This window comes from Akebia trifoliata, chromosome 2 (assembly GCF_017979445.1).
Source record: "Akebia trifoliata isolate Shusen 1 chromosome 2, ASM1797944v1, whole genome shotgun sequence".
NCBI classification, from domain to species: domain Eukaryota; kingdom Viridiplantae; phylum Streptophyta; class Magnoliopsida; order Ranunculales; family Lardizabalaceae; genus Akebia; species Akebia trifoliata.
The window spans coordinates 24,789,354-24,933,532 of NC_141376.1; the positions used below are offsets into that span (position 1 = coordinate 24,789,354).

A 144,179-nucleotide genomic window follows, 5' to 3' on the forward strand; every position below is an offset into this window, starting at 1 on the left:
AGTTTGATGATCCACAACATCCTCTTAACAAGATGAAACCCATCATGGGTAATGGTATGATGAATGGCCTTCCCATGTCTGCTACAGATGGTGGTGTGAATGGAAAAAAAGGTGGTGGTGGTTTTGTTCCTGTACAAATGAAGGGTATGAGTTCCTTAATATTATTGATTTTGTAGAGTTCCTTTTTTGGGATGGTAAATCTACATTCCACATCCAAGTACTTGTTTTGCTAGTCAATGAACCTTTGAAGCTTGTGTCAGTCTGTGCTTTAAACTTAATTTTTGGCATGATTTATTTACATTTTGTTTTCTTAGGTGCATTACGCATGAAGCCTAAGCAGATGACCTGTATGTTCCAATATTTTGCCTTGTTCGGATTCAGACAAAACCGGTGTGTTAAAGGTTGACTAATCAGATAACCCCTTTATGTCTGATTTCACCCCTTAATTTCCTTCATCTAAGCAGCCTGCATACGAGAAGATCGGTGTGGTTGACTCGCAATGGATTGTTCATCAAGTCAAACCTTCTCTTCGGAACCAGGTGAGACATCATTCTCGACAAACTTGTAGCATAGTTTAATTGATGTTTCTGTACTTTGTGAGTTGTGTTGAAGATTCTTGATGTAGAACATTATATCTAATTAAGTTCTCTGTTTGTGTCTGATGTATTTTTTTTTCAAAAAAGTCAAAAACAATCCTGTTAAGAACATAATTAGTTTTAATTAGAAGTCGGCCTTATTTTGCTAGGTACTTCTACTATTGTTCGAATTTATAAAGTAAAACCATTAGTTTATTTTTTGTCAAATCACATCCGTATGGGCAAATCTCTTTTTTTTTTCAAAAGTTTAGATATCGGTTTGTAACCGATGTCCAAAGTTTCAGACTTAGGACATCAGTCTTATAGACATCGGATTTCAATCGATGTCTAATGTATAATTTTTTTTGGTTGTGCTTTCAGATTTGGAACGGTTTTAAGCCGTTCCAAATTCTGTGTTACAGCCGTCGTTTATTCGACGGTCATTTTAACGGACTAAAGCCGTCGTTTTTTTCGACGGTCTTTTTGACTGTCAAAAGCCGTCGTTTTTTCCGACTTTCTTCAACAGTCGCATTTTAATCGCGACTCCTTTTAAAACGACTGCGCAAACGACTGTTCAAGACAGTCGTTTTTGTCAGAAACGACTGTTCAAGACAGTCGTTTATCCCGCAATATGACGTAGTGATAACTCTCAAAAAAGCTTTGTCATCAAAGTAAAACCTTTATGAAAGCAATCGATCAGAAAAAAGAGAGATCTTGGCTTATACCCAAGTTACTTATCTCATTAGAAACATGTTTTCTAGGTGGAAATGCCAAATATTTATATCCACTAAAAAATATGTGAAGATTTTGATAGGCATAGATGGTTACAGAGTGCTCACATGATGAATAAGCTTTTGAGAGGAATGGGTTAGAACATGATTTTAAACATGCTGAAAAAATTCTCCGATTTTTTGAAAAAGTTACAATTAATTTACGATTATTTCAATCGGCAATTTAAGACTGAATCATTCACAAATCTTTGGAAATATATTTTACATTATACTTGATATGAAATTTTGTAATATTTTTTGTGGCATTATATGAAATATACATTTTTATATTATCCATAAGTAATAATTTATTTTTATATTTCCTGATTTATTCCCTGACTTTTTTAAAAAATTTCTCTTGTCGAATTTTCTTGAATCCCGACTTTGTTACTATGGTTTTAAAGATGAGCCTAACCTACGCAAGGGGTGTGAAAATATTTCTATCAGATGATAAGCTTATTCAAAGCTCCGTAATTCTTTTAACTCCAAATGGTTAATAGCTCTCATCTAGGATCTAGTACAGAGCTACACTCCACCAAACACCCCACATCAAGACAGATTCGAAATCATGAGCAGCAGAAAGATGAATTCCACAACTTGGAAAGTAACATCACAGATGATGATCCTTCGTAATTTTGGTATTATTTATGCATACATCTAGGACTTACATAGATTCTTTTTCTATGCTCCAAGCATCTAGAAATTATAGTAATAGATCTTGCAAACCAAGTCTATAATAAATAAATGTTAGAATCTCCATTGTAGATGTGTACAAATCAAGAAGCAACAACCTTGAAATGTTACATCTAAATAACAATGAAAACACAGCATTACATCTAATCTATTGAATAAGAGATGTGTTAATTGTTCAAGAAAATCCAAATAGTTCTTTCGTACCAGATCTAGCAGTTTGTAAATATAACAAATAGGGAACACTAAAAGTAGAAAAAATAGCATACCCCAAATTCAGAATTGACAAGAGATTGAATGAAATCCATCAGTTGAATCTTTGCCCACTCTAAATGCAAGGTAGGGTTGTTCGTACATTGGAGGTGTCTCCAAGGAGCACCAAAACACAATTGCTATTTCAAGATTGCTCTATTGTGTGCGTCAACAACAAATTTTTGCAAAATGGATAACACTGATTCCATTGCAGGATTCGCCACTGACACCTAAATAAAATTAAACAAATAAATACAACACTTGATTTGAAAACAAATACACAGAGAAACACAAACAAAGAGAGAGAAGAGAAAGGAGAATAGCATTGCGTACAATGTCCAAAGATAACAAACCCCCAATGTGACGAAGAGATTATAAATTATCCTCAGTGCTTCGACTTTTTTCTACTTTTCTTCTTATCTTTCCATATCTTATCTCCTATTATCTTCTCTACATTTTCAATGCACCCATATGTGCTTACTCAACAAACCCAGCATTATGTAAAAGAAGATGCATTATGTCTCAATCAAAGAGGGTATATAGTTTTAACATGAAATAAGTGACAGCCAATATATAGAACTCACTTGCAAATATGCTAAATATGCATCTACGATGTCCTCAAAGGTACTCCAATTGCCATCCTCCATGATCCTACTAGCAAAGGAAAGAAAGAGAGCTTGAATAATATAATATGTACATATAAGTGTATTAAACACATAGCTTGAATCATATAGCACGTACATTCAAGGTTATTTAACACGGCTTAACAAGTAAAACATTAACTCTTTGAATTGGGAATAGAGAATGTAAGTGCTGGATATGTGTTGGAGGATGTTGCCACACAGAAATCCAAACAAATGTTATGTAAGGAAACAAGGAAAATACCTCAGATTCACTGAAGTAATCAGTAACCATAAGAATTTTAGCTTCTTGTAATGTCCATCCAAAGGCCTTTTGCATTAAACAAATTCATAATGGATGTTAGATGCATATTAAAAAATAATCTAAACCCACCATTTAGTAAGAGGATATGACTTGGTAAAAGGAAATAAATTTTAGGATATTAAAAGCTAAAACAGGGATCGAACAAGAGAAGCTCGATCTGCAAATTCTGAGTAGTGAGAAATACTCAAACGATAACAAAACCAATCGAACCCTAATTACCAAAAAAAAAATACTCAGATCATTCCACAACCCTAAAGTAATTCGATCCACTATCATAGAAACCTCATGTGATGAAATAATCTCAAAATCTCAAATCACAAAAGATGGAAAGAAAGATAAAGAGAGTAAAACCTTACCTGAATAGAGAAATTGGAAGAGTCATTTTGTTCTTTTTTGATTGAATCAGAGTAGTGAGAGATGCGATTAATCTTGAATTCCAATCAAAGAACATAAACTCTAGTATTTGAGTTTTTTCATTTTCAACTTGTGATCTCTACGAACCCTAGATCTAGGAATCTATGGAGGGAGAAAGTATGCGAATCCTAGGTATGGGAAGATATGGAGAGAGAGTGCGTGCACAAACCTTAGATTTGATTAAGATTGTAAATTTGAGATGAATCTGGGAAGTGAGTTCACAAATCCTAGATCTGGAATACTGCGGAAAGAGAGTGCGTGCGAGAGATAGATACAAAGATAGTGTGATCAACAGTTTTTGAGAGAGCGAAAGAGAATGTGAGAGAACGAGAGACAGAGAGTACGAGACTGAAAGAGAGAGCGAGAATACGAGAAATAAAGAGTGTAAGAATGAGAGAGAGAGAGAGAGAGAGAGAGAGAGAGTATGCGAGAAAGTGAGAGTACGAGAGACAGAGAATGCGAGAACGAGAGAGAGTGTGTGTGTGCGATAGTGTGAGAGTGCGAAAGAAAGAGAACGAGAGAGTACGAAAGCTTTGCACGCGCATGAGAGAGAGTGTGTGTGTTATTTGATATAGTGTTGTATCATACAACTAATCTAATAAGAAACTTCAATTAAACAACTGCTACGGACAGTCGCAATTAAAGGCAGTCTTTAGCAGTCGTTTTAGGTGCATTTTAACATAATGATAGAACCACTTAATGGAACTAACTATTCCCATTGGTGGATGAATATCAATATTACTCTAGGGTATTTGGATTATGACTTTGTCATCATGGATGACGTGTCTGAGATTTCGATTATAGAGACTGAGGAATCTGTGAACACTTATTACGTCAAGTGGGAGAAGACTGATCGCATGGCCATGATGATCATTCAAACTTCCATTAGTGAGCCTCTGTGAGGGGGTATCGAGGTTCCAACTTGTAGACACCCCATTTTGCACTCGCCTGATTAATTAACTTGTTAACTCGATTACGATGGTTCTCAATGATGGAAGAATATTTTAAAATTTTTATTTGCTATTAGATGTGTCTCCAAAATTCGGGTGAAATATTCCATACAAATAAACTCTAGAAACCACACTACGCAAGGAAAATATAATCCAAAATAGAGAAATCATCATTTTGAGATAAAAAAAAGCTTTACAAGAAAAATTACAAAAAAATGATCAAATTACCAAAATATCCCTGGCACCAGAACATCCCTAGAGGCTATGTTACACTTAGGAAAACTCTTTAGAACACATAAAATAACAAACTAAAATCAAATAAATTATTTCGTCAATTTTCATAAAATTCGACAAAATTATCAAAATGCCCCTCATAAGGTCCACAGTTATTTCACGCTAAAATCCATAAGTGATACAAACCAATATTCTCATTGAATTTCTTACGAAAAATTATTTTGGGAATATTTCAAAACGTCAAAAATGACATCTCAACACAAAAGTTATCTTCGAGGGCAAAATGATAATTTTCCAATCTTAAAATTCAAAAATCTGAAATTGATAATTAAAGTATTAATTAATGTAAAGAGAAATCTTAATAAATCAAATTAAAATTTTTGAACAAATAAATTCAATTAATTAAGTCTATGGGCCAAATTTTAAGTGGTGGCCCATTTATTTAAGTGAGACCCACTTGATATTTAATAAAGAACCCTTCACTGGGGGTCTCAAAGAATTCATAATAATTTAATAAAGAATCCTCCATCAGAGGATTTTTCAAAATTTAAAAACTCATTCTACATAAGGCAAGTTAATTAAGTCATTTTATTCCAATAAGATGAAAGAGTCTTTCGATTATCATATGCGTTAGAAGGTTTCAAAATTTAAAAAGAAATTTAACTAAACATTGAAACTAAGGATAATTCTCGAGAAGTGCAAATTAAAACTATCAAATCCCTAAAGAAACATGAGAAAATAGTCAACTTACTTAGAAGGTTCATAGATGATTTCATATGATTCTATGGGGATATGCCGAGTGTAAGCACCATTAATTTTTAATACTAAATCATTTTTTTTTTAATTCAAGAAAGGAATTTCACCTTTGGCTACAACAAATGTCAATTCGAAGGGACATCTTATCTCGAGCGGACCATAAATAAAGGACAAAAAAATTAGAACATGCCAATTACAATAAGAAGAATTAAACATCACCAACAAGTTCAAGCACTCAGAGTTAGGCACTCAAGTTGGATCAAGTACTTCAAGACATTAAATTTATTACCTTAGATACAAGATCCAATGATCAGAATCTCTAATCCTAGATATCAAGGAAGGAAGTGTTACATTATGGATATCAAAAAGTGAAATGTCAAGACAAACAGAGGGTAGGGATTTTCTCTTTAGAAAAAATACTAATAGTGAGAATTGAAGAACAACATTGTAAGTCAAAGCCAGCTCAAGTACTGATGGTGAAAGTGAAATTATCCGTCAAGAAAAGTAGAGTAGCATCAGGAAAAGTTTGAGTCCATCTGGGATAGATTGTTCATAATCAAAGAGATCTTAAAAGGTAAAGCGATCAACCAACTTCGGTTAGATTAAGTGATATCTCATCAAAGGAGGCCTTTCATTTGCCGACTTATTTTGTTAATCTTACCTTTTTCAAAAATCTATCCTTTGTTTGCCTTTTGTATCTTATATGAATTGATAGTCATTTTTTTCTAAATCACACCAACCACCTTAGGGAAGAGTAGTTCAAACTACATTTAGACTTGATCCCAAATCAAATTGGGGTATGTAGGCAATCTGAGAAGTTAGTTTAGACCTGGTCTCAAACAAAAAACAAAGAATTAATCTCTAAGAAAAAAATATCACTATATTCGCCAAATTGAACAAAAAGAAAACAAAGTGTTTTGCAAAGAAAACTCTTCCGTCCAAAGTTTACAAGAGAGAAAAACATTAATGAAAAACTGGGAGCATTTGAAAACAAACTATAGAATCAAAAGAATTGATGGGAAATAAAAAAATGCTAGACTATGGGCATTTTTTGGGATCTCGAACCTTATATTATTTATTTTGAAATCTCATCCTAAGCCCACCTTAAAAGCCCTCATAGGTATTGTGCAAAATGATCAAGGAAAATTCGAGCTATCACCAAGAGGAATATATCAGAAAAGTAAAGTAAAAGCCTACTAGGTTGAAAATATGAAATGAAGACTTAAACAAAAGTCAAGATAAGTACAAAAAAAAAAAAAAATGTAAAGCTCGTTAGGTTGAAAACTTGAAAGGACGGTTTAAGCAAAAGTCAAGACACCATCAAAGGAAAATTCAAAAGGGCAACTTAGGCAATGTCCTTCACTGTTCATCCCAAAGTAGAAGAATCAGATGAAGTATAGTATTGGAGCCCAAGTTAGCACGAACTCATAAGACATTAAAATCATCTCTAAATTTCGAAAAAAGATTCATTTGACTAAATGATACAGAAGGTGAAAAGATAGATAAATTTCAAATCTCGAAAGAAAAATTCAAAATTTTAATGTTCATCAGATTTTGAGTTTTTTGAAAATTGTTCTTCTATTAAAAGTTGTGCATATGATGTTCTTAAAAGACTCAAAATTTTGAAGGATGTCATCTCTTAAAATGATTATATTTTTTTTCCAGTTTCTTTCCTTTTTCAGATTTTTTTTCTCAAGATTGTTTTTTCCAAAATTTCCCCTTATTTTACTCAATTGTTTCTCAAATTATTTCCTAGGTTTTTCTTGGATTTCTTTATCAGATTGTTTTTTTTCTTTTACTTTGCTCTTATTTTTAATTCTTTTTCAGGGATTTTTTAGACTATTTCTTAGTTTCCAAATTGTTTTCTTTTTCAATCAAGTTCTTTCTCAACTTTTCTCAGATTCTACATTATATTGTGAAAGTGCCCTCGATCCACGGGGTGCGTAGATCCACTTTTGACCTTTGAGGTTTGAGAGTCACCACCTAGTTATTACGGTCTAGGAATCGAACTTGGACTCTAAACGGATAAATCAACTAATCTACTATAAAAAATTTTGAGTCAAAGGATCACATTACAGGGTTGGAAGGTGTTAGGTACCAACCCCGCCCGGCAAACGCCGATCTATACTAATTTCCAAATAAATTACATTGCTAAAAGACCTAAGTAATAAAAAAAATAAGAAATATACCTTTTCGAAGACAACGATCTTGTTCCCTTAGATCTGGTAGAATAGTTCTTTGTATAGTACTCCTCGGTTCGTTCTATCGCTGGATCCGCTTTAGATCTCCAAGGCAATGTATCTCTTTCTTAGATCTAGATTCTTCAGATTTGTTTATGGATTTCTGGGTATTTTTGAAGGACTTCTAGGTGTTTTTCAAGTTAAAGTTGAACTATGAGTGTTAGGTAAGGAGTTAGGGCATCAAAATTAGGGTTTGTGGGAGGCTGGGGAAGCTTTTTGACCTACTTCTCTTAGGATTTTCTATTTGATACGAAAATAGGGTGTGGAGGCTCCTATTTATAAATTTTTTTGGGTAGAGTTAGTGTTTAATTAGGTTTCCTTTAGGATATTAATTAGGGTTTTGACTTTAGTCTTATGAGATTGACTTAGTCTTATTAGGGTTTTGACTTTAGTCTTATGAGATTGACTTGATTAGTTTAGATTAGGGTTTTAATTAGGGTTTTGACTTTAAGATTTTGACTTTAGTCTTACTTGATTGACTTTAATTTTTCGACTTTAGTCTTACTTGATTGAATTTAATTTTTTTGACTTTAGTCTTACTTGATTGACTTTAAGATTGACTTTAGTCTTATTTGATTGACTTTAATTTTTTTTGAAGAACCCTCCTTTATTATATTTTTAATTCTTTGGGCCTCCAAATGGAGGGGTCCTTTAATAAATATCTGGGCAACCATCAACAATTTTGCCTGAGAGCTTGATTGATCGATTTTTTTTTCAAAATTTTAAAATAATTTTATTAATGTTTCACTTTACATTATTTAATGTTTTATTTATTAATTTCAGAATTTTAAAATTTTTTAATTTGAAAAATTACCGTTTTGCCTCTGAAGAGAATTTTTGCTTTTCAAGTCAGTTTTTAATGTTCCAGGACGTTTTAGAATCGATTTTTCATAAGGAATTCAATGGGAATATTTGTTTGTGTCATTTATGAATTTTTTTGTGCGAAATGATCGTGAACTTTATGAGGGGCATTTTCGTAATTTTGTCGAATTCTGTGAAAATTGGCGAAATGGTTTATTTGGTTTCGATTTGTTATTTTATGTGTTTGAATGGATTTTTCTAAGCATAATGTAGGCTCTAGGGATGTTTTAAGGTTAGCGGTATTTTGGTAATTTGGTCATTTTTAGTTATTTTTATCGTGAAGCTTCTTTTTGTCTGAAAAATGATGATTTCTAAGCTTTTGAGATTATATTTTCCTAGCGTAGCGTGGTTTCTAAAGTTTTGTCAGTTCAAGATATCTCATTCGGATTTCTGAAACAAATCTAGTAACAAATAAAGCATTGGAATAAACATCCATCATTGGAAACCATTGCGATCGGGTTGACGAGTTGATTAATCAGGCAAATGCGAAAATGGGGTATCTACAGATGCCCCTCTTTGGTAGAGGGTTGAAGCAAACTAGATAGCAAATCTATTTTGGTAGATAGTGCGATATCTGAATGCCAAAGCTAGTGACAGTTCATTTTACAACCTGATTTAGTAATTCGTCAGGACGTTTGGATCCTTGAGGGTAAAACTCTCCCCGAATTAAAAGGTTGTCAGGTCCTTGAGCGAGAGCTCTCACTGACAATGTCAGATCCTTGAATTTTAAAGAATTTTTTCTGACTAAAAAAATGCAAGTGTGAGTGTGTGTACTGTGTGAAACTGAGTAAAAATTAAGCATAATTCCTAGAAAACCCTCGGTGATACCTGAGCATAATTCTGAGAAAGCCCTCGGCGGCATCTGAGTAAAATCTAAATTAACCCTTGGCGGTAACTGAGCAAAATCTAAGATAAGCCTTGGCGGAAACTGAGCAAAATCCAAGTTAACTTGGCGGCAACTGAGTAAAATCTAAGATAACCCTTGGCGGCAACTGAGCAAAATCCAAGTTAACCCTTGACGGTATCTGAGCAAAATCCAAGATAACCCTTGGCGACAATTGAGCAAAATCCAAGTTAACCCTTGGCGGCAACGGAGTAAAATCCAAGATAATCCTTGGTGGCAACTGAGCAAAATCCAAGATAACCCTTAGCGACAACTGAACAAAATCCAAGTTAACCCTTGACGACATCTAAGCAAAACTGGCAGGGGAATGAATGAATTTTGAGAAAGAATAAATCTGGAAGATAATGAATCTGGAAGAAAATGATAGAATCTAAGAATGAATGGATCTGGAAAAAAATCTGGGAACGAAAGAATGCCATATCTCTTACTCTAGGTAAATGAGTTATTAGTTAATCTTCGGGCACAATCAAATGTGAGATCCAAAGTGCTTTTATTTGAACCTCAAGGTTTTATCCAAAAGTTTTATGAATTTAAAACCTGAGTTTTTATTTCTTTTGAACCTCAAAGGTTTTTCGCAAAACTGTTATCAAAAGGATAACCTTAAGTTTGGGGGTTCCCACTATCTTTTAGGATTAACATTGCTCAATCTTAAAAATAAAATGCCCCTTGTTTGACAAGAAACATGGCATTGGAGATAATTGAACACATCATGTAAAAATTAAAAAAAATGCCCCTAGTATAAGGGGGGAAAGCTACGTATCAAAGAAAAAAGAAAATGCCCCTTGTATGAATGTTTGAAATATTTGATCGTTATAAGCGTAATAAAGATTCAACTTTTAATTTTGATTAATTTTATTGAAGATTTTGAGTCAGGCTCAAGAAAACAAAATTATTTCCTTTTTGAGACTCATCGTAGAATTCACCCTTCTCTCCCTTGGATCACTTGGGGAAATAAAAATCTTCAGATTGATCGTAGACAAGATACTTGTGGCTTCTGAGTCTGTGCCTGGTTTAAGCTAAGTATTGAACTTGGTTATTCGGACTTATGATGTTTCAGCTTGGACAGCTTTTAGCTTTGTAATCCCCCGGAGATTTTTTTCCTGTTATTCTTTGTTGCTCTAACTTTTACCTAGATTGCCCTTTTAGGTTTTCAAACTAGCGAGCATGCTTTAGCTTTTGCCTAGATCACCTTTTTAAGTTTTCAAACTAGAGAGTTTTTTTTTTCTCTGATTGTTGACAAGACCGTCCTTTCGGATTTTAAATCTTGTGAGCTTGCCTTGATTTTTACCTAAGTCGTCCTTTTCGAGTTTTCAACCTAGCAGGCCTTTTTTTTCCTTATGGAATTGCTGTCTGATCATGCTTTGTTATCTTCCTTGACTTTTCCCACGATACTTAGGAGGATTTTTATAGGTAAGCTTAGGACTAGTATAAAAAGAAAAGGATTTTGAGGCTCAAAAATCCGAATACCCCTTGTGTGACATTTCTTTTGTTTTGCCTTGAATTTTCTTCCCATTTTGAAGAGATTTCTTTTTTCTTTTGAATTTTTTCTAGATTTTTTTATGTGGTCGGGCCTAAAGTAACTTCTCAGGTTGCCTACGTACCCTAGAATTTTAGGATCAAACCAAAACGTAGTTCGAATCTTCCCTCCTTTAGGTTACGTAATCAGGCTAAGAAATAAAAAGACATAATTTTTCTTTTTGAAAAGGCTGCAAAGGGGTTGAGAAAGGATATATTGAATTGGGTAATATAAGAATTGATTCGGCCGAAGATGACCTCCTTAAATGGAGTACCGTTTGATTTGGTCAAGGTTGGTTGGTTCTGGTAATTCGATTCCATCATGATCTTGAAGCCTGACAGCTTTTCCTGGTAATATTTCCTTGATGATGAACGGACCTCCCCAATTTGGATTGAACTTCCCTCTAGGGTCAAAGATAGGTGTCCGATTCTCTTTGAGTACTAAATCCCCGACTTGTAAGTGACGGGCCTTGATCTTTTTGTCAAACGCACGGGCGACACTTCTTTAATAAGCTTGCACGTGATACAAAGCTCTTAGTCATTTTTCTTCGATCAAATTTAATTCTTCATACCATTGACGAATCCAATCTGCTTCTGACAATTGACTTTCCAATAAGACCCTGAGAGATGGAATTTTCATTTCAACTGGCAAGACTGCTTCCATGCCATACACTAAGGAGTTGGAAGTAGCTCTAGTAGAGGATCAAATTGAATTTCGATATGCTCATAGTGCAAATGGTAGTTTTTCTGATCAATCTTGATGTGATTGACACATTTTCCTGATGATAGTCTTAAGATTCTTATTAGCTGTTTCGACTGCTCCATTAGTCTGAGGGTGGTAAGGAGATGATTTGTGGTGTGAGATTTTGAACTTTGAACACAATGTAATAACCTCAGCTTTGAAGTGTGACCCGTAATCAGAAATCAGTTCCGAAGGTACTCCATATCGACTGATGATGTTCGTTTGCATAAACTTTGCAACTCAAGACGCAGTGAGGACAGCATAAGAGGCAGCTTCGACCCACTTAGTAAAATAATCGATAGCAACTAGAATATATTCATGCCCGTTTGATACCTTAGGCGATGTTTTACCAATAATGTCAATTCTCCAAACTGAGAATGGCCACGGTGAAGTTAGACCAACTAGTTGAGATGGTGACACATGTATGAGATTTGCATGTATTTGGCATTTGAGGTAGGTTTTGACCATGTGATGACAATCTGTTTCCATCGTAGGCCAGTAGTACCCTTGTCTTATAATTTTCTTAGCTAACATTTTTCCACTAATGTGGGGGCCACATTTCCCTGAATGTAGTTCAACCATTATCTGTTCAGCCTGATCTTCATCAACACACGACAAATGAATCCCATCATAAGACCTTTTGTATAAACTTCCTACGCACAGAATGAATTGAGATGCTAATCTTAGTAGGATTTATCGTTCTTGTTAATTCCATATTTTGTCAATTACAAGACATATGTTGAGTGTCGGATCGATCTACCATTGAAGACTAATGAAGACTCCGGTAAAGCTTCTCAATCGCACGTGGCTCGACAAAAACCTCCATTGTGTGTACAAGAAGCCCAAAAGGTAATGAGACCACCCAAGACCATTTTCCAACATTTAGATGAATGATAGGTCGACCCATAATTATTAGGGAAACTCGTTCTTCGACCTATTCTATCATCGGACTTTTCGGGAACCAAATGGCCATAGAGGGGACATTAAAGTTTTGACCACCCTAAACCCATTTTCTATCCTTGGTGCTTTATATATGTCATTATATAGGTAATACCTAGCACACCTTTGAACCGTTTCAGCACCAACCTTCCCGATAGCTCGATTTGACCCAAAAAGGTAAAAAGGCTTTTTCGAGAATCGAAAATGGCTACAGAGGGGACATTAACGATTTAATCATCCTAATCCCATTTTCTGACCTTGGTGTTTTTAAGGTAGTATTATATAGATAATATCTAGTACACCTTCGAACCGTTTCTGCACCGGCCTTCCCGAAAGCCCAATTTGATCCAAAAAGGTAAAAAGGGTATTTTGGTCATTTCACTCATTATTCTTAGATCTAACCCTTTGTTTCAGTTTGGGGATGTTCTATATAGTAAGATCTATCTCCTCCCCGAACGGCATGCAAAACGGACTTACCGTTTGGAAGTTATGGCCAAAATACTCCTCCAATGGCATTTCTGTAATTTTCACGGTAGCACTGTTCATTAGGCACGGTAGCACCGGCAGCAACTACCATTTGAGCACGGTAGAACACTGTTGGAGCACGGTTCCACCGAAAGAGCCGTTGGAACTTCGAAAATGACTTTAAAAAGGCATTTTTGGCTCATTTCTCTTATGGTTCTAGCCCTAGAGAAAGCTCACACTTCATATCTACATCCCCTTGCTCTCTCTAAGCTTGAATAGGCTACATACTTAGTTGAACAACCTTAATCTAAGTTTATTCAATGGTGAACCTCTTCATCTAACCACACCCTTGCTTGTGCACACATTGGTGAACCCAAAAGGAAGCTTGAAGCATCTCTTTGAAGCAAGGAGTACAACAAGATGAAGATATCACTCTCAAGGACATGAAAGAACTCAACGCTACATCGTGGTAGATCGATCCATTGAGTCGAGTCCTTGTGAGTATGATTTGTTGTTGTTAGATTTCTATTTTTCTACAACCAAAAAGGAGTTTCTTGGTTTCATCCTAAAACCAAGCTCTTGAGAAGAGTTGAGGACTCTACTCAAGAGAACAAGGTTCTAAGTTTTCCAAAGAACAAAACTTAGTGTTTGGATGAGGTGGTACCTCATTTGAACAAATCGGTTTGGGGATTCTACCGATAGAAAAATCCATTTCGAGAGAAAGTCATTTTCTCGATCTTAAGGTTTAGAATTTGTCCTAGGCTTAAAAAATTCTGTGTAAGGTTTCGGGGTGAACCATAAACCTCCATTTTGATAGTGGAACCCAAGACCCAAGAGTAGGGTACTTGGTAGTGGATGTAGGCAAGTTGCCGAACCACTATAAATCGTGTGTTTCCTTTACGATTATGCTCTAAGCGTTAATTTATATGAATGCAACTACTTGCTCATCAAATGCTTGATAAAATACTTATCTTGTGATGTATGATGTATGATGTAGGCTTTAGCTCATAAGATATTATTCTTGTACATCTCTAAGTTGTATACTTTTAGTATAATCGAGAAAGTTGAAACTTCGTGGGGTGTTTTGTAGACTTAAATTTTAATTAACCTATTCACCCCCCTCTAGGTTTAGACACGGTACAAAGCCCGTAATTTCAATTGGTATCAGAGCGGGTTGCTCTTGAAGGGTCTAACAACCTTGAGCTGATCCTATTGGCTTTGAATCATGTCTAAGTCCGAGAAATGGAACTCCTCTCGACCTCCCATGTTTGATGGTGTTAAATACGCTTTCTGGAAAAATAAAATGATGATATATATCAACTCCCTAAGTAGGGACGTATGGAACATGATTGAGGAAGGTTGGGAACCTCCTGTGGACACCATAGAAATTAATGGTATCTCCACTACTGTTCCAAGACCATCAAAGAATTGGTCTGAACAAGACAAAATTGACAGTAGTAATAACTTTAAAGCACTTAATGCTATAACTAGTGCTATTTCCGATGATGAGTATCAAAGGATATGCACGTGTTTGTCGGCCAAACAAGCTTGGAAAATCTTAGAGGCCGCACACGAAGGAACTAGTATAGTTAAGAAGTCCAAACTCCAACTCCTCCGAACTAAATTTGAAAACATTAAGATGGAGGAAAGTGAGACTGTCCAGGAATTCTATGCACGGCTAAGTGACATATGCAATTCCATGTTTTATGTGGGAGAGTCTGTCCCACAAGGTAGGATATGTGCCAAAATTCTTAGATCCCTACCCAAGAGGTTCGCCTCTAAAGTTACCTCAATTGAGGAATATCGAGATGTGGAAACCATGACTGTTGAGGAACTCATGGGTTCACTCACAACCTTTGAACTCCATCTCGAAGGTCCTCCCTCTAAAGGGAAGACATCGGTCCTTAAGACCTCTTCATCCAAGGATCCATCTAAACGGTCTTCTCGTCATTCTATCGAATCCTCCTCCCAAGACAATAGTAAAATCGTGTATGAGGAAGATGACGAAAGTGACCTTGAAGAAGAGGACTTGGCCTTGCTTGCCTCAAAATTTAATAAATTTTTCAAGAGGAAAGGATCCCATAGCACTAGTAGAAAGAGTCATCCGGTGGATAAACGACCAACAATAGGAAAATTTTCGTCTAAATCCAAGGAAGATACCGAGTGCTTCAACTGTGGTGGAAAAGGGCATTATTCCACTGTTTGTCCCTCCAAACCAAAATCTAAAGGTACACAAAGACCTAAATCTAAGGGAAAAACCATGGCTGCAAAAGCCACGTGGGATGACGACTCAGATGATTTAGAAAATGAGGAACAAAAATCATCGGATTCTGAAGACTATAAAACTCTTCGAATTCTTATGGCCTCCACCACAGTCTCCATCCCAGATGAGGATGAAATTGAAGAGGGACTGGATTCTAGAAATCAGAATCACCCTCAAGATGCCTCTTCCTCTGATGAGGAAAGAGAAGATGATGATGATGATGTTCAATCAACATTTGATCAACTGTTCATCAGTCATGTAAAACTGACTAAGAAACACGGTCAAGAAAAACTCCAAAAAGAACAGTGGCAGATTAAATATGATCAAGTCTATGAGGAAAAATGCTCCCTAGGGCTTCAATTAGAAGACATTAAGATTCAACTCGCAACAGCCTTGGAAAGACAGTCTAGTATGCTCTTTGTGTCTGAGACAACCTCGAATGAGAAGGATGAGATGCTCAAAAATCTTCAACATTTCAAGAATCTTATTTCCATGGCCAACTCCACAATAGCTCGTCAAAACTTAGAATTAGCAAATCTTCGTGATGACAACAAAGTTCTTAAGTTTGACATCAATGAACTGCAAAATCAAAACACTAGACTTGAGCATAACTACACTCATGGAAGCTTGGAGTTACAAAAACTTCTAGGAGTTCAAAAATCCTATGGGGATAAAGGAGGCCTGGGCTATGATAGGTATACTTCTACATCACCTCCATCTCCCACTGTGTTTGTTCATGGAGAGTCATCAAACACTAAGAAAAACTCCAAGAAAGTTATCACATGCAACTTCTGTGGTGGAATGGGTCACATGAAATTTGAATGCATCGAGTTCAAGACCATCTACCAAACAACCTCACAGACCCCTATTGGCAAATCATTAACGGTTGAAAAGAAGAAGCATGATAAAGGAAAGTCTCCTCTGCAAAACAAAATTGAAAATGCTAAGAAAGAAGAGTTTCCAAAGTGGAAGGGAGTAAAGAATTCATCTCCTCCCAAACAAAATAACAATATTGGGGAACTCTTCAAACAGATTGCTCGCCTGAACCTAAAAGCTAAAGAACTTGCTGAATCAAGTAGAGGCAATCAAGGTGGAAGAAGGTATCCAAAGAAAAATTCACCTTCGAGATCACCCAAGAAGAGTAGGTCCCCTAAGAAAAACTCACCTATTCAGGAGAAAACTGAGTCGAAAAGAAAAATTCCTTCCCCTCCTAAATATAATCCTCAACCCCCCAAGATGACTTTACAATGGAAAATCAAAAATGGGGATAACAAGTGCCTAGTAATTCACACAGCCCTCAAGGCTGGAAATCTTTCGCGATGGTACCTTGATAGCGGTTGTTCCCGACACATGACGGGTGACCGAAGTCAATTTAGCCACTTGGTTGATTTTGACGGAGGGTCAGTCACCTTTGGTGATGGTAGCTCAGCTAGGATTATTGGGCGAGGAACTGTCAGTGGTCCTGGATTGCCCACGGTGGAAAATGTGTTGTGCGTTGATGGTTTGAAACATAATCTTCTTAGCATATCCCAAATATGTGACAAAGACCACCGGGTGAGTTTCAATCGTGAAGTCTGCGAGATCTCTACCCCTAACGGTAAAATTATTATGAGAGGCCTTCGCACTTCTGATAACTGTTATGTTATCGAAAACACAAGAGAAAACATTGTCTCCTGTGTGAGCAACATGGCTCAAGTTGATGAAGTCCAGTTATGGCATCAACGACTCGGTCATGTTCACTACAAGAACTTGTTTCAACTTGCCTCAAAAGGTTTAGTTAGAGGATTACCCAAGTTGGGTAAACAAGCAAGAGATGTCTGTGGGGAGTGTCAAATTGGTAAACAAATTCGAAGTACTCACAAAAAGACAACAACTCTTGCAACCTCAAAACCCCTAACTCTTTTACACATGGACCTTGTGGGCCCCACTAAAGTACGAAGTCTAGGTGGTAAGAGACATTTCTTGGTGATTGTTGATGATTACTCGAGATTCACTTGGGTTGCTTTCTTAAGAGAAAAATCTGATACTTTTGATGAATTCAAAAAGATTATTAAGCGTATCCAAACAGAAAAAGAATCTGTCGTAGGTAGAATTAGAAGTGATCATGGTGGAGAGTTTGAGGATAGTCGGTTTACACAATTCTGTGATGAAAATGGAATCCGACATGAATTCTCAGCTCCTAAGACTCCTCAGCAAAATGGAGTTGCTGAGAGGAAAAATCGCGTTCTTCAGGAAATGGCCACAGTCATGTTGCATAGTAAAAATCTTCCCAAAAGTCTGTGGGCTGAAGCTGTAAGTACTGCCTGTCATATTATTAATCGAGTGTATCTTCGAGCAGGCTTAAATAAAACAGCTTATGAACTGTGGAACGGCAAAACTCCTAGTGTCAAACACTTCAGAGTCTTTGGTAGTAAATGTTATATCTTAAAAGACCGCGAACACTTGGGAAAGTTTGATTCAAAGAGCGACCAAGCAATATTTCTGGGATATTCTTCAAATAGTCGTGCTTTTCGAGTCTTTAATCAGAGGACCTCATCCATCCAAGAATCCATAAATGTGGTAATCGATGATCAACCCATCAAAGACAATGGTCCTTCTGATCCAGAGGTTGAAGATGAGGGTATATTCCCAACTCCATCCACACCTCCCCCAACATCTCAGGTTCCGGAAACATTACCTGTAATCAAGGATCATCCCGCCAGTCAAATCCTTGGAGATCTTAAAATAGGTGTTAAGACCCGGAGACAACTTGAGATGTTGAACAGTCATCTCTGCTTCACATCCAAGATAGAGCCAAAAAATGTTGATGAAGCCCTCACTGATGAATATTGGCTTCATGCCATGCAGGAAGAACTTCTTCAGTTTACTCGAAATCAGGTGTGGTACTTAGTACCAAGGCCAACTGACAAGAATGTTATTGGAACCAAATGGATATACAAGAATAAGTCTGATGACCTTGGCAATGTTGTCCGAAACAAAGCTCGTCTAGTAGCTCAGGGATATTCTCAGATTGAGGGTGTTGATTTTGATGAAACATTTGCCCCTGTTGCTAGACTAGAGTCGATTCGGATTTTGATGTCCATAGCGTGCTCCATGAAATTTAAACTGTTTCAGATGGATGTCAAGAGTGCGTTTCTGAACGGTATTTTAGATGAGGAAGTATATGTTGAACAACCCAAGGGTTTTATTGACCCTAAGCATCCTCACAAAGTTTTCAGACTAAAGAAGGCACTCTACGGCCTTAAACAAGCCCCTCGAGCTTGGTATGAACGGTTGACTCAATTCTTGATCAATCATAACTATACTAGGGGTAGTGTTGATCAAACACTATTTGTTCAAAAGGTCAAGGGTCACACCCTTATTGCCCAGATCTATGTGGACGACATCGTGTTCGGATCTACAAATGAAGAGATGGCTCACAAGTTTGCCCACTTGATGCAATCTGAATTTGAAATGAGTATGGTGGGTGAGCTCAATTTCTTCTTGGGGTTGCAGGTTAAACAGCTCAAGGATGGTATGTTTGTCTCCCAGACTAAGTATGCACGAGAATTGGTAGATCGCTTTGGTCTTCAGTCTGGACGAATTCACCACACTCCTATGAGCACCACACTTAAACTTTCTAAAGATCTATTTGGTAAAAGTGTGGATCAGCACCTCTACAGGAGTATGATTGGCAGTCTCCTCTACTTAACATCCAGTCGACCAGACATTTCCTATTCTGTTGGAGCCTGTGCCCGTTATCAAGCTGATCCTAAGGAATCACATCTCACGGCTGTCAAACGAATCATTCGCTATATAGCTGGCACCTCCGAGTATGGTCTCTGGTACCCTTTTGATTCATCCTCTATTATAGCTGGGTACTCTGACGCCGATTGGGCCGAAAATGTTGATGATCGAAAATCCACTAGTGGTGGTTGTTTTTATGTTGGTAACTGTCTCGTTGCTTGGCAAAGCAAGAAACAGAATTCCATTTCTCTATCCACCGCTGAGGCTGAATACATTGCAGCCGGAAGTTGTTGTGCACAACTTCTGTGGATGAAGCAAATGCTTTCGGACTATGGGTTACCTCAAGATATGATGAGCTTGTTTTGCGACAACACTAGTGCCATCAATATTTCTCGGAACCCTGTCCAACACTCTCGGACTAAACATATCGACATTCGCCATCACTTCATACGTGAACTTGTTGAAGATCACGTTATATCTCTCGAATATGTTCCAACCGAGCGTCAACTTGCTGATATTCTCACAAAACCTTTGGATTCGATGCGGTTTGAACACCTTCGAAATTCCATTGGGGTGTGCTCCCTGTGAGTCCCCGATTCGAGATTTTGGCAGAGTGCTTGATAGCACTCCCGAAAATTCCAATTTCCGGATTTTCGCCCACTATGGGCACTTTTGAGTCCTATGACTTATTTTTGAGGCCTCCTAGTTACATCCGAGGTTTTTGACATCTCCTTGTCGCCACATGCTTTTTGGTAGTGTCGGTCAGACAAAGGCACCGTTGCTTGAACCTTCACAAAATTATGAAAATTGGTAGATTTGGCTTCCTAGACCCATCATAAGTTGGTTCTTGCACCTTTGTCATTTTCATTGAAAATTCGCTTGCAAATTCTTTATCTTTCAAATTTTTGACCGAATCTCGTCGCGACACACTTTTGTAAAAATTCTCTAGCCTTAACGAACGAGAGTTGCGGGACGTATAGTACCTTTTTCTTTAAGTAAAGACCTTGGGGAATTCAAAAAAAATTACAAAAAAAAATTTTGAGCATTTTTTTTCACCTCGGCAGCACCGTGCCCATTCACGGCGGCTCACGGCGGCACCGTGCTACAGTGACGGTGGCACCAACAGCACTTTATAAAATGCCTCTTTTGCTGTTTTTTTCTTCATTTTTTCTTGCTCAACTTCCTCTCCACTCCTCCTCCTTAGCTACTCTCTCTAGGTATCATTTCTCTCTCTCTCTTTCTATCCATTTTCATCATTTCTTTCTTCATCATTTCCTTTATAGTAAAATATTTTACAACTGTTTTGTGTGCAATGGTTTGATTATTTGCATATCATTTATTTTTGTGCACACACATATGCATGTTTTGACACGGCTCTATCCAGTTATATATTTTTTTTTGGTGTCATTTATCATGTCATGCCCATGCTTCATAGTCATACTATCTTTGGCATGTTTATATGTGCTTCCGCCATGCATCTAGCTCTGATAGTCATATTAATTGCGTGCATGTATATTTTTTTTCCCTTGTGCTTATTGGTATATATTTTGTATCGGCATTGGGTTGATTACGCCCTTTGTCAAATACTGACAAAAAGGGGGAGAATATTATTTCCACCCGTGTGTACTGTCTCAATTGACTTTTACAGGTAAAACATTCAGGGGGAGCAGTACCAAAGGGGGAGCGAAGCAATTAGAATCTTAGGTTTTTATTTTTAAACACTTTTGTAAGATTCTAATCGGGTGTAAGTCATGTTGGTCAGTCTGGGAATGTTTTCCAGTCTTTTTGGTCTACTTTAAGGTTTTGTCTCGTAATTGACAAAGGGGGAGATTGTTAATTCCATATTTTGTCAATTACAAGACATATGTTGAGTGTCGGATCGATCTACCATTGAAGACTAATGAAGACTCCGGTAAAGCTTCTCAATCGCACGTGGCTCGACAAAAACCTCCATTGTGTGTACAAGAAGCCCAAAAGGTAATGAGACCACCCAAGACCATTTTCCAACATTTAGATGAATGATAGGTCGACCCATAATTATTAGGGAAACTCGTTCTTCGACCTATTCTATCATCGGACTTTTCGGGAACCAAATGGCCATAGAGGGGACATTAAAGTTTTGACCACCCTAAACCCATTTTCTATCCTTGGTGCTTTATATGTGTCATTATATAGGTAATACCTAGCACACCTTTGAACCGTTTCAGCACCAACCTTCCCGATAGCTCGATTTGACCCAAAAAGGTAAAAAGGCTTTTTCGAGAATCGAAAATGGCTACAGAGGGGACATTAACGATTTAATCATCCTAATCCCATTTTCTGACCTTGGTGTTTTTAAGGTAGTATTATATAGATAATATCTAGTACACCTTCGAACCGTTTCTGCACCGGCCTTCCCGAAAGCCCAATTTGATCCAAAAAGGTAAAAAGGGTATTTTGGTCATTTCACTCATTATTCTTAGATCTAACCCTTTGTTTCACTTTGGGGATGTTCTATATAGTAAGATCTATCTCCTCCCCGAACGGCATGCAAAACGGACTTACCGTTTGGAAGTTATGGCCAAAATACTCCTCCAATGGCATTTCTGTAATTTTCACGGTAGCACTGTTCATTAGGCACGGTAGCACCGGCAGCAACTACCATTTGAGCACGGTAGAACACTGTTGGAGCACGGTTCCACCGAAAGAGCCGTTGGAACTTCGAAAATAACTTTAAAAAGGCATTTTTGGCTCATTTCTCTTATGGTTCTTGCCCTAGAGAAAGCTCACACTTCATATCTACATCCCCTTGCTCTCTCTAAGCTTGAATAAGCTACATACTTAGTTGAACAACCTTAATCTAAGTTTATTCAATGGTGAACCTCTTCATCTAACCACACCCTTGCTTGTGCACACATTGGTGAATCCAAAAGGAAGCTTGAAGCATCTCTTTGAAGCAAGGAGTACAATAAGATGAAGATATCACTCTCAAGGACATGAAAGAACTCAACGCTACATCGTGGTAGATCGATCCATTGAGTCGAGTCCTTGTGAGTATGATTTGTTGTTGTTAGATTTCTATTTTTCTACAACCAAAAAGGAGTTTCTTGGTTTCATCCTAAAACCAAGCTCTTGAGAAGAGTTGAGGACTCTACTCAAGAGAACAAGGTTCTAAGTTTTCCAAAGAACAAAACTTAGTGTTTGGATGAGGTGGTACCTCATTTGAACAAATCGGTTTGGGGATTCTACCGATAGAAAAATCTCATTTCGAGAGAAAGTCATTTTCTCGATCTTAAGGTTTAGAATTTGTCCTAGGCTTAACAAATTCTGTGTAAGGTTTCGGGGTGAACCATAAACCTCCATTTTGATAGTGAAACCCAAGACCCAAGAGTAGGGTACTTGGTAGTGGATGTAGGCAAGTTGCCGAACCACTATAAATCGTGTGTTTCCTTTACGATTATGCTCTAAGCGTTAATTTATATGAATGCAACTACTTGCTCATCAAATGCTTGATAAAATACTTATCTTGTGATGTATGATGTATGATGTAGGCTTTAGCTCATAAGATATTATTCTTGTACATCTCTAAGTTGTATACTTTTTAGTATAATCGAGAAAGTTGAAACTTCGTGGGGTGTTTTGTAGACTTAAATTTTAATTAACCTATTCACCCCCCCTCTAGGTTAAGACACGATACAAGCCCGTAATTTCAGTTCCTTCCTTGATGCTTATTCCGGGAATTCTTACTTTTCCAATACCCTTTTAATGTCTGTGTACCACGGCTTTCCATCGGGTAATTGAGTAGCAATGTTGATCTGATAGCAATATGCAGGTTTGTCTTTGACTTCGACAGTGATTGACCTCAATTCCATGCCAGGGGGCAAATGGATCATTGAAGATAAGGTGGCTAAAGAGTCAGCAAATCTATTATCTTCTCTTGACTAGTGTTGGAACAAGATAGCTTTAAACTTACTCACTAAGTTTAACAGATACTCATGATAAGACTTCAACTTCTCATCCCTAGTCTTCCATTCTTCCAATGACTGATGTATGATCAAGGTTGAATCCCAAAAAACCTCAATTTCTATAATGCCCAGGTTCAAAGTAGCTTCGAGCCTAGCGATACACGTTTCATATTCTGCTGTATTATTAGTGTTAGAAAAAGCTAACTTAATGGTGATCGGAATGTGGCATCCTTTCGGAGGAAATAAGACTGCCCCTATTTAATACCCATTCTGATTGGCGGTTCCATCAAAGTACAGCTGCCATGTTTGGTTCTGCGATTCTTCTTCAACATGCAAGATATTCTCATCTGAAAATTGATCAATAGGCCTTATTACTTCTACTACAGGGTGATCTGCTAAGTATTCTGTCACAGTTCTCCACTTAATAGATTTCTGTGTAACATGCGTGATGTCAAACTCTGATAACAACAATAACCATCACGCGATTTTCCCTGTCAACGCCGATTTCTCGAAAAGATACTTGATAGGATCCATTCGAGATAACAAGATAATTGAATGAGATAACATATAGTGTCGGAGTCTCTGAGTAGCCCATACCAGTGCCAAACAAATTTTTTCTAAGACTGAATACTTTCGTTAATACTCTAACCTCTTTTTGCTGATGTAATAGATAACCCTTTCTTTGCGAGTATCCTTGTCATACTGTGCAAGCATGCATCCCATAGCTTCTTCTGTAACTGATAGATAAAGAAGAAGTGGTTCACCTGGTGTAGGTGGAACTAAAATAGGCGGGTTTAAGAGATACTCCTTGACTTGGTCGAAAGCTTTTTGACATTGCTCATTCCAAATTGTTGGTTCATTCTTCTTAAGAAGCTTGAAAATAGGTTCGCAGACGTTGGTGAGTTGAGCGATAAATCTGCTGACATACTGGATTCTGCCTAAAAAATCTTGAATTTGCTTTTCAATCTCAGGCGGTGGCATCTCTTGGATAGCTTTAATCTTCACAGGGTCTACTTCGATCCCTCTTTGACTGACCACAAATCACAACAATTTTCCAGAAGTTACTTCAAATACGCATTTCTGCGGGTTGAGACGAAGTTGGTACTTTTGAATCCTTGTGAGAAACTTTTCAAATGTAGCAGCATGCCCCAGTCGTTCTTTAGATTTGACTATCATATCATTTACATAGACTTCGACTTCCTTGTGTATCATGTCATGTAGGAAAGTCGTAACTGCTCTTTGATAGGTGGCTCCAACATTTTTCAAACTAAAAGGCATAACCCTGTACTAAAAGGTTCCCCACTGTGTGATGAATGACATTTTTTGCATATCCCGATGATCCATTTTTATTTGATTGTACCCCGAAAAACCATCCATGAAGGATAATAAAGCATGTCCTGCCGTACTGTCTACTAGAACATCTATGTGTTGTAAAGGAAAACTATCTTTTGGACTTGCTTTGTTTAGATCTCTAAAGTCCACATACATTTTGACATTTCTATCATTTTTAGGCACCTGGATGACATTAGCAATCCACTCAGGGTATTTTACTACTTTCAAAAATCCAGCGTTAATCTGCTTCGTAATTTCTTCTTTAATCTTTAGAGTCCATTCCGACTTCATAAGTTGAAGTTTCTATTTGATTGGCAGAGTATCAGGATATAATGAAATCCGATGTTGAACAATATTTGTGCTTACTCTCGCCATATCCTCGTAAGACCATGCGAACACGTCTTTGAACTTTCTAAGCAAGTCTACTATTCTTTTGTGTTCATCGGGAGATAAGGTGACCCCAATCCGTGTCTCTTGAGGATTCTCTTTTGTTTCGAGGTTGATAACCTTTACTTCCTCTATTAGAGGTTGAGCCCGACATTCATTTTCTTGTTCAAGTAATTTGATTATTTTAGGGGGAGGTTCTTCGTCAGAAGACTCTCCCTCCGAAGCCAGATTATTAGTTAAATTTTTATGTAGTAAAAAATTTCTTTCATTTCATTAAAAAGAGATGGGGTAACATGACTCATTGCAGACTTGACAGACTCACTTGACTCAAATATAACAAACTTATCTGGCATGTCAGACTGAACAGGACTAATAAGACTGACAGACCCAGTCTTGACGTGCAATACATGACTAATTACATGATAGTTAGAGAGACACCCAATAGCGGGTTTAATTATGACTGAAGATTTGGATCCCCTTCTCAATTGATAACACTAGGACACTGTGATCTTCAATGAATAACTGATCCATATTGAGGGAGTCCAGATTGAGCAGCCAGTCTTCAACTTCGTTTTCTTCATCTTCTGTGCTTGCTTCATTTTCAGGCCAATCCATACCAAAGAATATCTCAAACCCCAGCAGACGAGTACCTGTGATGTGATCAATGAACGGCTCTGGGAACCCACAGTAACGGAAATCTTCTCCTTCCTTCACGAAATAGCCATTAAGGGTCTTACGATAAGACTTTATTTGAATGAGATTCGTGGTGCATCTTTGCCTTTTTGCAATTGTTTTACCCCATTTTTTCTTCCAGTATTAGGCCCAATCTTCTTTAGTAGGCTTATATCATAGTCCGAATGTGCCGATGACTTCTTTAATTACCGGTGCCTCTTTAATACCTTGTTGCTTGCGACCTAAGCCCATACCAGGAAAAAATCTCATTTTTTTAACACATTGACCATGTAGTAGTTAGAGGTGTTCTCAATAGGGAAATATTCTTTCATGAAGTGATCCCATTGAACTGAGAAGATCTTCTCAAATTCAAACCCGCTAAGCTCTATCCCCTATTATTTTGGCTGAATATTAAGCAACGGCTCATCCTTAGCTTCAGTACTGTTTACAATTTCAACATCTCCATAGAGAGTAATCACTAGCCCATCCTTGATAAACTTGACCTTCTGGTGCAGCGTGGAAGAGATGGCTTTGATCTGGTGTAACCATGGTCTCCCTAATAGTAAATCGAAAGAAGAATGGATATTGATAACCTGAAATTCTATAGGAAATTCAGTTATGCCTGTGGACAATCGAAGGTGCAAAATTCCTAGTACATCCCTTTTGGTGTTATCATAGGCCCTAACCCCTTGAGTAGTGGGCTTGAGATCTTCAGCTTTAAACTTAAGACAAGTAGCAGTCCTCAAAGGAAAAACATTCAATGTACTCTTATTATCAATCAAAATCAGAGGCATCCTCATCCCGTTACAGTCAACTGTGATATGCAACGACTTAGTATGACTTGCTCCCTCCTTTGGGAGATCTGAGTCCGAGAAGGATAAGATATTTTCTACGTAAGTTGCCCCTACTATACTGGCTAGCTCATCTGAAGAAGTATCAAGGGAGACTTAGGCTGTACTTAACGCTTTGAGAACGACTTCTCTATGAGCAGTGGAAGCCATGAGTAAATCCCAAACTGAGATATTGGCTCCTGATTTCTGCAACTGCTTGATCACGGAATTATCTTCTTCGATATTTTCTTTGATAGGATTTTCTCTTTCTTTTATTGTTAAAGCTGCAGGGTTATCAACACAGAGTTCTTGTGGCTTAAAGACTCTACGCCCTCGAGTCATATGTCTAACTTCATCACAGGAGAAGGAAAAAGACTCATCTTCTTCAATTAACAAGTATGGATCTTCATCTATCAAAGATACCGGGCTTTTCGGGTTCATTTGAGCCAACAGGTAACTAGTGAATGCGAGACTACTGTAGCGAGGCGAGGATAAACAATATGTATCATTCGAGGTTAGATCAAATGGTTCATAGTTTGTGGTGAAAACCTCATTAGTAAAAGCTATCCCGGTAAAGGGGTAACTAAGCGGTTTGACTTGGATTGGATGGATGAGAGAAACAGGATCAAACAATAATAGAGTGTGGGAAATCATGTTCAGGGTTGGTGGAGGTTGATAGGTGGGTAGTGGATTAGTAGTGACATTTGGTGATGTTGGGCTGGGGATTGTGACCTTTTTGTTGTCAATAAGATTTTGAATGGCATGACGAAGAGTGATATATCGATCAGTGTGATGGCCAGGGTTTTGATGAAACTCGCAGAACAAGTTAGGGTTGTGTCCGGTTGGCAGGGGATTTGGTAAAGGTCAATGTTGAATCGGGGTAAGCAGTCCTTTTTTCAATAGTTTTTGCAAAGCTACGGTAAGGGGGGTCATCCCTAAATTGGTAAATTGGCACGGAGTTCTGGGTTGACTTGGGTAGGCTTGATTATTGATCCGGGCTGGTGGTTGAACTGAAGTATTGGCAATGTAACATGGTTGATACTGGGTTTGGGAACATAAGGTTTCTTGGACTTGTTATCCGAGGGATTAGAAAGAACCCAGAGGCAAACGCATCCTCGAGTTGGCTTCTGGCTTGTAATAGGGATTCAAAGGTAGGAAGATATTGAGCAACCAAGTGCTGAGTATATCCTTGTGTAAGGTTTTTCAGGATAATGGCTACTTGTTCCTTTTCTGAAGGTCTATCTTACATTTGGGCAGCTTTGGCTCTCCAACAGCCAATGAAATCAGTAAAAGTTTTCCCATTTTTCTGCTTAGTTGACTCTAAATACCTTCTTGAATCTCAATCTCGGTACTTAACTTATACTGATGCCATAAGGCCTTTGACATGCTTTCCCAGGTACCCATAGTAACTAGATCTTGAGACATCAGCCAACGTAGTGCTAATCCTGATAAAGTTATCTGAAACAATAACGTCATCTATTCGTCGCTGAGCCCCACAGTGCGCATGTTAGTAACATACACCTTAAGATGTGTTTTTGCACACCTTGTCCCACTGAACTTGTCATTTTCAGGCATCACAAACTTCTTTGGCAAATGGATTCTAGGGATGCGGTTCAGAGCTTCAATGCCTGCTGCAATTTCATCGATACCCTTTATACTCTTCATAGTTGACTCTAATTGAGACATTCTGTTAGCTAACACCGAATTTTTATCGAACTGTTCTTCATCTCCGTCAAGCTCAAAAACATGATGTGCATGTCTTACTGTATTTTCTTCTACTCTTTTTCCTTTAGGATCGTCAAGGGGATTACCCGTTGATTCTGAAATCTGTTCTAAGACTTCCACTTTGCCTTTTATATTATTGATATCATTGGCAAAGATTGCCAAAATCTTACGGATCTTTGTGAGCTCAAATTTTGAACCCATCTTTGCTTGTTGACTTGGTACTGTAGCTCGTTCTAACCGACTGGACTTACGACTCCAACTAGGAGGTGGACGCTTGAGTTTGGGTGCAATGATAATCCTAGACACCCCATTAAAGATAAATTTAATCAATTTCAGTATTACCCCCTTGATAACATTTTAATGAATCATTTTATTGAGGTTTGTGCACCAATCCATTAATTAATCCATTCACGCAATGAACATTCAAAAGGGAAATAAATGTTTATTCAAAAGAAAATAGCTTTATTGAAAATTGTTGACAAAGAAAACGTTCTCATTAAAACGTCTTAAACTATTTTTTTATATGGACGCTTGGCTTTGTCTTGATGGTCATCAGGATTGCTATCAGGCTTGATCCTCTTGGCTCTAACAACTGGTTCTTTGAATTCTGTTGGTCCGTCTGGATACCCTAAGGTGCGTTTGTTCCAAGCCTTCTCAATGAGATGCATTAACATTTCAGTCAATGGCTTGGAAGGAAAGAAAGTTTTGGGTTGAGGCAAAGAGAACTCTGTAGGTACTTCGTACTGTTCTGGAATAAAATTAAGATGGTAAAAAGATGTTTCCTTTAGTCCAATTAGACGAACATAATGGGATCCTTTGGTTCCTAGAACAAGGGGATCAATCATCCACCAAGGACATCTTAAACCGATATGATGGGCAAAGCGAGAGTCTAACCATTTGCTCCAAGCCTTGACTGAGTTGTGACGTACTAGCAGGTTTCTTTTGAAAAAATATTCTAGCCCATACTCGAGATTTAAAGGGACATCTACAATTTTGAGATGGTCACAAAGCTACATGTAGAGTAAGTAGGGACTTCCTTAAAAGCTTACCTGCTCACCATTTTTATGGCATCTAGACCTGAGAAAGTTTCAACTAGGATAAGAGGTACAGGGTTGACTTTCTCTAAAAGTTGAGAGGCTATATCTATAAAGGACTCAGGGATAGTTTGGCCATCACTCTCGGAGGTCAGCATTTATTGGGCTAGGATTCCTAGGCATAATCGATAGTCTCTAGTGGCTCACCATGCTTCTAGTTTTACATTGACGGGAAGAATGCGGGAGCGATACGGGCCCAGTAAAGGTACTAAGTCCAATCTCCCGTTATGGACTAGGGCCTTGGCTTCCTCCTTGAAAATGTTCAGTCATGTGGCGAGGGCACCAGAATATCCGATCTTTAATGAGGGCCTGACTAGAGATCCTGAAGTAGATATCCCCATGTAGCCACAATAATCCTTGTGAGTGGGGCACAAGTGCATATGTCTAATATGGAATATGTGAAGGTAGGGGTTCCAACGTTTAGCCATAGCACGTAAGAGGTTTCATTTTATCTCAAACTCGTGGAAGTAGAGAGCATTCCTCAACATGAATTTCCCAAAATTGATCTTCTCTACAGGGTGCATCCTTATGATGGTTGTTTTGACTAATTGGTCGATCGGGTTATTGCTGCGACCAACATCCTGATTTAACACAAAAGGGTATTTTAGTATTCTTCCAAGGTCCATGTAAAATATCTATTACTTTTCTTTTTATTTTCTTTTAGAAAATATTTTTCTTTCGGAAAATCTTGTTTTTATGGAAAATATTTTTTGAAAAATATTTTTTCTTGGAAAATATTTTTTCTAGAGAACACTTCTTTTGGAAAATACTTTTTCTGAAAAATACTTTTCTTTTGTAAACCATTTTTCTTCTTTGAAAATGGGTTGAAACCTGAATTTAGAAAATAATTTGATTTTCATTTTGATTTAAATGACCCGGTCCGTCATGATTGTTGGATTGAGATGGACTGGGTCATTATTGTAAAAGAATGAATTCTTTATTGGGTCGGTGCACCCATTTTAATCAGGTAAAAGAAAAACTTTAATCCTTAAGGACAACCATACATTTTGAACTCATCATCCACATCATTCACATACATTCATCAATCACAAGGTCCAATAAATAACCCGGGAACACCCAATAAGTTTGAGTCGTGACCTATAGGGAAGATTTCTAGACTCTAAGCTTACTACGTGCAATGCATTTTTATCTGGCCACCCTTGCCCAAGCACACCTATATACCTCTTGAGCGTACTCAATCAGAAGGTACGTGGTGACTTTGTTTGATATACCGTATAGGTGATAATCTAAAACTCTAACTCACTTTTCTGAAGTTAAAAACAACCAGTTGAGAGGTGGAGCGTGATGCTGAGCAAGGGTCCCACTTAAATACCTCTCGTCTAGAATAGACGTAATCTATCCCCCTCGTACAATAGGGTACAAGGGGGTAGGATCTTACTTAGGCACCGGTTTTGACCAAGAAGTGTAATTGATGTACTTGGATTATCTTTGATATACCTACGGGTATGAGTCAAGAGTTGTAGTTTTCATAAATGGTTTGGCATCCCACGAAGGGACCAACCACGTACTAGTACTACGTTGGCAAACGGGACATGTGACTGTATGGCTCACAATAGGTCAAAGGCTCAGGTCGCTCCAGCCTGGGTGCTTCGATATACCTTTCAGAGGCACCTGATCAGATGGTATTGATGCCCCAGTTTGATATACCCTACGGTACGTGACTGGAGTTGTGGTTTTCATGAATGACGTCGCACCTCCGAAGAGACTGGGCCACGTACCAGTGCCACGTTGGCTATATGGGAAGTGCGTGCAAAATAATAAACATGCTAGTGGTGTGTGCCAAACAGGGTGGGGTGCGCCCGGGGCCTTTTTCAAACAAATGGCCAACAAGTGGATCGTTATTGACATACGAGCTTTTACCAGTGTCACCCCAATTTCCATGTAAATCATTAAATAATTACTATAATTAAGATGACATTAGAACAATTGGTGTGTCAATAACAACTCACAAAGAATCCAGAATCGTTCTTTATTTAATCATAGAGTGGGTTGTCAGTTAGTCCTTTTATTTTTGCCGTACTTGCCAAACATCCGTGTTTTCATATTATAGGTAAAAAAAACCCGGTTGCCTCATATAATTATCAATCTCATCGAGATGGATTGAATCAATTGGCTCAAAACTCGACTCCAAGCAGGTTCCTCTTTTGGAGCGTGGACCGTACCATCACAATTAAGCAAGGACTCACAAGACTAATCTCAGATATTCGATTCCATCATAATTCCTGATTTTCGCCCAATCTTCCATATTGAAAGATCTGAAATCTTGAAAGACTGCTCAGATAAACAAATTAAAACTCAAGCTCATGTTTTTACCGAATCAAACAGCCTTTAAAATCGAAGAATAATTTCCCAAAACCCATTACAACCGAGCCAAAAACCCAAAGTGCAGCGGTGAATTTCGGCTGCAACTGGAGATTTCAAGAAAAAATTAACTACTGGAAAAGGGAAAAGGAGAGAAAACTCCATTGCAATCTACTGGGGTATCCTTCTCTCATGATTTCAAAATCAGATTTAAAAAAAAAATTAAACCACTGCCATTAATGACCCATTAAAGCTCAAGATTGAAGTGGAAACAGTCTCCACAAACTCTACTAGCCATGGCTTCATCCATGGTTGATCTAATGATCACAAGGTTTCCCATGTTACAAGTTCAATTAAAAATGAAATAGAGTAGTTCTTTATTCAAATTCGAAACAAATAAAAAAAAATGATTTTGTTTGTTACCGATGTGAGCTTCTAAAAGAAAACTTTTCTTTGATCAAGATCTGGATATTTTGCTCCAAATCTTGAATCGATCAGATTTATGGATCGAGACTGATCAGATTGAGTTGGCTCTCCAACCTGATGAAGACGATGAACTCAGGTCTAAACCGTTTGGGAAGATGGAGTGGAAATAAAAAAAAAACAAATTTTATCTATAATACACCACTCATACACTCATATGTTGTTGTTAAGATGGTGCGAAAATTGAAATATATGACATTACTCATGGCACACCAACCCAACCAGCACGCTGTTGCTACTAACAGGATGCTAAAATCTCTTTTTTTTCTTGCTGTCAAAGGACAACACACTTTGCTTACAAAAAAAAAAATTGAACACAAAAAAATTAAATAAGCAAAAAAAAAAAAAAAAAAAAAAAAGCAGAAAAAACATAAATGAAAAAATTATATATATGGGTGACATTCTTACGACAACCATTGCTACTCACATCGCGACAAACGAAGACAGCCGTTCGATATTCGCAAGATCCATGGTCCAGATCGCGTCTTCGTTTTTAAACAGCACGTGCTGTTTTAACCACTTAAATCTTACATTATTTAGAAACATCTCCCCGCATCTAATCAAAATAAATAAAAGCAATTTCAAATCAAACTTCTCTCTACCTCATCGTCATCTCTTCTGCGACTCAAACCCTAACATCTCCATTCAACGACGATGCAAATCAAGCGACGAAGCCAGGTGAGAAAAATCCAATCATTATTTCAGCTTCATCTCCTTAAAGACTTCACCAATTACCTTACGAGTAACTCTTCTTCTCTTAATCATCCCAAATCTATCGATCTTTGATTGTTTCTTGAAATATCAAAGTTTAGAGAGAGAGAGAGAGTATGGCGGGTAATGCTCTTGAGGATAGAGGAGGAGAAGCCAAGAACAGAGGGAATGGAAAGTACCCATCTTATGTTCATTTAGAGCAGAATTCGGAGAAAAGATGGACTTCATGGTTTATACCCATGTTTGTGGTGGCCAACGTGGCTGTGTTTGTAACGGCTATGTACATCAATAACTGCCCCAAAAACATAGAGAGATATCAAGACAAGTGTGTTGCCAAGTTCCTCGGCAGGCTTTCGTTTCAGCCCCTCAAAGAGAATCCCCTCTTTGGTCCATCTTCTTCCATGTAATGTTTCTTACCCATTTCTCTGTTTCTCTTATTTCTTCTTGTTTTCATTTTTTTTAACTTAATTTATTGGTTTGTGTTATTCTGTGCTAATTTGGCTCATTGGGTTTTGGTTTTTAGATGTTTGGTGACATGGGTTTGTCTTATTTGGGGATGTTTTTTCTTGTGAAATTGTTTCTATGTGATTTCCTGATGTAATCTGATGTAACTCTGTCTGGTTTGATTTTCATTTTTTCGATTGGTGAGCGTGTTTTTTTATAATAAGATCAATAACTCGATGATGGTGGGAATTAGACCCATAGACTTTACGAACTAAGCTAGTTGGCATCTTCTCTGTTTTGATCTTATTTGGTCATGATATGGTTCTCGCAAGTCATTTATGCAAAAATCATGATTTCTCAGAATTAGAGGCCATTTAGGGATGTGTGATAACATGTTTGTCTTGACAGAAAATGTGAATTAATGGTCAATGTACATATTGTGTCTATAAAGTGTAGGATACATGTTGCCTTTTACATGCATTGGAGCATAGTTTGGCAAATTGGGGTTCTTTTTGTGGCTGGTCTCTAGTTGTCTCAAGTACATAGGTTTGCTGAACCTAGTCTAGATTCAGACTAGTCAAGCGCACACATGTGAAAAAACAAAAACAAAAAAATCTGCTTATCAATGTAGTGAACGTGCTATGTCTGGTATTTCTTGGAATTTGCCTTGAACAACAATTTGGTTTTGGTAAGCCTAATTTTCATAATCTTCTTATCAATGTAGGTGGTTTGGGTTTCGTTCTTTTCTCTTCCATTACTTATGCCATTAATATTTTAAGCGATTTTAATATTCTTCATGGTATGATGTTTCAATGCTGATTGGGACAATCTACCTCTTGTCTGGATTTGGTGGGAGTGTCCTATCCACTCTTTTTATTAGACAAAATATCTCCGTTGGTGCCTCTAGTGCTCTGTTTGGACTTCTTGGAGTGATGCTCTCAGAGTTTTTTATGAACTGGACTATTTATACCAACAAGGTGAGCATTGCGTTTATGACATTTGTTTTCTTTCAAAATTTATCTACTCTTTTTTGGTAATAATAGTATATTATTATGGTCATTATTGATATATTTAACAGAAGACAACCTTTTCGAACATAATTGAAAGAAGGAACATGATACTTTCACCTGACCCATAACTTTTTGGACAAGGTTTGATGATGATGATAAGCTTCTATATTTGTAAAAGTTGTTAAATTAAATACTGTTAATGACTCTTATAGAAGCCGTGATAACAGGGCGATTTGCATATATTCATGTGTTTTATTAACATCTTACTTTCGTTTCTTTCCCTTACAGGCTGTAGCACTAGTGACACTCTTGTTCATTATTGCCATCAATTTAGCCATTGGAATATTACCTCATGCCGATAATTTTGCCCGTATTGGAGGATTCTTGATCGGTTTTCTTCTCGGTTTTGTTTTGCTTCTCCGTCCCTAGTTTGGTTAGATGGAGCAACATAATATTCCACCGAATGTTCATGTCAAATCCAAATACACATCACACCAATACATATTGTGGGTTATTGCATTGATTTTGCTGATTGCATGGTAAGTTCTACCATCCCAAACATATATTATTTAGGTCAGGTGTTATAGTATACTAGTATATTCTAGCTTTGTGGAAATCTATGTCCATTACTTCTTGCAAACTTTGCAGATTTGCAGTGGGACTAGTGATGTTGTTTTGGGGAGAAAATGGGAGTAAGCAGTGCCATTGGTGTCATTACTTGAACTGTGTTCCCTTCTCAAGGTGTAAGTGTGAGAGTTGATTGATGTTTGTCTCTCCCATTTCTCAAGTCTTCACGCCATCCGATCTTTACTTTTTTTTCCCGTTCTTTCAATTACTTTCACATGTGTACATGCATAGCTTTAAGAATTGATTTATTTATTTATTCTATTTAGATCTCAAGAGTGTTGTAGATAAAGGGCTAATTTTGTAATTCAAGACAATGCGTTGTTAACATGTTTTCTCAAAGTCAAATATCAAGAGGGCCGAATCAAAATATATTGGACCCTGAGAGGCATATCTAATTAACAATATCATAAATGTAAAACCCCGAGTTCTCGATTCGTATCTTGAGGAAAAATAAATAGTGAAATTTTGAGAAAATCTCGAAAGTGGGACTTAGGGATAAAATTTTAGGATGTTTCTGATCATTTTTAATGGAATCTGACCTCACCATTGGATTCAAAATGATCGAAAAACATACTTGTGCCCGTAAGCACGTTCAAATGCGAGTTCGAATATAAAAGTTGCAAAATCCTCGATTACCGGGACGGACCAGGCTAACATAGTGATTTTTTGTTAGAGCAAGAATTAGTAAGATTCGATTATACCATTGGGTTCATAATGAAAAATTATTAAACATGGACTATTTATTTGTCATTTTTGGAGATCAAGAAGTTGAATTATCGTAAAAAACGAAAACGACATTAATTTCAAGGGTCACCTCAGGCCAAAAATATAATTTTTGTTAGAGATAAAATTTATAGAAATTGACTACACCATTAGATCCAGAACGAAAAATTAGGCGAAATAGAGGATTCGTTTGTTAATTTTGAAGTCCGGATGGTCAAGTTATCGTCGATCAAAACAATTGACAAAATACCGATTTTATCCCAAATTTTATATAAATAAAATTTTAATAATTTTTTTTATCAATTCGTCTTCTCCAACCTGTCCAATAGCCAACAACCAACGAATTTATAAAAAAAAAATTATTTTTTTAAAAACTTCAAACGTAGAATCCTCACAAACGGCTCGTCGTCGACGATCGACGCAGAAGGGAGAAACGTCCGCAGCCTCGACATCTACAAAATTCACCCAATATTTTTTCGTTTCACTTTCTTTTTCACTCGATATCATCGAAAATCAGTCGTACGTATATATGGAGATTTCGTAATTTTGACTTCGGATTTCATCTGTTTCGGGTTCAAATCGTCCTCCGTTGCAGAAGGGAGAAGGGATGAGTACATCGAGATCTTTGAAACCACCGGGTCGGTTTCAAAAATTAGCCACTTCGAAATTTGATCCATCTCGATTTCCGTGCCGATCGCCTCAATTTCCGCGCACACGCTTCGATCATTTCGCCTAGAGATTGTAAGGAACTTTCAATTTCTATTAGTAATCGTAGATTGTAAAAATTGCATTTATGATTTTATCAAAAAAATTTCGATGTATTTCTAAAATATAGAATTCTTTTGTTATTTAAAAATTCATGCCAGAAATTACATGTTTGATATGTTTAATTGTATTTTTTAACAAATTATACGTGGGTAGGGTATTTTAACGGGTTATTTCTATCAATTGGGTCTTGTGCACTGCTCGGACCCCGTTTTGATAAAAAAATTTGTATTTTTTTTCAATATTATTGATAAAAATAAATTCTTCAGTTGGAATATGTGATTTAATATTCAATGAACTCATATTGAGTTGATGAATATCAGAAAATAGATATTTTATTGAAGAGATTGAAAATTGTAAAAATCGAAAAAAAAGAAAAAGGGTATGAAACGGTAAAATGTTAGAGTCACACCCGAGGGGTAATGTCTGCATTTTACGTTGTTGTGTTGTGTGTAGGTTGGTGAACAGATATCCAGGGATAATATTACTGGTTGCATGTTTATTTACTTTCTGTTAGCACGAGGCACTGTTTACGTTTCCGTTATGTTATTTATTTTAGGCCGGGTGGCTACACTTGTATGGTAGGAAACTGGATATCCATTCTCAACCTTGTGTTGTTAATTTCTCTTTTATTTTCAAATGAAAATAATATATATTTGTAGTTATTTTGTGAGCTATTAAAGAGTTTGTGAATGCCTGAAGAGATAATGCGTCATATCATCCGGAGTGGTGTACTATCCTGGGATGTACGGTAGGAACCACCAAGCTCATACGTGGTATGGGACGTGTATGAGAGTGGAGTCACAACTGGAATCCGGGATATTCCTCTCTATCTTTACCAGTGAACTTGTAATGTAAAGGTGATCGTATACGAATGGTTTGTATATTTGGGAATCACATGTACGCTTGATAGGCATAGACGAAGATGATTAGTCAGTGATCACTAACAATCTATAGTAGTTGAACGTTCTGACACATCGAAAAGAGACCCATTGCTTACGGTCACGTCAAACGGCCAGCCTGAGCCGGATAAATGGTCAACTAAGCGTGGTAAACAGCGATCAACCACAAAATCAGGAACTAAAAGTCAGAGAAGAATTGTAACATCATGTCCCGACTGGGAGCGATCCAGTCGTGAATCCCAACTCTATAATTCTAATACTCCACCATTGTGTATTATGTATCTGTTGCTTATTTTGATATATAAAATGAAATGCATGTTTAATGTTTCCATTTGATTAATTAGATTTGTATAAAAAAAGAGAATGTTATAGTGAGTACTGTTGAATGATGTAATGTGAGTTTTAAAATGTTTAGTTGCTCATCCCTGGCTATATGTACCAGTTAATCGTAGTTTATTCTGTAAAATTTTATATTGTTAAAATGATTTAGTATGCTTATTCGTTCATGCTAGGAGGGATTATTGGCAGAAATTGTTTGTTTCCTTACTGGGTAACCATTGTTACTCACCCTTTCCTTTTCTACTTTTTTTTAGTTTTAGATTCAGAACTTGGCGAGACAGGTATAGAGCACGAATGATGATCATCTGGTTGGTCAGATAGACAACCAGATTCCGTTACCTGGTAAGTACTAGGGCTATACCCCCTAGTGGTGTCAGTTCCTCCAGGTAGTCTTATGGATTCTGTCTTGAGTGTTAGGAATTCTGTTAGAGTGAGGAATTTTGTATAATCCTGTATTCTGGTTATTCTTCCGCACTCTGATATTTCGTACGTTATTAGACGTATATAAGCTTCCGCTAGTATTATATTTTGTATATATATGAAGGATTGTATGTCGTTTATCAGGTACATGTTGAATGCCTTGGAATGTTAACATAAACAGAGGAGATCAAGCCGAAATTTCGAGGTGCCATCTAGTACCTCGAGATCTGACATGGGGATTTGTGTTAGCGTTTGGCGGGCACCACAATAAAGGAGGTGGGTAAAAAAACAAATGGGTCCTCTGGATCTCCTTAGTGATTTTGGGAATATTATTTCTAAGGATGCCCACTATGACAGTGTAATTTTTCTGATTGGGGGTTTGCCTAACCACCCATAAATAAATAAATAAATCTAAAACTATAAATATATTGATATAGAGCCCACAATAAATTATGAACCATATTATTGAGTTTGTATTATATTATTAACCTCTGCAATCATATCTTACCCTTCAACTAGTAACTTCTTTCTTTCTAAATAGTTATTTCAATTCAATGTAGTTTTGATTTTTGAACACAATAATTAAATTTTCTAATTTTTTCAAAATTTTGGACCCTCAAAATCCTCCCACCATAATAATATGTATGACTTGAAGTCTCAAGGAAACTAATCTTGACAGATCTCTCCTGCCATAGTATTCTTTCAATAAATATAATTAAGGATGACCATCACTCCGCCAGATCGAATCCACTTTTACAATCAAATTCTAAATCACATATTCTTTGAATAAACGTGGGAACGACTAAATCCCAAAGCCCATCTTATTTCATTCAAAACCAAAATGTTTCTCAAGTTTACCGGATGCAAAATGGAATAGAAAAGATAGGCCTTGGAAATAAGAATAAATAAATATTAAGGAAAAACAGCACTTCTACTAAGAAATAAAAACAAAAACAAAAAAAAGAAACACGTGGGGGGAGGGGGGAACTGATGCTGTGGACAGTTTTTTCTTTGATTTGAAAAAGGGAAAAATCTTAAATCTATATTGTAAAGAACAGAAGGTCAAGTTAATGGAAAACTGATTCTAGCTTCGAAAAATTCTTGGTTGCTACAATAATTCTTTCATTCCCATTCGATTTTGGTTGTTTTTTTATGCACGATGGTTGTCTACCTTATTACATGAGCAATCTGTCCCACTTTATTAATGACTTCAGGAGAATCTCGAATGACAAACTGGTTCTTCTGGACACAACATCCGATCAATCTCCACCATCAACCCGACGAGATTACATCTGCAACCAAAGTTCCAAAACTCTCAATAAATCATAACTTGATTAAAAGATTCATTAGAAAAGAAATGAAATAATCCACATCTTTAAAATGTGTTTCATCATGAGATTGTACATCGTTCAATAATTAATTGAAACACAAATGCGCAATTAGTAAAGGTTGATGGTCCTAAGTAGATTAACTCTTGGTCAAGCTAGGATATTTTCTGAGCGAGTTGATGCCAGAAACATGAATAAGATCATAGGTTTGAGGATACGTGGAGAAAGGCTCGCCACTGTACAGGGGGACCAAAAATAACAAGGTAATCCTCAAGTCGAAGTAACTGATCAACTTGAACAAAGTATGTTCCATCTGCAAAGGTAAACTTTCTTATTGATCAGAAAAATGCCTCAAAGTTGAATATCAAAAGTGCATAATATTGCATAACAAAACTTCCAAGAAAGAGGTAACTCACTGTAGGCAGTAAATGGGATCAAACATTGAGAACAGTGCACCATGTCAAAGGCATGTGCAGGAAATGGCAGACGGCGAGTGCCAAGCATGGCAAAAAATGCTGGTACTCTCCTTTCTAACGTAAACTGTATTTGTGCTTTGTGAGAATCTCTTGGAGCAAACGATAGCGTTAAGATGTCCTCCTTAAGAAGGTAACCCCCAAAGCTGGCAACCTACATGAGAACAGATATATATGATTTTTCAAGAAATTAATTACTAATATAATCTCAAAGTTACATAGCAATACACTCATACCCCACATACCATATCCAGAACTGTCCTCAGAACCCCTCCACTTATAGGAATATACTGTCCAAGTTTTTAGATAACTAAATAATGACTTTTTTTTCAATAAATGAATGTTCTATATTTATGCAAAAATATAATTAAATACCATTTTTTGATAATTTTCTCTACATAATATTAAGAGTAATGATAATCTAACACCCCCATGTGGCATACTCAAAATACTCTCCTAACGTGGGATGTGCCAAAACCATAGATTTTCTTTCATAGGGATACACTACTGCACCAATTTACGGGGATGTGCAGTTGTGTATCCCGAGGCATGAAGTCTATGGGTCTAGCACATGCCACGTCGGGAGAGTATTTTGAGTATGCCACATGAGGGAGTTAGATTATCACGACTCTAATGTTAAATGCTATAAAAAAATTATTTATGAAACAAATCAATTCAACAATTTCTTTGCATATTCTAGTAATATGGACTCCAATATTTTGCATGCCCAACAACAGCAAAGAAATATATGCCTTTTAAATGCCTTCGGGTCTGATACATAAACCCCAGCTGTTTTTATGTTTATTCCTTGTGCCCAAGCATTTTTTCAGTGAACCTAACCTTAAAGTCTGCCTCATGGCGCAAGCTTCACAAGCCTTTAAAAACAGTGTCTTGGAGTATGCCACTATCAAAGCACTACAAGAAAAAAGTGAATTTGGAACAAAATTATGAAATGGGTTATGACCGTTTTTTATGAAAAACGGGTTTGAACCGTTTCTCTATGAAGGACCGTTTCATAAATCAAATTTTAGATCCGTAACCTCTTGAGAAGCCTTCCAGGATTTCAAATTCGAATAGGAACGAAAGTGACGGAAACCCTAACGAAGCTCAATCTTCGTTTTCAATCAACTATTCTTTGATTTCATCGTGTTTCTCGTACTCTAACGAAGCTCTATCTTCGATTTTCATATTATTCTTCGATTTCTCACATCAGATCTTTCTTTCTCAGACCCTAGCGAAGCTCCATCTTTGTTTCTTAGACCTAACGAAGCTCTATCTTCTTTTTCGATGAAGTCTTCTTCGATTTCTCAAATCCTCAAATCCTACGAAGCTCTATTTTCATCTCAATCAGTCTCAGACTCTCAATGCATAGGTGGAGAGGAAATTTTTTCTAGGATTTTGGTTTCTCTTTGTGATTTCAAGTTCTGTTTGAGGATTTGTACCAAGCTTCAAGGTACGATTGTTTATTTGTAAAAATATTTTATAGAGTTTTTGATTTTTTGATTTATATTTTCAATGTTTTTTATTGAATTTCAAGTTCCAGGCTCATTCATTGGCAAGAAAACGCCGAATCTAAGCAGAATCCAATAATTTTTAAAAAAAATTCAAGATCTGAGAAGGATTCCTATCCATTTTCGATGTATGATCCTAATTTCAGGAATTCTACCCTTTAGTCTCTATTTTTTGTGATTTATGCATGAAAATCAAACATTTCTAGTTGTTTTATAATCCAATTAGGCTAATGTTCATGATTTTATTGTCATAATTGAGGTATTTAGAAGAAGATTTTTAAGGTTGATAAGCATAATTTTTTTTTTTGTTTTTTCACATGTGTGCGCTTGACTAGTCTGAATCTAGACTAGGTTCAACAAACCTATGCACTTGAGACAACTAGAGACCAGCCACAAAAAGAACCCCAATTTGCCAAACTGTGCTCCAATGCATGTAAAAGGCAACATGTATCCTATACTTTATAGACACAATATGTACATTGACCATTAATTCACATTTTCTGTCAAGACAAACAGATTATCACACATCCCTAAATGGCCTCTAATTCTGAGAAATCATGATTTTTGCATAAATGACTTGCGAGAACCATATATTTTTTAAGGTTCTAATACAGCAAACAAGCTTTTTATCAATCCATGACCCGTACCAAATAATCCAAGAACCTTTTGACCCCTCAACTATATCGATCTAAGGATTTCCCTCACTTTAAAAAACATCAAGAGACCTAAAAAAGATAATCCATTTACGCTACACATGCCTTAACAGACAATATAACTAGAGATAGATTTGAATGACAAAATATAACCAAATAGCTGGGATACGACATAGAGGAAGATCGGCCTCTGATCCTTGGGTATCCCAATTGAACCAGCAAAGACAATCTAATAAATAGAATATCCTCTCTGAAAGCGCCCTCGATCCGCGGGGTGCGCGGATCCGCTTTTGACCCTTGAGGTTTGGAAGTCGCCACCTAGTTATTGTGGTCTAGGAACCATACTGACTCTAACATGGATAAAAGAACTAATCTACCATAAAAAATCTGAATTCGGGGATCAAGTTACGGGGTTAGAAGGTGTTAGGCACCAACCCCGCCCGGCCAAAGCCGGTCTCTACTAAAGTCCCAAGTAAATTACATTGCTAAAACCTAGATAAAAAAAAAAATAAATAAATAAAAATTTACCTTTCCGATGGCAAGGACTTGGTTCCCTCAGATCTGACAAAAAGAGCTCCTTGTACCGTGCTCCCTTGCTTCGTTCTGTTTCCAGATTTGACTTCGGATATCCGAGGTAAGGTATCTCCTTGTTTTTTGAATCTGAACTCTTAAGTTCGTTGCGGATTTGGGGGTGTTTTTAGAAGGCTTTTGGGTGTTTTCTAGACTAAAATTGAAGGAGGGATGTTAGTTAAGGAGTTGGGACTCCAAAACTAGGGTTTATGGGGGGCTAGGGGAGCTTCTAGACCTACTTCTCTTAGGGTTTATAATTTGATACGAAAATAGGGTGTGAGCACCTCTATTTATAGATATTTTTAGGGGTTGATTTGGATAGAGTTAGTGTTTAATTAGAGATCTTTTAATTAGAGTTGTGTTTTAGTTAAAATTGTTTTAAGTAGAATTGTGTTTTAATTAGAATTGTTTTAGGTAGAATTGTGTTTTAATTCAAATTGTTTTAGGTAGAATTGTTTTTAAGTTAGAACTCTATTAGATAGAGTTATTATTTAATTAGATCTCTATTATGACTTTTAGTCTTATTTGATTGACTTTTAATGTTTTGACTTTAGTCTTAATTGATTGACTTTTAATATTTTGACTTCAGTCTTGCTTAATTGACTTTAATTTTGACTTCAGTCTTACTTGATCGACTTTAATACCTTGACTTTAGTCTTGCTTGATTTACTTTGATTTTTGGAGAACCCTCTTCCATTATTTCTTTAATTCTTTGGACCCCCAAATGGAGGGGTCCTTAAAGAAATATCCCACGAACCCTCAACAATTTTGCCTGAGAGCCCGATTGATCGATTTTTTAGGTTCAAAATTTTAAATTAATTTCATTAATGCTTAAATTTAATTATTTAATGTTTTATTTATTAATTTCGAATTTTTTAATTATGAAAATTATGAAATTACCGTTTTGCCCCCGAAGAGGACTTTTCACGTTTTAAGTTTGTTTTTAATGTTCTAGGATGTTTTAGAATCGATTTTTCGTAAGGAATTCAATGAAAATATTGGTTTGTGTCATTTATGAAAATTTTTATGTGAAATGATTGTGAACTTTATGAGGGGCATTTTTGTAATTTTGTCAAATTCTGTTAAAATTGGTGAAATGATCTATTTGGTTTTAATTTGTTATTTTATGTGTTCGAGAGAGTTTTCCTAAGCGTAACGTAGGCTCTAGGGTTGTTTTGATGTCAGGGGTATTTTGGTAATTTGATCAATTTTTAGTGATTTTTATCGTAAAGCTTTTTTTTGGTCTGCAAGATGATGATTTCTATGTTTCTGGGGTTGTGTTTTCCTAGCGTAGCGTGGTTTCTAAGGTTTTGTCAGTTCGAGATACCTCATCCGGATTTCTGAAACACATCTGGTAACAAAATAAAGCAACGGAATACACATCCATCATTGGGAATCCTTGCGATCGGGTTGACAAGTTGATTAATCAGGCGGATGCAAAAATGGGGTGTCTACAGATGCCCTTCTTTGGCAGAGGGTTGAAGCAAACTAGGTAGCAAATCTATCTTGGTAGGTAGTGCGATATCCGAATGCCAAAGCTAGTGACAGTTCATTTTGCAGCCTGATTTAGCAATTCGTCAAGGTGTTCGGATCCTTGAGGGTAAAGCTCTCCCCGAATTAAAAGGTTGTCAGGTCCTTGAGTGCTAACTCTCACTGATGGCGTCAGATCCTTGAATTTTAAAGAATTCTCCCTGACTAAAAGAACAAGTATGCAAGTGTGTGCACTGTGTGAAACTGAGTAAAATCTGAGCATAAACTAAGCATAACTGAGCATAAATTGAGCATAAAAAAATTGAATGTCTTACTTTACCTACCATGGGTGAAAGAGTAATAAACAATTTTTTTTGGAAAGTTTTACTCTACCTACTCGGGGTGAAAGAGTAATGAACTATTTTTTCTAGGAGTCCTACTCTACCTACTCGGGGTGAAAGAGTAATGAATTCTTTTTCGGGAGTTTTACTCTACCTACTCGGGGTGAAAGAGTAATGAACTATTTTTTCTGGGAGTTTTACTCTACCTACTCAGGGTGAAAGAGTAATGAACTATTTTTTCTGGGAGTCCTACTCTACATACTCGGGGTGAAAGAGTAATGGACTTATATTCTGGGAGTTTTACTCTACCTACTCGGGGTGAAAGAGTAATGAACTATTTTCGGGAGTTCTACTCTACCTACTCGGGGTGAAAGAGTAATGAACTATTTTCGGGAGTTCTACTCTACCTACTCGGGGTGAAAGAGTAATGAACTATTTTTTCTGGGAGTCCTACTCTACATACTCGGGGTGAAAGAGTAATGGACTTATTTTCTGGGAGTTTTACTCTACCTACTCGGGGTGAAAGAGTAATGAACTATTTTCGGGAGTTCTACTCTACCTACTCGGGGTGAAAGAGTAATGAACTATTTTCGGGAGTTCTACTCTACCTACTCGGGGTGAAAGAGTAATGAACTATTTTCGGGAGTTCTACTCTACCTACTCAGGGTGAAAGAGTAATGAACTATTTTTTCTGGGAGTTCTACTCTACCTACTCGGGGTGAAAGAGTAATGGACTAATTTCCTGGAGTTCTACTCTACATACTCGGGGTGAAAGAGTAATGAACTATCTAAGTATAATCTGAGAAAACCCTCGGCGATATCTGACTAAGCATAATCCGAGAAAGCCCTCGGTGGCAACTGGCTGAGCATAATCTGAGCAAACCCTCGATGACATCTGGCTGAGTATAGTTCGAGCAAACCCTCGGCGATAATTGAGCAAAATCCAAGATAACCCTTGGCGGCATCTGAGCAAAATCCAAGATAACCCTTGGCGGAAACTGAGCAAAATCCAAGATAACCCTTGGCGGCAACTGAGCAAAATCCAAGATAACCCTTGGCGGAGATTGAGCAAAATCCAAGATAACCCTTGGCGGCAACTGAGCAAAATCCAAGATAACCCTTGGCGGAGACTGAGCAAAATCCAAGATAACCCTTGGCGGCAACTGAGCAAAATCCAAGATAACCCTTGGCGGAGACTGAGCAAAATCCAAGATAACCCTTGACGGCAACTGAGCAAAATCCAAGATTACCCTTGGCGGAGACTGAGCAAAATCCAAGATAACCCTTGGCGGCAACTGAGCAAAATCCAAGATAACCCTTGGCGGCAACTGAGCAAAATCCAAGATAACCCTTGGCGGCAACTGAGCAAAATCCAAGATAACCCTTGGCGGAGACTGAACAAAATCCAAGATAACCCTTGGCGGCGACTGAGCAAAACTGGCAAAGGAATGAATGAATTTTGGAGAAAACTGATTAGAACGAATCGGAGAACGAATAAATCTGGAAGATAATGAATCTGGAAGAGAAATGATTGATTCCAAGAATGATTGAATCTGGAAAAGAATCTGGAGAACGAAAGAATGTTATATCTCCTATGTGAGATCCAATATGCTTTTGTTTGAACCTCAAGGATTTATCAAAAAGTTTTATGAATTTAAAACCTGAGTTTTTATTTCTTTTGAACCTCAAAAGTTTTTCGAAAGAACTGTTATCAAGAGGGTAACCTTACTTTGGGGTTCCTATTATTTTTTAGGATTAACATTGCTCGAAGACAAAATGCCCCTAGTTTGACAATGACCATGGCCTTGAAAATAATTGAACACATCATAAAAAAATGCCCCTAGTATAAGGGGGAAAAGTTACATTAACAAAAGAAAGAAAATGCCCCTTGTATGAAGGTTTGAAATAATTGATTACCACAAGCGCAATAAAGACTCAACTTTTAATTTTGATTAATTTTATTGAAGGTTTTGAGTCAGGCTCAAGAGTACAAAATTATTTCCTTTCGAGACTCATCATAGAATTCACCCTTATCTCCCTTGGTTCACTTGGGGTAGTAAACATTTTCAGATCGATCGTAGACAAGATACTTGGGGCTTCTGAGTCTATGCCTGGTTTAAGCTAAGTATTGAACTTGATTATTCGGACTTTTGATGTTTCAGCTCGGACCGCTTTCAGCTTGGGATTTTCTTCTGTTTTTCTTTGTTGCTCTAACTTTTGCCTAGATCACCTTTTCAGGTTTTCAATCTAGCGAGCTTGCTCTAGCTTTTGCCTAGATCGCCTTTTCAGGTTTTCGATCTAGCTAGCTTACAATTTTTTTCTTTTTTTTGCTCTAATTGTTGCCAAGGTCGTCCTTTCAGATTTTCAACCTTGCTAGCTTACCTTAATTTTTGCCTAAGCCGCCTTTTTGGGTTTTCAACTTAGCAAATTTTTTTCTTCTTCTTCCCTTCTGAACTTCTGGAGTTGCTGTCTGATCATGCTTTGCTATCTTCCTTGACTTCTCGCACGGTACTTAGGAGGACTTTCATGGGTAAGCTTAGGACTGGGTATAAAAAGAAAGGAATCTTGAGGCTCAAAAACCTAAATGCCCCTTGTGTGGCATTTCATTTAAACTTTTTTCTTGAATTTTCTTCCCCATTTTGGATGATATTTCTTTCTCTTTTGAATTTTTATTTTGATTTTTTTTTTTTTTTTTGTGTGGGGAAATAGATTTTTATTTTGATGTGGTCGGGCCTGAAGTAACTTCTCAGGTTGCCTACGTACCCCAGAATTTTGGGATCAGACTAAGACGTAGTTCGAATTTCCCTCCCCTAGGTTAGGTGATCGGGCTGAGAAAGAAAAAGGCATCATTTTTTTTTGAAAAGGCTGCAAAGGGCTAAGAAAGGAGATAATGAACTGGGTAGCAGGAAAATTGATTCGGCCAAAGATGGCCTCCTTAAATGTAGTACCATTTGATCCGATCAAGGTAGTTGACTCTGGTAGTTCACTTCCATCATGATCTTGAAGTCTGACGACTTTTCCAGACAGTATTTCCTTAATGAATGAATTTTTCCAATTTAGACTTTCTCCTATAATCGAGGAGGAGTGTTCAATTTTCTTTGAAGTCTGATAGTTAAATCTTGACTTGTAAATGATGAGCTTTGAACTTTTTGTCAAATGCACGGGTGACTCTTCTTAGATAAGCTTGCACGTGGTACAGGGCTTTAACTCGTTTTCTTCGATCAAGTTTAATTCTTCATACTGCTGACGAACCCAATATGTTTCTAACAAATGATTTTCCAACAAGACCCTGAGAGACAGAATTTACATTTCAACTGGTAAGATTGTTTCCATATCATACACTAGAAAGTAGGGAATAGCTCCAGTGGAAGACTGTATTAAGTATGATGTGCCCCTAGTGTGAATGGTAACTTTTCTCTAACTAATCCTGGTGTGATTGACGCATTGTCTTGATGATTGTTTTGAGATTTTTTTACTAGCTGCTTCAACCTTTTCATTAATCTGAGGACGGTAGAGATAATGTGTGATGCCGGATCTTCAACTTTGATCACAGAGTAATGATTTATGCTTTGAAGTACGACCCATTATCAGAATCAGTTCAAAAGGTATCCCCATATCGATTGATAATATGTGATTTGCAACTCAAGATGTAGTGAGGATAGCACTGATACATTTTATAACATCTTCTTTGATTCCATTGATATAGACGAGTATCTAGTCCATGTTGAACAACACTCAAGCTTGTACCTAACATACCCTCATATGATCACACGAACAAGTCTTTTGAAATTTCTGAGAAAATTCATTATCCCCTTGTGTTCCTCTAGAGATAAGATGGTTTCTATTTGAATCTCTTTAGGAATTTATTTCTGTTCCGAGGTCAATGACCTTTGCTTTCTTGAGCCCGACTCTTATCTTCTTGTCTTTGAATCTAGATTATTAGTTAATTCGTTAATGCGCTCGAGATATTCAAAAATTTCTTTATCCGATCAATTTTAGATGGGGCAACAGACACCTCTATAGACTCGATGATCTAACTTGACTCAATAGGAAAAAGTAAGCTCAATCTAAGGAAAATATGACATTGAAAAATTTGGACTTGAGCTAACTCAAATGAACTCATGAAAACTCAATACAACTACCCACAATGGGCTTGATTAGGACTGAGGACTGAGACATTGCTTTCAAACAACAGGATTGAGGCACTATGATCTTCATGGAACAACTGTGCGATATTGAGAAATTTTGAGGTCATTTCTAACTGTTGACTTGATATTGACGTTTACTCTAACTGACCGGATTTACAACCCTAGCTAGAAGATGGACGATTGAGCTTAGATACAATGATAACCCTTAAACCTCTTTGAAGGTGAATTTAACCAATTTCAGTGTCACCCCCTTGATAACATTTTAAATTACCCTGAGATTTTATTGAATTTTGTGCACCAATCCATTAAAAAATTCATCCATTCAATGATTATTCAGAAGAAAAATAATTATGTTGCACTCTTGAAAAATATTGGAAAATAATGTTTTTATTTCACAAATCTGATTATTTTTTTGCAACATTTTTTGGTAGTTTTCCAAGGTCCATAAAAACTTTTCATGCAAAAATAGATCTTTTGGAAATTATTTATCCTTCTTTTTCTTTTCTTTTGGAAAATATTTTCTTTTGGAAAACATTTTTTCTTTGAAAAATAGTTTTTATTTGGAAAACATTTTCTCTTGGAAAATCTTGTTCTTATGGAAAACATTTTCTAGAAATCATTTTTTTTCTTAGAAAATATTTTTTTCTTAGAAAATCTTTTTTCTTAGAAAACATTTTTTCTAGAGAAAACACTTTTTCTGGAAAACACTTCTTTTGGAAAACATTTTTTCCTAGAAAATACTTTCTTTTTCTTCTTTGAAAATTCGATTTCCATTTTGATTTAAATGGCCTGGTCCATCATGATTGTTGGATCGGGATGGACTGGGTCATTATTGTAAAAGAATGGATTTTTTTATTGGATCGGTGCACCCATTTTAATTTTCAAAAATAAAATTTCTTTGGTCCTTGAGGACAATCATGCACTTTGATCTCATCATTCACATCACTTACATACATTCATCAATCAACGGACTCCATTCAATAAACAACCCGGGAACACCCACAATAAGTTCGAGTCGTGACCTATTGGGAAGGTTTCTAGACTCTAAGCTTACTACATGCAATGCATTTTTTATCTGGCCACCCTTGCCCAAACACACCTATATACCTTTCGATACGTGGTGACTTGGTTTGATATACCGTATAGGTGATAATTTAAAACCTCAATTCACTTCTCTGAAGCCAAAAACAGCCAGTTCGATCTCCAGTTGAGAGGTGGCGCACAATGCTGAGCAAGGGCCCACTTAAATACCTCTCGTCTAGAATAGACGTAGTCTATCCCCCTCGTACAGTAGGGTACAGCGGGGCAAGATCTTGCTTAGACACCGGTTTTGACCAAGAAGTGCAATTGATATACTTAGATTACCTTTTATACCTACGGGTACGAGTCAAGAGTTGTAGCTTTCATAAATGGTTTGACATCCCACGAGGGGACCGACCACGTACTAGTACTACGTTGGCAATCGGGACATGAGACTGTGTTGCTTACAATAGGTCAAAGGCTTAGGTCGCTCCAGCCTGGGTGCATCAATATATCTCTCAGAATCACCTGATCAGACGGTATTAATGCCCCCAGTTTGATATACCCTAAGGTACGTGACTGGAGTTATGGGTTTCATGAATGACGTCGCATCTCCGAAGAGACCGGGCCACGCACTAGTGCCACGTTGGCTAAATGGGACGTGTAAGTGAGTAAAGCAGTAAACGTGCATGTGGTGTGTGCAAAACAGGGTGGGGTGTGCCCGGGGCCTTTTTCAAACAAATGGGCCCATGGGTCCAATCAAGCCAATCAAGAGAGGATATTAAATCATACAAGTGCAAGCAAACATCGATCAGGAACATACTCATATGGTTTAATTCAAGCTTTAAACGTGCACATCTCTAGCATTCATCAATTAGCAAATCAATTAATAAATAAGGGCCTATAATAATTAATTAGATCTAATCATCGCAATAGGCACAATTTTTATAATTTTTAAGGTCTAATCAATGATCACTTTTAGGTGATCCAAAATAAATCGAGATTCCAATAGGTGTTACATTGATGATAGAATGACAATGGTTGAGATGAGCTCACTCTCAAGAACATTAATTGTGCCAACATTAGATAAATTCAGATTTTCTGTGAATTAGGAAAATACAATCTGAACTTGCATCGATGATATCTAAGGCTCTCGATAACGAAATCGAGTGAACTCAAGTTCTAAATTAATCTACTCGATGAGATCTACATTTTATTAATAGATGTTCAGACTTAGTTCTAACCAGAATGTTCTGTAAAAACGTTTTAACGTTGCTGTCCCAACTTTCATTCAGAAAAAATTCCAGATTTACAGATTGAAATTGCATCGATGATATCTAAGGCTTCCAATAAAGAAATTGAGTGAACTCAAGTTCTAAATTAATCTACTCGATGAGATTTACGTTTTATTAATAGGTTCCCAGGTTTAATTCTCACTAGAATGTTCTGTAAAAAAGTTTTAACATTGCTGTCCTAACTTTTATTCAGAAATAATTCCAGATTTACAGATTGAACTTGCATCGATGATATCTAAGGCTTCTGATAACGAAATTGAGTGAACTCAAGTTCTAAATTAATCTACTCGATGAGATCTATGTTTTATTAAGAGGTTTCCAGACTTAATTCTCACTAGAATGTTCTGTAAAAAAATTTTAACGTTGCTGTCCCAACTTTCATTCAGAAATAATTCCAGATTTACAGATTGAACTTGCATCGATGATATCTAAGGCTTCCGATAACGAAATTAAGTGAACTCAGATTCTAAATTAATCTACTCGACGAGATCTATGTTTTATTAATAGGCTCTCAGACTTAATTCTCACTAGAATATTCTCTAAAAACGTTTTAATATTTCTGTCCAACCTTCATCATTCCATCAATTTGAATCTTTCATTATTTATGGGTCATCAAAAAGTGATCCTTAATTGAAAAAAAAAATGCAATACCCAAAATCATCTACAATCAAAAAAAAAAAATAAATAAATAAACAGAAAAAATAAATAAAATAAATCCAACTAAATAATAAAAAAACTAGGTCATCTTGGCAATGCTCCCATACTTGGGGTTTTTCAAGTTTGATCCTCAATAGTCCCCAGTGGAGTCGCCACTGAAAGCGCCCTCGATCCGCGGGGTGCGCGGAGCCGCTTTTGACCCTTGAGGTTTGGGAGTCGCCACCTAGTTATTGTGGTCTAGGAACCATACTGACTCTAACATGGATAAAAAGAACTAATCTACCATAAAAAATCTGAATTCGGGGATCAAGTTACGGGGTTAGAAGGTGTTAGGCACCAACCCCGCCCGGCCAAAGCCGGTCTCTACTAAAGTCCCAAGTAAATTACATTGCTAAAACCTAGATAAAAAAAATAAATAAAAATAAAAATTTATCTTTCCGATGGCAAGGACTTGGTTCCCTCAGATCTGACAAAAAGAGCTCCTTGTACCGTGCTCCCTTGCTTCGTTCTGTTTCCGGATTTGACTTCGGATCTCCGAGGCAAGGTATCTCCTTATTTTTTGAATCTGAACTCTTCAAGTTCGTTGCGGATTTGGGGGTGTTTTTAGAAGGCTTTTGGGTGTTTTCTAGACTAAAATTGAAGGAGGGATGTTAGTTAAGGAGTTGGGACTCCAAAACTAGGGTATATGGGGGGCTAGGGGAGCTTCTAGACCTACTTCTCTTAGGGTTTATAATTTGATACGAAAATAGGGTGTGAGCACCTCTATTTATAGATGTTTTTAGGGGTTGATTTAGATAGAGTTAGTGTTTAATTAGAGATCTTTTAATTAGAGTTGTGTTTTAGTTAAAATTGTTTTAGGTAGAATTGTGTTTTAATTAGAATTGTTTTAGGTAGAATTGTGTTTTAATTCAAATTATTTTAGGTAGAATTATTTTTAAGTTAGAACTCTATTAGATAGAGTTATTATTTAATTAGATCTCTATTATGACTTTTAGTCTTATTTGATTGACTTTTAATGTTTTGACTTTAGTCTTAATTGATTGACTTTTAATATTTTGACTTCAGTCTTGCTTAATTGACTTTAATTTTGACTTCAGTCTTACTTGATCGACTTTAATACCTTGACTTAGTCTTGCTTGATTTACTTTGATTTTGGAGAACCCTCTTCCATTATTTCTTTAATTCTTTGGACCCCAAATGGAGGGGTCCTTAAAGAAATATCCCACGAACCCTCAACAATTTTGCCTGAGAGCCCGATTGATCGATTTTTTAGGTTCAAAATTTTAAATTAATTTCATTAATGTTTAAATTTAATTATTTAATGTTTTATTTATTAATTTCGAATTTTTTAATTATGAAAATTATGAAATTACCGTTTTGCCCCCGGAGAGGACTTTTCACGTTTTAAGTTGGTTTTTAATGTTCTAGGATGTTTTAGAATCGATTTTTCGTAAGGAATTCAATGAAAATATTGGTTTGTGTCATTTATGAAAATTTTTATGTGAAATGATTGTGAACTTTATGAGGGGCATTTTTGTAATTTTGTCAAATTCTGTTAAAATTGGTGAAATGATCTATTTGGTTTTAATTTGTTATTTTATGTGTTCGAGAGAGTTTTCCTAAGCGTAACGTAGGCTCTAGGGTTGTTTTGATGTCAGGGGTATTTTGGTAATTTGATCAATTTTTAGTGATTTTTATCGTAAAGCTTCTTTTTGGTCTGCAAGATGATGATTTCTATGTTTCTGGGGTTGTGTTTTCCTAGCGTAGCGTGGTTTCTAAGGTTTTGTCAGTTCGAGATACCTCATCCGGATTTCTGAAACACATCTGGTAACAAAATAAAGCAACGGAATACACATCCATCATTGGGAATCCTTGCGATCGGGTTGACAAGTTGATTAATCAGGCGGATGCAAAAATGGGGTGTCTACACTCTCAAGCCAACAACACATCCATGTTGGCTGTCTAGAGACTAGAGTTGCCTTTTATGTTCATATGCAATCAGAATAAAAGTAAGAGATTTCTTTCCTTCAAAAATTGAAAGATCAAAACCTCAGATCATCACTTGAGTCCCAATAACTTAAATGACGTGACGATATTGGCTAGTCTGGATGAATTCAGCCTCAATTCACAATGTTTCTTCAAAGAAATAGGCTTAATAGGAACTAGAACATCAATCAAATACAGTTTTCATGACCAAATAAGATCAAACCAGTGAAGATGCCAACTAGCTTAGTTGGTAAACTCTATGGGTTTAATTCCCACCATCATCGAGTTACTGATCTTATTAAAAAAAAACACGCTCACCAATCGAAAAAATGAAGATCAAACCAGACAGAGTTACATCAGATTACATCAGGAAATCACATAGAAACAATTTCACAAGAAAAAACATCCCCAAATAAGACAAACCCATGTCACCAAACATCTAAAAACCAAAACCCAATGTGCCAAATTAACACAGAACAAGACAAACCAATAAATTAAGTTAAAAAAAATGAAAACAAAAAGAAATAAGAGAAATAGAGAAATGGGTAAGAAACATTACATGGAAGAAGATGGACCAAAGAGGGGATTCTCTTTGAGGGGCTGAAACGAAAGCCTGCCGAGGAACTTGGCAACACACTTGTCTTGATATCTCTCTATGTTTTTGGGGCAGTTATTGATGTACATAGCCGTTACAAACACAGCCACGTTGGCCACCACAAACATGGGTATAAACCATGAAGTCCATCCTTTCTCTGAATTCTGCTCAAAATGAACATAAGATGGGTACTTTCAATTCCCTCTGTTCTTGGCTTCTCCTCCTCTATCATCAAGAGCATTACCCGCCATACTCTCTCTCTCTCTGAACTTTGATGTTTCAAGAAACAATCAAAGATTGATAGATTTGGGATTATTTAGAGAAGAAGAGTTACTCGTAAGGTAATTGGTGAAGTTTTTAAGGAGATGAAGCTGAAATAATGATTGGATTTTTCTCGCCTGGCTTCGTCGCTTGATCTGCATCGTCGTTGAATGGAGATGTTAGGGTTTGAGTCGTAGAAGAGATGACGATGAGGTAGAGAGAATTTTGATTTGAAATTGCTTTTATTTATTTTGATTAGATACGGAGAGGTGCTTCTAAATAATGCAAGATTAAAGTGGTTAAAATAACGCGTGTTGTTTAAAAACGAAGACACGATCTGGACCATGGATCTTGCGAATATCGAACGGCTGTCTTCTTTTGTCGCAATGTGAGTCACAATGGTTGTCATAGGAACGTCACCCTATATATATATATATATATATATATATAAAACATCGTCGAATGACAGATCTAACACACACACCTAAAGTAAAAATCATACTCCATCAATCATTATCCTATCCTCAATAAAACCATCCCCTTGAAATCCCACCTTATTTAAAGTCCCCCTAAGCGACTCTCGATCGAGCCATAGGAAAAAAAAGAATATGCCAAAGTAGAATATCCATAGTCCAACCACATGATCAATAATCGAACTAAAAAAAAACATAAAAATAAATAGATAAACAAATAACTAAAACTAAAAACATTCTTGGTCATTTTAGCAATTCTCCCATACTTAGGGTTTTTTAAGTTTGATCCTCAATAGTCCCCAGTGGAGTCGCCACTGAAAGCGCATTCGATTCTCGGGGTGAGCGGATCTGCTTTTGACTTTTGAGGTTTAGGAGTCGCCACCTAGTTATTACGGCTTAGGAACCGAACTTGGACTCTAAACGGATAAATCAACTAATCTACTACAGAAAATACTGAGTCCGGGGATAATATTATGGGGTTGGAAGGTGTTAGGCACCAACCCCGCCCGGCAAACGCCGGTCTCTACTAATTCCCAAATAAACTACATTGCTAAAAGACCTAAGTAATAAAAAAATAAGAAATATGTATACCTTTCCGAAGACAACGGTCTTGTTCCCTGAGATCTGGTAGAATAGTTCTTTGTATAGTACTCCTCGCTTCGTTCTGTCGTAGGATCCGCTTTAGATCTCCAAGGCAAGGTATCTATTTATTAGATCTGGATTCTTCGGATTTGTTTATGGATTTCTAGGTATTTTTGAAGGGCTTCTAGGTATTTTTCGAGGTAAAGTTGAAGTATGGGTGTTAGGTAAGGAGTTAGGGCTTCAAAATTAGGGTTTATGGGAGGCTAAGGAAGCTTTTTGACCTATTTCTCTTAGGGTTTTCTATTTGATACGAAAATAAGGTGTGGAGACTCCTATTTATAAACTTTTTTGGGTAAAGTTAGTGTTTAATTAGGTTTCCTTTAGGATTTTAATTAGGGTTTTGACTTTAGTCTTATGAGATTGACTTGATTAGTTTAGATTAGGGTTTTAATTAGGATTTTGACTTTAGTCTTACTTGATTGACTTTAATTTTTTTGACTTTAGTCTTATTTGATTGACTTTAGTCTTATTTGATTGACTTTAATTTTTTTTTTGAGAACCCCCTTTATTATATTTTTAATTCTTTGGGCCTCCAAATGGAGGGGTCCTTTAATAAATATCTGGGCAACCATCAATAATTTTGCTTGGGAGTCTGATTGATCGATTTTTTGGTTCAAATTTGTAAATTAATTTTATTAATATTTCAGTTTACATTATTTAATGTTTCATTTATTAATTTCAGAATTTAAAATTTTTTTAATTTCGAAAATTACTGTTTTGCCCCTAAAGAGAACTTTTGCGTTTCAAGTCGGTTTTTAATGTTCTAGGATGTTTTATAATCGATTTTTCGTAAGGAATTCAATGAAAATATTGGTTTGTGTCATTTATAAAATTTTTTGTACAAAATGGTCGTGAACTTTATGAGGGGCATTTTCGTAATTTTGTCAAATTCTGTGAAAATTGGGAAATGGTTTATTTGATTTCGATTTTTTGTTTTATGTGTTTAAATGAGTTTTTCTAAGCGTAACGTAGGCTCTAGGGATGTTTTAAGGTTAGAGGTATTTTGATAATTTGGTCATTTTTTGTGATTTTTATCCTTAAACTTATTTTTTGTTTGAAAAATGATGATTTCTAAGCTTTTGGGGTTATATTTTCTTAGCGTAATGTGATTTCTAAAGTTTTGTCAGTTCGAGATACCTCATCCAGATTTCTAAAATATATCTAGTAACAAATAAAGTATTAGAATAAACATCCATCATTGGGAATCGTTGCGATCGGGTTGACGAGTTGATTAATTAGGCAAATGCGAAAATGGGGTGTCTACATATTGTTTTCTTAGATTTTTACTCAAAAGTTTTTAGATTTCTATACCTATCAGGCGTGCATGTGAATCCCATTATACATTCTCATTTGTGTACGATCACCTTTATAGTACAAATTCACTAAAAAAGAAAGAAAGGAATAAACCCGGATTCCAATTGTCACTTTATTCTTATATGTGTTGCATACTACGTATGAGTTTGGTTGTCCCTATAGTACATCTCAGGATAAAATATATCACTCCGAATGATATGACAGACTCTCCCTTCAAGCAATCACAAGCTCTTTACCAGTTCACAAAATAACTACATATACATATCATTTTTTTTCTTTGAAAACAAATAAGAAATTAACATTATTGAGTTAAGAATGGATATCCAGTTTCCTACCATGTAACAGTGGTTCACTGGCCTAAAATAAATAACAGTACATAAAGTATAATTGTAAATAAACATGCAAATCACCTTGTGACAAGAGAAAGTAAATTAACTCTGAATATCTGTTTATCAACCCACACATAGCATCACAATGTAAAATACAGACATCACTCCTCGGGTGTGATTATAACATTTTACTATTTCATCCATTTACCTATTTTTTCGATATTTTCACTTTTCAATTTTTCAAACACATTATTCATTTTCGATATTCATTCACTCAATATGAGTTCATTGAATATTAAATTATTTTTAAAATTTTGAAATTAATTTTTATCATTTAAATTGAAACATTACAAAAATTTAATCAAAACGAGATCCGAATAGTGCATAAAGCTTAACTGGCGAAAATAATATAGTGAAATATCCCAATCTTTTATAATTTGTTATAAAACAAAATTAAACACATCAAACATGAGGGTCTTGATGTGAATTTGAAATAATGAAAAAATTCTATATTTTTGTTAAAAATTTAAATGTAATTTTCACAATCTACGATTATCAGTAAGAATCATAAGTTCCTACCAATCTCTATATAATAGAATTAAAGAATGTGCATGAAAATCGAAGTGATTGACATAAAAATTAAGACAGATCTGACGTGGAAATGACTGATTTTTGTATTAGTTCCGATGGTTTCGAAGATCTTGATGACGTCATCCTTTTTTTCCTTCTACAGTGGTGTTCGATTTGGACTTGAAATAGATGGAATCTGAGGTTGAAAAGTCCAAACCCCATGTATCATATGACTGATTTATGATGAAATACGGAGAAAGAAAAGTGAAAAAAATGGGTGGGATTTGTAGAATTCGACGATGCGGATGTTTTTCCCATCTTTGTAGAGAATCGACGGCGTCCCGTTCACGACGAATCTCAAATTTAAAGTAGGTAGAAAATTAACATTTTTGTTTAAAATATATCAGCTGATTTTTAGACAACTCTAAAAATGATGAATAGTAAATTTCATTTAAAAATTCTTTATATAAACTGATGGGATGAAATCAATATTTTCGAAGTTCTTTCGTTTGATGATAACTCGACCGTCTAGACTCTGAAAGTGATGAGTAAATACTCTATTTTTTATAATTTTTCATTGCGGATTCAATGGCATGATCAAATTCTACAAATATTCATTCTAACAAAAATTATCTTTTCCAGTCTGATTCGACCTGAAAATCGACGTTGTTTTTTTGTTTTTTACGATAATTCATTTTTTCGGATTTCGAAATTGATGAGTAAATACTCCATTTTCTATAAATTTTCATTGTGGACCCAATTATTTGAACGGATTTTAAAAATTATTGTTTTAGCAAAAATTCATTTTTTAAACTTGATCCGACCTAAAAATCGAGGATTTTGTAATTTTTTCATTCAGTTAGATTTCAATAAAAATGACTCAAAAAAAATCTTAAATTTTTTAACCTAAATCCCATTTTCATAATTTTCTCAAAATTTTACTATTTATTTTTTTCGAGATACGAATAAAAAACTTGGGGTATTACAATACCCCTCCTCGATCCAACATCTCTGAAATGTTTTGAAAATATTGTAATTACTCTCATAATGTGATTTTGAATTTAACGAGACTAAAATTGGTGAAAACGGAAAAATTTATAAAGAATTACAAAAATAATCAAAATATCCCTTAACACGACTTTTATCTAAAAACCTAGATCCTTGGAAAATGTGATTAAAAATGAACTTCCAATAATACTCGCATGTATCGAGAAGATCTAGAGATCCTAGACTTAGGAAAACCAAAATTTATGCATAAAATTACGACATTTCTCCCAAAAAAAGTGACGATTACTACCACGTGGAACAACATCCATTAGTCACAATCAAATAATGAAATTTGAATTTTAATATTAGAAGTGAAATTTAAAATTGATTAATGGATCCCTATCAATAAAATGTTTTGAGGCATTTACTTATTACGCCCTAATATTACAATATGAAATAAACGAGTGGAAATAGGGTACTAATAATATATCTCTGAATGAGTAGGATCCAATCTGACCAATTGTGAGTTGATGAATAAAAAAAATTGAAAACGAAACCGATCAACCAAATCCTCGACCAATCAACCAAATATTTGGTAAAAAATCCCTTAAATAGACCACCCACCATAATAACTTATATCGCGAGAAGCACGGGATCATTGCATGCCTTTTTTTAAAGAAGCCTCACATGAGCGTCTCTCTTACACATTCGACAGAGGAAAAATATAGAAAGAAAAAAAAATAGAAGAAAAGACCTTCGTTGAATCGGCCAAGCATAAAAATAAATACAAAGAATAGTAAAGAAGAGAGAGAAGGAATTGGAAAGAGGAAAGGTTATAAAATCTCTCTCTCCCATGATTTAAAGGAGGATGATTTAACGCACAAAGCTGATATATGAGAAAAAAAAATAAAATAGAACCATTCTCTTATAGTAGTAGAGACGACAACAAAGAGAGAGCTATCTTCTCTCTCACTTAGAAAACAATAGTAAAAGAGAAAACATGGAGAAAAGAAAAAGAACGAGAAAAAGAATAAAGAAAAAAAAAAAAAAACTTACCTGCCATTAACGCACCCTTTGTCCTCCTCTTTCTATTTTTCTTTTTAATCTTCTTCAATCTTCTCTTTCTTTCTCATCACAACAGCCCACTTTTCATTTTCTTCACCTCCGGCTAACACCTCGTCTAATATCCCTCTCTTACAGACCCTTTTTTTTATTTTTATTTTATATATCTCTATCCATAGACTTCTCACTCACACTTTTTCTCTAGCTACCCAGACCCCATCTCATACCTCTGCCTCACGCCCTCTAACTCTCTACACAACCATCTTCCCTACTCACGGGCCCAACAACCCATCCGTACACTAAAGTTCTCATCCAACTAGGCTTGAAGGAATCACAGTGGCAGTCACATTGTTTCGAAGTACTATTTTTTTAAGTTTTTGTTATTTTTATTTCCTTTGTTTTGTGTCTTCTTGTTCTCCTTTCTCTTTTCTTCTTTTTATTTTCATCTCCCTCTTCTCTACCCTCTCTTAAATTTTGTTTTTTGGTTAAAATTTTTTGAAAACAAGGTTCTTCGAATTTTTTAGATATGTTGCATGTTACGTGGTTCAATTTTTATGCATGAGTTAGTAATACTATATTATTAGTAATTTATGTCAAAAAGCCGAGAAAGCTAATGCTCCCCACATGGTAGATTTGTTCATCTCATTTGAAGCCAAACTTGAGTCTTGAAGTCCGTTCACATTTTATGATAAGATAATCATTCAAAACTATTAAGGTTTGTTTGATGATTGGTTCGTTTTGGCAATATTTATGGCTTGATTGGTTTGGCAATTATGTATGCTCATTATAATGATCTCTACCAATTATGTAGGATTTGAATATCACCAATTTGGAAGTTGTTAGAGCGTGTAAATCTTTAGTTAATTTGATAGTTTATTCACATACATAGAATTATATTGATTCAGAAATTATTGATGTGTCTGTGTTCACGACCAATTTACTAGTATATTCATGCCTATGAATTTTTTTTACCAACTCAAATAATATTGATGCACATCTTATTTTTATTTGGAAAATATTAATATATGCTATGTTTTCATCGATTTGAAAAGTGTCTATGCATGCGGGATCTGACCAATTTGGAAATTGGGTGTATGTGAAATTTTACTGACTTGAAAATTATGCATATAGCCATATTTTATCAATTTGAAAATTGTCTATGCATGTGTTGATGCTGTATTAATTTGAAAATTGTGAGCATATAGAATTTTGCCAATTTGGAAATTGTAGACACCCAAATTTGTAACGGACGCCTACTCGAAAGGACCCAAAAATATAAAATTTTCCATAAAAATTATCTAATGGGCCTAAAAAGCCCTAATCATCAAAATATGGCTTACCCACCACCTTCCCTATCTTTCATCGCTCCACCATTGGAACCAAAAATACTCCAAGCCCGTTTAAGGCCCACAAACCTTTAATTTCCCAAAAATCACTTCTCACCTCACTCAATTTAGCCTAAACATAATTTCATATTACTTAAACCTGAAAACACACCCACCTTTAAAAATTCATTCTAAAATATATCCTAACCAATTCCAAATAACCTAAATATTTTCTAAAACACAAGCCCAACACACCAAAGCCCAAATCAATTCAAATCAACATTCATAATCCACAAATCATTATCCACATCAACCAAACAACTTTTGATCATTAAATGGATACATGTCCACACCACAACTCACCTCTCAAAAATCATTCTATTAAACCTAACCTATCACCTTTCTCTAACACAATCACAAACCCACATCACAACCCACACCCCCCACACTCAATGTCATAAACATAATCCATCACTTTTCTCTAAACACAACCACCAACCCACATTACAATCCACACATCCCTTCATCATTCACCATCAACCCATTCTCACAAGCCATCCCTGCAAGCCCTTCCCTCCAATCAACTCACCTAAACACTCTATCTCCATATTCTTTTTACACATGTCATAATCTCCTTCACCTTCTCAAAATCTTAAACACCTAACACTTTACATAACCCATTCTTTTAATCAAACACCACATCTTCTCATCCCAACTAATACTCAATCTCATTCTTTTAACCAAATCCCCTATCATTTCACTTCACCAAACATTTCACCCAAATGGATTGGGGAGGATTCAAATCATTTGGATAAAAAACTATCCATTTACTTTCATTATACAAATACTCTCATCCAACTCTAAGTTTCACATCCCTCACCTTCAAATCTCATGTTATTCTCTACTCTTCCACTTTTTCACCCCATTATACCCTCAAAAGCAATCCTCAACACCTATAAATACTCTCTCACCTTCCAAAATGATACCAAGTCTAAGTCTAAAAAAACTCTCAACTCTCTTCCACTCAATTCTTATCTTCTTTAATTACTTTTCATTTTAACAATATTCTCCTAACTCACTAAGGACTCAAAAAAGAATGCAAAGAAGAAGAATAAGGCAAAAAAGAAGAGGAAGGAAGGAAAAGAAGAACAAATTAAGGGTTCAAGGAGGGTCAAAGGAAAACATACCCCCCTCTCTCTCCCCTCTTCACATCCCTCTTCTACTTTTTCCCTCATCTCTTTAATTTTTTTTAGAAAGACTTAAGATATTATGCTCTCCCTCCTTATCTTTGATATATTGGACTTTGGTTCTGTAGACACGTGATTTCACCATTACGATGACCACATCTACAATGGTTTGGAGTCGCCACCATTCATTTTTGTAAGTGGATGTGAATGGTCACTCGATGTGCATTTTTTTTAGAAAATGTGACATTTTTGGTATTTGGTGACTCTCGATGGATAAAGATGAATCAACCCTTGAGATTCGGGTAAGCGGCTCGATTGGAGAAAAGGGAAGGTGTTAGGCACCCTTTTCTCCCCACTAGATAGTGGTAACCTCAACTCAACTCGGTCATTTTGATTAAAAAAATACGAAAAACGATGTGCCACGTGTTGTGCATTTGTACCCTAGATAAGGGTTCATTTTCGGCTTGATCATAGGGTCATTCCATTGATGGAAATGACCCTTATAGACCTTTAGCCTTGGGGTCCATTCATCCTAAAAAATAAAATGAAGGGGAGAGGGTGATAGAAGAGGGAGGAAGAGAGGGTGTAGAAGAGAGAGGGGGGGATTGCCTTGAACCCACCTTGTATCTTCTTTCTTCTTTTCTTCTTCTTGAGTCCTTAGTATTTAATGAAAATACAATTCTTGTATGGTTGAAGGAGTAGAGAAGAGATGATGAGAGAGATGAGTGGAGTATAAATTTTTTTTTTATATGAGACTTGAGGAGGATTGGTGATGGTTGTTAGTAGTGAGAGTTGGAGATAATTTTGTAGCAAAAGTTGAGGGCCATTTTTGAGAAGAGGAGGGTATTTATAGATGTTGAGGAGTTATTTTAGGGATATAATGGGGTGAAGTGAAGAAAAATGGTAGAATGGTTATGAGTTTGAGAGAGAAGTGGGTGTAATTTAGAGGAGATTGGAGGGTATTTAAGAAAGGGAGGTTAAATGGGTGAGTTTTGACCCAAATGGTTTGGATCCTACCCAACCCATTTGGGTGGAGTATTTGGTGAGGTGAGTTTAAGATGGTGGTTGAGATTAAATGGTATTTGGTTTAAGAGAATGGAGGATTTAAAGAGGTGGTTGATGATATTTTGGGAGGGTGAGGGAGATGATGCCATGTGTCAAAGTGGTTGGAAATGAAGGGTTGAGATAGGTTGATGGGAGAGGTTGAGTGTTTGACTTGAGAGGATGGTGTAGGTTTAGATTGTAGATGTGGGTTTTGTAGGGAATGATGAGGGTAGATTAGAGGAGGTATAGGTTAGGGGTGTGGGTAGATGTGTTTGATTTGAGAGAAAAGGTGATTGATTGATGTGTGGGTAGATGGGATTTAAAGCAAATTAATGGGATAGGTAGTTGGGTGAGGGAGGTGAGATGGGGTGATGACATGTGTCATCTTTGATTATCAAGATGGTGATTGGTTGATGTGGGTAGTGGTTTATGGGTTAGGGTTGTGGGTTGGATAATGAATTGGATATGGTTAATGATTTGTGGGCTTTGTAGTGTTGGGCTTGGGTTTTAGAAATGGTTTTGGGTTTTAGGGTTTGGTTGAGGGTTATTTTGGAATGGATTTTGAGGGTATAGGTTGGTTTTAGATTTTAGGTGATGTGGGATTGATTTTAGGCTAAGGGTAAGATGAGAAATCGATTTAGGAAAGTGTTGAGGGCTCATGGGCTTTAGGTGGGCCTATGGTTTTTTGCGGATTCGGAGGCGGAGCGGTGGTAGTAGAGGAGGGGTAGGCATCCCAAGTCTCACATTTTTAATTTTTTAATTTTTTTTTAGATTTTTGCAATCATTAGTTTGATCAAAAATGCCACGTGTTGGCGAATCGGGCTTTTTAGGCCCGTTGGTGAAATTTATCGAAAATTTGGCATTTTTAATTTTTGGAAGCGGAGCGGTGAATATTGGGAAAGCGTAAGGTTGGCCGAGTCCTTTTGGTGGGCCTCCTAAACCATTGAGAGGTCTTAGGGGCCTCGTTTTGGTCAAAATGTCATTTTTTAATGACTTGGGCCCTTAAGGCCTGTTGGCCCATTTATTTGGAAAATCTGTATTTTTGTGCCTTTTCGAGTAGTGGCCCGTTCAAATTGGGGTGTCTACAGCTGTCCTTCTTTGCAGGAATTGCTTGCAAAGAACTGCAAAGAATAGACTAAACCCCTATTTGCACGGGAGAGAGAACTTTGTAAAACACGACTTCGAATTTCAGATTAAATTGATTAATTTTGTGAAAAATGGCGCCTCAAGCACGGGGTCTAACAGAGTTTTTCCTTATTAATTTCTTGATCTCGATGGCGCGGAGCTCGTGTGAGATCTTGGATTTGATGAAAATTTGATGAGTTTTGAAATCCGACTAATTCTTCGATCGTGTTTTGACAAATCAGAGTTGAGTGCAACTCGAAAGATTTTTTGAAATTCTTTTAATTTTTTTTGATTTTTTGATTTTTGATTTTTTTTTATTGCCTTCTTTTGTTGATCTTGCTCTGTTTCTATCATAAGCTAACCCTCTCAATTCATGCATTGTCCTTTGATACCTTTGATCCTTTCAACAGTGCAAGCATTGAGGTTGTTAGCAGTCGTCACAAATCCAAGAGAGAGTTTTGCAGTTGGAGCACAAACAATATGATTGTTTGTTAACAGCTGTCACTGATCCAAGAGAGAGTTTTGCAGTTGGAACCTGAATCGACCAAGACATGTTGCATCGGTGCTACTCTCTTGTAGCATCAGCATACTCTTTCGTACTTATTGATTCATTATCATACCAATATCTCTAGCTGGCATGTTACTAGTCATAACACTTGCAAGGCATTTGCACTGTCAATCTAAGGTAGCAACCCATCACTTTGTTCCCAATCCAATGTCGGAGTTAACCAGTGTTCTATATGTACTGTGAACTGCTTTGTCATCCACTTCTATATGTTCGACCCATATGACCTTGGAGTGACCACTTGACATTTTTGTGGATTAGTCACCCTAATGGCCTTCTTCGACATCTCGATATCAGGCTAGGACACAAATGATCCAAGGAAACATCGACCACCGTCCAAATCCCCTTGACATGCTGTTTTCAATACCTTACAAAGAAATTTTCTCAAGTCAGAACCAGAGGTGAAGGGACTTGAAATTCTGCTGTCATCACTTGAAGGGCTCCATTGTAGTTTTCTGCTACACCTATTGATACGACTTCAAGAGTTGTTGTTTTTGAAACAATGTTAGAAAACACGATGGACCACTGATTCACATCCATAAGGATCTCAACAAGGTTAATGTGATTCATGATAACGACAGTTTCTCGAGAAGCTTCTGATTTCAATCCAAATAGTTTTGGTCCAATTCCCCTCGGGAATGTTTGTACGTACTCATCTTCACTTAGAATCTCATAAGCATCGTTAAGGCCACGCATCCATAAGGGTTTTTCTAGTTAGGTCATTCTTATAAACTCTTCCATTGCTGCAACTGTAAGTTCGATGATCAATGGTTTATCTACCTCAGTAGGCCCGGAGAGTGATCTTAGGAGGGGCTTGCTTGCGGTCCCTTCTTCGATGCCTTCGCGTCTTGTCTAGTGAGTCGTGATGATGAGTCAGGCTGAAAAATTGATGATGAGTCGGGCTGCCCGGATCCGTGCTTTGTAGGAACGCCTTGACTCATTTTTTCATGATGTTTGATTGATTTCTTTTTATTACAAAATGTTGAAAGATTAATGCAAAGAAAATAGGTTTTGTACTTACTTGGCCTCAGGTGTATCTAATGCTTTGAAAACTTGAAGTTTGAATAAGTCCTAGAATCTTCATCATCGGCCAAAATAGTAGTTTTTTTCTTTTTTGAAATTTTATGAAATATCTTTATCAAATGAGTACGATAAATTCAAAGTTTGTAAAACTTTTGGTTGCGACGATCTTGGTATTTTTGCCAATCACAGAGGATATAAACGTCAATTACTCTTTTGATTCCTTTAGAGTCATTCCCAGTGCCATGGTATTGGAAGACTATTTTGGGTCTCGGGATTTTGGAAAGATTTTGCCGTTCACAGTTTATACTCTTGCGGGCCAGGAGTTGTTTTTTTTTTTTTTTTTAACCTTTATTGCCCCTGATGCCAATTACGGTTTTCATCAGACCCGGTTTCCACATTTTTACGCATCGACGTCCTTTTTGGGATTTTCATCGTGCTGGTGGCTTTGATCTTGCCATAGTCTGATTTTTTACTCATAGTGCCCTTTCAGGTTTTCACTATGCCCTTTCAGACCATGCTTGTATTTTTCTAGATTTTTCATTACAATTCTGCTCGGAGTCTCTGTGTCTTTGTGGCTTGGTGACTTAAGTTGAGCTGCAAGATCGACGACTCTACTCTTGTAGTGGCACTTTTTCTTGAGTAATAGATCTAGATTCCCCTCTCGAGCTTGCTGACGACTATTCGTGGTTCGACAACTCAAGTTGAGCCGCGAGATCGACTACTCTACACTTCGAGTACTCTTTTTTTTCGAACATCCGATCTGGATTCCCCTCTCAAGTCTTCCAACGACTAATAAGACTTTGAGGTCCGGACCAAGTTGCAAGATCATTGGTGCCGTCACTGTCATTATGTTGCCTTAGAACATTTCCTGATCAAAAAGGACTTTAAGTAGGACAAAACGTTGGCTTAGGCTTATGGTAGTGGAAGGTTACAAAAAGGTTAAGGTCTGGGTCTTAGTGGAATAAACATGGGGTTCGTCTATTTTTGTTTCGGAAAAGTGATCTATGTCTCCTCCCAGCGTCTCTCGAACTTGTTTAGGCTGGAGATTTGGGTCGAGCCAAGATCAAGTGTTCGAGTTTTTGACTTTCTTGATTTTTTTGTATTTTTAGCCGTTCACAGTTTATCCTCATGCGGGCCAGGAGTACTTTTGATGCTTTTGATTTTTCTATTTTTTCTTATCTTTTTTTTTTTTTTTGTAGTTGTTGACTTGCCCCAGTCTTAGGTTAAGAAATGAACGTGATGGCTCAAAAGGGTTGACTAGGGTGTGATGGTTTGTTTGGGATAACAAAAATGGCCTTTCGTCATCTCAGGGTCAGGTCTTAGGCGTAATATTTCTTAACAGTGTCAGCATTGATCGGTTGCGGGAAGACTTGTCCGTCCATTTCTGTGAGAATCAGAGCTCCTCCTGTCATTACCTTCTGTACGATGAATGGTCCCTCATAGTTTGGTCTGAACTTTCCTCTGGCGTCTTCTTGAATTGGTAGAATCTTCTTTAAGACCAGGTCTCCTGGCGAGAAATGCCTAGGCTTAACTTTCTTGTTATAGGCACGAGCTATTCGTCGTTGATAGATCTGTCCATGACAAATGGCTGCAAGGCGTTTCTCTTCAATCAGATTCAGCTGATCAAACCGAGCTTGAATCCATTCAGTCTCATCTAGCTCTGCTTCTTTTAAGATTCGGAGGGAGGGAATCTCAACCTCTACGGGTAAGACTGCTTCCATTCCGTAGACCAATGAATACGGAGTTGCCCCAGTCGAAGTTCTGAACGAAGTACGGTAGGCGTGTAGTGCAAAGGGCAACATGTCGTGCCAATCTTTGTATGTAACTGCCATCTTCTCGATTATTTTCTTGATGTTCTTGTTGGCTGCCTCGACTGCTCCATTCATCTTAGGTCTGTAGGGTACAGAGTTGTGATGGGTGATCTGGAAGTCTTCGCACATTTTGATCATATCTTTGTTCTTGAAGTTCTTGGCATTGTCAGTTACCAATCCGCTTGGAAGTCCATACCGGCAAATGATGTTGTTCTTGACAAACTTCATGACGTTGCTCTTAGTAACATTGGCGTATGATGCAGCTTCTACCCATTTTGTGAAGTAATCGATAGCAACAAGGATGAAACGATGCCCATTTGCAGCTTTTGGCGAGATCTGCCCAATGACGTCCATGCCCCAGAGTGAGAAGGGCCAAGGAGTAGTCATATTATGTAGTTCTGAAGGTGGGGCATTGATCTTGTTGGCATATATTTGGCATAGATGGCATTTGCGGACATGCTGATAGCAGTCACTTCCATTGTCGACCAATAGTATCCCATCCTCATGATCTTCTTAGCAAGCATATGACCATTCATGTGAGGTCCGCAGACTCCCCCATGTACAGTCTCAATTAGTCGTTTCGCTTCTGTTTCTGCCACACACCTAAGTAAGATCTCATGGTGCGACTTCTTGTACAGAATACCGTTGCTCAAGAAAAATTGTCCTGCTAGCCTCTGAATGGTCCTTCTATCATTTGGCGTTGCGTCTGAGGGGAGTGTTCGATCTTCAAGATATGCCTTGATGTCAGAATACCATGGCTTTTCTTCAGATTCTTCTACTTCAACGGGTAAGCAATAGGCTGGCTCATCTTGAATTCCAATCTCAATAGGGTCGATGATTAAGTCTTCCGAGATGTTGATCATAGAGGCCAGTGTAGCTAGTGCATCTGCAAACTGATTCTTAGCTCTCGGCATGTACGTGAATGAAATCCTATCGAAGCGTGAGCTTAGTTCTTCCAGATACTCGTGGTAAGGGACCAGTCTTTGCTCTCGGGTCTTCCATTCTCCAGTCGTCTGATAGACTACCAAGCTTGAATCTCCGAAAACATCGATTTCATCTACCTCGAGATCCAGTGCTGCCTTCAACCCTGCTATGCATGCTTCGTATTCAGCCTCATTGTTGGAACATTGAAATTTTAGTCTGATTGCGATTGGCACGTGGGATCCACCTGGCTTGATCAGAACTGTCCCTATTCCGTTTCCTTTCTGATTGGCTGCTCCGTCGAAGTACATTTTCCAGCCTGGTTCATCATTATCGTCTTCAACCTCAGTGATCAGTATGGCTTCATCAGGAAAGTTCGTTTTTAATGGCTCGTAGTCAGGCAACGGGTGCTCGGCTAGGTGGTCGGCGATTGCTTGCCCTTTGATGGCTTTTTGAGTGACATAGGTGATGTCAAACTCAGATAACAATAGTTGCCATTTTGCAGTGCGACCTGTTAATGCTGGTTTCTCGAAAGGATACTTCAGGGGGGTCCATTCTAGCAATAAGCAAAGTTGAGTAACTAAGCAGATAGTGGCGTAGTCGTTGAGATGCCCAGACTAATGCGCAGCAAGTCTTCTCAAGTGTTGAATATTTTACTTCATACTCGGTAAATTTCTTGCTGAGATAGTAAATGGCTTGTTCTTTCCGTCCTGATTCATCGTGTTGCCCTAGCACACACCCCATTGACGTTTCTTGTACCGAGATGTACATCAGCAAAGGTCGCCCTAGAGTAGGAGGGACTAGGACTGGTGGATTGAGCAGATATTGCTTAATCTTGTCGAACGCTTCCTGACAGTCCTTGTTCCACTTCTTTGGCGTGTCTTTCCTTAGTAGCTTGAAGACTGGCTCACAGATAGGCGTAAGCTGAGCAATGAAACGGCTAATATACTGTATCCTCCCCAAGAATGCCCGAACATCTCTCTCTGAAACGGGTGCTTTCATCTCGAGGATATACTTGGTTTTTGTCGGATCTATCTCGATGCCTCTTCTGCTAACGATGAAACCCAGTAGTTTGCCCGATGTTGCCCCGAATACACATTTTGCAGGATTTAGCCTTAAACTGTATTTCCTCAGCCTGTCGAACAACTTCTTTAGATTTACCAGATGATCTTCTTCAATGCTGGATTTAGCAATCATGTCGTCTACGTAGACTTCCATTTCCTTGTGGATCATATCGTGGAATAGTGCGGTCATTGCCCGTTGGTAAGTCGCCCCTGCGTTCTTCAGCCCGAATGGCATGACTTTGTAGTGAAAAGTACCCCATGGCGTGATAAATGCAGTCTTTTCCTGGTCTTCTTCCGCCATTTTTATTTGGTTATAGCCTGAAAAGCCGTCCATGAACGAGAACATGCCATGCCCTGCTGTACTATCGACTAGAGTGTCGATGTGTGGAAGTGGGAAATCATCCTTAGGACTGGCCTTGTTTAGGTCCCGATAGTCAACACACATGCGTACCTTCCCATCTTTCTTGGGTACTGGGACAACATTAGCCAACCACTCAGGGTACGTAGAGACTGCAAGAAATCCGGCTTCGAACTGTTTCATGACTTCGTCCTTGACCTTGAGGGTCCATTCTGGCTTTAATCTTCTCAATTTTGCTTGATCGGCTTGCTTCCAGAGGCAATTGGTAGCTTGTGCACAACAAGATCTATGTCCAATCCCGGCATATCCCTGTACGACCATGCAAAGACATCTTGATAATCTTGTAAGAGTTTGATCATTTCTTCCTTTTGTTGTGACGTTAATAAGGTTCCGATCTTGACAATTCGTGGGTCCTCTTCGGTACCAAGATTGATTGAATCTGTATCCTCAATGTTTGGCTGAACACCTTTCTCGTGACGTTCTACCAAGTCTTTGATTTCTTTAGGCGGGTACTCCATTTCGTCCTCAGACTCTTCTTCGATCCCCATGAGGTCAAAGTCGAGTTCAAGATCGAAATCATACTCGTCCCTTTCAAATTCTGTTTTATCTGGGTACTCATTTGATTGAGACATATCCCTTGAAAACTCTTTTTTTGATTTTGGAAAATATCTATTTTTTTGTAATTTTGAAAGCTTTTTGATTTTTTTGACTTTTGAGAAATTTTTGATTTTTTTTTTTTGAGGAATATTTATTTTTTTGTTGCTTTTCGAATACCTGAAATAAGAAGAACAATCATGCGAATTCATTAATAAAGATAGGGAGCCCTCAAAACAGTCTTTACCCGAGGACGAGGGCTCGTTATGATCCTCGGGCAAACTAGATTTGTTTAACGGCGTTTTTTTTTGGAGGCCTCAACAGCCTCAAGGGTCAATGGGAATTCTTCCCAATTGTTCAAAACTTCCCCTTCTCTGAGGGGGCGGATGAGATGTGAAAGTGATGTGTTGGGTGATTTGATCGGTGGTTCGGAGATAACCATGATCTCTGATTGATTTTTGTCAGATGGGGGCATAGTCCCTCCCAAACTCGGTGGGATGACGACTGATGCCCAGTCAATGCCGATTGAAAATGGTGATTTGTTCCCTTGACTAGTAGTGATTTCCACTTTGGTTGATTCTAAGGAGGTTTCTGATAGACTTTCATTGGAATCCCCATTGAATAAAACATCAATGCCTTCTTCAAAGGATGATTGGGACTCCACGATTGGGTGCACTGGTTTAGGATTTACCTTTTTTGGCTTCTTTGCTGATGGCAGTTCTGATAGGTCGTCAGGTCTGATATGGGATTTTGGGAAGCTAACATTGATGTGAGGGACTCGGCCCAGATTCCAGATGTTCGGATCACGGTTTTGCTTTCTTGCTAGCCGGAGCTCTTTTTCTTGTCATTCATTTCTGCAATATCCCTCTTTGTGGGCCTAAATCCCAGACCAAAATAAGGAGTATGTTTTTTGGCTTCAACCGGCTTAGTTCTCCCTCTTCCTCCTGGTCCCAACCCTTGCTTGGGTCGATAACCTGCCCTTTTCATAACCCGACCAACCATCAGATTTGGTCTTGATAGTTTTGTTGCTACCTTCTCCTGCCCCTTTTCAATATGATTGACAGCGGCGAATTGATAAGAGTGATATAGTGCTTTGTCCTTCGTCATCTCAATGTCGATAAATGGCACATCCGGAGCTCTTCCAGCCGGGATAAGATTTTCTGCCAACACTGATATCATTCTCTGCCCCATGATGAACTTGACTCTTTGGTGTAGAGAGGACGGTACTGCCCCGGCAATATGGATCCATGGCCTGCCCAGCAGTAAGTTGAAGGTTGTTGGTATTTCCATGACTTCAAACGTTACTTCGAATGTACATGGGCCTATTGTGACAGGTAGATCCACTTCTCCTAGAGAATCCCTTCTCGAACTGTCAAAACCTCGGACAACTTTGTTGTTTGGCTTGACATGTGACCAATCAGCGTTGAGTTTCCGGAAGGTCTCAAGCGGACAAACATTAAGCGCTGAGCCGTTATCAATTAGCACCCTAGCAACCATCATGCCCTTGCATATGACCATGATGTTTAGTGGCTCGACGTGCCCCGTTCCTCCAGGCATAAATTCATCTTCAGTGAAGATAATGGGATTGGGGGCCATTATCTGGCTAATCGTTTGTTCTAGTTCCGCGGGTGAGGTAGTTGCAGGTACATGCGATTTTTTCAAAACTCTCAGTAATGCCTCTTGGTATTCTTCTGACTTTTGCATCAGACCCAGGATACTGATTTGAGCCGGCTGTTTGTTCAATCTGTCTACTATATTATGCTCACTCTTGAGAATGAGTTTAATAAAGTCTGCAGCTTCCTTATCCGTCACTTTCGCCTTCTCTTCTTTCTGTTCACTCTCGTTTATTTTATCCTTTCATTTTACTTTTCTTTTCTCTTCATCCGTCATGCCTTTTGCTGTTTCTTCAGTCTCTTCCTTGATGCTTACCCCCTTTTTGATATTTTTTTGTGTCGCCCTGCCCTTGTCATATGCCCAATGTCAGCCACCATTGCTTTCTTCATGGTTTCAACCCCGGAGGTTGTAGTGATGGTTGTCTCGTAACTCCTCTCGTAACTCCAGGGAACTGCCTGGATAGAGTTATAGGGGAATAATTTGGGTGAGTGTATGATCATGGGAGGTGGCTCGGGTTTTACATTAAGAATAAGGGGTGGTGGCGATGATTTGGATGAAACGGTAGTAGGAGCAGTTGATGGAGTGTATGGGAGGATGAGTGGTGGACGTGAAGATGTGGTGTATGGTATGTGGGGAGGGGGTCGGGTTGATCCTTGAGCATTTGGCAGTATGTAGGGGATAACAAGAGGAGGTCGGGCAGAGTTTTGGTGATTTGGTGATCCATAAGGTATAACTAAAGGCGGTCGAGTAGCAGTATTGGAGTTTGATGAGTGGGATGGATGGTGAGGTCAGACAATCTGAGAGGTGGTAGTGAATTTTGGGATGAGTTTGTCGTGTGGTGGTTGACTGTGTTAACCGTTGGTGCTTTGATTCCTTTGTTAAGTAGACCCTGATTTTTGCCCGATAGGCGCTATTAAATCTGAGGGATTGAAGTCGAGTTCTCCACAGACAACATTTACCCTGTGCCCACTCCCCTCTCCATTGTGAGTAGGTAGGGGGTTTTGATTGATGTTCTGTTGTTGGGGCGGGTTGGCAGGTCCATCCAGGATGAGGGCCTTTTTATCGATCAGGTTCTGTACTTGATGCTTGAGCTGCCAGCATTGATCTGTGGAGTGCCCTGGTGCACCCATGTGGAATTCACAAAACAGGTTAGGGTTGTACCCTGGCTCTTTTGCAGCCTCAGGATTTGGTGGAAGTTTTACCAGATATTCGCCTCTGAGTAAGAGTGGCAGTAATTCTGATAATGTCATGGGCAATCTGGTAATACTCTGTTTACCCTGTTAGGTCGTGCCTGCTGGTTTTGCCCATACTGTGGTGCTGGTTATGCTTGCAGAGGAACTGTCTGAAAGGGATTCTGCGGTGCTGGAGCCCAAGCAGCTCGAGGTACTGGCGTCCAAGGGGCTTGTGGGGCCTGCGGCCTCTAAACTGGTGCCTGAATGAAAAGAGGTTGGCTGGGTTGTACATTGTTGACTTGAGTTTCCTCTTTCTTTTTGACAAAAGGCACGAACTTTTTCTGTGCCGATGTCCCTGCCGCTGCACTTAGGGCTGTGAAATCAAATATTAAACTAGTCCGAATCCCGTCCTCGACCCGGTCTGCCACTTGAACTAAATTTGAGAAGGTGCCTGTGGTGTGTCCAACCAGATGAGTATAAAAGGCATGCCCTAGTGTTGAGATGAACGTGGTGTTCATCTCTTGTTCAGTCATTGCAGGCCTCACTTGTGAAGCAGACTCCCGCCATCTCTGGGCGTACTCTTTTACTGTTTCCCTTTGCTTTCTAGTCATCTTGGCCATATCATTTCGATCCAAACCTACATATGTGTTGAACCGATAATTATGACAGAACATTTCAGCCAAGTCTTGCCAACTTTTGATAAGCGTATGGTCCAATCCGGAAAACCATTTAAGTGCTGGCCCTGTCAAGCTTCTTTGAAACAACTGCACCAGTAGCCTGTCATCTTCGCCGTATTGGCACATGGATCCGCAGTATAGTTTTAGATGTGACAGAGGACACCCCACCCCACTGTACTTCTCAAACTCCGGACATTTGAACTTGGCCGGCAACTGTGCATTAGGATAAAAGCAAAGGTCCCTGAATCTTGTCCCTCCTAAAGTATTTGTACCCTTCATCCGTCTCATTTCTTCTTGGAGAGACTCTATCTGCTGGGCCATTTTGTTATCAGTGGCATTTTTGGCCTCAGGCACCCTGAAGTCACACTCATCATCTGGGATTACCACCGGAGGTGGTTGATTCTGTGGGATGTAAAGTGGAGGGCCCTGATACATTGGCACCGTAGGAGGTGTGGTGGTCTGTTGATCTGGTCGTGTCTGTTCAAGGGGTTCCGGATTTGATCCAGATGCTTGGTGCTGAGCGGCTTGCGCTTGTAGGAAGTTAGTATTACTAAAAACAGCCATCAACATTTGTTCTTGTCTTTTCGTTGTTTCTATTAACTTCGCTATCATTGCATTAGCTTCAGCAAGTTCACTTGTCGCAGGTTGTGGGTCCTCTGAGTTGCTCATAGTTGATGTAGATCGAAGGAAATACGGAGGCTTCTCAGGTTGTTTGTACTTCTTTCGTTTGGCCACCTTTGGGTACAGAAGACCAAGCATTACTATCTTGTTTACAAAAAGAAAAATGCCTGACATTTTATTAGGTCGGGTAAAAGTTATTTATTTTAAAGCGAACGAGTTTTAAAGAAAGAGTTCTTTGGTTTGGAGCCGACATTAACGCGAAGTTGGCATTAACACGGGACTAGCAAAATATTTTGAAAAAGAATTACATCAACACAGAGTTGGCATCGACACGGAGTCGGGAAAACATTTTGAAAAATGTAGTTTCATCAGCACGGAGCTGGCATCGACACGGAGTCGGGAAAACATTTTTGAAAAAAAAATTTCATCAGCACGGAGCTGGCATCGACACGGAGTCGGTAAAATTTAAAAATGATTTCATCAGCACGGAGCTGGCATTGACATGGAGTCGGTAAGGTAAAGTGAAATTTCATCAGCATGGAGCTGGCATCGACACGGAGTCGGTCAAGCATTTTAAAAAAGAAATTTAATCAGCACGGAGTTGGCATCGACACGAAGTCGGTAAAATTTAAAAACGATTTCATCAGCACGGAGCTGGCATCGACACGGAGTCGGTAAAGCATTTTGAAAAAATGAAATTTCATCAACATGGAGCTGGCTTCGACACGGAGTCGGTAAAGCATTTTAAAAAAGAAATTTCATCAGCACGGAGCTGGCATCGACACGGAGTCGGTAAAATTTAAAAACGATTTCATCAGCACGGAGCTGGCATCGACACGGAGTCGGTAAAATTTTAAAAGAAATTTCATCAGCACGGAGCTGGCATCGACACGGAGTCGGTAAAATTAAAAACGATTTCATCAGCACGGAGCTGGCATCGACACGGAGTCGGTAAAGTATTTGAAAAAATGAAATTTCATCAGCACGGAGCTGGCATCGACACGGAGTCGGTAAAATTTAAAAACGATTCCATCAGCACGGAGCTGGCATCGACACGGAGTCGGTAAAGTATTTTGAAAAAATGAAATTTCATCAGCACGGAGCTGGCATCGACACGGAGTCGGTAAAATTAAAAAACGATTTCATCAGCACGGAGCTGGCATCGACACGGAGTCGGTAAAATTTTGAAAAATGAAATTTCATCAGCAAGGAGCTGGCATCGACACGGAGTCGGTAATGGCATTTTGAAAAAGAAGATTACATTTTGAATTTTGTATACCACCCATTAAACAATTCATTTATGCCATGATTATCCACAAAGAAACTGAAAGAAATTTCATTGAACTATTGAAAATTATTTGTCAAATAGGATTTTCATTGAATTACAACTTTCAAATAACCTTGTTTTACATTCTTTTACATGGACGCTTGGATTTTTTTTATCGTCATCAGGATTGCTGGGACAATTAGGCTTGCTTCTTTTAGTTCTAACGACTAGCTCTTTGAACTCTGCTGGTCCATCTAGATATCCTAAGGTGCGCTTGTTCCAAGCCTTCTCAATGAGATGCACTAACTTTTCAGTCAATGGTTCGGGAGAAAAGAATTGTTTGTGTTGAGGTAGCGAAAACTCTATAGGTACTCCGTACTGTTCTGGGATCAAGGCAGGTTGGTAAAAAGATGTCTCATCCAGTCCGATCAAACGGACATAATAGGATCATTTAGTACCTAAAACAGGGTAGTCCGTCATCCACCAAGGGCATCTCAAACCAATATGACGTGCAAGACGAGAATCCAACCATTTGCCCCAAGCGTTAACTAAGTTGTGACGCACTAACATGTTTCTCCTGGAAAAGTGCTCTGGCCTATACTCGAGGGTTGAAGGAATGTCCACAATTTTGAGACGGTCGCAGAGCCACATATAAAGTAGGTGAGGGCTTCCTTTGAAATCCCTTCCCTCACCATTTTTTATGGCATCCAAACCTGAGAAGGTTTCAGCTAGAATAAGAGGTACGGGATTGGCTTTTCTAGAGAGCTGGGAAGCTATGTCTATGAAAGACTCAGGAACAGTTTGACCCTCACTTTTGGAGGTCAGTATGTATTGGGCTAAGATTCCTAAACACAATCGATAGTCTCTAGTGGCTCTCCAAGCTTCTGGCTTTACATTGATGGGATGACTACGAGAGTGGTATGGACTCAATAAGGGTACTAAATCCAATCTCCCGTTACGGACTAAGGCCTTGGCTTCTTCCTTTGAAATGTTTAGGCCTGTGGCGAGGTCACCAGAATATCCTGTCTTCAATGAAGGCCTGACTAGAGGACCTGAAGTAGATATCCCCATGATGCCACAATAGTCTTCATGGGTAGGACACAAGTGCATATGCCCAATGTGGAAGATGTGAAGATAAGGGTTCCAACGCTTAGCCATAGCGCGCAAAAGATTCCAATCTATCTCAAACTCGTGAAAGTACAGGGCGCATCTCAACATGAATTTTGCAAAGTTGAATTTCTCTACGGTGTGCATCCCCGTGATGGTTGTTTTGACCAATTGGTCGATTGGGTTATTGCCTGCAGCCAACATCCTGAGTTGACACAAAAGAATAGTTCAGTACATTTCCAAGGTCCATGTAAAATTACTTTTCTTTTGAAAATTTTTGTTCTTCTTGAAAAACACTTTCTTGGAAACACTTTTTTTTTTAAAAACATTTTTTCCCTAGAGAACACTCTTTTTGGAAAATCTACTTTCTGAAAAATATTTTTCTTTTGTAAACCACTTTTCTTTTTTGAAAATTTGATTTTCATTTTGATTTAAATGGCCCGGCCTATCATGATCATTGGATTGAGATGGACTGGATCATTCAAGAAATGGATTCTTTACTGGGTCGGTGTACCCACTTTAATTTCTGAAAACAAAATTTTGATCCTTGAGGACAATCATACACTTTGATCTCATTATTCACATCCTTCACATACAACAATCATCAGGTTTCATTTCAACAACCCGGGAACACCCGCGATAAGTTCGAGTCGTGACTTACAGGGAAAGTTTATAGACTCTAAGCTTACTACTGCAATGCATTTTTATCTGGCCACTCTTGCCCAAGCACACCTATATACCTCTCAAGCGTACTCAATCAGACGGTACGTGGTGACTTGGTTTGATATACCGTATAGGTGATAATCTAAAACTTCAATTCACTTCTCTGAAGCCAAAAACAGCCAGTTTGATCCCCAGTTGAGAGGTGGCGCACGATGCTGAGCAAGGGCCCACTTAAGTACCTCTCGTCTAGAATAGACGTAATCTATCCCCCTCGTACAGTAGGGTACAGCGGGGCAGGATCTTGCTTAGGCACTGGTTTTGACCAAGAAGTGCAATTGATGTACTTGGATTATCTTTTGTATACCTACAGGTACGAGTCAGAAGTTGTAGCTTTCATAAATGGTTTTCGCATCCCGCGAGGGGACCGACCACGTACTAGTACTACGTTGGCAATCGGGACATGTGACCGTGTGGCTTACAATAGGACAAAGGCTCAGGTCGCTCCAACCTGGGTGCATCAATATACCTTTCAGAATCACCTGATCAATGGTATTGATGTCCCAGTTTGATATACCATGAGGTACGTGACTGGAGTTGTGGTTTTCATGAATGACGTCGCATCTCCGAGGAGACCGGGCCACGCACTAGTGCCACGTTGGCTATTAGGGATGTGCAAGCGTGCAATACAGTAAAGTAGACGTGCTAGTGGTGTGTGCAAATAGGATAGGGTGCGCCCGGGGCATTTTCCAGATGGGTGGGCCCGTTGGCCAGATCATAACTTTTTAGATAATTTGTCCATAAGGGTTGCACATTCATAGTTAAGCATCAACCAATCGATTTTTTTTTTATTTATTTATCATTTTTTTAAATTTTACGAATGAACTAATCATAAAAGGACTTCTCTTTTTTTATTATAGTCCAACCGATGATCACTTTGAATTTTCATTTTGATCAATCAAAAAGTGGTGAGTGGTACGCCCTGAGTTTGAAAAAGATGATCCGTTTGATATTTTGAAGCTTTAAAACTTAAAATAAAAATAAGTTCCAAAAGGAAAATTTTCAAGACTGATGTAAGAACAAGTTGAACAAAATTTTTTTTTTTTTTTAATTAAATTAAAATTTTTTTTAATTAATTTTTTTTTAATAAAAATTTTTTGTGCCCATTTTGAGGCACATTGCCTCTGGTTTTTGGCTTGGGCCAAATTTGTTTTCCTTTTTTATGCTATTTTTTTCCTACTCATTTTGTATCGCGACGAGACGTCAAACGGAAATGATAGCGTAAACGATAGTAAATGAGCTCAAAAATCGATTCTGACTTGTCAAAATGTTGCTGACTTTGTCACATTTGGTAAAAAATTTTGTTCTACCCCAAATCGATATGCACTAATAGCTAATCGGAGATCGGACGAGAAAGTTATGATCATTTTAAGTTCGACTGTCCATTCGGCCAAAAAAGAAGAAAAACGACTTTTTTTTTATTTTTTTTATTTTTTTATTTTTTTATACCCATTTTGAGGCACATTGCCTCTGGTTTTTGGCTTGGGCCAAAAAAGAATTTTTTTTTTTCATTTGTTTGATGATATGCATGCTTAAAAGGACATAATCGGAGAAATAAAGTGAAAATCGGATTTTTTTTTTTTTTTTCAAGTGAGTAAATAAATAAAGGAAACCTACCTAAAAAATAAATACAACAAACACAACAAGTATTGTTAGCTTGCAAATAAAAAAAAAATTTGAAACCTTTCCTTTTTTTTAAAATAACCGAGTTGACACGAGGGTAGAGCCTTTACTCCCCAGTGGAGTCGCCAAGCTGTAGACACGTGATTTCGCCATTACGATGACCACATCTACAATGATTTGGAGTCGCCACCATTCATTTTTGTAAGTGGGTGTGAATGGTCACCCGATGTGTAATTTTTTTAGAAAATGTGACATTTTTGGTATTTGGTGACTCTCGATGGATAAAAATGAATCAACCCTTGAGATTCGGGTAAGCGGCTCGATTGGAGAAAAGGGAAGGTGTTAGGCACCCTTTTCTCCCCACTAGATAGTGGTAACCTCAACTCAACTCGGTCATTTTGATTAAAAAATACGAAAACGATGTGCCACGTGTTGTGCATTTGTACCCTAGATAGGGGTTCATTTTCGGCTTGATCATAGGGTCATTCCATTGATGGAAATGACCCTTATAGACCTTTAGCCTTGGGGTCCATTCATCCTAAAAAATAAAATGAAGGGGAGAGGGTGATAGAAGAGGGAGGAGGAGAGGGTGTAGAAGAGAGAGGGGGGGATTGCCTTGAACCCACCTTGTATCTTCTTTCTTCTTTTCTTCTTCTTGAGTCCTTAGTATTTTATGAAAATACAATTCTTGTATGGTTGAAGGAGTAGAGAAGAGATGATGAGAGAGATGAGTGGAGTATATTATTTTTTTTTATATGAGACTTGAGGAGGATTGGTGATGGTTGTTAGTAGTGAGAGTTGGAGATAATTTTGTAGTGAAAGTTGGGGGCCATTTTTTGGAAGAGGAGGAGGGTATTTATAGATGTTGAGGAGTTATTTTAGGGATATAATGGGGTGAAGTGAAGAAAAATGATAGAATGGTTATGAGTTTGAGAGAGAAGTGGGTGTAATTTAGAGGAGATTGGAGGGTATTTAAGGAAGGGGGTTAAATGGGTGAGTTTTGACCCAAATGGTTTGGATCCTACCCAACCCATTTGGGTGGAGTGTTTGGTGAGGTGAGTTTAAGATGGTGGTTGAGATTAAATGGTATTTGGTTTAAGAGAATGGAGGATTTAAAGAGGTGGTTGATGATATTTTGGGAGGGTGAGGGAGATGATGCCATGTGTCAAAGTGGTTGGAAATGAAGGGTTGAGATAGGTTGATGGGAGAGGTTGAGTGTTTGACTTGAGAGGATGGTGTAGGTTTAGGTTGTAGATGTGGGTTTTGTAGGGAATGATGAGGGTAGATTAGGGGAGGTATAGGTTAGGGGTGTGGGTAGATGTGTTTGATTTGAGAGAAAAGGTGATGGGTTGATGTGTGGGTAGATGGGATTTAAAGCAAATTAATGGGGTAGGTAGTTGGGTGAGGGAGGTGAGATGGGGTGATGACATGTGTCATCTTTGATTATCAAGATGGTGATTGGTTGATGTGGGTAGTGGTTTATGGGTTAGGGTTGTGGGTTGGATAATGAATTGGATATGGTTAATGATTTGTGGGCTTTGTAGTGTTGGGCTTGGGTTTTAGAAATGGTTTTGGGTTTTAGGGTTTGGTTGAGGGTTATTTTGGAATGGATTTTGAGGGTATAGGTTGGTTTTAGATTTTAGGTGATGTGGGATGTATTTTAGGCTAAGGGTAAGATGAGAAATCGATTTAGGAAAGTGTTGAGGGCTCATGGGCCTTAGGTGGGCCTATGGTTTTTTGCGGATTCGGAGGCAGAGCGGTGGTAGTAGAGGAGGGGTAGGCATCCCAAGTCTCACATTTTTAATTTTTTAATTTTTTTTTAGATTTTTGCAATCATTAGTTTGATAAAAATGCCACGTGTTGGCGAATTGGGCTTTTTAGGCCTGTTGGTGAAATTTATCGAAAATTTGACATTTCTAATTTTTGGAAGCAGAGCGGTGAATATTGGGAAAGCGTAAGGTTGGCCGAGTCCTTTTGGTGGGCCTCCTAAACCATTGAGAGGTCTTAGGGGCCTCGGTTTGGTCAAAATGTCATTTTTCAATGACTTAGGCCCTTAAGGCCCGTTGGCCCATTTATTTGGAAAATCTGTATTTTTGGGCCTTTTCGAGTAGTGGCCCGTTCAAATTGGGGTGTCTACAGGTTCAGTTGAAAGTATAAGAGTTGTAAGTACTTTCACAATAAAATCGTTTTAATTTTCAACTTGTTTTAAGGCTATCCGTGTTTGGGTCATTCTCAACTCATGAGAATGGACCCATTACCATTAGCAATCACTTTTCAAAAAATATGTTGTTCCCAAGGTTAGATGTTTATAATGATCATTCAAACACGTGACTTTTTTATTTTATTTCGTTTTTGTTCGAAAATGACCGAGTTATTTTGAGGTTAACACCACATGGTGGAGAGAAAGGGCTACCTAACACCTTCCTCTTTCGTTAATCGAGTTGCTTACCCCAATCTTAGGTTAATCGGAAACCTCATCCGTACAAGAGTCACTAAATGCAAAAAATAACACTTTTTCTAAAATATGCCTCGGGTGATCATTCTCACCTTTTTACAAAAATGAATTGTGACGATTCCAAACCTTCGTAGAAGTGATCTTTGAAAATAAAAAATCACGTATCTACAGCTAACGACTCTATTGGGGATATATGTGTTCAACCCTCGTGTCAACTCGATTATTGTTGGAAAAAAAACAAAAAAAATATTTTTATTTGTTTGCTAACATTGTTTGTTGTTGGTGTTCTTTTTTCTATTTGCATATAATATGTTGTAATATTTATTTACTTTCTTTTTTCTTTCATTACATGCTTGTAAGGGGGTCAATGATGAAAAAAAAATTAAAAAAATGCACAAGTACTTGCGAGCATAGCCCAATGAATAAATCACTTCACCCTCAAAATATCTTGCCCCGATGCCTAGTAGTTCTACGGCTTGAGATCATTATTTCAAGTATTGGGGATGAACACATCAAGTCCGATCACCAACTAATGACATGTTTACTATAGTATGCATCGAGATTCGAACATCAGACAATCGTAAATTCACCTATTAGCCCATGTATATGCCCAATTAGATGCTTTAGGACACAAGTTATCAAGTATGTATCGACCCCTAAGACAAAGTTATATATGTTTAAAATACATTCAGACCTTGAAGTCCAAGATGTAAGCCCACGAAAGGCAACCTTGTATAGGCTAGGATTTCATTTTCTTGCATTTTTTTGCTTCCCCTTTAGGTAAAAGGGGAAGATGTGCTTGCTACATCATGTTCAAAACAAAACAAAACAAAAAAAACAATGAAGAACCCTCAAAATAAAGACCAAGGAACCTGTTTCTGTGAATTCCAAGAATTGGATTTCTTTTTGGTCCATGCTAATAACACGGATAGCCATAAATGTATTTCATCCATACTTGAAGCACGGACAGAACAGTGAATGCTCCATCTGTGCTTAAAGCATGAATAAGACAATGACAATTCTGTCTGTGCTCCAAACACGGACCAATATGAATCTGGCATAAAAAAATGAGCATAAGCCAGATTTTTGTTGGATTTCCCTATTTTTGCTTGAACATTAATGGCACATTTAAGGGAAATCCCAAATTTTGAAAAACAAAACAAAATGGATTTTGCTAACCAATGATTTCAAAAAAGAAAAAAAAAATTATCCATCGATAAGCCAAATCGAGATAGTTTAAGACCTTGGGCCTTAAGCGGGCCCAATGCGCTTCACATAACCATGATAGGTTATTCAACCAATCAAATTGACCTCGAGACCTGCGGACAAGTGGGATCTAGTACCTTCACACCTCCCACTAATAATTATCAAAGAAGAAAAAAAAAATGACAAAAAAAAAAAAAATGAGGATTTTCTCAAATCAAATCGATCTATTAGTTCGACCTGAGTAGGACTCGCCACCCCTATCAATTTTGGATTATGTCCATGACCTATGTCCATCTCAACTTGGGTTCACGACCCATATCCAATCCAAATTGGGTTCACGACCCGTATCCATTTCGAATTGGATCCACTATCCACAATCAACCCAAATCGGGTCCACAATCAAAATGTGACCCAAGTCGGGTCCATCTTCCAACTTCGACTCAAACACAGTCTGTGATCCATATGTGATCCAACAAGGTAGGCAATCAATCAATCAACCCAAATGAATTCAATCATTGGTTAATAAAATATATTTAAAAAAAAAAGAGATTTAAAGGTGCCAATTGCATTTCTTGATCAAAGTCGGTGCCTAAGAACGATATTGTCTTGTTGATACGAGGGGAATAGACTACGTTTATTCAAGAAAATGAGGTAATTTAAGAATGCATTTTCGAAAGCATTGTGTGCCACCTCTTCCCTAGGGATGTAACTAGCTGGTCTTAATTTCAGAGAACTTAATTGAAGTTTAACAAAAAAAATATGTTTTTCCAACTCGATCTGTTCGCAAGAATCTGATTTTACAAAATGTAATTCCGTGTTGATGCCAGCCACGTGTTGATGTTATCTATTATTTTCAAATTATAACAACTCCGTGTTGACGCCAGCCACATGCTGATGTAATCCATCATTTTCAAGTTAATCCAACTTCGTGTTGATGCCAGCTCCGTGCTGATGTAACCATCTTCACAAAATACACGACCCAGCTCCGTGCTGATGTCGACTCCGTGCCGATGCTAACCTCGTGTTGGGGTAACCCAATTTCTCAAGAGTATGTGATCCAGTTCTATGATGATGTCAACTCCGTGTTGATGAAATCATGTAAAAAAATGCACAATCCAGCTCCGTGCTGATGCCAACTCGCTGTTGATGCCAGCTCCGTGTTGATGTAATTATTTTCAAAAATACGCAATCCAACTCTATATTGATGCCAACTCCATGTTGATGCTGGCTCCGTGTCAAAGAACCTTTTTTAAAATTCATTTACCTTAAAATAAATAACTTGAATTGACCTAATAAAATATCATGCATTTTCCTTTTTGTAAATAAGATAATAACGCTTGGTCTTTTGTACCCTCAGGTGGCCAAACGAAAGAAGTATAAACAACCAGAGGAGCCTTTATATTTCCTCCGATCTTCAACTACCATGATTACCTTTGAAGCACCACAACCTGCAGTGGCCAAAACATCAGATATTGATGCAAGGATTGTAGCACTATTGAAAATCACTGAACGACAAGAGAAAATGTTAAGCGTCATTTTAGCCAACGCCAACTTCATACAGGTCCAAACAGCACTACACCATGCATCGGGATCGAATTAGGATCTCCTTGAACAACCTCTACAAGGGCCACAAACCACCTTGCCACCCACAATTCTGGGATACCAGGGGCCCTCGATCTACATTCCACAGATTCGACCACCCATTATGGTCATTCCTGATGATGAGTGTGAGTATAAGGCCACAGAGGCCAAAAGTATGAGAGAAGAAAAGATAGACCAATAAATTGAGTTTCTAGTAGAAGAAATGAAGAGAATCAAAGGCCTCAACACCATGAGTAGAACTCAGTTTAAAGACCTCTATTTTCATTCCAATGCACAGCTACCGACCAAGTTCAAGTGTTCAAAATTTGAGAAATATAATGGGGTAAGGGTCCTTTGTCACATCTGAAGTTATATTACAGGTCAATCTGTCAACAGTGAGAATGAAAGTTACTAGTACAATTGTTCCAAAGAAGCCTGACAGGGCCAGTCCTTAAATGGTTCTCAGGGTTGGACCATACACTCATAAAAAACTAGCAAGACTTGGCTGAAATGTTCTAGCACAACTATAGGTTCAATGCATAGATGGGACTGGACCGAAATGACATGGCAAAAATGACATGAAAGCTTAGGAAGACAGTAAAAGAGTATGCTTAGAGATGGCGAGAGTCAGCTTCTCAAGTGAGGTTAACGATGACTGACTAAGAGATGAACACTACATTTATCTTTATATTGAGGCAAGCTTTTTACACTCACTTGGTGGGACATACTACAAACACCTTCTCTAAGTTGGTGCAAGTAGCAGATCGGGTCGAGAACGGGATCCGAACTGACCTGATATTTGACTTCACGAGTTTTGAGGCAACATTAGAGGTCCCCTCTCAGAGAAAGCCAGTGTCTTTTGGAAAGAAGAAGGAAGAAACATAGATTAACAATGTATAACCAAGCTGACTCCTCTTTATCCCTGCACCAGCATAGAGACCACAAGCTCGGTCAATTTCATGGGCTTCAACATTTCCACCGACCTGGACCCCCATACCTCAGAACCCATTTTGAACAAACCTTCCAATAGTTGCACCACAAGTACTACAGTACGGGCATAATCAACAAGCACGGCCTAACAGAGTTAACAGGGTGCTCACCAGGTTACCAATGACACTATCAAAATTACACCCGATCTTGCTTAGAAAAGAGTATATCACAAAATGGCCACCAAATCCTGAAGTTGCGAAAAGACCAGGATACAACCCAGCCTATTCTGTGAATTCCACATGGGTACACCAGGACATTCTACAAACTAGGGCTAGCAGCTCAAACACCAAGTATAGAACTTGATAGATAAGAAGGTTCTCATATTGAACGGACCAGCGAATTTGGCTCAGCAACAGAACATCAACCAGAATCCCCTACCTACCCAAAATGGGAGAGAAAAGGGATACACAATAAACATCATTCTAGGAGAGGAATCATATTTTAGTCCATTAGCTTTAATAGCTCCCGTTGGATCAAAAGTCAGGATCTACCTAACAATTGAATAAGAGACACCGACAATCAACGCTCTCCCCTAGTACACGATTGCCAATTAGAATGACTGACCTCACCATCCACCCCAATTATCAAGCTACCACCTAGTCACCTCTCGTTATACCATATACATTGTCAAATCCTCAAAATTGGACTCGGTCATCTCTTCACATATCCTACACTTTATTCTCACTACCACCATTCCTCATTCCTTGTACTCTATCAACCCCTCAAGTAGCTCTTCCCACCACTTCAGCATCCAAACTAGAGCCACCACCCTTCATCCTCCACGTAAAGCCTAACCAACCCAGACAAGGATTAGAGCTACGGGAAAAATGGAAAGCCACGCTAGTTGTAACAAAGAAACACACCCCTTATTTCGGTCTGAGGTTTAGACCAACAAAAAAGGATATATCAGATATGAATGACAAAAAGAGAGAACTTTAGTTAGTGAGAAAACAAAATCTTGAGCCTAATGTTTAGAATCTGGGCAAAATTCCTCACATCAACGTCAGCTTTCCAAAAATCGTAAATCAGACCTAATTGCTTATCAGAACAATCACCACCAAAGCCAGCTAGAAAGCCAAAGATTGTAAGTGTCAAATCTAATCGCATTCAAGAAAACTCAATTATCGAGTCCCGACCCTCCCTCGTGGAAGATATTGACGTCCTATTCAATGGAGATTCCAACAAGAGTTTACAAGAGACAATAAGGGACCCCGTGAAGGTGGAAGTTACTGCGAGCAAAAAAATGAATCACATTTTCCCATTAGTATCGACTGGCCATCAGTCATCATCTCACCAAGCTTGGGAGGGATCATACCCGACTCTAACAACAATCAACCGAAGGTAATGGTTATCTTCGAACCACCAAAGGAACCACCTTCCTACCTTATTCGCCCCATCAGAGAAGGGAAAGTCTTGAATAACTGGGAAGAATTCCCTTTAACCCTTGAGGCTGCAGCAACCTAAAAAAACATCGTTAGACAAATCTAGTTTTCTCGAAGATCATAACGAGTCTTCATCTTCGAGGAAAGACAATTTTGAGGGTTCTTTATCTTTACTAATGAATTTGCATGATTATCTTCGTATTTCAGATATCCAAAAAGTAACAAAAAATTAAATATTCCTCCAAAATTAAAAAAAAAATTAAAAACATCACAAAAATCACAAAAATCAAAAAACCTTTCAAAATTGTAAAAAAATAGATATGTTACAAAATTCAAAAGAAAAGTCTTCAAGGGATTTGTCTCGATCAAATGAGTACTTAGATAGAATGGAGTTTGAAGGGACGAGTATGATTTTGATCTCGAACTCGACTATGAGCTCATGGGAATCGAAGAAGAGTTTGAGCATGAAATAGAGTACCCACCTAAAGAAATCAAAGACTTGGTAGAACGTCACAAGAAAAGTGTTTAGCCAAACATTTAGGATACAAATTCAATCAATCTTGGTACTGAAGAAGATCTACGAATCGTCAAGATTGAAGCCTTACTAACACAACAACAAAAGGAAGAAATGATTGAACTATTACAAAATTATCAAGACGTCTTTGCATGGTCATACGGAGACATACCTGGGTTAGACATTGATCTTGTCATCAACAAATTATAAATCACTCCTGGAAGCAAGTCGAATAAGCAAAATTGAGAAAATTGAAGCCAGAATAGACCCTCAAGGGCAAGGATAAGGTCATAAAGAAATTTCAAGTAGGATTCTTTGAAATTTCTACATACCCCGAGTAACTAGCTAACGTCATCCTAGTACCCAAGAAAGATATAAAAGTACGCATGTTTGTTGACTACCGGCACCTAAACAAAACTAGTCTTAAGGATGACTTTCTACTACCACACATCGACATTCTATTCAACAGTACAACAAGGCAAGACATGTTCTCATTCATGGATGGTTTCTCAGGCTATAATCAGATAAAAATAGTAGAAGAATATCAGGAAAAAATTGTATTCATTACACCTTACGGCACTTTTCAATACAAAGTTATGCTATTTGGGTTAAAGAACGTAGGGGCAACTTATTAATATGCAATGACCACATTATTCCACGACATGATTGAAAGCACCTCGATCTGCGGGGTGCGCGGATCCGCTTTTGACCCTTGAGGTTTGGGAGTCGCCACCTAGTTATTACGGTCTAGGAACCAAATTTTGACTCTAAAAGGCAAATAAACTAATCTACGAAGAAAAACTGAATCCGGGGATCACATTATGGGGTTGGAAGGTGTTAGGCACCAACCCCGCCTAGCCAATGCCGGTCTCTACTTAACCCAAATAAGTCTACATTGCTAACAAAAATCTAGATAGAAAAAGAAAGGAAAAATAAATAAATAAAATAAAAGAGACTTTACCTTTGAACGCAACGGTTTTATTCCCTCAGATTCAATAAAACTGCTCCTTATACCGTTCTCCTTACTTCATTCTGTCTCCGGATCTGATTTCGGATCTCCGAGGTAAGGTATCTCTTCCTTAGATCTGAATTCTTTGAATTTTGTTATCGATTTTGGGATGTTTTTGAAGGGCTTCTAGGTGTTTTTAAGGCTAAAATTGAAGTATGGGTGTTAGGTAAGGAGTTAGGACTTCAAAACTAGGATTTATGGGAGGCTAGGGAGGTTTTTTGACCTACTTCTCTTAGGATTTTTGATTTGATACGAAAATAGGGTGTAAGGACCCCTATTTATAGAATTTTTTTTAAGGGTTGATTTAGATAGAGTTAGTGTTTAATTAGAGTTCTTTTAGTTAGAGTTGTGTTTTAGTTAGAATTGTTTTAGGTAGAATTGTATTTTAATTAGAATTATTTTAGGTAGAGTTGTATTTTAGTTAGAACTCTATTAAATAGAGTTATTATTTAATTAGAACTCTATTAGGGTTTTGACTTTTGGTCTTATTTGACTGACTTTAAGATTTTGACTTTAATCTTAATTGATTAACTTTTAATATCTTGACTTTAGTCTTGCTTAATTGACTTTAGTCTTACTTGATTGACTTTAATACCTTGACTTTAGTCTTGCTTGATTGACTTTAAATTTTTGGAGAACCCCCTTCTATTATATCTTTAATTCTTTGGACCCCCAAATGGAGGGGTCCTTAAAGAAATATCTCACGAACCCTCAACAATTTTTCATGAGAGCCCGATTGATCGATTTTTTTAGTTCAAAATTTTAAATTAATTTTATTAATGTTTTACTTTAATTATTTAATATTTTATTTATTAATTTCGAAATTTTTAATTATGAAAATTGTGAAATTACCGTTTTGCCCCAAGAGAGGATTGTTCACGTTTTAAGTCGGTTTTTAATGTTCTAGGATGTTTTAGCATCGATTTTTCGTAAGGACTTCAATGAAAATATTGGTTTGTGTCATTTATGAAATTTTTTGTTTGAGATGATCGTGAACTTTATGAGGGGCATTTTTGTAATTTTGTCGAATTCTGTGAAAATTGGCGAAATGATTTATTTGATTTTGATTTGTTGTTTTATGTGTTTGAGAGAGTTTTCCTAAGCGTAACGTAGGCTCTAGGGTCGTTTTGATGTTAGGGGTATTTTGATAATTTGATCATTTTTTAGTGATTTTTATCATAAAGCTTCTTTTTGTCTGAAAATGATGATTTCTAAGCTTTTGGGGTTATATTTTCCTAGCGTAGCGCGGTTTCTACAGTTTTGTCAATTCAAGATACCTCATCCGGATTTCTAAAATATTTCTAGTAACAAAATAACGCAATGGAATAAACATCCATCATTGGGAACCGTTGCGATCGGGTTAACATGTTGATTAATCAGGCGAGTGCAAAAATGAGGTGTCTACAGCTGTCCCTCTTTGGCAGAGGGTTGAAGCAAACTAGATAGCAAATCTATTTTGGTAGATAGTGAGATATTCGAATGCCAAAGCTAGTGACAGTTCATTTTACAGCCTGATTTAGCAATTCATCAGGATGTTCGGATCCTTGAGAGTAAAACTCTCCCTGAACTAAATAGTTGTCAGGTCCTTGAGCATGAGCTCTCACTGAAGTGTCAGATCCTTGAATTTTAGAGAATTCTCCTTGACTAAAAAGTGAGCATAAACTTAGCATAATCTGAGCAAAGTGAGCATAATCTGAGCAAAATTTGAATGTCTTCCTCTACCTACCCTAGGTGAACGAGTAATAAACTAATTTTTTGAAAGTCCTACTCTACCTGCCCAGGGTGAAAGAGTAATGAACTAATTTTTTTGGGAAGTTCTACTCTACCTACTCGGAGTGAAAGAGTAATGAACTAATTTTTTTGGGAGTCCTACTCTACCTGCCCAGGGTGAAAGAGTAATAAACTAAATATATATATTTTTTTTGGGAAAGTTTTACTCTACCTACTCTGAGTGAAAGAGTAATGAACTAAGCTTTTTGAGAGTCCTACTCTACCTGCCCAGGGTGAAAAAGTAATGAACTAATTATTTTGGAAAGTTCTACTCTACCTACTCGGAGTGAAAGAGTAATGAACTAATTATTTTGGGAGTTCTACTCTACCTACTCGGAGTGAAAGAGTAATGAACTAATTATTTTGGGAGTTCTACTCTACCTGCCCAAGGTGAAAGAGTAATGAACTAATTATTTTGGGAAGTTCTACTCTACCTACTCGGAGTGAAAGAGTAATGAACTAATTTTTTTGGGAGTCCTACTCTACCTGCCCAGGGTGAAAGAGTACTGAACTAATTTTTTTTTGGAAGTTCTACTCTACCTGTTCGGAGTGAAAGAGTAATGAACTAATTTTTTTGGGAGTCCTACTCTACTTGCCCAGGGTGAAAGAGTAATGAACTAAATTTTTTTTTTTTGGAAGTTCTACTCTACCTACTCGGAGTGAAAGAGTAATGAACTAATTGTTTTGGAAAGTTCTACTCTACCTACTCGGAGTGAAAGAGTATTGAACTAATTTTTTTCTTTTTTAGGAAGTTTTATTCTACCTGCCCAGGGTGCAAGAATAATGAACTAAGCTTTGAGGGAACAAACGGGGGATTAACCTCGCATTTGAATTTTTTTTTTTTAAATAAAAAGTTGGATTTTATGAAGGTCCGGTAAACATTTTAACTCTCTTTGAATCTGAGAAGTTTTCAAAATTGCTATCAAGAGGGTAACTTTAATTCAAAGTTAACCTTATCCTTTGGGGTTGAAATTGACCAGACTTCAGAACCAAAATGCCCCTAGTTTGACAGGGAACATTGCACTGGGGATAATTGAACATAATTTGAAAATAAATGCCCCTAGTGTAAGGGGGGAAACTGTACTCTTTAGAAAAAGCAAGTGCCCTTGTTATGAAAGTTTAAAATCCTTGATTACCGCAAGCGCAATAAATGTTTAACTTTTAATTTTGACTTTTTATATTGAAGATTTTGAATCAGGCTCAAAGAAATTGGAACAAAATATTTCTTTCTGAAATTCATCATAGGATTTGTTCTTTTTCCCCGTCGGTTCGCTTAGGGACATGAAACTCTTCAGATCAATCATAGACGAGATACTTGTATCTACTGAGTCTATATTTGGTTCAAACTGGGTATTGAAACTTGATCATTCAAATTTCTGATATTTCGACTCGGGTTACCTTTTCAGCTTCTCAACTCAACGGAGATTTTCTTTTATTTTTTGATAGCTCTAAGTTTTGCCTAGATTGCCTATTCAGGTTATCAATCTAGCGAGCATGCTCTAACTTTTGCCTAGATCACCTTTTTAGGTTTTCGATCTAGCGAGCTTATAATTTTTTCTCTTTTCTTTACTTTGATTGTTGCCAAGGTCGTCCTTTCAGATTTTCAACCTTGCGAGCTTGCCTTAATTTTTGCCTAAGCCGCCTTTTTCGAATTTTCAACTTAGTAGATTTTTTTTCTTCTTTTTCCCTTCTGAACTTCTCGAGTTACTGTCTGATCATGCTTTACTACCTTCCTTGACTTTTTTCACACGGTACTTAGGAGGACTTTTATAGGTAGGCTCAGGACTGGGCATAAAAAGAAATGAATTTTGAGGCTCAAAAACCCAAATGCCCCTTGTGTGGCATTTACTTTTAAATTGTTTTCTTTTTCCTTGAATTTTCTTCCCCATTTTGGATGATATTTCCTTTTTTTTTTTGAATTTTTTTCTTTTTAGATTTTTTCTTTGTCGGGGAATCTATTTTTTATTTTGATGTGGTCGGGCCTGAAGTAACTTCTCAGGTTGCCTACGTACCCCAAAATTTTGGGATCAGACCAATACGTAGTTCAAATTTTTTCCTCCCCTAGGTTAAGTGAATGGGCTGAGAAAGAAAAATGTATCATTTTTTTTTCTTTGGAAAAGGCTGCAAAGGGCTGAGAAAGGAGATATTGAGCTAGGTAGCAGGAAAATTGATTTGGTCAAAGATGGCCTCCTTAAATGTAGTACCGTTTGATCTGGTCAAGGTTGGTTCGTTCTGGTAATTCGATTCCATCATAATCTTGAAGTCTGACAATTTTTTCGGGTAATATTTCTTTGACGATGAACAGACCGCCCCAATTTGGTTTGAACTTCCCTCTAGGGTCAAAGATAGGTGCTCGATTCTCTTTGAGTACTAAATCTCTGTCTTGCAAGTGACGGGCCTTGATCTTTTTGTCAAATGCACGGGCGACTCTTCTTTGGTAAGTTTACACGTGGCACAGAACTCTAAGGGTATATTTGATTGCATGGAAAGTCACTTTCCATGGAATTTGAAATCCATGAAAAATTAGTTGTAGAAAATAGGTAGGGTTGGAAAATCAAATTCCATTGTTTGATTTCACATGGATAAAATCATGAAAAAATATGAGAAAAAAGAAGAAGAGGAGAAGGAGGAAGAAGATGATAGGAGGGGGAGAGGAAGAAGAAGATGACGAGGAAGAGGGAGGGGGGAGGATGTGGCGACAACGGTGGCGGCCACGACGACGGCGGTGGCGGCGACGACGACGGCGGTGGCGGCCACGACAACGACGACGGTGACGGTGGCGACAGAGGTAAGTGAGGAAGATGGGGGGAGAACGTGGTGGTAGTGGTGGTGGATGAGGTGAGGGATGGAGAAGAAGGAGAAGAAGAAAAAGAAGAAAAGAGATAGAAGGTTGTCGGAGACGGAGTCAATGGCGACGGCGATGGTGACGACGACGACAACGACGACGACGAGATTAGTGTAATGGTGATGGTGGTGGTGATAGTGGTGGTGGTGGTAGTGGTAGTGGTGATGGTAGGGAAGAATTGATGATGGAAAATATGGGTGGATTTCATTTTCCCACCCATATGGGTGGGAAAGTGAAATCCATGATTTAGTGGACTTTTTGAATGGGGTGGAAAATGAATTCCATTTCCATGTGCAATCAAACACTTGAAAAATGTCATTTTCCATGGAAATTGATTTTCCACCCTATTTTCCATGTGCAATCAAACATACCTAAGTTATTTTCTTTTTCAATCTGGTTTAGCTCTTCATACTCAATAACGAGCCTAGTCTGTTTTTAGCAACTGACTTTTCATCAAGACCATGAGATACGGTATTTCTATTTCAACTTGTAAGATTGTTTTCAGATAATATACTATAGAACAGGGAATAGTTCCAGTGGAAGATTGTATTTGAAGTACGACACCCCCATAGTGTGAATGGTAGCTTTTCTGACTAATCTTGGTGTGATTGACACATTTTCACGATAATTATCTTGAGACTCTTACGAGCTGCTTCAACCGCTCCATTAATCTAAGGACGGTAGGGGGATGATCTGTGATGCCGGATCTTGAACTTTGTACACAGAATAATGACTTAAGCTTTGAAGTACGACCCATTATCAGGGATCAGTTCAAATGGTACCCCCATATCAATTGATAATATGTGATTTGCAACTCAATATATAATGAGGATAGCCCTGATATATTTTATAACATCTCTATTGATATTTTCATCTCATCAAGCGAGTATCTATTCCTTGTTGAACAACACCCAAGTTGTACCTAACACATCCTCATCGGATCACGCGAACAAGTCTTTTTAAATTTCTGAGAAAATTCATTATCCCCTTGTGTTCCTTTAGGGATAGGATGGTTTCTATTTGAATTTCTTTAGGAATTTATTTCTGTTCCGAGGTCAATGACCTTTGCTTTCTTGAGCCCGACTCTTATCTTCTTGTTTAGAAGAAAAATACATCCTTGAAGCTAGATTATTAGTTAATTCATTAATGCGCTCGAGGTATTCAAAAATTTTCTTAATCCAATTAAATTCAGAAGGGGCAATAGACATCTTTATAAACTCTATAAACTAACTCGACTCAACAGGAAAAGAGTAGACTCAATTTAAAGAAGACATGACCTTGCTGAAAAAAAAGGACTCGAGCTAACCCAAAGTACTCATGAAAACTCAAGACAACTACCCACACCGGGTTTGATTAGGACTGAGAACTGAGACATTGTTTACAATCGGTATGACTGAGGTACTGTGATCTTCAAAGAACAACTGGACGATGTTGAGAAATTTTGAGGTCATTTCTCACTGTTGACTTGATATTGATGTTTACTCTAACTGATCGGATTTACAACCCTAGCTAGACGATGGTCGATTGAGCTTAGATATAATGATAACCCTTAAATCTCATTCAAGGTGAATTTAATCAATTCCAGGATTACCCCCTTGATAACATTTTAAACGAACCCTGAGATTTTATTGAATTCTGTGCACCAATCCATTAAACCATTTATTAATGTAATGATTATTCAGAAAAATAATTTTATTGCACTCTTGAAAAATATTGACAAATAATGTTTTCATTGAATAACAACTTCCACAAACATATTTCAATAATTTTTCATGCAAAAATAGATTTTTTGTAAACCATTTTTTTTTGAAAAATATTTTTCTTCTTTTTCTTTTTTTTTAGAAAACTTTTTGGGAAAGCATTTCCTTTTGGAAAATCTTATTCTTCCAGAAAATCTTTTACTTTTGAAAAGCATTTCTCTTCTAGAAAACATTTTTCTTCTGGAAAACATTTTTCTTCTTTTAAAATGGATTTAAAATCCGAATTAGAAAAAAGTTTGAATTTCATTTTGATTCAAGTGGCTCGGCCCATAATGATCGTTGGATCGAGATGGACTGGGTCAAGTTTAAAATGGATTTTTTTATTGGGTTGGTGCACCCATTTTAATTTCCAAAAACAACATTTTTGATCCTTGGGGACAATCATACACTTTGATCTCATCATTCACATCATTCACATACATTCATCAATCCAAAGGTTTCATTCAATAAACAACCCGGGAACACCCACGATAAGTTCGAGTCATGACCTACAGGAAAGGTTTCTAGACTCTAAGCTTACTACGTGCAATGCATTTTTATCTGGCCACCCTTGCCCAAGCACACCAATATACCTTTCGATACGTGGTGACTTGGTTTGATATACCGTATAGATGATAATCTAAAACCTCAACCCATTTCTCTAAAGTCAAAAACAGCAAGTTTGATCTCCAGTTGAGAGGTGGCACACGATGCTGATCAAGAGCCCACTTAAATACCTCTTGTTTAGAATAGACATAGTCTATCCCCCTCGTACAGTAGGGTACAGCGGGGCAAGATCTCGCTTAGGCACTGATTTTGACCAAGAAGTGCAATTGATATACTTAGATTATCTTTACATACCTATGGGTACGAGTCAAGAGTTGTAGCTTTCATAAATGGTTTAGCATCCCACGAGGGGACCGACTACGTACTAGTACTACGTTGGCAATCGGGACATGTGACTGTGTGGCGCACAATAGGTAAAAGGCTCAGGTCGCTCAAGCCTGGGTGCATCAATATATTTCTCAGAATCACCTGATTAGACGGTATTGATGCTCCAGTTTGATATACCCTAAGGTACGTGACTGGAGTTGTGATTTTCATGAATGACGTCTTATCTCCGAAGAGATCGGACCATGCACTAGTGCCACGTTGGCTATATAGGACGTGTAAGTGTTCAAAACAGTAAACGTGCATGTGGTGTGTGCAAAATAGGGTGGGGTGTGCCCGGGGCCTTTTTCAAACACATGGGCCCATGGGTCAGATTATGTCATCACATATGGATATCAAATGAATATTAATCAAGAAAATAATACAAAACCCATCACATCGAAATTAAGATGAAAGCAAACACATCACAAATATATCTGTAGAGATCATGGCACATTATATGGGCATATAACACAAATAATAATTAATCTTATCCAACATTAAAAAGGCCCACAAAATTGTTGTCTATGGTCCAATCAAGGGTTACTTTTGGGTGATCCAAAATAAATCGAGATTCCAATATTTGTTACATTGATGATAGAATGACAATGGTTGAGATGAGCTCACTCTCAGGAACATTAATTGTGCTAACATTAGATAAATTTGGATTTTCTGTGAATTAGGAAAAAATAATCCGAACTTGCATCGATGATATCTAAGGCTCCTGATAATGAAATCAAGTGAACTCAAGTTCTAAATTAATTTACTCGATGAGATCTACATTTTATTAATAGGTACCCAGACTTAGTTCTCACTAGAATGTTCTATAAAAACGTTTTAACATTGCTGTCCCAACCTTCATTCAGAAACAATTCCAGATTTACAGATTGAACTTGCATCGATGATATCTAAGGCTTCCGATAACGAAATTGAGTGAACTCAGATTTTAAATTAATCTACTCGATGAGATCTACGTTTTATTAAAAGTTCCCAGACTTAATTCTCAATATAATGTTTTGTAAAAACGTTTTAACATTACTGTCCCAACCTTCATCATTCCATCATTTTTATATGTCAATTTGAATCTTTCATTATTTAGGGGTCATCAAAAAGTGATCCTTAATTGGAAAAAAAAATGCAATACCCAAAATCATTTACAATCAAGTCACAAAAATAAATAAACAGAAAAAAATAAATAAAATAAATCGAACTAAATAATAAAAATAATTAGGTCATCTTAGCAATGCTCCCATACTTGGGGTTTTTCAAGTTTGATCCTCAATAGTCCCCAGCGGAGTCGCCACTGAAAGCGCCCTCGATCCTCGGGGTGCGCGGATCCGCTTTTGACCCTTGAGATTTGGGAGTCGCCACCTAGTTATTACGGTCTAGGAACCAAATTTTGACTCTAAAAGGCAAATAAACTAATCTACGAAGAAAAACTGAATCTGGGGATCACATTACGGGGTTGGAAGGTGTTAGGCACCAACCCCGCCCGACCAATGCCGGTCTCTACTTAACCCAAATAAGTCTACATTACTAACAAAAACCTAGATAGAAAAAGAAAGGAAAAAAATAAATAAATAAAAGAGACTTTACCTTTGAACGCAACGGTTTTATTCCCTCAGATTCAATAAAACTGCTCCTTGTACCGTTCTCCTTACTTCGTTCTGTCTCCAGATCTGATTTCGGATCTCCGAGATAAGGTATCTCTTCCTTAGATCTGAATTCTTCGAATTTTGTTATCGATTTTGGGATGTTTTTGAAGGGCTTCTAGGTGTTTTTAAGGCTAAAATCGAAGTATGGGTGTTAGGTAAGGAATTGGACTTCAAAACTAGGATTTATGGGAGGCTAGGGAGGTTTTTTGACCTACTTCTCTTAGGGTTTTTGATTTGATACGAAAATAGGGTGTAAGGACCCCTATTTATAGATTTTTTTTAAGGGTTGATTTAGATAGAGTTAGTGTTTAATTAGAGTTCTTTTAGTTAGAGTTGTGTTTTAGTTAGAATTGTTTTAGGTAGAATTGATTTTAATTAGAATTGTTTTAGGTGGAGTTGTATTTTAGTTAAAACTCTATTAAATAGAGTTATTATTTAATTAGAACTCTATTAGGGTTTTGACTTTTGGTCTTATTTGATTGACTTTAGTCTTAATTGATTGACTTTTAATATCTTGACTTTAGTCTTGCTTAATTGACTTTAGTCTTACTTGATTGAATTTAATACCTTGAATTTAGTCTTGCTTAATTGACTTTAATTTTTTGGAGAACCCCCCTTTATTATATCTTTAATTTTTTGGACCCCCAAATGGAGGGGTCCTTAAAGAAATATCTCACGAACCCTCAATAATTTTTCATGAGAGCCCGATTGATCGATTTTTTTAGTTCAAAATTTTAAATTAATTTCATTAATGTTTCACTTTAATTATTTAATGTTTTATTTATTAATTTCGAAAATTTTAATTATGAAAATTATGAAATTACCGTTTTACCCCCAGAGAGGAGTTTTCACGTTTTAAGTCGGTTTTTAATGTTGTAGGATGTTTTAGCCTCGATTTCTGGTAAGGAATTCAATGGAAATATTGGTTTGTGTCATTTATGAAATTTTTTGTGTGAGATGATCGTGAACTTTATGAGGGACATTTTTGTAATTTTGTCAAATTCTGTGAAAATTGGCGAAATGATTTATTTGATTTTGATTTGTTGTTTTATACGTTTGAGAGAATTTTTCTAAGCATAAGGTAGGCTCTAGGGTCGTTTTGATGTTAGGGGTATTTTGATAATTTGATCATTTTTTAGTGATTTTTATCGTAAAGCTTCTTTTTGTGTGAAAAATGATGATTTCTAAGCTTTTGGGGTTATTTTTCCTAGCGTAGCGCGGTTTCTACAGTTTTGTCAGTTAAAGATACCTCATCCAGATTTCTGAAATATTTCTGGTAACAAAATAACGCAATGGAATAAACATCCATCATTGGGAACCGTTGAAATCGGGTTGACGAGTTGATTAATCAGGCGAGTGCAAAAATGAGGTGTCTACAATGATCCATAAAGAAATGGAGGTTTATGTAGAAGACTTGATCGCTAAGTGTGGTATAGAAGAATATCCTCTGGTAAATCTCAAGAAGTTATTCGACAGGCTAAGGAAGTACAATTTAAGGCTCAATCCGGTAAAATGTGTATTCGAGGCAACATCAAGCAAGCTACTGGGGTTCATCGTTAACAAAACAAACATCGATATAGATTTGACAAAGACCAAATATCTCCTTGAGATGAAGGCACCCATTTCAAAAAAAGATATTAGAGCTTTTTTGGGGAGAATATAGTACATCAGTCAATTCATTGCTCAACTCACACCTATCTGTGATCTAATCTTTAAGCTACTCAGAAAGAATAAGTCGAAGAAGTGGAACAAAGACTGTCAGGAAGCATTCGACAAGATAAAATAATATCTATTCAACCCACCAGTCTTGATCCCTTTTACGTCAGGGCGATCTCTGCTAATGTACATCTTTGTGCAAGAGATGTCAATGGGATGTATACTAGGACAACATGGTGAAAGGAATAAACCATCTACTATCTCAGCAAGAAATTTACCGAGTACGAAGCAAAATATTCGACCTTTGAGAAGACACGTTATGTATTAGTATGGACATCCCAATTACTACATTACTATTTGCTCACTTACTTGACCATGCTTATCACCAGGATGGACTCCTTGAAGTACCTATTTGAAAAACCAGCGCTGACAAGTTGCACCGCGAAATGGTAATTATTGTTATCAAAGTTTGATATCACATGTATTACTCAAAAAGCCATCAAGGGAAAAATCATTGTCGATCACTTAGCTGAGCACCTGTTGCCCGATTATGAGCAATTAAAGATGAACTTTCTCGATGAATCTATATTACTCACTGAGATTGAGGATGATGATGAAGAGATGTGCTAGAAAATGTATTTTGATGGGACAGCGAATCAGAAAAGAAACGAAATAAGGGCAGTCCTGATCAAGCCAGACGGGTTCCACGTACCAATCGCTATTAGATTAAAGTTCCAATGTTCCAACAACGAGGCATAGTAGGATTGAAAGTAACATTGGACCTCGAGGTAGATGAAATCAACGTATTAGGAGATTCAAGCCTAGTAGTTTAACAGACGATTGGAGAATGGAATACCCAAGAACAAAGATTAATCCTTTACCACGAGTACCTCAAAAAATTAAGCTCAAGCTTCAACAGGATTTCATTTACATACATGCCAAGAGCTAAGAATCAATTTGCAGATGCACTAGTTGCACTTGCTTCCATGATTAGTATTTCAAAATACCTAGTCATTGGAATTCAAGATGAGTTAGCCTATTGTCTACTTATCAAAATAGAAGAGTACAAAGAAAAACCATGGTACTCGGACATCAAAACATACCTCGAAGATCAAACTCTCCTATCAGATGCAATGCCAAATAATCGAAGGACCATTCAAAAATTGGCAAGTCAATTCTTCCTAAATAAATAATTTTTGTACAAGAAATCACATCACGAAGCCTTACTTTGATCTGTGGCAGAAGCAGAAACAAAACAACTGATCAAGACTGTACATGATGGAGTCTGTAGACCCCACATGAATGGTTATATGCTAACTAAGAAGATTATAAGGATGGGGTATTGCTGGACAACAATGGAAAGTGACTGCTACCATCACGTTTGAAATTTCCATCTATGCTAACAAGATCAATGTTCTACGTTCAGAATTATAAAACATGACCACCATTTGGTCCTTCTAGCTTTGGGGCATGGATGTCATCGAACATATCTCACTGAAAGCTACAAACGGGCACCGCTTCTTCCTAGTTGCCATCAACTAATTTACCAAGTGGGTAGAGGCAGCTTCCTACTCTAATGTCATGAAAGGCAACGTATTGAAGTTTGTCAAGAATAGCATCATCTGCTGATATAGGCTTCCTAGCGAAATAGTAACTAACAACGTCAAAAAATTCAAGAACAAGGATATGATAAAGATGTGTAAAGAATTGCATATTACTCATCATAACTCGGTACCCTACAGACCCAAGATGAATGGAGTCGTCGAGACAACTAACAAGAACATTAAGAGGATCATCGAGAAAATGAAAATTACATACGAAGATTGGCACGATATGTTGCCTTTTGCACTTCATGCCTATCAAATCTCGTTCAGGACTTCAACTAGGGTAACTCTTTATTCACTAGTACATGAAATTGAAGCAGTCTTGCCTATAAAAGTCGAGATCCCCTCCCTCCAAATCTTGAAAGAAGTAGAGTTGGATGAAATCTAATGGGTTCAAGCTCGATTTGACCAGTTAAATTTGATTGAAAAAAACATCTTGCAGTCATTTGCCATGAACATATCTATCAACAACGAATAGCTCGTGTCTACAATAAAAAGTCAAAACTAGAGATTTCTCAGCAGGAGACCTTGTTTTGAAAAAGATTCTACCAATCCAAGAAGATGCTAGAGGAAAGTTTTGACCAAACTATAAGGAACCGTTTATCATGCAAAAGATGATGACGGGAAGAGCTCTGATCCTCACTGAAATGGATGGATAAATCTTTCCTCAACCAATCAATGCTGACATTGTTAAAAAATACTTGTCTGAGGATAAACTATGAATGGCTAAAGATACAAAAAAATTAAAAAAGTCAAAAACTCGAACACTTGATTTTAAGTTCGACCCAAACCTCTAGCCTAAACAAGTTTGAGAAACTTTGGGAGGAGACATAAATCACCTTTTCGAAACAAAAATTGACGAACTCTACGTCTAACCCATTCTAAACGGACCTAGACCTTAGCATTTTTGTATCTTTCCGCTACCCTTGACCTAATCCAATGTTTCGTTACATAGTCCTTTCGGATCAATAAATGTTCTAAGGCATCACGATGACAATGGTAGCACCAATGATCTTGTAATTTGATCCGGACCTCAAGTCTTCTTAATCATTGGAAGGCTAAAGAGGGAAACCTAGATCGGATATTAAAAAAAAGAGTCTTGAAGTATAGAGTAGCCGATCTCACGGCTCAACTTGAGTTACAGAACCACGAAAAGTTGTCGGGAATCTTTCTAGAAAAAAAACTCTTGGCTCACAAGAGTATAAACTATGAATGGTAAAATCTTTCCAAAAATCCTGAAGCCCGAACAGATGACAGTTTTCCAATACCAAGGCACTGGGGATAACTCTAAAGGAATCGAAAGAACAATTGACGCTTGTATCCTCTGTGATTGGCAAAAATACCGAAATCGTTAGAACTAAAGATTCTATAAACTCTAAATTTATCGTGCTTATTTCATAAAGACATTTCTTAAAATTTCAAAATACTACTATTTTGGCCAATGACGACAAATCTAGGATTCATTCAACAAAATTTCATGTTTTTGAGAATAATAGATATAATTGAGGTCAAGTAAGTACAAAACCTATTTTTCTTGCATTAAATCTTCCAATGTTTCTCATACATTCAGATAATACAAAAAAAAAAAAAAAAAACGGGAATACAACACAACCCATCAAATGTCATGGTAAAAAATGAAAAAAAGATTTAAGGCACTCCTCTAAAGCATGAATCTAGGCAGCTTGGCTAATCATCACTTTTTCAACATCTGAAACATCATAACTCACCAAGTATGCTGTAAAAATCGTCAAAGTGAGGACTTTGGGTGAGCCTGTCCCTTAACTCAGCAACTTCGGTTCGAAGCACCTCATCACCATTACTAAATCTCGACAGTGCAAGTTTGGATATCAATTGAGCAATCTTTTGGATGTCAATTGAAAATTAACTAGGACTCTCTCACACTCAATGCATGCAAACAAAATATATAAGAGTCCTCAAAATATGAAAATCATATTAGGCACGCGATAACGGGATCTTTTGACATTCATTATGATCATGTTGCTTAAAGGCTTTTCAAGGCCCTAGCACTCACATCGCATTATACCAAGTCCCTCAGGCCCACAATCACCTACCCATACAAGTCGTCCACCACAGGATCGCACTATACCAAACCCCAATCACTCCTTTTACCCTCCAGTAAGCTCAAAAATACTCATAAGGCCTATGAAGGCCCTAATGATTTATATCACTCCCTAGAGGCTTGTTGAGGCTCGAATTAATAGCATGCATAATCATAACAATACAATAAATAGTGAGAAATAAAAAACATGGATGTATATATATAAAATATGAAAATGTTTACATAAACATGTCCAAAAACTAATATAAATATCTACATGTTCATACAATGTACATCAAAATCAGATAAAGGGGGGTCTAGTGTCGTCTTGGGAGCTGAAGACAAAGATCCAGCCACTACGCTAGAGCCAGACACCCAGAAAGAAGGTAGACCATACATTTGCAATCGTCCCTTGTAATCTGTAAGGAAAAGCTCAGCATCCTGCTGTGTTGTCACCAAGAGATTAACACCAGGAACAAAAGGTCCAATAGAGGAGAAGCCTGAAAACAAAAACAAATCAAGTTAAGCACAGGCAAATATATGCAGGACAGGGAAAATAAATGACTAAAATGAAATTCCTTAGTCGAAGAGGAGTCGGAGGATGGGGAGAGGTGCTCGCTCTATCCCGGCATCGATGATAGTTCTGAAAAGATCATGAGAGAACCAATCAAAACAGGAGAAAAATAAGCTACAATATACACGAGAATGAGAAAGAAAACAACATAACATTTCAGCCTAAAGACAGGACTCTCGTAGGGCCATCTCTAGCTTCAGCTCCTGGATGCAAGCTGTCTGCGCCTCAATACGAGCAACCGACTCCTCAATATGGGTTGTCTGCTCTTCCACCTCAGCCCAAGAGGCCTACCACCGGTTCTCCATCTCCACGGCCCTTGTTGCTTGCTCCTTAATAACATCGTAACCCTCTCAGAGACGATGAAGATCATCGACCTGAAATCAAAACATACGAAACCTATAAGAACCACAAAATGCAGGAAACCTTGAAGAAAATGAGACAGGGAAAAAATTCGTACCATACCGGTATGCTCTTAGATCATGACCCCTCCAATCTCGATGGTCCCAACCTAGGTAGTGACTCCAGGCATAATACATCCAATGGACGCCTCTCTGAACCAGGCCTAAAAGTCACCTGGGCAAGATACTCATCCATTGTTATAGCCCCAGAGATAGGCTCAAGTGGAACGATAGGGATGCGAATGCTTTCGTCATGCTAAAAAAATAGACGCTCTCCAATTAGAATATGTAACTCTATTCTCCAATGAAGTATGGGTAGCGTTGTCATCAGGTGTTATGCCGATAGGCATTCTATACGTCCTACCTTTTGCTTACAGTGTGAGGAAGATCACGAAGCATGACGGAGAAGATATACAAGAGAAGAAAATCAGATAATGGGTATAGATAACTTCAAAAGATAGAGAAAAAAGGATAAAGTACTCACGTGAGGGCTACTCCTGATCGTCTTAGCATCCCGAGTGGTCTAGAAGGCACCCAAAGGAAAACCCTCATCGGGATGACGTCATGTAGGCGGGTAGAAAGGGAAGTAGACATGAAAAAAAATCTAAAAAAGGGGTAAAGTGTTAGATAATGAATATGAGACTGAGAAAAATGTAGACAAAGAACAAAATTGAGATATATTTACTTCAATAAATTGTAAAAAGAAATAAGTAAAGGTCCTAGCTCCATGATGTGTAGTAATTTGCTTTACCACATGATCGAGGCTCGCAAGAATGGTGCCATAAATCAAGTTCTCCTAGTCAAAATCTCCACTATGGTTGATGTCTCGCATCACCGAGAGAAAGGTGGTTGAGACCGAGGAGTCATCCTCAAGAAAGAAGTAGCTGCTAAGGAGTAGAAGGAAGCAGATTCAGAAGATAATGTCAAAATCTCTATCACCAAAGTGGGCCGCTCTTCCTCACTGTAAGTGTGAGAAGTCCCATTCTCCCCTCGATCAACAACAACCCCATCAGGACCTCGGTGCTGATACGGCCCATCTTTCCCACCATGGAGGCAGGGATCCTGGCACTGCCCAATAACACGTCTACTTCGTATAATATCTGAAAGCGCCCTCAATCTGCGGGCTGTGCGGATTCACTTTTGATTTTTGAGATTTGGGAGTCGCCACCTAGTTATTACTGTCTAGGAACCAAATATTGACTCTACCAATAGATAAGATACTAATCTACATAAAGAATAGGTCCGGGGATCAAGTTACGAGATTGGAAGGTGTTAGGCACCAACCCCGTCCAGCAAACGCCGGTTTCTACTTTTTCCAAATAATACTACATTGCAAAATAGACCTAAAAATAATAAAAAATAATAAAAATAATAAACTAGTGGATTACGATAATTTCCTCAATACTGGCAGGGAGTGTCCTTGTATGAGTTTCCTTGCTATTCCTCCATCACTGGATCTGTTTCTGATCTCCATGTTGAAGTATCTTTCTTTTAGATCTGAGTGTTTCTTGATTTTTTTAAAGAATTTCAGGGTGTTTTTGGAGGGTTTCTAGGGGTTTTTTGAGTAAAAGTTGGGATTTGGATGATAGGTAGGAAGTTAGGACTTCAAAATTAGGGTTTGGAGAATGTTAAGGAGACTTTTTAACCTACTTTTTCTAGGATTTATTTTGACCTTCAAAATTAGGTTGTGGAGACTCCTATTTATAGATTTTATGAAAGAATTAGGGTTTGACTAGGTCTCCTTTTAGATAAGGTGAATCAGGGTTTTGACTTAAGTCTTATTTAATTGATGAGATTTCTTTAGATTAGGGTTTTAATTAGGGTTTTGACTTAAGTCTTATGAGATTTAGTTGGTCTTTTAAATTAGGTTTTTTCTAATCTTACGTAAAATGAAAGAATATATTTTTAAGTTTTGTGGAGAACTCCATAATTATATCTTTAATTATTTGGACCCCCAGATGAAAGGGTCTTTTAATAAATATCAAGGGACTTTATTTAAATAAGTGGGCAACTATTAACAATTTTGCCTGAAGGCTTGATTGATTAATTTTTTTTTTCAAAATTTTAATTTAATTTTATTAAGATTTCACTTTACATTAATTAATGTTTTATTTATTAATTTTGAAATTTCAAAATTTTAAAATTGAAAAATTATTGCTTTGCCCCCGAAAGGGACTTTTGTGTTGAGGAGTCGTTGTTCGATGTTCTGGAATGTTTTCAAATTCGTTATTCATAAGGTATTCGATGGGATTATCGGTTTGTGTCAGTTATGAAATTTTTAGTATAAAATGATTGTGAACCCTATGAGGTACATTTTCATAATTTTATCGAATTTGGTAAAAATTGACAGAATTGTTTATTTGGTTTTACTTTATTGTTTTATATGTTTGAAAAGGTTTTTCTAAGCGTAATGTAGCCTTTAGGGTTGTTTTGATGTTAAGGGTATTTTGGTAATTTGATTATTTTTTAGTGATTTTTCTAGTAAAACTTCTTTTTGTCCCAAGAATGATGATTTCTAGGTTTTTGGTCATATTTTCCTAGCGTAGTGTGGTTTCTAAAGTTTTGCTTGCTTGAGATACCTCATCTGGATTTCTGGAACATATCTAGTAACAAACAAAAAACTTTGGAATATTCATCTATCATCGGGAACAGTCACAATTGGGTTGACGAGTTGATGAATCAAGCAAGTACGAAAATGGGGTGTCTATAGATCTCCTCTTTGGCAGAGGGTTGAAACAAACTAGATAGCAAATCTATTTCGATAGATAGTGCTATATCAAAATGTCAAAGCTAGTGATAGTTCATTTTGCAGCCTGATTTAGCAATTCGTCAGGACGTTCAGATCTTTGAAGATAAAACTTTCCTCGAACTAAAAGGTAACAGGTCCTCTAGCCTGAACTCTCATTGACGATGTTAGATCCTTGAAAAGAAAATTCTCCCTGAACTAATGCAAAAGTGCATGTGTGTGTGCAATGGTGTGATGCTTACTGAATATTCTATCGGATCAATAAGAATAAACTCTCCTAGATTAAAAAAGAATGTCAGGTCCTCGAGCCTGAACTCTCACTAACGATGTCAGATCCTTGAAAAGAAAATTCTCCCTGACTAATGCAAAAGTGCACGTGTGTGCAATGGTGTGATGTTTACTGAATATTCTATCAGATCATTGAAAATAAACTCTCCTCGACTAATAAAGATTGTCAGGTCCTAGAGATCTCCTCTTACTGACAATGATGATTCAAATTGAAATGCACATATGCAATGAAGACAACAACACAATATTGAATTATGGTAAGTTTGAATAACGAGATAGGTGATGTAGAAACTTTATTAAATCTTATCAAAATTATTTTTTAGAATTCGAAAAAACTTGAGTCTCATTTATCGGACTCTAACTAAGATTTACAGGAACTTAAACAATCCTATCAATTTATTCTATGATGCAAAAAGTTAGAGTCTTGTTTCTCAGATTCGAACTTAGGTTTGTAGGCACTTCAAAAAACCTACTCATTCTATGATTCAAAAAGTTGGAGTCTTGTTTCTCGAACTCGAACTTAGGTCTGTAGGCAATTTAAAAAACCTACTCATTCTATGATTAAAAAAGTTGGAGTCTCGTTTCTCGGACTCGAACTTAGGTCTGTAGGTACTTCAAAAAACCTACTCATTCTATGATTCAAATAAAGACGAAGTCTCGTTTCTCGAACTCTAACTAAGGTTTGTAGGCACTTCAAAAAACCTACTCATTCTATGATTCAAATAAAGCTGGAGTCTCGTTTCTCGGACTCTAGTTAAGGTTTGTAGGCACTTCAAAAAACTTACTCATTCTATGATTCAAAAAGTTGGAGTCTCGTTTCTCGGATTCGAACTTAGGTTTGTAGGCACTTCAAAAAGCCTACTCATTCTATGATTCAAAAAGTTAGAGTTTCGTTTCTTAGACTCGAATTTAGGTTTGTTTCTTTGATTCAAAAAGTTGGAGTCTCATTTCTCGGACTCGAACTTAGGTTTGTAAGCACTTGAAAAAATCTACTCATTCTATGATTCAAAAAGTTGGAGTCTCATTTCTCGAACTTGAACTTAGGCTTGTAGGCACTTCAAAAAACCTACTCATTCTATGATCCAAAAAGTTGGAGTCTCGTTTCTTAGACTCGAACTTAGGTTTGTAGGCACTTCAAAAAGTCTACTCATTCTATGATCCAAAAAGTTGGAGTCTCGTTTCTCGAACTCGAACTTAGGTTTGAATGCACTTCCAAAAGCCTACTCATTCTATCATTCAAAAAGTTGGAGTCTCGTTTCTCATAATCGAATTTAGGTTTGTAGGAACTTCAAAAAACCTACTCATTCTATGATTCAAAAAGTTGGAGTCTTATTTCTCGAATTCGAACTTATTAGAACTACCCTTCTCTGGCTAAAATTAATTAAAGACTCGGTATTATCGAGCTCAAAGTTTGAAAGATCGGGCATTTATTTGCTTATCATGCATCTGGATAGATAATTATCATTGGAGTTTGTCGGACTTTTAAGTTTTTGTAAGATTTTCCTTTTTATCATGTAATTAAAAACAAAACTTTAGAATTACAATGACTTTAAAAATACCCTTAGTTTCAAGGTTGGCTTTAACTGAAACTTGGCTACCAAACTAATAGACTGGATTACACTCAAAAAATATGAATAACCAACTATAGACTCTGATATATGATAAACAGAAGAATCGACATTCTTTTAAATTTTTAAGACTCTTAAGATTATCACATGTGTAGTAAAAAATTTGATCATTTTTTTTTAATTTCCTTTGAAAGATGCTTGAGCTAGACTTAAAATCTTTATATTTATTAAAATAGAAGATCTTTTTTTTCAGAGTGGCTGATTACTCTATATTTTTCTTTGGCGAACACTTGAACAAGTAAACATACTCTTAAATATCTTACAATGTTCAAGATGACTTCTGAGTTTCTTCGACTTCAACACTATCTTCATCAGATGTGAGCTTTCAGCTAAAAAAAAATGTTGTGACTTGAATAATTTTCTACATCCTCTAGTATACTTATTTCTGAATTTTTCTTCTTGATGGGACATTCCCCCCCATTTGATGATGCCCTAATTTTTGCCTAAACCGTCTTTTCAGGTTTTCAATCTAGTGGACTTTGTTTTTATTCTTTTGATGATGCCTTGATTTTTTCCTAGGTCACCTTTTCAAGTTTTCAACCTAGCAGGCCTTCCCTTTTTATGGTTATGCCCTAACTTTTGCCTAAGTCATCCTTTGGGATTTTCAACTAAGTGGGCTTTTTTCTTCTTGATGATCTTGAATATTCAACTCGAAAACTTCTTGATTTCCTACACCTTAATCAAGTCAATTAGCATTCAGTAGGACTTAATAGGTGGGCTTAGGATATGGTTTAAAAAGAAAATGTATAAGGCTCGACTTCCCCAAGATGCCCTTAGTTTGATATTCTATTTTTTTCTAATACCTCTAGTTTGGCATTCTTTTTTGTAAATTCTTTTAACTTTTTTTTAATGCTCCTAGTTTGGCATTATTTTCTTTCTGTCAATTCTTTTTATTCTCTTTTTTCTAATGCCCCTAGTTTGGCATTCTTTTCTTTTGAACTTTTTAATAGGGGATTTTCCTTTCGGATGATACTTTTCTTAAGAGAATAAATTTCTTTTGATCCTGAGGTTGTTTGGGATCAGGTCAAAATGTAGTTCGTACTAGACTTCCCTCTCGAGGTTGGTTAGTGTGGTATAGAAAGAATAGGCTATTAATTTTTTTAAAGGTTGAGAGGGATAAAAAAGGTTATTTTTTTATTGGTAAGACAGGAAAATGGTTCGACCAAAGAAGGCCTCCTTTGGAGAAATACTACTTGAATTGGTCAAAGTTTTAGGAACTCGATGTCTTGATTATTCTATTGAGTAAGGTTTTCCTTTTGAGAAGGAGTAATCTTCAGTCTTCTTCTGAGAATGAGTAATCTTTAGTTTTTTTCTACGAAATTGAATGTGATTGAGTTTTTTGTATTTGACATTGACTCGTTCAACATTTTCAGAACTTCAAAAAATCTTTTATTCTTTTGTTAATGAGAACTCTCCTCTCTCGAGTGAAAAACATGATGGATCCTTTCTTACAGATCTTAGCACCTTTGTCGATGGTTTCAACTGTATCATTCTTGATCGATGAACTTTGATTTTAAAAATCACCATTGACTTCATTAGACTATGTAGTGAAATCGCCTCGACCCCCGCGGCCGTCCGCTAAATAGCGGATTAGGGGTCCGATCTACGTATCTCGGGGAATCGCCACCTAGTTTAGGTCTAGGAACCAAAATTAACTCCAAATGGATATGGGTCGGTCCGTAGATCAGAGAGATGGGAAAATTAAAGGATAGTTGAGAAATTTGTAAAGTAGGATGAGTACAGGAAATGGCAATGGTGGGCCACGTGTAGAAAGAAAGATTGTTTGAGTTGAGTTAGGTTAGGGTGATGGTTGTGTTAGAGCATGTATTGGGACGTGAGTTAATAGAAGTCCAATTGGTGAGTTAATTTTTGAGTTGCAAATGAGTGAGGATGAATTGAATCGAGTTGGAATCGGTTGTGGGTTTTAAGATCGATTTCTTGGTTTGATTTCATTTTAATTTGATTCATTGATTATATTTGATTTTTAATTATTTAATTTGATTTTAATTTTTTAATTTATATTTTGGAACGGGTTGATTAATTTGCATTTTAATTTGAAATTTAAATTTATTTCAATTTTTAATTGGTCGATTGATTGGATTTCGATTTAAATGTGATCGAACGGATTTTAATTTGTTAATTACATTTTTGGTTGGTCGATTCGGTTGATTGATTTAAAATTTTAATTCGATTTTGCATTTTAATTGGTTGAGTGATTTTTAACTTGATTTTCAATTTGATTTTAATTTTGATTTTGTATTTTAATCGGTTTCTTGAAAATGTAATTTTTATTTTGTATAAAATTTAATTTGATTTTACGATTTTAAATTAATTTTAAATTTTGGATTTTAGTTTAATTTTCAATTTGAATTTTATTTTGGTTTAATAATTTTTTTTTATTTGAGTTTTATTTTCCTAGGGATCAAGGTCTCTATGTTAGAAATAGATGTTAAGGGGCGTTTTGGTCATTTTTATGATTTTTGACGATTTTTCTTAAATTTCTCTGTTTTCATCGATTTGGGTCCCGTTAGACTCGAAATCACGTTCTGAGTGCAATGGAGGTACTTTCAAGACTTTTCGGACATCCGAAATTTATGAGGGGTATTTCTGTCATTTTGATGATTTTTTATAAATTTTTACCAATTTCTCTGTTTTCATCGATTTGGGTCCCGTTAGACTCGAAATCACGTTCTGAGTGCAATGGGGGTACTTTTGAGACTTTTTGGACATCAGAAATTTATGAAGGATATTTTCGTCATTTTGGTGATTTTTACAGATTTTTAGGAATTTCTGCGTGAGATTTCTTTCAGTCCCTGTGTGTTTATTTCTAAATCTCAAATCCATATTTTCCTAGCGTAGCGAGGTCTCTAAATTATCAAAATGTGTAGCGAACCTATGCGTACGTGCTTGCTAAGTCGGGTGTAAGATGTAGCGATCTTAAGCGTGCGTAAATTTCTAGGTCAAGTCGTGACGAGTAGGGAGGATGAAAAGAAACTAGAAACAGAAGGAACTAAGCAGTACTCATAAGCCTTCGAGTTCTTTTATATTCATCATTAGGAATCCACCAAAATCGGGTGACGAATTCCCGAATTAGGCAGATGCAATAATGGGGTGTCTACATGTAGGAACGTTGTTGAGTTTCTCAAGTATGCTAATTATTCTCTCATATTCTCCTATGGATCATGTTGTATCAATCCCAATATTTATCAAGTTCGATTTGTCATCCTTGAGTCATTATGCTTAAATCGTTATCACATGCATGATAATCAGAAGCTTCTTTCAAACTTGATAAAACTAAAAAATTAAAGAAAGACTAACGTAATTGAAATGACCAACTAAATTTAAAGACTGACGAAAACTGAATTGAAACTAAAAGTAAACTACGCTTATCTACAAAGTGGGACTGGGTGGATGGACTACTTGGGCTTGACATTAGTACTTTGGCTAGACGATTCCTTTGACGGACCCAAAGTGGTACAGATGGGAGTTTAGAACGTTTGGGGACCAATTATTACCTGAGTGGAAGTACACTAAGATTAACTATTGATTCTGAAGGTTTGATTCTTAACCACATGATTAAAATTTTGAAATTAGCCTAAGCCCGGTGGGAAACATTGAATCCAATTGCACTATAAGTCTATAGTGACCAAGAAGGTGAAACAGATTAGTCTCAGGTTTATCCTTGATTGGGATTGAACATTTGATCAGAAAAAATAATTTGACACTAAGATTGAATCTTTTTGGTATAAAATAGTTTGAATATTTGAAAGTAAAACCAATTGGTCCAACCGGTTTGGTGTTGATTAGTTTGATCCATTTGTCGATTGGGCTAATTGATTTACATTTCACACATTGCGGGATTAATTTGAATGATTTGGACCGGTTCGCCCACTTACCTATTGATTGGATTGAATAGAGCATCCCAAGAACACCCAAAGTCGATTAAAGTTGTGACCTATAGAAAGACTCTTAGACTCTAGGTTTATTACGTGCAATGCAATTTATCCGACCACCCTTGCCCAAGTACACCTATATACCTCTCGAGCATACTCAGTTAGACGGTACGTGGTGACTTGGTTTGATATACCGTACGTATTCAAAGTGATAATCTAAGACTCCAACCCAAATCTCTGAAGTCAAAAACAGCCAGTTTAATCTTCAGTTGAGAGGTGGCTTACGATGTTGAGTAAGGGCACTCTTTAGTCACTTCTCGTCTAGAATAGACATAGTTTATCCCCCTTGTACTGTAGTACATCGGGGCAGGATCTTGTTTAGGCACTGATTTTAACCAAGAAGTGAATTTGGTGAACTTATATTAATTTTGATATACCGTATAGGTATGAGTCTAGGGTTGTAACTTTCATGAATGGTTTAGCATCCCGCAAGGGGATCGACCACGTATTAGTACTACGTTGGCAATTGGGACATGTGACTTGTGGCTTAAAATAGGACAAAGGCTCAGGTCGTTCCAACATAGGTGCATCGATATACCTTTCAGTGTCACCTGATCAAACGGTACTGATGCCCTAGTTTTATATACCCTAAGGTACGTGACTGGAGTTGTGGTTTTCATAAATGACATTGCTTCTTCGAGGAGACCAGGCTACTCACTAGTGCCACATTGGTTATAAGGGACATGCAAGCGTGCAATGCAATAAAATAAACGTGCTAGTGATGTATGCCAAATAGGTGGGGTGTGCCCGGGGCGTTTTTAAAATAAATTGTCCCGTGGCCTATATCAGATTATCACAATATGGATTTCAAATATTAAACAAAATACAAACAACATCCATAATATTCAATCCAAGATCAAAGCATGCACATCATAGACATATATCAGATCATAGCATATTAAATGTCCAATCACGAAATATTCAATTAGATTTAACATTGAAACCGGCATAAAATGAATCAAAACAATTTTTTTTGTTTTATCTTTATGGTCCAATCAAAGATCATTTTGGGCGACCTTAAACAAGTTGAGACTTCAAAGAATATATTAAGTTAAGAATGGAATCATAATTGTCGAGACAATAAATTATCATCATTTAAAAAAAAAATTATTTTTTATTATTTCTTTTAAGAAAACAAATTGATTTTTATTTTGCCGAACAATACCAAAAAACTTCTCTCTTATTTGAAAAAATTGAATTTTTTTATTTTAAAAGAAAACTAAAAAGAACTCATTTTTTTGTATATGCTACTACCAGCAACACACAATAGCAACAGCATAACAGTAACAGCAACACACAATAGCAACAACAACACACAACAACAACACACAAAAACAACATTTAGAAAAACTGAATTCTATTTTATAAAAAAATCATTTTTTTAAAGAAATAAAGAAAAACTGAATTTAGTTTTAAAAAATTGCTTTTTAAAAAAAAAAAAAATCGAATATTGTTTAAAATAATTTTTTTTTGAAACAAATAGGAAAATCAAAATTTTGCTTTAAACATTTTTTTAAACATTTTTTTTTAATTTAAAAAAAAAATTATTATCAAAGATCAACGCATGTACCCTAAAAAAATTAAATAAGTAAAACAATTAAAAAATAAAAATAAAAATAAAAAACTAAATTTTTGTATTTAAAAAAATCTTTATGATCCAACAACCCTCATTCCATTTTACCTCATTATTTTTCTTTAAACCATTAGATTATTTGGGAGTCTCCCAAATCAACCTTTAATTGGGATCACAAAAAAAAAAAACATCTAAAAATATGATCTCCAAACTTTTATAGCCAATTCAGCGTCATCCCACCCTCAATTCATATGTCAATTTGAAGATGTCATTGTTTAGGGTCATCCCAAATGACCTTATATTAAATCATAGAAAGTGATACTCCAAAATAACATACTCAAAATCAATCCAAATAATGCCAAGAGAAAATAATACAACCCAAAAAATATAAAATAAACTAGATAAAAAAATGGGTCAACAACCATTATATCATTACCCTCTTGAAATTCTGCATTATTTAGGGTCATTCCAAGTGACCCTAGATTGAACCATAAAAAAATGTGCCAAAATAAAATATTCACCATTCAAACAAGTAATCAATAATCGAGCCAAAAAGAATGATAAAAAATAAAAATAAGCAAGGAAATAAACAATTAAAAATAAAATAAAATAAACTAAGTCTTTTGGCAATGGTCCTATACTTGGGACTTTTCAAGTTTAATCCTCAATAATCTCCAGCAGAGTCACCACTGAAAGCGCCCTTGATCCGTAGGGTGTGCCGAGCCTCTTTTGATTTTTGAGGTTTGGGAGTCGCCACCTAGTTATTACGATCTAGGAATCAAATATTGACTCTACCAATAGATAAAATACTAATCTATACAGAGAATAGGTCCGGGGATCAGGTTATAGGGTTGGAAGGTGTTAGGCACCAACCCCGTCCAGCAAACGCCGGTCTCTACTTTCCCAAATAATACTATATTGCAAAATAGACCTAAAAATAATAAAAAATAATAAAAATAATAAACTAGTGGATTAGGGTAGTTCCCTCAATACTGGTAGAGAGTGTCCTTATATGAGTTTCCTTGCTATTCTTCCATCACTAGATCTATTTCTGATCTCCAAGTTGAAGTATCTTACTTTTAGATCTGAGTATTTCCTAACTTTTTTAAGGGATTTCAAGGTGTTTTTAGTGGGTTTCTAGGGGTTTTTGAGTAAAAACTAGGATTTGGATGATAAGTAGGGAGTTAGGGCGTTAAAATCAGGGTTTGGAGAATGTTAGGGAGACTTTTTGACCTACTTTTTTGAGGATTTATTTTGACCTCTGAAATTAAGTTATGGAAGCTCCTATTTATAGATTTTTTTGGAAGAATTAGGATATGACTAGGTCTCCTTTTAGATAAGGTGAATTAGGATTTTGACTTAAGTCTTATTTGATTGACTAAGTTTCTTTAGATTAGGATTTTAATAAGGGTTATGACTTAAGTCTTATGAGATTGACTTGATCTTTTAAATTAGGTATTTTTTTAATCTTACATACAATAAAAAAATATATTTTTAAGTTTTGTGGAGAACTCCCTAATTATATCTTTAATTATTTGGATCCCCAGATGGAAGGGTCTTTTTATAAATATTAGGGGGCTCCACTTAAATAAGTGGGCAACCATCAACAATTTTGCCTGAAGGCTTGATTGATTAATTTTCTTTATTCAAATTTTTAATTTAATTTTTTTAAGGTTTCACTTTACATTAATTAATATTTTATTTATTAATTTCAGAATTTAAAAATTTTAAATTTGAAAAATTATCGTTTTACCCCCAAAGGGGACTTTTGTGTTAAAAAGTCGTTGTTCGATGTTTTGGAATCGATTTTTCGTAAGAAATGCGATGAGATTATCGGTTTGTTTCATTTATGAATTTTTGGTATGAAATGATTGTGAACCCTATTAGGGGCATTTTCGTAATTTTATCAAATTTAGTGAAAATTGGAAGAATTATTTATTTGCTTTTACATTGTTGTTTTATATATTCGAAAAGGTTTTCCTAAGCATAATGTAGGCTCTAGGGATGTTTTGATGTTAAGGGTATTTTGGTAATTTGATCATTTTTTAGTGATTTTTCTCGTAAATTTCTTTTTGTCCTAAGAATGATAATTTCTAGGTTTTTGGTCATATTTTCCTAGCGTAGCTTGGTTTCTAAAGTTTTGCTTGTTTGAGATACCTCATTTAGATTTTTGAAACATATCTAGTAATAAACAAAAAAATTTGGAATATTCATCCATCATTAGGAACCATAACAATCGGGTTGACGAGTTGATTAATCAGGTAAGTGCGAAAATGGGGTGTCTATACTATCAGCATAGACAGGGGCAGGGACTCTTCGTTCATAGTGATGCTAGTAATCGCCACAAAATCAAAAGGCCTGATGCCTATGTCCACCTCAAACATGTGGAAAGTGTGTCACCGGGAACCATCTCTCCACATGGCCAGAAACAAGGTCGATCAGCTTTAAGAGCAGGAATCTATAGGAAAGCATCAAACCCCGCTATTGAGAACTGAGTCCGAATGTCGTCGAAAAACAGTGTAGTTGGCTAAAGGATAGGGGGTAAGAATGTTCAAATGCACCAACATTGATACGTGCCTCCCCAATCCACATAGACGAAAGGTATCAAGGACCCCCTCACTCTCCTCCTCAGGGATCTCGACCCTAAGAGCCTCTTTGCCAACTCTACTTATGCCAACGACCCTATCTTCCTGGCCACTACTACTCCTGCTGCCTCGCTTACCACCAGCACGGCCGCTACCACTGCGTACCAGGTCCTCAACAGGACCACTCCAAGAAGTACTTGCCTCGTCGGCTCAGCTTCCAAAAGAAGAGTCGGCTATTGAAGAAGAATCGGACCTCCACAAAGGCGGACCTGGCTTACCCTACTCGGTCGCCACGCTAGACCTTAAAACAAAATGGGTTCAGGTCCTGGGTCTTGTCTCCTGCTCCTCATCAGAATAATGTCTTGCCACTCTGGTCCGTCGCTCTCTACCCATCTATAAACCACCAATATGTCGGATCAACAATAAAAAATCATATATCCCCACGTAACCAACCTTACCCTCCTACCCAAACTTACCTATCTCGAACTATGCCCTAGTAATCCAAGTGGACTCCATTTCCAAACCTTGGAAACCAAACCACTCAACTTGGCTATAAACCCATCTATCCAACCCCCAGTCCACCTAGGCAAAAGTCAAACCAAAGTTAATTTGTCTACCTAATGTTACAAACCCCGTATCCTATCTATCCAAGCTCATCTCACCCAACACACCCTAGGTGGGACACTAACACTCATCATTCTCCAACTATACCTATCAAACCTAAAACCAAGAACCAATTCAACCTACCCCAAACTTATTTTGTTTCCTACACCCCTTTGACTAGCCTACAATGATCCACCTACCCGAGCTCTAGTTTAGCCCACATAAGCCAAATCAAAAGCCCCCAACAATCCAGTCAAACCCACTAAAGGACCACAGTGCAAATATAGAAATAAACAACAGAAAGATAAAAACATTAAAAGGTCTTGAACGAAAAGAACATGATCCAGGACATTGCTAAAATCAAGAGCATGTTCTGAAAGCAATAAAAAACACAAAAATGAGAGGCAAATGAGTAAATAATCCAAGAACAACCATCCCAAGACTTATCCATACACCCACTCAAGCCCCATCAATCCACTATTAGTCCCCAAAACAATCCCCAAATCCCACTCAAGTGCAAAGATAACCCTGAACCTAAAGCATCAATCTCGAAACCCACCTAAACAATTCTTCAAACCCCATTCACATCCCTTCCTCACCAAAAACATCCTCACTCGGAAACAACTCGACTCTACTACCAACTTCATCAAATCATACTCAAGAACCACTATCATATCATCAAATTTCCAAACATTACTACTCATACCACACCTTCACTAACATCTAACTCATCCCATGTTCAACTCGCCCCCAAAATCTTATCTCTAATTACGCGAACCACTCCTAATCCCTATCTTGAATCTCGCCCAAACAATCCCATCCCTTCACCAAATCCCCATCAAAGATAGCCACAAACCTTCTTCAATTCTCAAAATTATCTCACCTATCAACCCAATTGCCAAATATTCCTATCCAACCTCTATGCATCCCAACCAGGTCCAAACACCCATGAAATAACCTGGCCCAAATAAAAGTCCACTAACTTTATCATCCAACCACCACCATCAACATCATCTCCTAAACACATAATCCTAAGTTCGACAACCACCATCACCACCTACATCATAGCCCAATATTTTCAATCCACCCTCAACTGACTCAAATCATGATAACCCACAAGTCTCGATCCAGTTTGCTAACCATACCTTCACACATGATCACTTACTCCTACCAACCATCAATCCTAACCTTTCCCCCATCTCATAAAGTGCCAAACTATGTCCACATCATCCACCAAAACCCAAACCAGTCAAACCCCATCCAACTATTCAAATCCTTCTACTAAAATCCTCACTCAAGCAGTCTCATTCCCCTCACTCAAACTATCCCAGATTTCGACTTCAAAACATTCATGATATCAATCCATTCCATTACCAAAAACAACCCAATCCTCATCTTCCAAACAGTTCCCAAAATCCCGAACAACTGACCCCAAAAATCTACCTTAAAAACCATTCCTAGCTATCCTAAATTCTTGCTCCAAAACAATCTTCAACTCACTCAAGAATTGTCCTACCCACCCAAAAATCATCCCCGACTCATTCAAATATCTTCAAATCCATTAAACAATTTTTCGTACTCAATTAAAACTCTTATTGAAATAGTCCCCAACCTCGAACCAGATCATCCCTCAAAACATCCAATCCAAGTCCCCACTTCCTAAAAAAATTGTGTCGTTCCCCTGCTCAAGTTAGTAACCAATCTCATCACAACCCACTCAAGAATTATTCACAATAAGAGCATCACACATAGATGATGTAAATAAAGCAACAAAAAAAAAATCCAAAACAAAAAAAATAATAATAACAATAATAAGTGTTTATGTCCAAGGCAATTTGAAAGTTTGTTCTCATGTCATAACCCAGATAGCCAAGAAAAGAAAGAGAAGAAGCAAAAGAAAAACAAACGTAAAACTTACCTCAACATGTAAAGTCGTAACCCACTATCATGAAAAAGCCTTCCAAAGCCTTAGGTCACGCTCCACAAATGTCGAAAACCAATGCACGCTCTCCAAATCGTCCCAACAACCATGACAAGGGGCCCAAATCAATGAACTTAAGAAGAGAGGAAAATTAGGGAAGAAGAGTAAAAGTAAGAAAGTGGAGAGGCATGCAAGCCCTAAGCATTCAAAATTCGTACTGGTTCATGTTATTAGTATGGATAAGGGAATATTCATTTTGTCTATGCTCCATGTATGGATAAAAAAAATCGCTTTATCCATTTTAAAAAAATGGATGGATGAACCTGATCCAAAACCATCCGTGCTTCATGCACAGATCAGTCAATAAAAAATAAAAATAAAATTTTTAATAAAATAAAATAAAAAAATTGTAAAAATCAAGAGAAAATTAAAACAATTTCAAAAAATCTTTTCGAAATATGTGCAATTTTGATTTGTCAAAACACGATAAAAAAACACAAGAATTTCAAAACTCAACAAATTTTCATCAAGTCCGAGATCTCAAACGAGCTCCATGCAATCGAGATCAAAGAATTAATAAGGCAAACCCTGTTAGAACCCGTGCTTTGGTAGCCATTTTCTATAAAAGTCATCAATCCACTTAGTGTTTTCAAATCGTGTTTTAGCAAAAAAATTTGGCCCATACAAATAGGGGTTTAGTCTACTCTTTGCAGTTCTTTGAACACAATTCCTGCAAAGAAAGACAGTTGTAGACACCCCAATTTGAACGGGACCCCACTTAAAAGGACACAAAAAAATAGATTTTTTCAGAAAAGTTGCCAATGGACCTAAAAAACCCAAATCATCAAAACATGGCATTTTTATCAATTTGAGGGTCCCTAAGACCCCTAAAGGTCTAAAGGACCCACAATAAAGACTTGGAATACCCACTACCTTTCCTATCTTTCATCGTTCTACCCTCGAAATCGAAAATAACCCAAGCCTGTTTAAAGCCTACGAACCTTTAATTCCCCAAAAATCACTTCTCACCTTACCCAACTTAGCCTAAACCTAATTCCATATTACTTAAACCTTAAAATATACCCTAACCAATCCCAAATATCCTAAAACACAAATCCAACAAACCAAATGCTAAATCAATTTAAATCTACAAACCATTATCCACATCAACCAATCAACTTTTGATCATCAAATGGACACATGTCCACACCACAACTCACCTCCCAAAAATCATTCTACCATCACTTTTCTCTAACACAACCACTAGTCGACATCACAACCCTTTGTAGACAACCCAATTTTTACACTCGTCTGAATAATTGATAAGGTCCCAATTATTCGATTTTAGGACCATAATTACACTAAGATTATGATTGTGTAAATGCTAGTTCCTTTAAATAATAATGAATTATATTAAAATCTCAAATTAATGTAGCTAATGAAAATTTGTTACTAATTTCAGGTGAAAATGATACATTCGAAAATCAACAAAATATGTAACAACTACTGTTATAACGTGTGAGCAAAAAGGGAGCAACCAACCAAAGTTGAGCTGAAAGGGGTGTCACATCACCCCTTCGCGGCTAGGCAAGACCGTGCCACGGTCATCTCGAGAAATTCTTCCTCGAGATTTGCATGAGATGTTCAAGAAGTCTCGGACGTTGTAACAGAATAGTTCTTTCGAAGCAAATCATCCGAAAAATCAACCCAATGACTCAATTACGAATGCTATAAATTGGAGGGGTGATTTCAGAGAAAGGGCCCCTCTCTTCTTCTGTAATTTTTCATTTTCTTTTTTGGGAGAGCTGTTGAGTGTAGTGAGAACATCAAGAGTGATCTATTAGTACTTTTTATAATTCTTTTGAGAGCTATTAAGGAAGAGATAAATTGCAGCATCATCTTCTTCATCCATCTTCTCCTTGTTTTTATTATTTTATGCAATTATAACCCTTGCGATGATCGGCTAAACTCTCATTAGAGAAGTCAAGAATGCCGGAGCAAGTTCACTCTACTAATGTTGTTTTAATTCGTTATTTGTATTTTACATGTTAATTTTATGGATCTCTTCATGATAAGATCATCTAACTTATACTTCTATTTCAAGCTTTGATGAGTGTTACTTAGATAAGCTCAAGAACATTCATGCCCTATGACGAATGGAAGTATAAGTCGGATAATCTTGCCTAAATCAGAGATCTTCATGAAGACTTTTGAGTTCCAATCAATGGATACATTGAATCATCTTCCGATCCACGAGCAATGACTTGCTACATGGATTGAGTCATATTTAGAATTAATTAGCATTTTTGGATGACTTGCAATGATAAACTTGAATTCTCTAAGTCGCTTTCTTCTATTTTAAATCTCCATTTTCTGTTTTAATTCCAATTTGCAAGTTGATTTCCATTTTATTTGTGCAACAAATCTGTTTTATTTTTAAATAATCTATTTTAAAACTCTGTTTTGATTTTTAACTGATTGAACATTTGAATCCCAACTGTCCCTGTGGAATGAATTCGACTTACCCAAAGTCCATATCTTAATCTCTCTTTTTTGTAATCTACACAGCAAGTTTTACAAATGATCAATACTCAACTCGTCAACCCGATTGCAACGGTTCCCAATGATAGTTGATTATTCCAATGCTATATTTTGTTGCAAGATATGTTTCAGAAATTTAATCAAGTAAAATTTAAGTCAAAACCCTAATCAATCTAAAAGACCAAAGTCAAACCCTAAACCTAAAAGAATTATAATTAAACTCTAAAACTACCTAATAGAATTCTAATTAAACTCTAAAACTATCTAAAAGAGACATAATCTAACTCTAACTCTATCTAAAAAGCTCTTAAAAAAATCTATAAATAACGGTCTCTACAACCTATTTTTGTATCCAAGAGAAAATCCTAGAAAAAATAGGTCAAAAGTCTCCCTAGCCTTTATCAAACCCTAATTTTGAAGTCCTAACTCCTTACCTAACACCAAACCCCAACTTTTGCTCAAAAAACACCCAGAAACCCGTCAAAAATATCTAAAAATCTATCAAAAATTAGGAAGCACTTAGATCTAAGGAGAAGATACTTCATCTTGGAGATCTAGAGCGGATCCAGTAACAGAAACAAAGCAAGAAATCTCTCCACCAGCTCTGAGGGAATTATCATTGTAATCATCTAAGTATTTTTCATTCTTATTTTTTTTTTATTTAGGTCTTTTAGCAATGTAATTTTATTTGGGAAAAGTAGAGATCGACGTTTGCCAGGCGGGATAGGTGCCTAACACCTTCCAACCCCGTAACATGATCCCCGGACCTATATTTTCTTTCGTAGATTAGAGTTATTTGCCTTTTAAAGTCAATGTTTGATTCCTAGAATGTAATAACTAGGTGGCGACTCCCAAACCTCAAAAATCAAAAGTGGATCCGCGCATTGTAAACACCCCATTTCGCCTTTGCTTGATTAATCAACTCGTCAACCTGATCGCAATGATTTCCAATGATTGATGTTTATTTCAATACTTTATTTGTTACTACATATGTTTCAGAAATCCGGATGAGGTATCTCGAACTGACAAAACTATAGAAACCACGCTACGTTAGGAAAATATAACCTCAAAAGCTTAGAAATCATCATTTTTCAGATAAAAAGAAGCTTCACGATAAAAATCACTAAAAAATGATCAAATTATCAAAATACCCCTAATCTCAAAACATCCCTAAAGCCTATATTACACGTAGGAAAACCTTTTCAAACACATAAAACAACAAGTAGAAATCAAATAAATCATTCCGTCAATTTTCACAAAATTTGATAAAATTATGAAAATACCCATCATAAAGTTCACAACCATTTTGCACAAAAAATTTAATAAATGACACAAACTAATATTCCCATTGAATTCCTTACGAAAAATCGATTCTAAAACATCCTGAAACATCAAAAATCGACTTGAAATGCAAAATTTCTCTTAAGGGGCAAAACGGTAATTTTCCAATTAAAAAAATTTTAAATTTTGAAATTAATAAATAAAATATTAAATAACGTAAAGTGAAATATTAATAAAATTAATTTAAAATTTTGAACCAAAAAATTGATCAATCAGGCTCTCAGGCAAACTTGTTGATGGTTGCCCAGATATTTATTAAAGGACCCCTCCATTTGGGGGCCCAAAGAATTAAAAATATAATAAAGGGGGGTTCTCCAAAAATAAAAATTAAAGTCAATCAAGTAAGACTAAAGTCAAAAAATTATAGTCAATCAAGTAAGACTAAAGTCAAAAAAATTAAAGTCAATCAAGTAAGACTAAAGTTAAAATCTTAAAGTCAAAATCCTAATTAGAACCCTAATCTAAACTAATCAAGTCAATCTCATAAGAATAAAGTCAAAACCCTAATTAAAATCCTAATCAAGTCAATCTCATAAGACTAAAGTCAAAACCATAATTAAAACCCTAATAAGACTAAGTCAATCTCATAATACTAAAGTTAAAACCCTAATTAAAACCTAATTAAGCACTAACTCTACCCAAAAAAGTTTATAAATAGGAGCCTCCACACCCTATTTTCGTATCCAAGAATAAATCCTAAGAGAAGTAGGTCAAAAAGCATACCTAGCCTCCCATAAACCCTAATTTTGAAGTCCTAACTCCTTACCTAACACCCATACCTAATTTTTAACTTGGAAAACACCTAGAAGCCCTTCAAAAAATTTCAGAAATTCATAATCAAATCTGAAGAATCCAGATCTAAGAAAGAGATACCTTACCTCGGAGATCAGAAATCAGATCCGGAGATAGAACGAAGCGAGGAGTACTGTAGAAAGAGTTACTCTATCATATCTGAGGGAACAAGACCGTTGTCTTCAGAAAGGTATACAAATTTCTTATTTTTTTATTATTACTTAGGTCTTTTAGCAATGTAGTTTATTTGGGAATTAATAAAGACCGACATTTGCCAGGCGGGGTAGGTGCCTAACACCTTCCAACCCCCATAATTTGATCCCCGAACTCAGTTATTTTTTAAGTAGATTAGTTGTTTTTATCTGTTTAGAGTCGATATTCAGTTCTTAGACCGTAATAACTAAGTGGCGACTCCCAAACCTCAAAGGTCAAAAGCGGATCCGCGCACCCCGTAGATCGAGGGCGCTTTCAGTGGCGACTCCACTGGGGACCATTGAGGATCAGACTTGAGAAGCCCCAAGTATGGGATGCGTTGCTAGTAGGACCTTTTATTTGATTTTTAGTTATTTATTTATTTGTTTATTTTATTTTATTTACTTTTTTTATCATTCTTTTGGCTTAATTATGGATCATGTGATTCAATTCTGAATACCCTAATTTGGGCTATTATTTGTATGGTTCAATCAAGTATTATTTTGGTGGATCGATCTAGGGTCACTTAGGGTAACCATAAATGTTGCAAGATCTCGAAAAGATAATCTTATTAAGAATGGATTGATGATTATTGAAACATAAAGTTCCTTTAAAAAAAAATAATAAGAAATTTTTTTAAATATGTTTTTTTGACAGTAAATAAAATAAAATTCTTAGGGATATGTGTTTGATCTATCTTTTGATGATTTTTTTTTTTTAAAGAAAAAAAAGAGGTTTTTTTAGGTGGGGACAATATTTCCTTCAATAGAATTTTTTTTTTAAATTTTTTTCAAGCTTATTTGATCTGTCCTTGGACAGTATGTATTCACTTATTTATTTCTATTTTTTCTTTTGTTTAAAAAAAATATATAAAATAAAATAAAATTTTGGCGTATTGTCCATTGACAGCAAGAAGGAAATTAAAAAAAAATTAAAAAATTAAATTTTTTTTTTTTTTGAGGTTCTGTCAACGGCAAGTGCTGTTTGGGTTGGTGTGTCATAAGTAATGTCATTAATTTTCAATTTTCACACCAACTTAACAACAACGTATAAGGGTGTGAATGGTGCGTCATTGATAAAATTTGTCTTTTCTTATTTCCACACCATCTTCCCATTTAAACCTGAGTTCATTGTCTTCATCAGGCTGGAGAGCCAACTCAATCTGTTCAGTCTCAATCCATAAATCTGATCAATTTAAGATTTGGAGCAAAATATCCAGATCTTGATCAAAGAAGAGTTTTCTTTTAAGAAGCTCACATCGGTAACAAACAAGATCTGTTTTTTTTTTATTCGAACTTGAAACAAGAACTACTCTATTTCGTTTTAATCGAACCTGTAACATGGGAGACTGCAATCGTTGAGTCTGTAATGGATGGCTGATTTGAGACCGTGGCCAATGGATTGGGTTCCATGACTGTTTCTGCGTCAATCTCGAGCTCTAATAGAGCGTTAATGGTGGCTGTTTTTCTTTTTCTTTTATCTGTGTGGAGAGGAGGCAGCAAAGACACATTTTTATTTTTGTTTCTTGTTCACCTGTGTGAGAAAGAAGCAACATCTCTCCCTCTCTCTCACTCTCTTCATGTGCTGGTTGGTTTGTTTGGTTTCATGGATGATGTGTGAAGATATCTTTGGGAGAGGTGTTTTTCTTAATTTGGTTCCGAGTTTCCTTGCGCTTTCTCCATCTTTGGCCTTATAGAGAGATGCTATGAGGCCGGTCTCTAAGAAACCTGTTATGGAGATCATGTCTTACCAAAACAAGGCCGAGGTGCTGCTTAGGGACTTTTTACTAACAGATCCTTTTATCCCATACAGTTCTGTCCTTGGTGACATTTTGGCTTGCAAGATGGCTTATCATCTTACACAGTCGATTAGTTCATTTTATTTTAAGACCTATGCTGGCCTTACGAAAAGCCAGCAAATTGACTGGAATAATCGGGGTATATCTACTCTTAATTCCATTTTTATCACATCCATTGCATTTTACTTGGTGTTCTTCTCAGACCTCTTTTCTGACCACCAACTTGCCAGAATTGTTTCATTCCGAAGTTCACAACTTTCTACTTTTGCATTGGGGGTTTCTGTTGGGTACTTCATTGCAGACATTGGGATGATACTTTGGTTTTATCCTTCTCTTGGTGGAATGGAATATGTTCTCCATCATCTTCTATCCCTAATAGCGGTAGCATATTCCATGTTTACACTTACACGGTTCTCATATCAGAGAAAACGACAATGTGGGTCAATTTGAGATGGTATCTTGACACTGCTAGATTGAAGAGGTCTACTGTATATCTCGTTAATGGGATTGTGATATTCTTCACTTGGCTGGTTGCAAGGGTTCTCTTGATTGTATACCGTTTTTACCTTGTCTACTTGCAGTATGATCAGATTCAGCAGTTGCACACGTTCGGTCTTCTTTTGGTGTTTGTGGTGCCATTTGTGTTGGTTGTCATGAATTTAATGTGGTTCGAAAAGATAGTCAAGGGATTGAAGAAGGCATTATCAAAAAAGCTTTGAGGCCATTTCTCATCATATCAGCATTGCTTTCAATTGGTGGTGGTTGACAGAAGTGGTCGGTTCTCTGCTTTATTCAACTTTATGCTTTTGAAATTTTTTAGATTTCAATAATTGAAATTAAAAAAAAAGTAGAAGTAACAAGCCATTTTTGTTGTTTAGAAGAGTTTTATTTTTATTTTTTTTTGGCACACCAATTTTTACCCATAGTATTGCATCGAGATTCTACTTGTTATACCAAACGTACAAGTTTGGTGTAGCAATAGAATTCAGATTGTGTTTTTAGTTTTTTTTACAATTAGTAATAGTTTTTTTTCAAAAAGAGAGAAATATTTTTTAAAAATCAATTTGTAAAAAAAATAATAAAAAAATAAAAAATAAAAAAAAAGGATTGGATTTCGAAAATCAACCATAAGAGTGAATTTTTAGGTGAGTTAACTCAGTTGAACTCATCTTACATCACGTGAGGAACTAGTTGTGTGCTATTTATTTTAATTCTCTTTGTATGATTTTACCATATTGTGTTGCCATGATGAGTCGAGTCAACTCGTTTGAATTTATTGGTTTCATGCAATTTGTTGCTTGTTCTTATACATTCCCTTGATATGTTATGATGATATTGTTTCCATGTTATATGAGGATTGAATGCTATGAGATGAGTTAACTCGATGAGTCCATGTTTGAATAGGTTATGTGCTAGATTAGGGTGCATGATTTCCCTTTTGATACCCGATTGATATGGTGATACCCTTTTGATATCTTGATTGATGGAACCTTAACTATAACATATTGATTGATTGGTTGATTTTAATTCCTCCTGATTTGCATGCCAAGACTTTGATATTTATAATCTTTTGATGATTGTATTCACTATGATTGTGACCCATTAATGATCTAATCTGGCCCATAGGCCCATTTATTTGAAAAAAGCCCCCGGGCACACTCCACCCTATTTTGCACACACCACATGCATGTTTAATGTGTTGCACGCTTGTACGTCCCATATAACCAACGTGGCACTAGTGCGTGGCCCGGTCTCTTAGGAGATGCAACGTCATTCATGAAAACCACAACTCTAGTCACGTATCTTAGGGTATATCAAACTGGGGCATCAGTACCGTCTGATTAGGTGACTTTGAAAGGTATATCGATGCACCCAGGTTGGAGCGACCTAAGCCTTTGACTTATCATGAGCCACACAGTCACATGTCCCGTTTGCCAACGTAGTACTAGTACGTGGTCGGTCCCTTCGTGGGATGCCAAACCATTTATGAAAGTTACAACTCTTGACCTGTACCCATAGGTATATCAAAGATGATCCAAGTACACTAATTGCACGTCTTGGTCAAAACCTGTGCCTAAGCGAGATCCTGTCCCGTTGTACCCTACTGTACGAGGGGGATAAACTACGTCTATTCTAGACAACAGGTATTTAAGTGGGCCCTTGCTCAGCATTGTGCGCCACCTCTCAACTGGGGATCAAACTGGTTGTTTTTGACTTCAGAGAAGTGAGTTGGAGTTTTAGATTATCACTTATACGGTATATCAAACCAAGTCACCACGTACTGTCTGATTGAATACGCTCGAGAGGTATATAGGTGTACTTGGGCATGGGTGGCCAGATAAAAATGTATTGCATATAGTAAGCTTAGAGTTTAGAAACCTCCCCTATAGGCCACGACTCGAACTTATCGTGGGTGTTCTCTGGTTCGTTTATTGAATGGAACCTTGTGAATGATGAATGTATGTGAATGATGAGATAAAAATGTATGTGAATGTACGGTTTTGTCTTCAAGGGTCAAATCTTTTTGTTTAAACCCGATTTGAAGCTACTGTATTATTGGGTGCACCGACCCAATAAAGAATCCATTCAAAATGTAGCAATAATTCATAATGACCTAGTCCATATTGATCCAACGATCATGATGGACCGCACCATTTAAATTAAAAGGAAAATCAAAGTTTTTCCTAAATTCGAGTTTCAACTCATTTCAAAAAAAAAAAAAATGTTTTTCCCAAAAATAAAGTAAAAGGATTTTTACAAAAGATTTTTCTTTTTTTTTTGCATGGAATTTGGAAAATTACTGAAATATACTTTTCTAAAGGAAAAAATTATTTAAATCAGATATTTGATAATTCAGTAAGATTATTTTTCCTTTTGAAATGATCATTGCATAAATGAATTTTTTAATAGCTTGGTGCACAAAATTCAATAAAATCTCAAGGTTCAAGGGGGTAACACTGAAACTGGTTAAATTCACCTTCAATGAGGTTTAAGGGTTATCATTGTACTTAAGCTCAATCGTCCATCGTCTAGCTAGGGTTGTAAGTCCGGTCAGTTAGAACAAACGTCATTACCAAGTCAATAGTTAGAAATAACCTCAGAATTTCTCAATATCGTCCAGTTGTTCCCTGAAGATCACCAAGCTTCAATCCTGTTCGTTGTAGGTGAAAGCGCCCTCAATCCGCAGGGTGTGTGGATCCGCTTTTGACCCTTGAGGTTTGGGAGTAGCCACCTAGTTATTATGGTCTAGGAACCAAACTGACTCTAAAACGGATAATAAATTAATCTACTACAGAAAATCTGAATCCGGGGATCATATTACGGGGTTGGAAGGTGTTAGGTACCAACCCCGTCCGGCCAATGCCGGTCTCTACTTATCCCAAATAAAGCTACATTACTAATGGCAAACCTAGATTAAAAAATAACAAAAAATCTTACCTTTGATCTGCAAAAGTGCTATTCTCTCAGATCTGGTGAAAACGGCTCCTTGTACCGTATTCCTTACTTCGTTCTATCTCCAGATCTGATTTCTGATCTCCAAGGTAAGGTATTTCCTTCTTGGATCTGGGTGCTTCGAATTTATGGTGGATTTTTGGGGTGTTTTTCAGAGGTTCCTAGGTGTTTTTCAGGCTAAAATTGAAGTAGGGGTGTTAGGTAAGGAGTTGGGGCTCCAAAATTAGGGTTTTGGAGAGGTTGTGGAGGCTTCTTAACCTACTTTTCCTAGGATTTTTTCTTTTATACTAAAATAGGGTGTGGAGGCTCCAATTTATAAAGTTTTTTAAGAGAATTAGGGTTTGATTAGGGTTTCTTTTAGGGTTTCAATTAGGGTTTTAACTTAGTCTTTAGGGTTTTAATTTAGGGTTTTGACTTTAATCTTATGAGATTGACTTGATTAGTTTATATTAGGGTTTTGATTTAGGATTTTGACCTTAGTCTTATGAGATTGACTTGATTAGTTTAGATTAGGGTTTTGATTTAGGGTTTTGACTTTAGTTTTATGAGATTGACTTTAATACTTGACTCTAGTCTTACTTAATTGACTTTAATTTTGACTTTAGTCTTATTTGATTGACTTTATTATCTTGACTTTAGTCTTGCTTGATTGACTTTAAATTTTTGGAGAACCCCCCTCTATTATATCTTTGATTCTTTGGACCCCCAAATGGAGGGGTCCTTAAAGAAATATCTTGCGAACCATCAACAATTTTTCTTGAAAGCCTGATTGATCAATTTTTTTGTTTAAATTTTATAATTAATTTTATTAATGTTTCACTTTACATTATTTAATGATTTATTTATTAATTTCAAAAATTTTAATTATTAAAATTGTGAAATTACCATTTTGCCCTCGAAGAGGATTTTTTACGTTTTAAGTCGTTTTTCAATATTCCAGGATAGTTTGGAATCAGTTTTTCGTAAGGAATTCAATGGGAATGTTGGTTTTTGTCATTTATGAAATTTTTTGTGTGAAATGATCGTGAATTTTATGAGGGGTATTTTTGTAATTTTTTCATTTTTAGTGAAAATTGGCGAAGTGATTTATTTGATTTCGATTTGTGATTTTATGTGTTTGAATGGGTCTTCCTAAGCGTAACGTAGGTTCTAGGGTTGTTTTGATGTTAGGGGTATTTTGGTAATTTTGTCATTTTTAGTGATTTTATCGTGAAGCTTATTTTTGGTCTACAATATGATGATTTCTACGTTTCTGAGATTGTATTTTCCTAGCGTAGCGTGGTTTCTAAGGTTTTGTCAGTTCGAGATACCTCATCCGGATTTCTGAAACACATCTGGTGACAAAATAAAGCACTGGAATAAACATCCATCATTGGGAACCGTTGCGATCGGGTGGACGAGCTAATTAATCAGGCGAGTGCAAAAATGGGGTGTCTACAATAGGCAGTCTCAGTCATCAGTCCTAATCAAGCCCGTTGTGGGTAGTTTTCTTGAGTTTTCATGAGTTATTTGAGTTAGCTTGAGTCCAATTTTTCAATGTCATGTTTTCTTTAGATCGAGTATACTCTTTTTCTATTGAGTCAAGTTAATTTGTCAAGTCTATAGAGGTGTTTGTCGCCCCATCTGAATTTGATTGGATAAAAGAAATTTTTGAATACCTCAAGTGCATTAACGAATTAACTAATAATCTGATAGATTTCGAAAGATAAAAGTCGGGCTCAACTTTTAATCAAGAAAGCAAAGGTCATTGACCTCGGAACAGAAAATAATTCTTAAAGAGATTCAAATAGAAATCATCTTACCCTTAAAGGAACACAAGGGGATAATGAATTTACTCAGAAATTTCAAAAGACTTGTTCGTGTGGTCTGATGAGGATATGTAAGGCGTAAGCTTGAGTGTTGTCTGACACGGAATAGATACTGGCTTGAGAAAATGATATCAAGGAAGATGTTACAAAATGTATCAGTGCTACACTTCTTAAAATGGTAGAGCTCCCAGAAAAGATTACCATTCTCGGACTAATGAAATAGTTGAAACAGTATTGATATTTGATAATGGGTTGTACATCAAAGCTTAGGTTGTTACTCTAGATTCAAAGTTCAGGATCCGGTATCACAAATCATCCCCCTACGTTCTCAGACTAATGGAAAGGTTGAAGCATCCAATAAAAAATCTCAAAAAAATCATTGTGGAAATGTGCCAATCGCACCAGAATTGGTCAGAAAAGCTATCATTCACACTTTGGGTGTATCGTACGGTAGACAACCCATTTTTGCATTCGCCTGATTAATCAACTCATCAACCCAATTGCAACGATTCCCAATAATGGATGTTTATTCCAATATTCTATTTTGTTACCAGAAATATTTTAGAAATTCGGATGAGGTATCTCAAACTAACAAAACCTTAGAAACTATGCTACATAACGAAAATATAACCCCAAAAGCCAAGAAATCATCATTTTTCAAACAAAAAGAATCTTCACGATAAAAATCACTAAAAAATGATCAAATTACTAAAATACCCGTAATTTCAAAACATCCCTAAAGCCCACAGTACGCTTAGGAAAATCCTTTCAAATACATAAAAAAATAAATCGAAACCAAATAAATCATTTCGCCAATTTTCACAAAATTTGACAAAATTACAAAAATGCCCCTCATAAAGTTCACTACTATTACACACAAAAAACTTCATAAATGATAAAAACCAACATTCCCATTGAATTTCTTACAAAAAATCGATTCTAAAACATCCTGGAACATCAAAATCAGACTAGAAACGCAAAAGTTTTCTTCAGGGGCAAAACAATAATTTTTCAATTAAAAAAATTTCAAATTTCAAAATTAATAAATAAAACATTAAATAATGTAAAGTGAAACGTTAATAAAATTTATTTAAAAATTTTAATAAAAAAATCGATCAATAAGGCTCTCAGGCAAAATTGTTAATGGTTGCCCAAACATTTATTAAATGACCCCTTCACCTGGGGGCCCAAAGAATTAAAGATATAATAAAGGGGGTTTCTCCAAAATCTTAAAGTCAATCCAGTAAGACTAAATTTAAGAAATTAAAGTCAAAATTCAAGATCTTAAAGTCAATCTAGTAAGACTAAAGTCAATCTTAAAGTCAATCAAGTAAGACTAAAGTCAAAATCTTAAAGTCAATCAAGTGAGACTAAAAGTCAAAATCGTAATAGAATTCTAATTAAATAATAACTCTATTTAAAACAATCCTAATTAAATAATTAACTCTACCTAAAACAATTATAATTGAAATATAACTCTACCTAAAACAATTTTAAATAAATAATAACTCTCTCTAAAAGAATTATAATTAAACACTAACTTTATTAAAACAAACACTCAAAAAAATCTATAAATAAGGGGGGTCCCTACAACCTATTTTCGTATTAACAAATAAACCCTAAGATAGTAGGTCAAAAAGCTTTCCTAGCCTCCTATAAACTTTGATTTTGAAGTCCCAACTTTAGCTCAAAAAACACCTAGAAACCCTTCCAAAACACTTCAGAAATCCATAAAAAATTAGAAAAATTTAGAAGGAGATACTTTATTTTGGAGATCCAAAACGAATTCGGTAACAGAACGAAATGAGGAGTGCTGTACGAAGAACTATTCTATCAGATCTGAGGGAACAAGACCGTCGTCTTCGTAAAGGTAAAGATTAAATTTTATTTATTTATTGATTAGGTCTTTTTAGCATGTAGTTCTATTTTGGAATAAGTAGAAATCGGCATTGGTTGGGCGGGGTTGGTGCCTAACACCTTCCAACCCCGTAACGTGATCTTCGGACTTGTATTTTTTTTCGTAGATTAGTATTATTTACCTTTTAGAGTCAATGTTCGGTTCATAGACCGTAATAGCTAGGTGGCGACTCCCAAACCTCAAAAATCAAAAGTGGATCCGTGCACCCCGTTGATCGAAGGCGTTTTCACGTACTTCAATACAGTTTTTCATATGGAAGTAGTTTTACCAGTTGAAATGGAAATCCCGTATCTCAAGGTCTTGATGGAAAGTTAATTGCTAAAAACAGACTAGGCTCGTCATTGGGTACGAAGAGTTAAACCAGATTGAAAAAAAAACAACCTAGAAGTTCTATACCACGTGTAAACTTATGAGAGAAGAGTCATTTATAAGAAAGTCAAAGTTCACCACTTACAAGTCAAGGATTTAACCATCAAACTTCAAAGAAAATTGAACACCCCTCCTTGACTATAGGAGGAAGTCTGAACCCAATTGGAGAGATTCATTCATTAAGAATATATTATCGGAAAAGCCGTCAAACTTCAGGATCATGATAGAATTAAACTACCAGAACCAACCAACCTTGACCAGATCAAGCGATACTACATTTAAGGAGGCCATCTTTGGCCAAATCAATTTTCCTGCTACCCAATTCAATATCTCATTTCTCAGCCCTTTGCAATCTTTTTAAAAGAAAGTACATTTTTCTTTCTCAGTCCGATCACCTAACCCAGGGAAGGGAAAAATTCGAACTACGTTTTGGTCTAATCCCAAAATTCTGGGGTACGTAGGCAACGTGAGAAGTTACTTCAGGCCAGACCACATAAAAGGAAATGCCACACAAGGGGCATTTGTGTTTTTGAGCTTCAAAGTTCCTTTCTTTTTATGCCCAGTCTTAAGCCTACCCATAAAAGTCCTCCTAAGTACTGTGCAAAAAAGTTAAGAAAGGTAGTAAAGCATGATCAGACAGTAACTCGAAAAGTTCAGAAGGGAAGAAAAAGAAAAAAATAAGATAAAAAGCCTCTTAAGTTGGAAACTTAAAAGGACAATTTAGGCCAAAATTAGGGCAAGCTCGCAAGGTTGAAAATCTGAAAGGACGACCTTGACAACAATCAGAGTAAAGAAAAGAGGAAAAATAAAAGAAAACCTAAAAAGATGATTTAGGCAAAAGCTAGAGCATGCTAACTACATTGAAAACCTGAAAAGGCAATCTAGGCAAAACATAGAGCAACCAAAAAATAAAAGAAAATCTCCGTTGAGTTGAGAAGCTGAAAAGGCAGTCCGAGCCGAAATATCAGAAGTCCGAATGATCAAGTTTCAATACCCAGTTTGAACCAAATATAGACTCAGTGGATACAAGTATCTCGTCTACGATTGATCTGAAGAGTTTCATGTCCCTAAGCGAACTGACGGGAAGAAAGAACAACTCTATGATGAATTTTAGAAAGAAATATTTTGTTTTAATTTCTTTGAGCCTGACAAAATCTTCAATATAAAAAGTCAAAATTAAAAGTTAAACCTTTATTGCGCTTGTGGTAATCAAGGATTTCAAACTTTCATAACAAGGGCACTTCCTTTTTCTAAAGAGTACAGTTTCCCCCCTTACACTAGGGGCATTCGTTTTCAAATTATGTTTAATTATCCCCAGTGCAATGTTCCTTGTCAAACTAGGGGCATTTTGGCTCTGAAGCCTGATCATTTTCAATCTCGCATTTAAACAATTAGTTCATTACTCTTTCACTCCGAGTAGGTAGAGTAGAACTTCCCAAAAAAATTAGTCCATTACTCTTTCACCCTGGATAGGTAGAGTAGGACTCTCAAAACAATTAGTTCATTACTCTTTCACTCCGAGTAGGTAGAGTAGAACGTCTAAAAAAACAATTAGTTCATTACTTTTTCACTCTGAGTAGGTAGAGTAGAACTTCTAAAAAAACAATTAGTTCATTACTCTTTCATCCTGGGCAGGTAGAGTAGGACTCCCAAAAAAAGAATTAGTTCATTACTCTTTCATTTCGAGTAGGTAGAGTAGAACTTCCTAAAAAAATTAGTTCATTACTCTTTCGCCCTAGGCAGGTAGAGTAAGACTCCCAAAAAGCTTAGTTCTTTACTCTTTCACTACAAGTAAGTAGAGTAGAACTTTCAAAAAAAAAAAAATTTAGTGCATTACTCTTTCACCCCGAGTAGGTAGAGTAGGACTCCAAAAAAAAAAATTAGTTCATTACTCTTTCACCTCGAGCAGGTAGAGTAGGATTCCTAGAAAAATAAGTTCATTACTCTTTCATTGAGGGTAAGTAGAGTATAACATTCAACTTTTTCTCAACTTCTGCTCAGATTTTTCTCAAACCTCAAATTTTTTTCAAGTTTTGTTTTAAGTCAAATTTTTTCTCAGGTTTTCCTAGATTTTATGTTTTGCTCAGATTTTACTCAGTTTTACTCGGATTTTACTCAGACCCTTTGAGATTTATCTCAGATTTCAAGTGCACACACTTGTACATTTTTAGTCAGGGAGAATTTTTTAAAATTCAAGGATTTGACACCGTCAGTGAGAACTCTCGCTCAAGAACCTGACAACATTTTTGTTCGAGAAGAGTTTTACCCTCAAGGATCTGAACGCCTCAATGAATTGCTAAATCAGGCTGCAAAATAAACTGTCACTAGCTTTGACATTCGGATATCGCACTATCTACCAAAATAGATTTTGCTATCTAGTTTACTTCAACCCTCTGCTAAAGAGGGGCATCTGTAGACACCCCATTTTCGCATTTGCATGATTAATCAACTCGTTAACCCGATCACAATGGTTCCCAATAATGGATGTTTATTCCAATACTTTATTTGTTACTAGATATGTTTCAGAAATCCGATGAGGTATCTTGATCTGACAAAACTATAGAAACACACTACGCTAGGAAAATATAACCCCAAAAGCTTAGAAATCATCATTTTTCAAACAAAAAGAAGCTTCACGATAAAAATCACTAAAAAATGATCAAATTACCAAAATACCCATAATCTCAAAACATCCCTAGAGCCTACATTACGCTTAGAAAAATCCTTTCAAACACATAAAATAACAAGTAAAAACCAAATAAATCATTTCGTCAATTTTCACAAAATTTGATAAAATTATGAAAATACCCCTAATAAAGTTCACGACCATTTTGTACAAAAAATTTCATAAATGATACAAACCAATATTCCCATTGAATTCCTTATGAAAAATAGATTCTAAAACATCTTGGAACATCAAAAATCGACTTGAAACGCAAAAATTCTCTTTAGGGGCAAAACGGTAATTTTCCAATAAAAAAAATTTAAAATTTTAAAATTTTAAAATTAATAAATAAAACATTGAATAACGTAAAGTGAAACATTAATAAAATTAATTTAAAAATTTGAACAAAAAAATCGATCAATCAGGCTCTCAGGCAAAATTGTTGATGCTTATGTAGATATTTATTGAAGGACCCCTTCATCTGGGGGCCCAAAGAATTAAAAATATAATAAAGAGGCGTTCTCCAAAAAAAAAAATTAAAGTCAATCAATTAAGACTAAAGTCATTAAGTAAGACTAAAGTCAAAAAAATTATAGTCAATCAAGTAAGACTAAAGTTAAAAAAATTAAAGTCAATCAAGTAAGACTAAAGTCAAAATCTTAAAGTCAAAACCCTAATCTAAACTAATCAGGTCAATCTCATAAGACTAAAGTCAAAATCCGAATTAAAATCCTAATCAAATCAATCTCATAAGACTAAAGTCAAAACCTTAATTAAAACCTAATAAGACTAAGTTAATTTCATAAGACTAAAGTCAAAATCCTAATTAAAACCCTAAAGGAAACCTAATTAAACACTAACTCTACCTAAAAAAGTTTATAAATAGGAGCCTCCACACCCTATTTTCGTATCCAAGAATAAACCCTAAGAGAAGTAGGTCAAAAAGCTTCCCTAACCTCCCATAAACATTAATTTTGTACCACAATTTTAGCTCGAAAAATGCTTAGAAGCCCTTCAAAAAAATCCAGAAATTCATAAACAAATTCGGAGAATCCAGATCTAAGAAAGAGATACATTATCTTGGAGATCAAAAATCAGATCCGAAGACAAAACGAAGCGAGGAGTACTGTACAAAGAGTTACTTTACCAGATTTGAGGGAACAAGACCGTTGTCTTCAGAAAGGTATACAAATTTCTTATTTTTTTATTATTACTTAGGTCTTTTAGCAATGTAGTTTATTTAGAAATTAGTAGAGACCGACGTTTGTCGGGCGGGGTTGGTGCCTAACACCTTCCAACCCCGTAATTTGATCTCCGAACTCAGTTATTTTTTAAGTAGATTAGTTGTTTTTATCTGTTTAGAGTCGATGTTCGGTTCTTAGACCGTAATAACTAGGTCGCGACTCCCAAACCTCAAAGGTCAAAAGCGGATCCGTGCACCCCGCGGATCGAGGGCGCTTTCGATGGAGACTCCACTGGGGATTATTGAGGATTAGACTTGAAAAACCCCAAATTTGAAAATATTACCATTTAGACGTAGTTTTTTAGTATTTTATTTTTATTTTTTATTATTTTTTTTATTCGATTCGATTATTTGTTAGGACTATATTTCATTCTCTCAGCATTATTTGAATTAATTATTGTGGAATATTATTTGCTATGACTTGTTTAGGGACATTTGGGATAATCCCAAATAGTGCAGGATATCAACAGGTGAAGGATAATAAAATGAAAGTGTTTGATAGCCCATTTTTTATTATTTGGGATATCTTATTTTTTTATTATCCTCTATTCAATACCCTAATTTAGAATGTTGTTGGTTCAATCGGAGGTCATTTAGAATGATCCTAAATAATGCAGGATATCAAAAGGATTTGAATTTTTATTGTTTGGATTATTTTTGGATTTGTATTATCCTTTATTGGTACCGTTTGGATCAATTTTGGATATTTTGGATTTGGCATATAATTTTTTCTTTTTGTTTCAATCAAGGGTCATTTAGAATGATCCTAAATAATGAAATATTTAAATTGACATATGAATTGACGATGAGATGAGGCTGAAATTGGCTATAAAAATTGGAGAGCATATTCTTGGATTTTTTTTGTGGTCCCAATTAAAGGTCGATTTGGGAGACTCCCAAATAATATAATGGTTTAAAGGAAAATAACGAGATAAGATGGAATGAAGGTTGTTGGATCATAAATATTTTTTTTTAAATAAAAAAAAACTTTTTATTTATTTATTTTTATTTTTTAGTATTGTTATTTAATTTTTTTTAGGGTATATGCATTGATCTTTGATAGTAAATTTTTTTAAAAAAATTTCAAAAAAAAAGTTGTTAAAAATTTAAAAAAAAAAACGTTTTAAAAAAAATTTTAATTAAAAAAAACGTTTAAAAAAATTAAAAAAAAAATGTTTAAAAAAATTGTTAAAAGAAAAAGGTTAAAAAAAATTAAAAACTTTTAAAACAAAAAACGTTTAAAAAAAATTTTAAAAAAAAATGTTAAATTTTTTTTAAAAAATGTTTAAAATTTTTTTATTTATTTCAAAAGTTTTATTTTAAACAATATTCGATTTTTCTCTTAAAAAAAAAGGGGAACAATTTTTTTAAAACTGAATTCAGTTTTTCTTTATTTCTTTAAATTAAAAAAGAAAAAAAAATGTTAAAAAAAAAAAAGTCATAAATCCTCATCTATACAATTATCAATCTACCCTCAATTCAATGTTCACAGAAATCTCAATATATTTTGAGTCACGAAAAGTGATCCCCAATTGGACCATAAGGAAAAATTTTGTACCTATTCTCAATGTTTGATCAATGATTGATATTATTTCTATGCTATTCTAATTGATTGATCATCATTGCTCTTTGTTTCACTTTCTAAATTGATTGTTATTAGATATGCTATGATCCTGATTGTTATACACTTTGATGTGCATGTCTTAATGTGGATTTCGATGCTATGGATTTTATGTGATGTCCATATTTTGATTGGTTTGATCTGGCCCATGGGCCCATTTGTTTGAAAAAGGCCCCGGGCACACCCCACCTTGCATTGCATACACCACAAGCACGTTTATTGTTTTACACGCTTGTATGTCCTAATATAGCCAACGTGGCACTAGTGCGTGGCCCGGTCTCTTCGGAGATGCGACGTCATTCACGAAAATCACAACTCCAGTCACGTACCTTAGGGTATATCAAACTGAGGCATCAGTATCGTCGATCAAGTGACTCTGAAAGGTATATCGATGCACCCAAGCTGGAGCGACCTGAGCCTTTGACCTATTATGAGCCACACGGTCACATGTCCCGTTTGCCAACGTAGTACTAGTACGTGGTTGGTCCCCTTGTGGGATGCCAAACCATTTATGAAAGCTACAACTCTTGACTCGTACCCATAGGTATATCAAAGATGATCCAAGTACATCAGTTGCACTTCTTGATCAAAATCAGTGCCTAAGTGAGATCCTGCTCTGATGTACTACGGTACTAGGAGGATAGACTACGTCTATTCTAGAAAAGAGGTGATTTAAGAGTGCCTTTGCTCAAGCATCGTGCGCCACCTCTGATCTGGGGATTAAATTGGTTGTTTTTAGCTTCAGAGAAGTGAGTTGAAGTTTTAGATTATCACCTATACGGTATATCAAACCAAGTCACCACGTATTGTCTGATTGAGTACGCTCGAGAGGTATATAGGTGTACTTGGGCAAGGGTGGTCAAATAAGATTGTGTTGCACGTAGTAAGCTTAGAGTCTACTAACCGCCCCTGTAGGTCACGACTCGAACTTATCGTGGGTATTTCCTGGTTGTTTATTGAATAGGACCTTGTGAATGATGAATGTATGTGAATGATGAGATCAGAATGTATGGTTGTCCTTAATAATAATCAAATTTTTATTTAACCTGACTTGAAATTAAAATGGGTGCACCGACCCAATAAAGAATCCATTTTTAGCAATGACCCAGTCCATCTCAATCTAACGAACATGACGGGCCAAAATGGAAATCAAAGTCTTTCGAGTTTCAACCCATTTTAAAAGAAGAAAAATACTTTTTGGAAGAAGAATATTTTTCAGAAAAAATGTTTTCCAAAAGAAAAGGGAGGAAAAATGATTTAGAAAAGATCTATTTTTGCATTGAAAATTTTTGAAATATGTTTTTTACAAAAAATCTATTTTTTGCATGGACCTTGGAAAATTATCATAATATATTGTAAAAAATAATCAGATTTGTGAAAATTTTTATATAATAAAAACATAATTTTCCAATAATTTTCAAGAGTGCAATAAAATTATTTTCCTTCTAATAATCATTGAACGGATGAATTATTTAACGGATTGGTGCACATAATTTAATAAAATCCTAGGATTTATTAAAATGTTATCAAGGGGGTAACACTGGAATTCACTTTTTGTGGGGTTATCATTATACCTAAGCTCAATTGTCCATCGTCTAGCTAAGGTTGTAAATCCGGCCAATTAGAACAAACGTCAATATCAAGTCAACGGTCAGAAATGGCCTCAAAATTTCTCAACATCGCCCAGTTGTTCCCTAAAGATCATAGTGCCTCAGTCCTACCGGTTGTAAGTAATATCTCGAGTCCGTAGTCCGTAATCAAGCCTATCGTGGGTACTTGTCTTGAGTTTTCATGAGTCATGTGGGTTTGTTTGAATCAATTTTTTTTATCAATCCATCAATGTCATATTTTCTTTAGATCGAGTCTACTTTTTCCTTATTGAGCCGAGTTAGTTTATCAAGTCTATAGAAGTGTGTAGGCACCCCAATTTGAACGGGCCCACACTCGAAAGGGCCCAAAAAAACTGATTTTTCAATAGGATTCACCAACGGACCTCAAAGGCCCACATCACTAAAAAGTGACTTTTTGATCGAACCGATGCCCCTAAGACCTCTTAATGGTCTAGGAGGCCCACCAAAAGGACTCGGCCTACCTTACGCTTTCCCAATATTCGTTGCACCATTCCCAAAATTGAAAATGACGAATTCTCAATAAAATTTATCGACGGGCCTTAAAAAGCCCGATTTGCCAACACGTGGCATCTTGATGAAACCAATGATTTCAAAAATCACAAAAAAATAAATAAAATTAAAAAATGAGACTTGGAACGCCTACCACACCTATCCCTTCATCGTTCCATCTCCGAATCCGAAAAAACCTAAAGCCCATAAACCTTCAATTCTTCAAAATCTATCTTCCTCATCTTAACCCTAACCTAAACCTAATCCCACACCACCTAAAATCTAAAACCAACCTATACCCTCAAAATCCATTCCAAAATAACCCTCAACCAATCCCTAAAACCCAAAACCATTTCTAAAACCCAAGCCCAACACTACAAAGCCCACAAATCATTATCAATATCCAATTCATTATCCAACCCACAACCTTAACCCATAAACCACAACCCACATCAACCAATCACTCTTTTATCATCTAAAGATGACACATGTCATCACTCACTCTCACTTCCCTCATCAAACCACCCACCCCATCACCTTTCTCTAAAACATTAACTACCTACATCACCTTTTTTCTAAAAAAAAATCACATCAACCCACACCCTCCCCTAACCTACCCTCATTACTACCTATAAACATCCATTCTCTCAAATCAAACACATCAACCTATACCCCCCTAACCTACCCTCATAACTCCCTAACCCTATTCTCTCAAATCAAACACCTCCAACCCACACCTCCCCCTAACCTATCATCATTATACCTCCCCCTAATCTACCATCATCATTTCCTATAAACCCATCTCCACAACCTAAACCTATACCCATCCTCTCAAATCAAACACTCAATCTCTCCCATCAATTAAATCTAAACCCCTAACATCTACACATCTTGCCACATGTCACCATCTCCCTCACCCTCCCAACCACCCTCTTACACTCTCCATTCTCTTAAATCAAACACCACTCAATCAATCAACCACCCTCTTAAACACCCATCATCTCATCTCACCAAACACTCCACCCAAATGGTTTGGGTAAGATCCAAACCATTTGGATCAAAACACAATTCATTTACCCTCATTACATATTTATCCCTCTTCCAACTCCTAATTCATACCCCCCACCTTTAAAACATATGTCATTCTCTACTTTCTCCCACTTTACCCCATTATATCCCTAAAATAACTCCTCAACATCTATAAATACCCCCCTTCTCTTTCCAAAAATGGTTCCCAACTCTCACTAAAAAAATCTCTTAAAAAGTCTCACAAAAATCACTTTACTCTCCACTCTCAACTCTCTACTCATCTCTTCACTACTCTCTCACACTAATATCAAAAGAGTTACATTCTCATAACTCACCAAAGACTCAACTCAAGGAGACATAGAAGAAGAATATGGAAGGAGAGAAAAGAAAAGAAAATCTTAAAGCTTCAAGGTGGGTGGAACAAAAATTTACCCCCCTCTCTCTACCCTCTCTTCCTCCCTCTTCTATCACCCCCTCTCCTCTTCACTTTGTTTTAAATGGACTTGGAATGGACCTCAAGGCAAATGATCCATTAGGATCATCTCTTTCAATGAGATGATCTTATGATCGAGCCGAAAGTAAATCCCTACTTAGGGTACAAATACACACACGTGGCATTTTATTTTTCACTTTTTAAAAAAAATTAAAATAATCGAGTTCTTTGAGGTTTCCGCCACTTGGCGGGGAGAAAAGGGTGACTAACACCTTCCCTTTTCTCCAACCGAGCTGTTTACCCCAAATCTCAAGGTTTGACTTATCATTATCCGTCGTGAGTCACTACGAGCCAAAAATGATAATTTTGTGAAAATGCACATCAGGTGACCATTCACACCCACTTCCAACATGAATGGTGGCGACTCCAATTCTTAGTAGATGTAGCCGTCATAATGATGAAATCCACGTATCTATAGCTGACGACTCCACTGGAGAATCATGGTTCACTCCTCGTGACAACTCGATCATTTAAAAAAAAAAAACAAAACACAGATTTTTATTTACTAACATGATTTGTGTGTGGTTTCCTATGTTTCCTTTACTTTGTTTCACATGTCCATTGTAATATTTATTTATTTTTCGTTGCTTGTTTGTAAGGGGGTCAATGAAAAGAAATGAAAAAAAAATGGCACATGCACTTGCCAGCATAGCCTCACTTCCAAGCCACCCTACCCTCAATATACTTAGTTCCGATGCTTAGTAGTTCCACGGCTTGAGATCGTTATTTCAAGTGTTGGGAATGAACACATCAAATCCGATCACCAACCAACGACGTGTGTACTTTGGTATGCATCGAGGTTTGAAGATCGGGTAACCATGAAGCCACCCACTAGCCGCATGCATATGCCCGATTAGTCAATGCTAAGACACGAATCTTCAAAGTTACATCGGCCCCAAGCAAGGTTGTAATTGTACAAGTTGTTGTCGGGCCTCGAAACCCAAATTGTAAGCCCAATGGGGCACCCCTAGTTCACTAGGTAGATGTTTCAATTTATTGTATCCTCCCTTAGGTAAAAGGGAGTAGTGCACATAGCATCATCCAAAACAAAAAAAAAAGAGAAAAACAGTGAGCGAAGGGCTTAAAACAGGAAGACATGAAAAACATGGGCAAAGAAAACAGTTATGTGAATTTCCAAAAATTGGATTTCTTTCTGGTCCGTGTCCATGACACGGATGGACAAAAATGAGCATCATCTGTGTTGGGAACACGGTTGAGTCAAAGCATGTCTCATCCGTGTTGGGAACACGGTTGAAATAGCGACTATTTTACCCGTGTTTTGAGCACAGTTGAAACAGTAAATGTCTCATCCGTGCCCAAAACACGGATAGCAGAATGAGGGTCACATCCGTGCCATTAACACGTACCAGATTGAACTCGACCTTACAAAATGAACTCGACAATCCATTTTTGAATAGGCTCACTTACTATTGATCAAACATTGATGACCCTTAGAAAAAAATCCCAAGTGTTGGACAAATTAACTAAAATGGATCTTTGTTAGTCAATGTTTTCAAAAATAAAACAAAACAAAAAAATAAAAAATAAAAAAAATAAAATAATAATTAAAAAAAGGGGAAGAATTTGCGGATTTTCCCAAACAAAAAATGATTTTTTGAACCGGGTCCCCACTCCTATACATTTAAACTGGGTCCACG

The 144,179-nt window shown here is 36.7% G+C and overlaps 2 protein-coding genes and 1 pseudogene across 2 annotated transcripts; 2 read left to right on the top strand and 1 right to left on the bottom strand.

Moving 5' to 3' along the window:
* Positions 1-32,612: 32,612 nt before the first annotated feature.
* On the top strand, positions 32,613-35,227 carry LOC147409965 (RHOMBOID-like protein 2). Its single transcript, XM_086432037.1, has 5 exons — positions 32,613-33,144; positions 33,265-33,280; positions 34,093-34,162; positions 34,374-34,734; positions 34,844-35,227. Exons 1-4 carry the CDS (start codon positions 32,858-32,860, stop codon positions 34,622-34,624), a joined length of 624 nt encoding a protein of 207 aa, XP_086288163.1. The 5' UTR covers positions 32,613-32,857; the 3' UTR covers positions 34,625-34,734; positions 34,844-35,227.
* Positions 35,228-38,958: 3,731 nt separating this feature from the next.
* LOC147409966 (putative pectin methyltransferase QUA3) lies at positions 38,959-85,711 on the bottom strand. Its single transcript, XM_086432038.1, has 5 exons — positions 85,618-85,711; positions 84,567-84,640; positions 40,009-40,074; positions 39,716-39,926; positions 38,959-39,612 (listed from the first exon to the last, which is right to left on the bottom strand). The coding sequence occupies exons 1-5, from the start codon at positions 85,709-85,711 to the stop codon at positions 39,500-39,502; spliced, it is 558 nt and encodes a 185-aa protein (XP_086288164.1). The 3' UTR covers positions 38,959-39,499.
* A 40,010-nt stretch (positions 85,712-125,721) lies between these two features.
* LOC147409967 (uncharacterized) lies at positions 125,722-126,521 on the top strand (annotated as a pseudogene).
* Positions 126,522-144,179: the final 17,658 nt, after the last annotated feature.

Coding starts and splice junctions, on each gene's coding strand:
- LOC147409965 (XM_086432037.1), top strand. CDS start 32,858: ATGGCGGGTAATGCTCTTGAGGATAGAGGAGGAGAAGCCAAGAACAGA. Junction 34,163..34,373: donor GGACTATTTATACCAACAAG/GTGAGCATTGCG, acceptor TATTTGTAAAAG/TTGTTAAATTAAATACTGTT.
- LOC147409966 (XM_086432038.1), bottom strand. CDS start 85,711: ATGGGGGTCCAGGTCGGTGGAAATGTTGAAGCCCATGAAATTGACCGA. Junction 39,927..40,008: donor TTCTGGATATGGTATGTGGG/GTATGAGTGTAT, acceptor GTTCTCATGTAG/GTTGCCAGCTTTGGGGGTTA. Junction 39,613..39,715: donor GATCCCATTTACTGCCTACA/GTGAGTTACCTC, acceptor TTACCTTTGCAG/ATGGAACATACTTTGTTCAA.